Source organism: Macrobrachium rosenbergii, chromosome 48 (assembly GCF_040412425.1).
Source record: "Macrobrachium rosenbergii isolate ZJJX-2024 chromosome 48, ASM4041242v1, whole genome shotgun sequence".
Classification (NCBI taxonomy): Eukaryota; Metazoa; Arthropoda; class Malacostraca; order Decapoda; family Palaemonidae; genus Macrobrachium; species Macrobrachium rosenbergii.
The window spans coordinates 54,947,144-55,091,322 of NC_089788.1; the positions used below are offsets into that span (position 1 = coordinate 54,947,144).

General features: G+C 41.7%; 6 protein-coding genes across 22 annotated transcripts in view; 3 read left to right on the top strand and 3 right to left on the bottom strand.

Annotated features, from left to right (window-relative positions):
• Positions 1–22,767, top strand: part of LOC136831410 (synaptosomal-associated protein 25-like) — a 176,922-nt gene extending 154,155 nt beyond the window's left edge. For all 10 annotated transcript variants that reach the window (XR_010850862.1, XR_010850864.1, XR_010850863.1 and 7 more), the window contains one exon: positions 18,202–22,767. Coding sequence is in view for 7 of the 10 variants with exons in the window: in XM_067091804.1 (XP_066947905.1) it covers positions 18,202–18,270 (69 nt within the window). In the remaining 3 variants the exon portion in view is untranslated. The remainder of the gene's footprint in view (positions 1–18,201) is intronic.
• A 9,706-nt stretch (positions 22,768–32,473) lies between these two features.
• On the top strand, positions 32,474–79,144 carry LOC136831413 (uncharacterized). Of its 8 annotated transcripts, none has more exons than XM_067091816.1 (5): positions 32,474–32,544; positions 33,709–33,937; positions 75,595–75,766; positions 76,207–76,883; positions 78,349–79,144. In XM_067091816.1, the coding sequence occupies exons 4-5, from the start codon at positions 76,482–76,484 to the stop codon at positions 78,847–78,849; spliced, it is 903 nt and encodes a 300-aa protein (XP_066947917.1). In that variant the 5' UTR covers positions 32,474–32,544; positions 33,709–33,937; positions 75,595–75,766; positions 76,207–76,481; the 3' UTR covers positions 78,850–79,144. The 8 variants fall into 8 exon arrangements, with proteins under 8 accessions (XP_066947917.1, XP_066947915.1, XP_066947916.1 ...); XM_067091814.1 differs by having other exon boundaries at positions 76,221–76,883; XM_067091815.1 differs by having other exon boundaries at positions 32,489–32,583; positions 76,187–76,883.
• LOC136831412 (coiled-coil domain-containing protein 167-like) lies at positions 52,182–63,142 on the bottom strand. Its single transcript, XM_067091809.1, has 3 exons — positions 62,742–63,142; positions 58,448–58,544; positions 52,182–52,690 (listed from the first exon to the last, which is right to left on the bottom strand). Exons 2-3 carry the CDS (start codon positions 58,537–58,539, stop codon positions 52,468–52,470), a joined length of 315 nt encoding a protein of 104 aa, XP_066947910.1. The 5' UTR covers positions 58,540–58,544; positions 62,742–63,142; the 3' UTR covers positions 52,182–52,467.
• LOC136831411 (uncharacterized) lies at positions 65,655–70,760 on the bottom strand. The gene is made up of 3 exons (XM_067091808.1): positions 70,275–70,760; positions 67,967–68,163; positions 65,655–67,806 (listed from the first exon to the last, which is right to left on the bottom strand). Exons 1-3 carry the CDS (start codon positions 70,415–70,417, stop codon positions 67,262–67,264), a joined length of 885 nt encoding a protein of 294 aa, XP_066947909.1. The 5' UTR covers positions 70,418–70,760; the 3' UTR covers positions 65,655–67,261.
• A 7,599-nt stretch (positions 79,145–86,743) lies between the features above and the next one.
• On the top strand, positions 86,744–87,337 carry LOC136831098 (uncharacterized). Its single transcript, XM_067091050.1, has one exon. The coding sequence runs from the start codon at positions 86,744–86,746 to the stop codon at positions 87,335–87,337; it is 594 nt and encodes a 197-aa protein (XP_066947151.1).
• A 52,268-nt stretch (positions 87,338–139,605) lies between these two features.
• On the bottom strand, positions 139,606–140,019 carry LOC136831099 (uncharacterized). The gene has a single exon (XM_067091051.1). It carries the CDS (start codon positions 140,017–140,019, stop codon positions 139,606–139,608), a length of 414 nt encoding a protein of 137 aa, XP_066947152.1.
• Positions 140,020–144,179: the final 4,160 nt, after the last annotated feature.

Genomic DNA, 144,179 nt, shown 5'->3' on the forward strand with positions numbered 1-144,179 from the left:
GGAATGGAAAATGTGAGCAGACTCCCACAGCTGGAAAACAGGTCTTTCTAGTAAAACAGGAAAGCTGTCATGTTGAGTACCAATTAAATTGAAGCTTTATCTTACAGATATCTTCATTCATTTTCAGATTTTAAGGATATCATTTTAATATCTGGTCTTGGACATGAATGATTACAATTAACATATGTGCATTAAAGAGTCTGAAACTTAGCAGTTTTCATTTTGGAGAATGAATTTTGTTGTTCATTATATTCTGCTTTGCACTGTTGTAGAATATAATTTGGTCAAGATGTACCGGTATTTGTTGTGATTTTGATTGACAAAATACTATAGGTTTCTTCATTTTTGAGCTTTGTTGGCTTTAGTTTTTCATCATAACACATGGGAAGCTTTTGATTGTAAAGAGGTTTAACCTTATTTTGGTCATTTATATGATAGATTTTAAGCATCACTTATCATTCTTCTTACTGGTAGTAGTCTGGAAACTAGCAGTGCATTGTGATATAGACTTCATAAGTATTGTAGAATCTCTCAATAACTAACTCTGGCTTGGGTGTCTGTTCATAGAAGTCAAGTTTTCAGGTCATCTGGAGGGTATGTCCATGAGTAGATTGACAAGGGAATATAGTCCATTAAAAAGAATAATCCACCTTTGAAAGAGAAACAGGATGTTATCTTTGGTTTTAATCTGAGATTGATAAAAGCTTTGTTTTGACAAAGATTTCAGGTTCATGGAGTTTAAAAATTTATAACAAAAAGCACCAAATGGTCTTGCCTTCAGAGTGCTTGGGTTTTAAGCCAAAATTCATAATCTAATCTCTAATCCATTGGCTAAGCATTTGCTGGTACCATGCTCCTTGTAAAGTACTAGGTAAACAGTCTTGAGAATAAGAATGTATATAATAATTCTTACCTCTGTAGGAACACATATAAATCAAATAAACAGAGCACTCACTAATCATAGGAGATACATCTGCGCTTATTAATTAAGAGAGATGAATTAGCAACATGATTTTCACTGCAATTTCACAGTGGATCCACAAATAGCAGTTACAAAGGGTGATGTTTTTTTGGTACAAAAACATGTTTTTTACACTAAGCTATTAATCATGAGATGCTTTATTCTGTTTAAAGCAGTCCCTGTCACAACTTGCTGCAGCCTCAACAGACTGCTCCCATTACACATCTACATATAATGGTACCCTCACATGGTGCTCCACATGTACCCTTGTTATGTTGTGTTCTTAAGGTCAGAACAGTGAGTGCAGAGGTGGGAGAGGGCAATAAAACCTCCTTGTGAAAACCATCAAAGATAGACTGGCTAAGAGGAAGGAGAGGGATCTCCTATACATTATAGTAATACAATCTGTCCAGTACCAATGAGGTAAAGCTTGGAGAAGGTGGATTGGCATTCCGTGTTGTGTTTGAATATCACAGAAGTTAAGATTTTCCAATCTCTTGGGCTCTTCTCTTTCTGCGAATTCATAACCTGCTAACCTTTCTTAGCCAAGCTCTAGTGTTCTTAAGAGATTGGTATCTTCCTAGCTTTGGTGTTTAGGAATACTGTACCCTCAAAGGGAAGGGGTGTGGTGCCATGTTGGTTGAACTCCAGAGCATAAACGGCACGTTCTTCAGGCAATCGGGACAACAGTGTTGTTGTGTACAGGAGAGTTTTGATGGTGTTTCGCATTTTTCTTTGTGTCTTTGCTATGAACTCAGAAATGAAGGAAAGGATTACCAATTACCATCCCTCAAAGTACATTCCAGCCCCCAATAGATTGTCAGCTCCCGCATCCTTTTTGTGGATATCGGGTACTAAGAAGGCCAATTTTGTAGCCAGTAAAAAAATGGGAGAGTTTTAGGGAGATCTGGTTTGGCTTATCTGGATTATGGTAAAGTCCCAGCTTGAGGCTTGACTGAAGATGCCGTAACTGATTGGCCAAAGTGACAGGTCAGGTATGAAATGTCTGTATCTGTACCCATGTTAGAGAGGGCCAGCCTAAAGCCCTTAATATTAGGTAGAAACACCTTCTGGACTCTTAAGGAAGTCAGTATCTGTGATCAGGGGAATAAATGGTTTCGGAGGGTGAGCATGTTCTGTGTGCTACTTACAGAGACGAACTTAGCCCATATACCTCGGATCTTTTGTAAGAAATGGAGATGGTGGCAGCAATTCTCAAAAAATTCTCTGTGTGCTGGATAACCTCTATGTGTGAAGGCAAAGGGAATCAGCCTGTCATGGAGTCTGTAGAGGTATGATTGCTTCCTCCACTAGGTTAAAGACTTGTAGCAATTTGATGTCAAATTAAAGTTGGTCCAGGAACCAATTCTGGTGGGGCCATAGCAGAGCAGTGAGTATAGAGATGGTGCTCCTTGACTCATATTTCAACCGCCACTTGTCAAATGATTCTGAAGGGTGGAAAGGGGTATATCTCTTAGCCTTCTCCCAAGCAGCCTGGTCTGATTGCGGAAAACAGTAGAAGAAAATCTTGTAGTTTATGGAGGCTGCAAACAAGATCGACCAATGAAGTCCCCCATACCAACCATATTACCTTGCAAACCTCCATGTTTAGGAGCCAGTAAACCCCCTGTATTCGCGGGGGATGTGTACCACATCCCCTGCAAATAGCTAAAATCTGCAAATACTTAAAACCCTTCTAAAAACATTTAGAACTGCCTGTTTTGATAGTTCAAACACACAAAAAAAAAGACTAAAAATGTTTATACAGGTATTATCCTACTTACAAAGGGGTTAGGTTCCAAAAAGCCCATCGTTTGTTGGAAAAAACGTATCTCGAACATAGCCTAACCTACACTTGTGTATTTAGTTCCATGTGTACATATAAGGTAGCCTAGCCTACACTATAAAGTATACTCTGTACATACACTGTATAGTAATTATTAATATTGGCTAATTCTGGAGGTTCATGCAGAGTGACTTATGATAATTCAGTACAGAGAGAAATTGAATAATAAACCAGAATTAACTTAACCTACGTTATGGTGTACCGTATACATATACGGTAGCCTAGCCTGCATTAAACTGTACTCTATATTCACCTATTAATACCGTATTATACAAACGTCAACATAACGAATATGCATCTTTTTCATGGACCTTTTAAAATGTTATGCTTTACAGTACTTCACTGTATCCAATAATATTGTATATATTCTTATATTGCCTTTGTATTATCAATTGCGATCATAGCGATCAATGTTTTGGTTTGGAAATCGATTACGCGGTAAGTTTATTTTGCTGTATTTAACTCAGTTCAGAGTGCTTTTCTTGCTCCTAGTTAGCTTAAATGAATCTCTAGATACTTTATTTATATGGAGCAAGGTTATTTTTCGTTATACAAAGTGTTTTTAATTCGAAATATAACTTAAATACGTCTCATTGTGAAATTAATTTAGCAATTTTTTTTGTTAATAGATGACATTGGCCGTTTGGGGGCATGTTTGTTTTGTGTAAAATAAAATCAAGATTCCTTTCGCTATTTTCACTTGGTTTCTTCGTAATACGAGCGTTATGTATTTATCTTTATCAGCATAAAAACAGCAGTAATGTGTTCTTTCATGCCCAGTAGTTTTGATTAAAATAATTTCTCTCCAATTTTAATTACGGTTGAGTGTCATTCACGTTGCCGATGCACGATAATTTATAGTCATGAGCAGCTTGAACATTGTTTTCTCAGCTTCAGCTACAACTTGCAGCTTAAATTTAGCAGTATATTTCCTTGCAGATCTTTTATCCATAGCAAATAAGGGTATAATGTAAAAATATATCAGTTCTCTTCTACTTAACCCTTAAACGCCGACTGGACGTATCGTACGTCGACTAAAATTGTCTGTCGGGTGCCGAGTGGACGTACTGTACGTCGACTACAAAAAATTTCAACCTTCGGTCAACTTTGACTCGACCGAAATGGTCGAAAAACACAATTGTAAGCTAAAACTCTTACATTCTAGTAATATTCAATCATTTACCTTCATTTTGCAACAAATTGGAAGTCTGTAGCACAATATTTCGATTTATGGTGAATTTTTGAAAAAACTTTTCCCTTATGTCTGCGTGCGGTAACTCGGCCGAATATCTCAGAAATTCTTCCGTCACTTTGTCGTAATGTTTGCACCGTTTTGTATTAGTCGTTACATAAAGTTTTATATATGAAAATGTGTGCAGTTTCATGTAGAATACAACAGAAAATAACTCATGGTTGTAGCTTTTATCAGTTTTGAAATATTTTCATATAAATCATGATAAGTGCCAAAATTTCAACCTTCGGTCAACTTTAATTCGACCGAAATGGTCGAAAAACGCAATTGTAAGCTAAAACTCTTACATACTAGTAATATTCAATCATTTACCTTCATTTTGCAACAAATTGGAAGTCTCTAGCACAATATTTCGATTAATGGTGAATTTTTGAAAAACGAAACTTTTTCCTTACGTCCATCCGCGTGCGGTAACTCTGCCGAACATCTCAGAAATTCTTTCGTCACTTTGTCGTAATGTTTGCACTATTTTATATTAGTCGTTACATAAAGTTTTATATATGAAAATGTGTGCAATTTCGTGTAGAATACAACAGAAAATAACTCATGGTTGTAGCTTTTATCAGTTTTGAAATATTTTCATATAAATCACGATAAGTGCCAAAATTTCAACCTTTGGTCAACTTTAACTCGACCGAAATGGTCGAAAAACGCAATTGTAAGCCAAAACTCTTACATTCTAGTAATATTCAATCTTTACCTTCATTTTGCAACAAATTGGAAGTCCCTAGCACAATATTTCGATTTATGGTGAATTTTTGAAAAAAACTTTTTCTTTATGTCCGCGCGGTAACTCTGCCGTACATCTCAGAAATTCTTTCGTCACTGTGTCATAATGTTTGCACCATTTTATATTAGTTGTTATATAAAGTTTTATATATGAAAATATGCGAAATTACATGTCGAATACAACAAAAAATAACTCATGGTTGTAGCTTTTATCAGTTTTGAAATATTTTCATATAAATCACAATAAATAGAAAAAATTATACCTTCGGTCAACTTTAACTCGACCGAAATGGTCGAAAACTGCAATTTTAAGCTAAAACACTTACAGTCTAGTAATATTCAATCAATTACCTTCATTTTGCAACAAACGTGAAGTCTCTAGCACAATATTTCGATTTATGGTGAATTTTTTAAAAAAACTTTTTTTACGTCCGCGCATTACGAATTCATGCATCATTTTGTGACAATATTTTCTGTGTTGCTTTGATCGTTTTACAATTTGTTATATACCAAAATAATTGCAATTTAGTGTACAATACAAAGAAAAAAAATAACTCGTTAGCTTTAACCGTTTTGCTCACAGCGCGATTTGTATACAATTATATATGAAAAATTTTTTTCGCGCTGTCATATATTTCAGTATTTATATATGATAATGATATTTTTTTCATTTCTGATGGTTGCATACTAAACTTCAGGCAATGACAAAAAAAAAGGAGCCAAAAATGAACTCTTAATCTTAAAAACTAAGCGTGCTGTGATTTTTTGAAAAATCTTTTTTTCCGCTTTGGCGCTAACTCCCGAACACCGCTGGCATACAATAGACTTTTGTAAATAGAGGCTCGGCGTTTAAGGGTTAACGTCATTTGTAACATAACTACGGTAATTGTTTACTACCGTACGATGGTTGAAATACAAGCAAAACAGCTGTTGTTATCCGATTTGGTTATTAGCAAAACAAGTTTCTTGTTCAGTTGTTTATGGTTGCGTGCATTTATGCAAGAGTATAATGTTACTAACAATACTTTTATCATTCTCTTCTACTTTTTTTAACCAGAAGATGAGATAAAGAGATGGAGGAAAAGAAGTTGGTCTGTTGCAATTTGGTCTTTCGCTGCCTGATTGTACGATGGCACCTGCGCCCGCGCGAAATTTTGAAAATATTTTATAAATATTGTCGTATTGGTATTAATTGCTTACCCCATCGCAAAATCGAGTTATCTTAAGATGAATTATCGTAACTTGAGCGCTACCTGGGTATCTGAGTATTTTAATAGTTTTATAAAAAAAAGTGCATTTAGTCATAAAAATTATATGAAAATACAGTAATTAGTGAATATTTCTCAGTGAAAAATACCGCAAATGGGCGAATTTTCTGCAAATAATATGTATATATGTCCATAGAAAAATCCGTGAATAGGTGAGTCCGCAAATCATGAGAACGCGAATACGGGGATTTTACTGCATGTGGTTTTTCTTTATTGAAGTCCACAATGATGTTCTTTTCCCTTTGGACAAATCATAAGATGAAAGCAATTCAGAGGTATTTTGTGCAAGTGAATATCTATATTGGCTGGTGGCACAGGTCCTCTGAGTGAGTTCCTACATTGCAGAGGTTAGTTGTATTGTTGGCGCATCTCTGACCCTTCAGTCCTCTAAAGACATCACAAATGCTTGGAGGCCTAGGAACATGGCTTGTAGTTCTACCATGTCTCTACTTTTTGTCTGTTGTCCAGGACCTTTCCCTCTTCTACAGATCCCAACCTTAGTTAGTCACCCATGGACAGAATTACAAAACTTATCTGGCAAGCTTTAGTCATCCCTTTCTGTATGTTCTCCTGTTTCCACCATCTAACATCCATAATGAAATCCTGAGTTACTGTGAAAAGAGGGATGTTGGTCATGGGTTATACCTGTTGGCACCATTCACCAGAGTGAATGCATAACTTGCTGAACAGGACTAATTTCACAGAGAACAGGTGCCATGACTTGAGACAAAGGAGGCATGATCTGCATAGGACATACGCAATTGGTTATACCTTGCCCCACCTCCATTGATTGGGGTATCTATTTTCATGCCTAGGTATGTGGCCTCAGTGGAGGGAGACTGGTCTGGCTTCTCCATTTGATCTGCAGACCCATGTGTTGGTGTAGTCTTATAATTAACCAAAAATCAAAGGAAACAGACACCCACCCTTCGGGCCCAAACCACCACTGGGGCCAGTTCATAAAAAAGACTTGCAGTGCCATCAAAAGAAAGAACTCATTGTGGAATCCCTGCTGCAGATGCAAATCTTATCTGATACAGGATTTACTGCTAAAGGAATAATTTAGTTTTATGTACCCAACAATACATCTGTTTTCTTAGCAGATTTGCATGACCTGTGGTCAGTAATTAAAATTATTGAAACATGCCATCAGCAAAATTTATAATTTTCAGTCCCTTGAAGTGCTTTAGAAAGTCCTGAGGTGCCAGTCAGATGAAGACTAGAGATCTTTGAAGGTCATGTCTTCCTTATTTATTACTGTTTTTGACAAGAGTTAGAATGACAAAAATGTAGAGATTGGAGGTTCTCCTTAGCGAGTGAAGCATTTTTTGTCATTTGCTTTATCTTCTTTCAAAGAATTTATCCTCCTCCAAGATGGTGCATGCACCACCAAGAACCCATTTCTGCAAGTTGAGTAGCACAATAGACTGGCTTATCACTCAAGCATATTCCATTGGAATGAGGTTGGGGTGATGGAGTTGAGAGTGTGAGTAGCGGGAATATTCTGGGGAGCGACCTCTGTTGCTTTGGAGAGTTTTCTAGGCTGGGTATTGTAGTCCTGGAGCCATATAAAACCACCTCAGCCTCTGGTCTGGTAGGGGAAAAGCAAGAGTGCCTATTGGATGATTGTAATTTATTTATGAAAATTCAGCTTCTGACTTAAACAGCAGACACTCAGCTCTCATACACTCACCATTGGCTTTAAGGGCCTAGTGGGATCCATTGCTGCTCCTACTAGACTTGTAAAATCAGTAGCTGGTATGTGATCTGATCAGTCTATTTTGTTTCTAGACTGTTACTGCTGTGCCTTTTTATTTCGTGATTACTGATTTTTTCCCAGAAAAATTAACACTATTATGAACAATAATTGCCATTTTAGTGTCTTTCTAATCTTGATTTTCCATGAGTATACAGCACCAGCACTTCTGTATTAGATCTCAAAAAGAGTGTCTTTCTTGAAAGTTTGTTAGGAGCATAGACTTTTGGTCGTTTTCTCATGCCAGCCTTTATGCTCCACAACATTTTTGTGGATATCATTTGATATCATCAGAAGCTCAGAGGCTTGGAATTGAATGACATTATTGGATGTCAAAAAATCTCAAAGGTATAATATGAATCATTTAATCCATACTTCAGAAATTGTACAGAAAAGTAGTATTACACTGTTAAATAACCAAGGGCTTCTCCTGTGGTTTCATTCTTAAAGATAACTTTTTATGGAGTAAGTAGCTTAATGGAGCTGGATTACACCTGTAAAGGTATTATTAGTTTTAAGAACGTGGATAGATGTATAATATGTTAAGACTAAAGAATATTTTAAGTCATTTTATCTGACATATATGATGCAGGGTTTTGTTTTCAGTGGTAGTAGGAATTCTTTGTTGTCATATATTATGGTTCATGTTATGATCTATCCTTTGGTATGTTGGTTTTTCCAACTGAACATGCTTCTTATTTGCTTAACTTGTGTATTTTGGCATGTTTTATGGCTTCTTAAAGTGGATGTTTGAGTTCCATTAAACGATTAGTTTTTGGTGCAATTATCAGGCATTGAAGCTGGAACTGAAAAAGTGTTTGTCTCACACTCAGGCCATTCCTGTCTTGTGATGGGTAATGGTCCTAAAGTAGCAAATAAACTCTCATATTCTTAACACCACTCTCAGGATGCAAATGCTATTCTGTGAATGCCAGTAGCTTTTTGTGATCTTCATCTTTTAGACAAAATTGCTCAAAGCAGTTTCATTTTTGCCAACTGTCACAATTATGATTTAGTACATCACAAAGATATTGAAATTTTTCCCCATGATTGATTTCAACAAGGAACATCCGTCGGTGCCCTGAGTTCATATGTTTAAGGAACTAGTATTTGCTGCTATATTTTAAAGCATCTTCATCTAAGTTCTGGCGAGGCATCACAGTGCACTACTGCCTTGTACCAGACATCTTAAATCTTTTTACTGTAAAACTGGGTAAATTTAACCTTGCCTTAGCTTTTCTGACTAGCATTAATGTACATGTTTGTAAATACTGTACTGTATTGGTTTAATTCAGTTATTGTTGTCTGTTCTCTGTTTTTTGCTAATGGACATTCTTTCTGTTGACATTTACTGCATAAGATTATGGCCTTTAGAGTTGTTCCATATGAATGTATGTCCTTTTTGAATAGTAGAAGAAATGATGAAAATAATAATTCAAGCTAATTTTTACCAGCATTTTCTGGATATCACCTGTCTCTCACAGGTACTACCAAGGTTTGTTGAGGTTGGCAGTAAACTGGTTCTCTTGTAGTATGCTTCAAACAGTCCAGGTAGAGATACTTGGCCTCATAAAGGGATCCTTGCATCTTCACTCAAAGGAATGGGATACCAATTGTGGTTACGTGTCCCTTATAAATAACACGTTGGCTTCATTCAAAAAACCCACCTGACCAGCAACATTGTCACTTGTATATATCTGGGAATACAATAAAATATTTTCAGTAGTTTCTTGTCCACTGCTGGAAATAACAAAGCAAATTTAGAGCCACTCAGAGCACTAAGTTAGTTTGAGGCTAAATTTTTTCAGACTTATTTTGAAGCTTAGATTTCCAAGGAGGGACTGTTATATCTTTGGGTGATATGTATTCAAACTTTATTTCACTTTTTTCTTTGAAATAAGTTAGCCTTCCTGATGTATTTTGATGAACATTCTCTTATTATCATTATCTGTTTCATCACTGCCACATTGGTCAGCTACATAAGGATTTCAGGTGTGACAATTAGGCAGGAGAGGAGGGTTGAGACTTGCATCACATATAGCTCTGCCAGAAAGGCAAATATATCAGAAATGTTGGTGGTATTTGCTGCTACCAATTAAGTGCATTTAATTGTACTTGAAGTAACTGTCCAGTACTATTACATTTACATGAGGAATTATCTGGAAAATTATGGCCTTTTTAATCTGTGGACAGATGAATTATTTTTAAGGTAAGGTTGGTTGAAGATAAATCTCCATGAGGCATAAAAACCTAAAAGGCTTGGTAAAAGCACATCATACTTTTGCAGGCATTCATTGCAACTGAAAAATGTATAGTTCCTAACCTCCCAACCAACATGATGACTTCCTGAATTCTTGCAAATATGATTTCAAACGGCAGTGTACCATAAACGAGGATGAGGAGTTTCAATTGAATGTAAGCCTCAGATATTTCGTAAAGATGATGACAATGATTTGGTAACTGATAAACAAATCCAGGTCACTGAGCTGAACTAGCGGAAACAAGGTATTGACATGATAGGGAAGAAATACCATAGATGAGAAGAATTGTTAGAAGACCAAGACATTACCATGCTCCAACCTGAAGTTTACTTCTTAGTGCATCTATGGTTTTTTCTGTAATTTCACCAACTCCTCCTTTTTGCTGTCTTTAGTGCTGAATGGCCAAAAGTGCCCTAGTAGCTTTGCTTGACAGCTTGAATTTCAGAAAATTAAACTAAACTCCAACCCAAAATTCTGTGTTCTTGGGAGGGTCAGCTTTTGTAGGTAAATGTAAATCAGACCATGAAAAACACAGATTGACCGGCCAGAAAGAAGAACAGTTTTCCAAAGGGTTTGCATCCAAGTTTCCATTGAGATGCAGAGTTTAAACCATTGGTAAAGGGATTCAAAGCTCTGTTGTCTTTATCAGCATTCATTCAAATGGTCACAAAAGTCACCCACCCATTCCCAGAGGTCATGGGCATCTTTGTTACTTATTTTAGATTCAGTGTACTGGCAGTAAATGGTAATAAATGGTAACAAACTGTAGCAGCTAAAGATCATTTAATGACAGTACAGTACTCATCACAAAAGTGCCTGACATATAAAAGGATCTATTACAGTATAACAGTACTCAATGACACATTAAGGATAGGAGGGTTTAAGGAGCAATGGAGAGAGAGAAGACATTGTATAGTTATATGAAGGATATGTGATTTCAGTGCTGTACAGAGTTAAAGAGCATAAAAGTTTAAGACCTGCTCGAGGCAGCAAGAAAACCAAGAACTGTTATTAGATCTACTTTGCACTGCAAGTATCAAAAGAAGATTGTCAAAGTATTTAATCCAAGGGCTGAATGTCAAGGGGTAGCATTCTTTATTGAGGACATGACTGTTTTCATATCATATTATTAATGCATTAAGTGGGTGTTCTAACCAACTTTTATCTTCATCACAGAGCGGAGGCACACTTTCTGTAGGAAAAACCCAAAAAAGTGTGCAGCTTGATAAACAAGAATCTGCAGAGTAAAATAATATAAGAATGTCTATAGGTGAAGAATATAAAGCAGCAGATAATCAAAGATATTTAGTGTAACCATTAGTTAACAAGTGAATTATAGTAAAAAGGTCAGTAGACAAAAACATATGCAAACATTAGGTCAGAAAAAAGCACAGGTAATGGTGTGGGGTACTTTAGTGTACTGTTGCAATCTTTTGCACACACCTACAATTCTGCTAGGGAAACTGTTCCAGTTTTGCATTAAAGGAAATTTAATACTTCTGGTACCAGGCATTGGTGCATTGTAGCACCTCATCAGAATGTGAACACCAGCACTCTGGAATGACTTGCAGGAGCTTAATTTAGTCATAGACACTTAGGGCAATATCAGTAACAATCTATTAAAATATAACTTTTGGAAGTTGGACAAACAGGTATCTTCTAATGATGGATTAAGCCATAACTCATTGTCTGGAAAAAGAAAGCCACCACCTTGAGGAATTTAAAAGATAAAAGATTACAGAAGAATGCTAACTGGAGAGCGATAGCCCAACAGTGGTAGAACTTAGGATTAGGATCATGCTGCATTGATATCGTTATCTGTAGATTTAAAATTCAGTAACAAAAAGATAAAACAATTAAGAAAAGCTAGGACTGTACTAGCAGTTGCTATTCCTAGGAAGCAGGCAGCTACATTTTTCAAATAAAAGTACCATTCAAAATGTTAGCTTGGACAGTGAAGGGAGAATTATGGAACATGTACTTGAGATGCACAAAAAGAGGAAGGAGAGTGTCTTGCTCTTGTAAAATAAAATGAACAGACTGAAAAATCTATTCCCCAGAGACAAAATTACCTTTGAGTTGGCAAAGCCAACCCATCAACACTAATGGCTGTTGGCTTTGTGTACCCCCTTTGCTGAATCTTTAGGTTTGTTGCAAGTTTCTGAACATTTAGTTCCAGTATTAGGTTGTTAATCTTGTGGCCAGTCTCAACAAATGATCAGTTCTGCCTGTTGTTATCACAAGCATTTTGTCAAGTTTACCCCATATAGGGTAAATATTAGTTTTCTCGTGTGCACTTTCTGCCTGAACTCCCATCAGGTTTATGTCTTGATTTATTTTGATTTTTTCAAGATATTTTGGGCCTTTCCACAGGCACTAATTATGCCACTTCCATACTGAATACTTTTTGAACCAACTATTCTTCAAACATCCTCATAATGTATCCAAACCATTTCAGTCATAAAGGTTTTTGTCTATTTTTCAGCTGCTGGATACTATACCCTTGTTTGTAATATGAACTTGCCACCACGCTCAGGCCATGTAGCTCAATAATTTTCACACTTTTTTTAAAATCATCACTGTTTCGTCAATGCCCATGTTTCTGCTGCGTCATAAGTCTTTGCTTTCCCTTCTGAAACTTTTTTTTACTGCATAGGTAATCCATCTTCTGTCCAGGGTACCCCCAAAGGTGATAGAAATATTCTGTCTCTTCTAAGACCTATCCATATACTACCAGATAGTTCTCTCCACTTCCCTCTCTTCTGCATGTGGTCATCTGCTATATTTTGGAAATTGAGAATCCCTTTCTCCATGTATGTTTTGTAATATTGAGCATCTCTTATGACACCATGTTTTATAGTGGTACAAAAGACAGAGTTCACCCTCCACACCTTTCTTCAGCAGTCACATGTACACTTAATTGTATATACTTTTTTCTATAATTCCTTAAGCTAAGTTTTTCTTCTGTTAATTTTCAATCTTCTCTTCCCCATTTCCCTGTTAATCTTTAAACATGCCTCTTATATCTTCTTCACATTCTGCTATAAACATTAGGTGATCTTCATGAAGCTTCCCCCAGGGGCCTCGTTTTCTGCACTACAATACAACAAGACTGTAGGCCTGATTCTTGATGGGACTCTTAACATTTATCCTCAAAGCTAGTAGGAACTAGCAATCATTGGTAGTTACCCATCGAATTGCTGTACCAACAAGATCCATGTAAAGCTCTGCAAGAATGAAACATTTCAGAAAATAGGGAGGTTAGGAAAGCCTGTGAGAAGATCTCCAATTTGGAAATGACCAGAGTCACTTTAAAAATAAGTGATTTGCTGAACATAGCAGGAGAGCCAGTCAATAATAAACAGCATAGTGTATGTGAAAAGAGAATTAGCCAAATGCGTTGGAAAAAAGTAAGGAAACAATGATGTACAAAGGAAAAAGGAAAGCAATAGAGTGTGGAAAGTACAGTATAGCAAAATGAAATTGCTTCAGCATGTTATCAGAATACAGTACTGTATTGGGGAAGTTGCTAGAAAAAAGTGTGATAAAATTGTTAAAATCAGCAGTTGTCAATTTTGCATCATGCCAGAGAAATAGGCAATGAGGCACTACAGGAAAAGTATGTAGTATAAAAATGACTGTCCATTTTGCTTTATGCCAGAGAAATAGAAAATGAGGCAAATAAAGGAAAGTACTGTATATAAAAAAAAGTCAGCTACATAAAAGCTTTTTTCAGAGTACTAAGACTGTCAATTAGATGGCCATTACAAAAGCAAAGAATAAAAAGGGCTTGTTATGCTAATGGTATTACTGTACATAACACAAAGGATATAGAGTGATGACAGCGTGAGTCCTTTGTTGCCTATCTTGGCAATGTAGGAAGCTACAAATCAGTGTTGAAAGGGAGGCCCACAGTGAAATGGAGAGGGAAAGATTGAGAATCAACTTGGGCACAACAAACCTTATTGTGATTTGCAGTGAAAGCAGTGGAAAAAGTATGGCCAAGTAAGTGTCCATGTGGTTGCTACAGAAGTCAGAATGAACTCAGTACAGTACGTACTCTATGTCAAATGTAATAGATGGTGTCACTAAAGTTAATCATTGTTAGCAAAATATAAGAGGAGCATGGGAGTTCTGATCCCCAAACTTTATAAGAAGAGCAAAATCAGAAGAGAGGGAGGAGGAGGAGCACAATGCTGAGGCACAAGTCTAGGCCTTAGGAGATGTAGAACTTTACTGGTACTTTGAGAACATGCTTTTATCAGAAACAGGCACTGAGAATAGTAACAGCTTGGATGAAGAGGTAATAGAATGCCTGGGTACTGGCTACTAGTAAGAGCTAGTACACAAATAGCAAAAGCAATGAAATTTTGAACAGGTGTGACTATAAAATGCTAAGATTTGTGGTTGGATGCATTGAGAATACCTTATTACAGGTTAATATCTTGCAGAGAAATTTGGTATCCAGCATCTGGAAGATAGACTGAGGTGTCAGATATCAAAGAATTATTATTATTATTATTATTATTATTCAGAAGATGAACCCTTATTCATATGGAACAAGCCATTCGGGGCCACTGACTTGAAATTCAAGCTTCCAAAGAATATGGTGTTCATACAGAAGGTAATGAGAAACACAGAAAGAGGAGATCAATTATTAGAAAAACAAATAAATTAAAAAATTGATAAATAATTAAAAATGTAAGTAAAATATTAAAATACAAGTTGAATTGTTGTAGGGTAGTAATGCATTGCATGTTCGCCTAAACTTCTGAAGTTCCAAATTGCATGACATCCTCTGAGAGGCTGTTCTGAAATCCAGCGGTGTGAGGAATAAAGGACATCTGGAATTGAGAAGTTTGGCAGCAAAGCACATTTACTGACTATTGGTGCTGCTGTTTAGCAAATCTGGTTGCTCTCGGCAGGAAAAGGGGATCAAGGATCAAATGTGAATGTGAAAGATCTCTGTTAAAATACAACTTATGAGAAAATGACAAACAAGAGACCATCTGTTGATGATCCAAGTCGTAACTGCTGATGTTAGGAAATCGAAGCCTACCACCACGAACCACAAGTGTTGCATCATTGCTATACTGAACAATCTTGTTTTCCAGGCAAACGACCATATCGCTTGTGTACAGTAAAAATAACATTGGACCAAGAACGCTACCCTGTGGAACTCTGGACGCAGTAGGTGGTTGGTTCACTAAAAATCCCATCAACAGCAACTTGCTGCTGCCTACCTGTAAGGAAATCTTGAAGTAATCCTAAAATATATCCAGCCACTCCAAGCTTCTGAAGTTTATAAATAAGTGCTTTGTGATTTACCAAATCGAAAGCAGCACTAAAATCTATTTGACATACGTACTCTGCACTCAAAACCCTTATCAAGGTTCTCCTGCCAATGGCATGTCAAATCTAAAAGAGTATTACAGGTACCTAACTGCTTCCTATATGCATATTGACTATCAGCTAACAATCCTTTAGATTCCACATACTTATACAGTGGCTTAAAAATAAGTTTTTTCAGCAACTTTGGAGAGCACAGAAGAATAGAAATTGACCTGTAATTACTGCAGTCTGCAGATATGCCACTCTTTGGAACAGGCACTGTATTACTAAGCTTGCACTTATCCGCAAAGATACTACGTCGACATAAAAATGATAAAAATGATAGAAAAGTAACAGGACAAAGACTTGGGGTAAGGCCCAGAATATCATGAAAAGGGACAGACTAGACTTAAAGTAGAAAGTGTACAATACAGAAGACAGTGGAGAGAACTCACTTTAGATCTAACCTGTGAAAAGAAAAATTTGACAAAAATGTTAGTGATGATCCATGAAATGAAGACTGACAAAGTTACTAAACTATATTGGAGATACTGTCTTGTTATATTGAAATGTTTCTACTATATTCCGTAAATCAAATTTAATTTTGGTATTGTAATGGAGTTTAACAGGACTCTTCACTAAAAGTTTAAAACTCCTGTAGGGTGAATCTAAAGGATTTGTTCTCTAATTTGAACGACAGTATTAGCAGTGCATAAAGGTCCTTTACTCCACAGATGACTTTTAAAACTAGAGTGATGTTTTTCATGGAAAATATAAGGAACAACTGGCTGTTTTGCAATGAAGTTTAAACATTAATATAATACATACAAGAATAACATGTGATTTTGCTGTTACAGTGAAAACCTCCTGTTAAAAACCAGCTTCATATAAATTGCTATTAGTCACAGTCATCTGTAAGCATGTCTGTCCTTGATAATTATGAGAAGACAGTAAGTTTTGCATGACACATAATGCAACATGTCAGTGAATGGAGCTTCTGGTAAACTTTTAAAGATAAATATAAAGCAATTAGATATAGCAGTATTAGCAAGTATTAATAGTAAAAGAAGAGAGAAGAGGATGGTGGTCTATGAAATGAAGTTTGCTTATTGTACTGGATTCAAGTGAGTGTACGGCTAAAAAAAAGCAACTGGAGCCACTCATTCTTCCTGTTCATAAACTCACTTTTCTCTAAAAATTTTCCTACGAGTCACAAGACTCCCCATATAAAATGTTTTGTTGTATACTGGATTCGTGTTGTACCGGTGTATTCATTACTTAAGGTCGGCAAAATCAAACAAGATTGTTGTTACATTTACGTAGTACAAGTTAGGATTCAAAGGTTACATAAGGCTATCCCCCTAAGTTGTTTGTGCTTACAGTATGCATTGTGTTGTGCACTTTGGTTCTTTGAGGCTTCCATTCTCACTTAGCTGTCAGACCCCAGGTATACCGTGATCTAACCTTCACTCTTCATTTAAGAGGTTTTCCTTGGAGTTGTCCAATGAGAGTAGTAATTTGTCAGTGGTCCTTTTAAAATACTAATATTATGATACAGTAATTGATTATGGCCAGCACTAGCACTCCTGGATATATGGCATAGAATGTGCTAATCCAGTCATCCTGTGCCTCAAAATGTGTGGAACCTACAATTGCTTACAATGCCAAATGGAATATTGACTTTAAAACATCTTGCTTATAAAAAAATTAAGATGCTCGTGTAAATTATTTGCTTCATGGATAAAGAGAGTCAGAAAAGGAAGTTATTATTCACATGAAAATTAGGCATACACTACTTACAATTATTGAAATATCACTTGTAGTTTAATTAATAATATTTCATTTTGACAGTGTTTTCCACAAAAGTAAGAAACAGTAAGAAGTCCCTTATTTCCCAAATACAATATATTTTTTCCTTTTAATGGAATTATTCGTGTAATGAAATTATTCCAAAGATACAAGTATTTATTAAAAAAGTGTAATAATTTAGATAGAGAAATATACAACACTAGGTACCCTGTTATCATTATTATTGTTGCCTACACTGGGTGCTACTGATTTCTGTGCATATCTGTGAATAGGGCTTGATGAAATTCATGAAATTCATCATAAGAGATTAATAATGACTTCAATAATTTATTTTGTGACTTTTGAACAAAGTTGTGTATGGTTTTAAATCTTTTGACCACAGCTGGATTATTGATTTAGAATGTGACTTTTTGGAGGGCAAGAGAAGGGTTGGTTTACATATTATATGAAAATCAGATTAGGCCTCTATTGTGTTATGTAGTTTCTCTTAAAAGTTTATTGAATTTGAGTTTGGTGAATTGATCACTTGTATCAGGAAATAATATTAAAGTTCTTCAGTATACTGGAATTAATGAGTTGATAACAATTTTATAGGGTAAATTTGTTACACAAGTATAACATATGTAAGATGAAGGTTGTTGAAAGTTATTCTTCTGAGTAAGTGGTATTGGTTGTATTTTATAAGTTGTAACCATTCTGGATATTTCATTTTTGTAAACCTTTGAAACAATAATGTTCTATAACATTAAAATAAGAAAGTTTACAGATTAATTTAATTTGAAAGAATTAATGGAACATATAAGATCCCCGAGGTCTTCAAATCAAAGGTATTAACTGATAAGAAAATTTTATGGGTTAAATGACCAAGTACGAAGGTAATGATTTTTGAGCTGTATATAAGACTGCAGTATGACTAATTACAGTATTTTTTTTTTACAGAAGGTAAGCTGTTAATTTGTGTAAATTGTTTTATTGTTTCTGTTTTCAGGCGGAGTCAAACACTATGAGAGTAAACATGGCCAACGAGAGGGCTGGATCTCTTCTAAAGAATGCATAAGAACATTCGCTGCCTTCACCACTTCCACAAAATCAAGAAGCATCCAGGGCCAGAACCCCAGAAGCTGGATGATTTTCCTGAGGAAAAGGCAGTGTTTAATGTACCAATTATTGTAGCTCCTTGACTAATTCTTAATTATAGTTCTCATATATCATTTAAAGCTGCAAGTGATCAGTTTCTATTATGATAGGAAAATCTAAAGTGAATGTAAATCTCACAGATATTTCCCAGTTGTATTGGGCATGACTTTTAAAAATTGTACATAATTTTTTTAGATAAAAGTTCACTACATTTTCTGGCCTCGACAGTAGGTGGAAATCCATACTGTATATTCTCATAGGTAAAATGCTGGCCCTTTGCTTATGAGAAATACAATGTTATCTTGACCTGTAGAAAATTTAAGCTTGTTTTGTTATTGTTACATACCATTTGTTAATTTTGTAGGCATAGAAGACATCATCCAATTCATTGAAATACAAAAAGCATCATCATTTCTTTGAGTCAAGCATTTGGAAGTCATTTTAAGTCTCCTTACTTAGGTTCATTCATCATATGATATTGCACCAAAATTGAAACTATTTAAACTATTTATTTGGTGGTTTTAAGTACATGAGCATCTCCAATTCTCTTAAGGCGTAATCCACTATTCAGATAGTATTTACTGTTTCTGGATCAGATATTCATCTATATATCTCTGTAGTTGTAAATCGTATTCAGTCTCAAATGTTAGTGCCAAGGTGACACTGTAACATTGCTGATCTACTGAATATTCTTACAGCTACAAATCTTCAGACCAGTCTAGTAACCTCTTTATCAAATATAGATAAGATTACCAATGCCAAGCCTGCAGTACTCAGTACTATTATAAGAGGAAGATTTTGTTTCTTTTTGAGAATCTTCTGCGGGATATTTAATTAGGCTTGTATTGATTTTCTCATCTGGAATACATCAGACCTAATGTAGTAGTTGCTGTTTGGCCCAGTATATAGAGTTAAAACTAACCACAAGTTGTGTGTTTTTGCCTTAGACAGAATCATATCTGTGGCTTGCTTATTCCCCTTACTTACTCTTGCAAGGAAGGGGATTTTCAGTTCCAAACCTGCATTGTGTCCTGAGTAAGGATTTTACTCAATTTACCTCTGACTGCTGTATCTCTCATCCCATACAAGTACTTGGTCATTCTGGTGATTTGTATGTTTATTACTTGTCATCTTGGAACTTGAGGTTCTTATGCACTTGTTAAAACAATGAGTACATCTTACTACAAAACTGAACTCCTTGGAACTGAAGATCCCCTTGTGTTATTTCCCACTGAGCATTTTGGCAAGATGGATTAGATGCTAAAGCATTTCTTCGTTTTGAATTTTGATAACTAGGAGCAGAATTTGAACATTTTTATATATGAAGAAGTAGAGAGGGGTTAGGGAAGTGCAAAGCAGTTAAAAATTTGATATTAAAAGTATCAAAATTTGTTGTGAGGCCTTACAATAAATTCCAAACAAAAGTACATATACTGGATTTACTTTGGCGTACAATTAATATTACTTTGTAGGATTTGACAGTGCTTTGCTCTGACATTTACATTATTTTGCATTCTTGAAATTGTTGAAGATAAAAGAAAATATTTATACAATACTGAATACAATTTAACCTTGTTAAAACAAAAATTGATCCAATTTTGATATAGGTATGGGCTGTTGTGGAAATTACTTGAATCTGAATCATGTGTTTGTTACAAAATATTAGATGTAAGTTTTTGATTAAAACTGGTTACAGTCAGCTTAGTGTACTAGTTCTTTGAGCTAATTCTTTTTCATAGAAAGTTGAATTTGATAAAGTTTCAAAGCCTCATTTATGATGTACTTAGTCATGTGCATTGTTTGAGAGTAAGCCAAATAGTTCAATACAGGTATGTAAGTTTTGAAAAGTGGAAGCCTTCCTTTATCAGAAATTTACTATAAAAGATCATTTCAGGCTCAGACATGGTTTCTGTCACTTAATAACTTGGTGGTAATACATTGCCCAAATGTCAGTTGTTGAAATTACCTGTATCATTTAATAAAGACAATATTGCACATTTCATTTGTTAGGGTAATATAAGGTTGTACCCTTAGCAAATCTAGGCCTGAGGCCAATATCTCCTGATAGTAGGTTTATTAAAATATCTAGGAGTGTTATGAAATGTAAATCCAGAATTAAGGTGAAACGTATTTTTTCTACTTGCATGTATAAATTGGGCTTGTATATTCTTAAATACCTAAGTAATGATTTTTTTTTAGAAATATTTGTTACCAGTAATGTTACTCAAAAGTATCCTTTGTGTCTTAAAAAAATAAGTGGAACATGGTTATTGTTGAGCAAAACTTTATGGCTGATGGAATTTAAAACTTTATAGAAATTAGTTTAAGTTTCTCATTTTGGCTTGCATAGATTTGCTAAGGCAACTGCCTTAAATTGTTGGTATGTATTATTATCATTATTCAGAAAATGTGTTTGAAGATTTTTGTGTGTGCCCATTAATGAGGCAGTTATGCTCAATCATGCTGTGCTCAATTAAATAATCTTTTGGGCCAAATAAAATATTGGTATATTTTCAGATCATCTGTTCTTGAATCTTAAATTTTACATTGTTATCTTAAAACTATCAGTATTAGGGCTACTGAATGCAGATAAACTCATGGACTTTCAAATGTTTATGTAATGGTTAAGATTGGTGTAGATTTTGTACAAGCAGGTGTTTCCTCACCGTGACACATGGTTGTAAGCTGTGATATTCTCTTTTGGTTTAATCATGCAAATAACAGATTCATGTGTTAGGTCATATCAAAACTAATGAAAGTGTTGATGTTTTCGTAGGACATTTTCATAGTACTTTTTGCATGGCATTTTGGGTAGGCACCAAATAAATTGTGTTTTTGTATTTTATTTCCTCCTTTAGCAGATAAGTCCACAGCTAATTGAATTAAAATTAACAGGTCATAGTAAAGTGGTATAAAGGCTAATAAGAAATGCTCCACAAATTTGCATGCCTTGGTACACCTAAAGTTTTTGAAGAATGATTTGTTGCAGTGCTAGATTGTTGTCGTTGCAACTTTATATATCTTATTCACATGCCACCTATATTGATTTAACTGACACTGGTTTATGGTGAATAAGAGAAAGGTAGTTTGTTAACTAGGAGGTGGCATTTAAAGATAGTACTTCAAGGATATAACATTTCAGATTGCAGTGGAAGAGAACCAAGAATTCCATGTGCATTACCAGAAATTAAGAGAAATTCCCCAGATTCGATGTTCATTGAAAGAGCACGTGGCAACAGATGGTTATGAACATGAATCTTGTCTCCTCCTGTGAACTGTTTAACAATCCTTGAAAGTTTTGTAGGTCCAGGGTTAAATGCAGTTGTAAATGACCGTTTACAAATGTAGAGTATACCCTTGCTATTTTGACTGGAGATGCCTTTTCAAAGTGAGTATAAAATCCTATGGTTTAGCGTAGGAGTGAAATATCCACAGCACAATATGGTGGCATATCTAGTATTTAGCTATAGATCTTCATGTCTTTTCTATTGTGATTTGTGTCTTAGTGGTTTGTAATATGCAGAGAAGGCCCACCCAATTTTTCCGTGTCACTTCTCTGTGTTGGTTCATCCCCAAAGAGTGGAAGGGAACTCCTTCAGGGAGTAGGGAAGCAGTCATATTTTTTCTTTTTATACAGTGAAAATTCAAACATGAGTGTTTTGATGGCTGTGCAGAAAAAATTTGGTTGCTTGACAGTCTGCCATCTTAAGTTCTTCATGTTATGAATGCAGATTTTTTGTATTAAGGACAAGTTCATACTGCAGAACATTGAACAGAAATGGACTGTTTATTCCAAGCATAGCCAGATCATCTTTTTTTGTTGTGCATAATAAAGAATAAGGTCCCCACAAATGGATGGTTAGGGTAACCCTGCATTGCCTTCACAATCCTCATAATGCTATTCCAGGACTGCTTCTTCCCCTACACTTCATTAATTTTACTCTGTGCTCCCCTCTGGAATTTTTTTGTGAATAGCTCTTAGTATCTTTTGTAGTTTAGATAGTTTGATTATAAACTTATTTCAGACAGTGATCTGATGAACCAGAAGGGAAATGCAAAAATTTAGGTGACTATACTGGTATTGAGCATTCCACATATTGTCAAAGGGTGTCTACATTTTCTGTGCACTTAAATAGATTTATTTTTCTTTTGTACATGGAAGTTGATAGTGTGGGGATTGAATCATTAAGTATTATTTTATACTGGGCTCCAGGATTAAATGAGTATTTCATAAAGTAAATTCAGCTATGCAGATGATCTTTGATGTTTATATAATTGACTGCATTACAGTGATGTGCACATGAGAAATGATGAATTGGTAAATGGGAATTAAATTCATTGTGATTTTTCCTGGTTTTCTCATAGGGGAGCATTCGTTATAGTAAATACGTATCATTTAATAAATATGTAAACCAGTGCTGAGCTTTTTTCTTTAGTCCCTTGGAATGCCTGTGTGATCTTGCACATTTCAAATAATTTCATTTTCAAGAATCAGTCAGAGTCAAGTTTGTACTATATACAGTTTCACAAAATTGAAACAGAAAGCTTCAAGGACACACATCCAGAAAAATATTAATACGAAGTACATAAATCTAGTAATCACACAAGCCATAATGCATATTATTGGCCAGTGAAAACCCTTGTTGCTCTGTATAGAGCTATTTTTTATCATTGTTTTTATTGTTATTTGCAGTATGAACTTCCTTTCAGTTTTCAAAGTACTGTACTGTGGCCTATTACCATTTGTTTTCCTGTTTTTGCAAGCTTTACATGCAATTACTTGTGTTAAAAATTTTAACATACAACACATATCCATTGTAATTAACTGTTGTGGAATGGTAAATTCTGCTTAAAAAGTAATTTTTTGTTGAAAGTTAATGTGTTCTTTATCTTACGACCAAATTCCCAAGATAATTCACCAACACAACCAAATTGGGACTAATTATCCTTACATCACTGTGTTTGAGGTAAGATTAATGGAATTACTGTACATAATATGTAGCAGGATATATTTTTACGTCATTGCAGCACGCACATTACCAATAATTGCAGTACTGTATTAAGCACATAACTGTACTCTCTTTATCTCACAAAACTACAGTATTATACTTATAGAAAAGTTTGCACTAACTTGATAAAAAGCAAACCATCTTAAAAATTTATATGATATTTTTACACTATATTGTAAGAATGTTATGCTTGGCTTATGTATTTCTTAGGCATCCATAGGTAGGACTCGTCAGATACATTTTAATAATGGTTTTCTTGCTGGGCTACATTTTTAGGAGCAGTTAATTTTACAGATAAATTTCTTCATATTGTGTGATGTGTAAATAAGAGTCAGTTTAGGCAAAAAATTCAGTAGTCTGGTTAAACTACTTACTAATGGCCTAGAAATTATATTGAATTATTATCTAGGCAATAAGTGTTGGATGCAGGATATCTTGAATGTTCAAGTTTAGGCTATAATATATGGTCATGACAATTTCGTCATTATTAGGCCAGGCTATCAAAATGTCCAAAAAAATCACTATTACAAATGATTTCTGAAGTCATCTTATCATGACGTATAGAGTGCAAAAAAAACCTTTAGATAAACTTTCTTTTTCATAAATACAAATTTCAGTTTACTTATGCCATAACAAGCATTGCTTGCAGAGAATGTTGAGTTCTCTACTTAGTACGTGGCTTGCCAGAAATCCTCCCATTGAAAGTGGACATAAGTATTTGGTAAATGCATTTCACCATCGAGAATTTCTTGAACATTTGCCTACTGTGAGTTTCTTTGCCAAGAGTTTATTTCATAAGCATGCTTACCCTCTGCATGGGTCCCAATCCTGTGTACAGTGGTACAGAGGTGGACAAAAATAGAAAAACCAGTTTTTCAATATAATCATTTTGAAGTCAGTTTCTGAAAATACAGTGTCTGAATAACCCATTTTCATACTTTTTAGACTACTGTATGTAAACAAAAAATGCAAACATGCTACAACTTGTTGAAGTTAACGATTGCCTTGTTTTGAAATGTACAGTAATAAGGGCAAAAAAATATCACTTAGTTACCAGCTCTCTCTAGTGTGTCATACTTGTTACTTTTCTTCTGGTATTTCATTTTCTGTTAAAAGTACCTCTGATTAAGAATATGGTTCCGTTTCTTATTTTGAAGGGTTTTTGTTATTTTGTTGCAATTTATTTTCATGAGGCAGCTAATTTGTCAAATTGAAAGGTTTTCTCTGAGTTTCATAATGAGCAGAAAATTTTGCTGGCCAGAGCAGGGCAAATGTTTGTTATAATGACCTTCCCTGTGCAGTCTACACGTTAGTGAAAAATTTACCTTTCTGTAGCCGCCTGCCACATATCTGGACCATAATATAAAAAGGATTTTGACAAAGGAAAAATCTATTCCTGGGGAGGGGCCCGTGTCACCCGGTGAAATAATCCATTCAGCACTTATTTCTAGATAATTCCGTTGCTAGATACCAGAGAAAAGCTAAATGTAAAGCTGGGGTTACTACCCCCAGAGCGAGCTCCAAGAAATGGAGTCGTATATGGTAAAGGGTGAGATTGTCACAATCACGGGACCCTGCCCTATAAAGATTCCCAATGTCAAAAGTCCCAACGAGAGAGGTGCCGATACAAGCCCATGCACCACTTGCGGACTGTACACAAGGCAACACTAATCGCATTCCATGTTAGCACCCACCCCACTAGAATGATGTTTACCATGGGAGGGAGAAAATGAAAAACAGTGGAGGGTCACCGGGTGACACGGGCCCCTCCCCAGAAATAGATTTTTCCTTTGTCAAAATCCTTTTTCTGGATCGGGGTCCCGTGTCAGCCGGTGAAATAATAACAGAGAAATAAATATCATTCTTATGCTATCAAAGACTTTAAATAGAGATGTTGAAAACTAGGGGAGAATTCCACCCTGAACATTAGAAAGAAAATTCCACCTTGAACATAAGTAAGGTCCTCTAAATTCATGTAATGAAAATAATGTAAGTGGCCACCGTCTAAGATCATGAGCTTTAGAATTGAACCTGAATAGGCTTGTATTAAGAAAATACTTTCTGCCTAATAGCAGACACAATGACAGTTTATTTCTGATCTATCTATAAAGACTTGAATACGGTATAGATAAATAATAATGTCCATAACAAACAAAAATGCTTATGAGTTAACGCATGAAGCAATTGAACATAAAACCCTTAGAGGTTTAAATGACAATAATGGGAAAAAGCCGAAAGTGCATTATACCCTTGTTAAGATGGTTCTCAACAACATTACAAGTTCCAAGGGCAATCTTCATGTAACTAGGTCATGAGAACAGCAAGAGATCATGTCTCTCTTTTTGTCTGAGGAAATTTCATCAGTTCCATCAGTTAATATAACAAGTGTTCAATGGGTGTAATGCATTATAGTACTGAACTGATCATGGCTACCGAGAAGTCTGGAACTGCAAAGCCTTGCTGATTTTAAATCTAACAAAAATTCGGTTTTTTACCTATAACAGTTATTCCAAACTCTAACGTGGTCTTATAATACCCATGATTAAGCTTTGAATGTTTTGGATAAGGATATAGACTAAAACTACATATGGCAATTTGAAGTGGTGGTTATTTGGCTGAAATTTTAACAGGTAATGTGCGTTTTGTTTTATGCAAATTTCTCAAGGACGTATGGGGTTCAAACTTGTGGTGATTGGATATGCTTGTGAGAGAGGTGCAAAATAATGAGCAAGAAGACAAGTACTGCTGATTTATTGATGAAGCGACCCGCTTATAAAGCGGCGTGTGGACGTCTGCGTATAAGCAGAGACCGCGGGTACAAAATTTTACAAGTGACCTAAGGTCAAACTATTTCTCTACACAAAACAGGACAGGTACACACAGAAAACATGATGATTAACAATAGCTGGTTGGACATAAAATACTCTGACACATATATGTGGTACAAGGGCAAATGAACGGGTAATAAATATACAATTCACAATAATGATAATAAGGTTGTGTTCGTCCGACCTTAGATCACATGTGAAGGCACCGCAGAAAACGGGATGTTCATCATAGAGAACCTGTTGAGCAGGAACTTTACAATACTACCCACCCAAAGACATAGGTAACATCTGATCAAAGCAGGTATCTACTGGGGCGGCGGAAGGGGCCCCGCCTTCTCGATGCCAGCTTGGGGGGGCGGGGGGTTGTTCGTCTTCTTCGGTGCCCTGTGGATGGGTGTGTTGGGTTGCCCTCCTGCCAGGTCCCGGGGCCTTCCAGGGGCGCCCATGAGGTTTTCTTGTGGCGGGGCGGGCTGTGGGGACGCCACCTCCTGCGGGGAGGGGGCTGTGGGAAGTGCCCCCGACATCTTCCTCCAGAAATGTGGGCTTGAGGCGGTCTATCGATACCCAGCCTTCCTTCCCATGGACGGCCACCCGGAATGCCTTCTTGTTCCTCTCAAGTATGAGGAAAGGTCCCCTGTAGGGCCTGGTTAAGGGGGGACGTATGGCATCGTCCCTGACGAAGACGTGGGTGGCGGAGGACAGACCGGGAGGCATGAAGGGGGACGTCCTGTCAGTATACGTCTGCCGGCAGGGGGCGAACTTCCCAACCCTGTCGTGGAGCCTCTGCTTTGTTAAATCATCCTGGTCCTCTGTGATGAGTTCCCCTGGAAATACGAGGGTCTCCCTCGACAGGCTAATCTCTTTGTGCCTGCTGCTACTGTCAGTCGCGGGGAGGAGGAGGAGCTCCTGGAGGGCATGCCACGTCTCCAATAGGTTCGTGTCCTGCCGGGGGTTGATGGCGAGGTCGAGGGCGCGGGCGGCTCTCTCGGAGACTGGCAGGGAGCAGGTCTCGATGAGAGTGGCCTTTAACTCCTGGAAGGTGGCAGGGCTCGTTGTTGTCGTCACCCACGGGGCGACCTTCTTGTATATCTCCTCCGGTAGGGCGTTGATGGCGATGTCCACCTTCAACACCTCGTCAGTCAGGCCTGCCACCCTGAATTGCCCCTCGACCCTGTAGAGCCAGGATGCTGGGTTCTGATGGGTGAATGGTGGCAGCTTTATGCTGAGGGCTGCCCTTGGTTGGTCCGTCAGGAGGGGCATCACATGAGGAGTGGGCACTGGCATGGAGGAGCGCGCGGGAGACGTCTGCCTCCGAGAAGTTTGCGGTAATTTTTATGTGGGTGGGGATGTCTGTGTCCATGCTCATTCTGCGCTGTCACTTGGAGTGTGAGGGAACACTCGCTCAATACGTGCTTGGGAGCGTGCCGTGTGGGTCTGCTAATGACGCCGGTGATTTGCCGACGAGGGTCGGTAACGCCCGAACGCTTTGTTAGAGCACCGTAGTTAGTCCATTAGGGGCGTGGGTTGGTTCACCGGGCCAAGACTAAGTCACCGTTTGGGTCTGTTAATGGTGTATGAGGTGCAAAAGAAGCGACCAGGTAAAAGTGACTGCTACTTTATTACAGATCCAGGCAGTTTATATAGCGGCAGACTGGCGCCGAGCCGCGAAAGACAATGAGATTGTGTGTGACCTGAGGTCAATAATAATTAACAATAATATAAAGCGAGCAAGTACAGTTTACAATATAAAGACAGACAGAATTCCAATGTGGATATAATCTTGATGCCTGCGAATAAAGAAATACAAGGTACACAATTGATAATAGGTGATCAAATGCATATATAGTTTAAATGATTGAAATCGCGTGACCTGGCACATTAGGCGTGACTAATTGTATGGCGAAGAAACTGGGAAGTCACCATAGAAAACTTGCTCAGCAGAGACTTAGCGAATGACACGTTCGATGGAGACTCCACTGACGGCTCTGTAGGTGACTTTATAATGGCTCTGGGAACCACTCCAGGGGTCACCACTGTGAGAGAGGTGCGAAATAATGAACAGGAAGACGAGTACTGCTGGTTTATTGATGAAGCGACCCGCTTATAAAGCGGTGTGTGGACGTCTGCATATACGCAGAGACCGTGGGTACAAAAATTTACAAGTGACCTGAGGTCAAACTATTTCTCTACACAAAACGTACATACAGAAAACATGATGATTAACAATAGCTGGTTGGACATAAAAATACTCTGACACATATACGTGGTACAAGGGCAAATGAACAGGTAATAAGTATACAATTCACAATAATGATAATAAGGTTGTGTTCGTCCGACCTTGGGTCGCATGTGAAGGCAACGCAAAAAACGGGTTGTTCATCATAGAGAACCCATTGAGCAGGGACTTTACATGCTAAGTAACCACAATATCTTTAAAGGATGAAGGAAAGGCTTCCTGTGATTTGATACTATTTAAAAGGTTTGGTTCATGGTCATTACAATTTTTATTCTCCCCCTCCCCAACTTCTGCAAGGAAACTTTCCAAACCAAGCAGACTAACTTGGAGTTACTCGGATCATGTCAAGATTAGCGAACCCACTCACAGCAGGGTTCGCTATTCTTTACAAGGTTATTGGATTCGTTATTATTTACACAGGATAATCGGGTTCGCTGTTCTAGACATGAACACTTCGGTACCAGACATTTGATCCCCAAGGGGCTAGTACTAAACAAGGCAAAATACTTTTGACCACCCCCCCCCAGCGGCTAGTACTAAATACAGAAAAACAGTGTAGATGAATCACTGTTTCGCCATGTTTAGTACTAGCCCTCATGTGGAATTGGAGTTCGGACTGGAAAGGGTTGGCCATTCTTTACATGGTGGTCATTGGGTTCGCTGTTCTTGACATGGAGATGTTGGGTTTGCTAATCTTGACATGATCCTTTTTTTCTCTCAATACAGTTGCTATACTTCACCTACTGGCCAAAGCAATATTATGGTAGCAGAGGCATTATCAGTGAAGGTTCATGAATGACGTGATGGTGGTGTTTATGTAGACCACAAAAGAATGAAGATGCAGATAAGGCAGCCAAATCAACAACTGTTATAACTGGGTGAAATGTAACATTCTCATAAACGATTGTGACATCTCTGAGGTCCATTATAATGAGATACTGGAGGGATTTTGTCGTGAAAAAATTGGATCCGTTTTTTCTTGACAATCCTTCACAATGTTCAGGAAAAGCGAGGGGGGTTGGTAAGCAGGCGGCTGAGTTCGTGTTCACTTTTTTCTGTAAATATGTTTGATTATTATTTGTGTCCGGCAAATTGCCTGTGTTGTCTGCGTCAGGAATGTCAGAGAGGCTCTTTTTTTATATATAATTCAAGTATGTTCTTTAGTAAAGTAACCTATGTAAAAAATTTTGAGAGGGAACCAAGGTGACGACGGGCAGGGGCGTCATTTCAGATTTTTATTGTGGGGGCCAAAGATGGTTTGGCGAGCGAAGTGAGCCTAACCAGCTGGTTTTTTTTTATTTTGAGCTATTTTATGTGCTTTTTGAAGCCACATGAGCAAGGTATTTCAGCAAAATAGGCAGACAAACAAACATTGTGTGTGATAGAGAAATATAGATAGATAGATAGATAGACAGATATAACTTAACGTGGTGACACATTTGAATTTCGGTAGGAATAATGGAAAACCTGCTGCTGTTACTTCTTGGGGCTTGGGGGTGTGAGGGGGGCAAGTTGAGGCTGGGGGGGGGACTTGAGTCTTGGGGGGCAGTTGCCGCCCCAGCCCCCCTAAATGACGCCCCTGACGACGTGACATGCAGAGGGGCACTGTCCACGTCGTCACGTCCCCAGCCAAGTTGTCCATTTTGTAACAAGAGACATCCGAGGTTTAATCCAGTTAATATTTGGTTAAAGTGTAGCCTGATTGTTTGAAAATAAGTTTTGTGCAAAATTGTAGCTTTGAGAAGCATCTTTTTCTGAGTTTTAAGGGTTTTTGTATAGCATTCAGCATTGTGTCTAATACCCGACCGCGTGGTCCTCAAGGGTGTGCATTAAGTTTCATGTGTTGAATTTTAAATAGTCTTTTTTTTTTTTTTAAATAAAATTGTAAAACCCTGCCAGATCTTGATGGACCTTCGCTTCTACAGTATGTTTGCTGGTAGTGCCCTTCAGGCCTGACCATCCCAGTCCCATACCATCAGGGACTTAGAACCCTCCCAGTCGTGGCGAAAAATTCGCTACAGATTTGTTGAATTATGAAATAGATCATAACACATTAAAGTACCTTTGCACTGAACTCACTATAGGATTGTTGTAGTCTTCAATATATAAAAAAAATTAAGAACTCGTATCATAACATTTGGCAACCAAGCACACCTGTTTATTAAATGATTACTTAATGCCCAACCCTCATGACCCAGTTCCCATCCATAACTAATAAAACATTAACAATGAAACTTATTTTGCGGAAATGCCCAATTTCAGTTTTGGACAAATGATAAACACTGGACACAAATCTCAAATTTTGGCAAAATCTTCAACACCAGTCAGAAGGTTTTATATAGCTGACAATCTGAGCTGTCATTTACTAGATAAAATACAAGTTAATTACACAAGAACAATCCCTTCAGGGAAGCACAGTACGAGGGTAAGTTTTTGGTAATTCTATATATTAGCTCCGCGCCTGTTTTTACCTTTTCAACTGTTTTTTTCTACACTTTTAGGGGTTCTGATACTGGCGGTGCACCTGTTTGTTGTCGGCCAAATGGAATGTCCCTTCGCCGTGTTTAGTACTGGCCTGGGGTGAGAGGTTACCCATACGTTAACAAGTTATTGCACTTGCCGGACGGGATATGAACCGTTCGAAACAGACGTACCCGTGCTCAGTCTTGTGAAGATCGCGTATGGAAACACCTTGTTGGATGGACTTCGGGGGTTAATTACAGGTTAATTAGACTCGAGCGCCAAAAATGAAAGGTAATTTCATAATTAGCAACCAAAAAACTGTAGAAAAAGTCAAGTTATAGTGCCCTCGGCGACGCGGAGCTACCCTATAGTTCTACCAAACTTTTTAGCTTTGTGTTAAATTAAATTGTTCTTCATAATCAAGGATGAGGAGAAAGATGTTGGCTGTGATACACAGAGGGACGTACCTTGAAAAGTCCTTGCAACAGCTTCTTGCTCAAGTCAGAGATTAACAGTTTGTCATTACTTGGAAAGATGTCTCTCCTCTTATCCTGGAGTTTGGTCGGTATCAACTGAAAGCAAAGGAAGAGATTAAAACGTTTCAAGGTTGCAGACTTCTAGCAAATGTTCAGGGCGGCCGGAAAAACACTGCAGTCATTTTATTTCACTGTTAAGACTGAGATGTGACAACCTGGTTGCCACATCTTCGAGTTCAGTGTAGGCTCAGTTTGAAGCAAAATGAAACGGAAGGATACATTTGGCTTTTTTTTTTTTTTTTTTTTTTTAGATATTTGAGTTTCCCTAATTATCAAATGTGCTAACGAGCAGTTTATTTTGTTATTTCAGAAAGCCTGGATGTCTTTTGTTATTTTTTCTTAGAGGCAAAGCATCACTTCAATTGATCGTTTACAATAAAGGAAAGTTAAAACATCTAAAATCCCATCTGGGAGATTTAAATAATTTCAAGGCACTCGAAACACTCTCCTTCTAGAATGTGATGGACTCTCGATGAGGAGCTTTGGCCATTGTGATTGAAAAGGGTTTATGGCTCCTCAATGACAGAACAGCATATTAAATACACATTCTTGACCTAAAGTAGGCCGATCAGAGGTGTGGAAAATTGTGCTAGGTTTCTCTTGTTATTACTGATGAATGGTTTAAGAAAATAACCACGAAACTATATATTAATCGTATGTTGTTTACTTTGGGAGTTATTTTATTCAATTTAGTCATCAAACACCTTCCCTTTTCTCATTACATTTCCCATTAGAATGATAAATTTGGCACCACACTGGCTGCAAAATACGACCATTACTTTTACTGCCACAACTGGCTGGTTTGGGTTATCTGATGATCTGTGGCAGCTGGCATCAAAACACAAAACGATTCCACGAAATGTGCTTGTGTGACATCACATTAAAGATCCGTCTTGAAATGCTATGAGCTGCTTGTGTTTAAAGTAATTTTCATATATGTTTCATCTGTTAGGTCACGCAGTGGTTTCCTGTAAGTGGATTTTCTGAACCATTAAATAACCGGAATCCCAAGGACCCCAGCATAAGCAGTTTACATCTTTGGTACTACAGAGTCCTTGTTTTTAGTACTGTCGGATCTCTGACGCCATTATACGAGTATCGTCTTCTCTGGTTTTACGTGTGGTGCTGTAACTCGCCTTATTGGTTGTGTAACGGAATTCGGTATTATAGATAGTGGGGGTCGCCAAATCACCCTTGCAGTATTGCCAGATCTATACAGTGCATATTTTAAGGAAATTTCTCTGGGCGACCAGATGGATGTTATGTTTTGTAATATGGGGAAAATACTACTGCCGAGCGCCGTTGGCGCGAGCCATAAGCTAGGGTAGTGGTTCTCTACCTGGGGGGCGTCAGCAATTTCCAGGGGAGGCGCGAGGCCTAGGGAAAATTTAAAAATTCTAGAATTATATTCGTTATTTTCTTAAGTGTGAGGAACTAATATTCAGAAGTTTATAAAAAAAAAAATGCAAATGTATCGCCTTTTAACGTTAGTTTCCTATAGTCTACCATTCTAGTTAGACTCGCTAGGCTTACCATTATTTTGTAATTATTTACCTCCCTTCCAATCCCTGGAAACCCCTTCTCTTTCTCTTTTTTTTTATTTTCCTCTTAATCTGGGAGGGAATTTTACTCATAAATGAAAGGGGTGCGTGGAGGGAAGGACCAACTCTTAGAGGGGGCGTGGTAATAAAAAGGTTGAGAACCACTGAGCTAGGGGTTCTTGGGTATGCGCTCCCCCAGCGGGGTGCGGGGCAGAGCCCAGGAAACAAAAACTTTTAGTGGGATTTGAAGGCATTAGAGCACAGTTCCATTATCAAAATTACAACTGTAGATACTTGAAATTTTATGATTAAAAAGGCTAATTTATGTCCAAACCCTGCTACAAAAAAAACTGATAGCCAACCTTTAGCCCTTGCCCTCCCTCACAAAAATGGATTTATTACAACCGTTGTAACTTTTCCATTTCTTAATCATTCCTGTTAATTTTGGGGGTTTGTCTGGTCGCCCAGCAGTCAAAAATTCTTCTTACTAGGCCACAATTGGTCGCCCAGTTATGTTAAAATATGCACTGGATCTATAAATATATCTACAGAATGTTGTTTTCGCGTGTTCCATTTTTTTCTGGTAAAACAGGCGGAATGTACAGATTTTTTAGGGTCTCGACACTTATTCCTAAAATTGACCTGCGAAATTGTAAAATATTTTATAAAAATTTAAAATTATTTAAAGCAGTTTGCTCTTGTGCATACATAACTCCAGAGCTAAACGTAAACTTAAACATTTTAGGAGGGTGGCAGACATCTCAGGAGGCGTGGGAGACAATTTGCTTCGGTGCTGTAAAGATTAAAATAAGATTTACATTGCTGGTACAATTTTCGCAGTTTCTTAGTCGAGACGGATGACGAACTTGTAATATTCCTGCCATAAAAGTGCCCGTCCATGCAGGAAGGTGAATATCGATCCCAGAGCCTAGAAAATGTGGGTAGCCTACTTGATGAGCTTACAGAGGGAAAAGGTAAGTGCATGGTTATGAGGAACTGCACCATGAGGCGTTCATAATATTAAGGGTCTTCAAGCTCCAAGTCGCATTTTTTTTTTTTTTTGCTCCAAAGTCTAAAAATATCCTACTTTTCCCATGGAAAAGCATACTTGCATAAGTACTGTAGACTCCAAAGTGGTCGAAAATCCCATTAACTAACAAAGGGTGGTGAACCCTTTGTTAGATAATGGGAAGCAACAAAAAAAAAAAAAGAACTCAAGATAAATGACAGATTTTTAAAAAGTTTTTTCACTATAGCCTATACATAATAGTGGCCCTTAATCAAGATAGGTGAAAGATTTTTTTTAACAAAAAAGTATATTTTTTTCACTATACATAATAGTGCCCGTTATAAAAGCTCATTTTTTCACTATATACATAATAGTGCCCTTTGTAAAGCGTCAAGCGCCTCTTCATTTCTGCATTAACCCTTTAACGCCGAAGCCCTATTTCCAAAAACGTCTCCCGTATGCCGGCGGCCTCCGAGAGGTAGCGCCGAAGCGGAAAAAAAGTTTTATTCAAAAAATCACAGCACGCTTAGTTTTCAAGATTAAGAGTTCATTTTTGGCTCCTTTTTTTCTCATTGCCTGAAGTTTAGTATGCAACCATCAGAAATAAAAAAAAAAATCATTATATATAAATATTGGAATATATGACAGCGAAAAAAAACTCGTATATAATTGTATACAAATTGCGCTGCAAGGAAAACGGTTAAAGCTAATGAGTTAATTTTTTTAGTTGTATTGCACACTAAATTGCGATGATTTTAGTATATAACAGATTGTAAAACGATTAAAGCAACACAGAGAAAATATTATCACAAAATAATGCATGAATTCGTAACGCGCGGACGTAAAAAAAAGTTTTTTTCAAAAATTCACCAAAAATCAAAATATTGTGCTAGAGACTTTCCAATTGTGCCAAAACGAAGGAAATTGATTGAATATTACTAGGCTGTAAGTTTTTTTAGCTTACAATTGCATTTTTTAACCATTTCGATCGAGTTAAAGTTGACCGAAGGTTGATTTTTTTCTATTTATCGTTATTTCGATGTAAATATAAAAAAACTGTGAAGAGCTAAAGGAATGATATATTTTTTGTTGTATTCTACATGAAATCGCGCACATTTTGATGTATAACACTTTATGTAACGAATAATATGAAACGGCGAAAAAATTACGGCAAGGTGACGCAAGAAATGACAGGATTTTCAGCGGAGTCCGCGCGCTCGGAGCGAAGAAAATTTTTTTTTTCAAAAATTCACCAAAAATCTACATATTGTGCTAGAGACTTTCCGTTTGTTGCAAAATGAAGGTAAATGATTGATTGTTACTCGAATGTAATAATTATGGCTTACGGATGCGTTTTTCGATCATTCCGGTCGAGTCAAAGTTGACCGAATGTTAAAATTTTGTCAGTTATCGTGATTTCGGCGAAAATATTAAAAAAACTGTGAAGAGCTAAAGGAATGAAATATTTTTTGTTGTATTCTACATGAAATTTCGCATATTTTGATGTATAACACTTTATGTAACGAATAATATGAAACGGCTAAAAAATTACGGCAAGCTGACGCAAGAAATGCTAGGATTTTCAGCGGAGTACGCGCGCGCGGAGCGAAGGAAATTTTTTTTTTTTTTCAAAAATTCACCAAAAATCTAAATAATGTGCTAGAGACTTTCCGTTTGTTGAAAAATTAAGGTAAATGATTGATTGTTACTCGAATGTAATAATTATGGCTTACGGATGCGTTTTTCGATCATTTCGGTCGAATCAAAGTTGACCGAATGTTAAAATTTTCAGTTATCGTGATTTCGATGTAAATATTAAAAAAATGTGAAGAGCTAAAGGAATGATATATTTTTTGTTGTATTCTACATGAAATTGCGCACATTTTGATGTATAACACTTTATGTAACGAATAATATGAAACGACGAAAAAATTACGGCAAGCTGACGCAAGAAATGACAGGATTTTCAGCGGAGTCCGCGCGCTCGGAGCGAAGAAACATTTTTTTTCAAAAATTCACCAAAAATCTACATATTGTGCTAGAGACTTTTCGTTTGTTGCAAAATGAAGTTAAATGATTGATTGTTACTCGAATGTAATAATTATGGCTTACGGATGCGTTTTTCGATCATTTCGGTCGAGTCAAAGTTGACCGAATGTTAAAATTTTGTCAGTTATCGTGATTTCGGCGAAAATATTAAAAACCTGTGAAGAGCTAAAGGAATGACATATTTTTTTTTGTATTCTAAATGAAATTGCGCACATTTTGATGTATAACACTTTATGTAACGAATAATATGAAACGGCGAAAAAATTACGGCAAGGTGACGCAAGAAATGACAGGAGTTTCAGCGGAATCCGCGCGCTCGGAGCTAAGAAAATTTTTTTTTCAAAAATTCACCAAAAATCTACATATTGTGCTAGAGACTTTCCGTTTGTTGCAAAATGAAGGTAAATGATTGATTGTTACTCGAATGTAATAATTATGGCTTACGGATGCGTTTTTCGATCATTCCGGTCGAGTCAAAGTTGACCGAATGTTAAAATTTTGTCAGTTATTGTGATTTCGGCGAAAATATTAAAAAACTGTGAAGAGCTAAAGGAATGACATATTTTTTGTTGTATTCTACATGAAATTGCTCACATTTTGATGTATAACACTTTATGTAACGAATAATATGAAACGGCGAAAAAATTACGGCAAGCTGACGCAAGAAATGCTAGGATTTTCAGCGGAGTATGCGCGCGCGGAGCGAAGGAAATTTTTTTTTTTTTTAAATTCACCAAAAATCTACATATTGTGCTAGAGACTTTCCGTTTGTTGCAAAATGAAGGTAAATGATTGATTGTTACTCGAATGTAATAATTATGGCTTACGGATGCGTTTTTCGATCATTTCGGTCGAATCAAAGTTGACCGAATGTTAAAATTTTCAGTTATCGTGATTTCGATGTAAATATTAAAAAACTGTGAAGAGCTAAAGGAATGATATATTTTTTGTTGTATTCTAAATGAAATTGCGCACATTTTGATGTATAACACTTTATGTAACGAATAATATGAAACGACGAAAAAATTACGGCAAGCTGACGCAAGAAATGACAGGATTTTCAGCGGAGTCCGCGCGCTCGGAGCGAAGAAAAATTGTTTTTCAAAAATTCACCAAAAATCTACATATTGTGCTAGAGACTTTCCGTTTGTTGCAAAATGAAGTTAAATGATTGATTGTTACTCGAATGTAATAATTATTGCTTACGGATGCGTTTTTTGATCATTTCGGTCGAGTCAAAATTGACCGAATGTTAAAATTTTGTCAGTTATCGTGATTTCGGCGAAAATATTAAAAAACTGTGAAGAGCTAAAGGAATGACATATTTTTTGTTGTATTCTAAATGAAATCTCGCACATTTTGATGTATAACACTTTATGTAACGAATAATATGAAACGGCGAAAAAATTACGGCAAGCTGACGCAAGAAATGCTAGGATTTTCAGCGGAGTACGCGCGCGCGGAACGAAGGAAAATTTTTTTTCAAAAATTCACCAAAAATCTAAATAATGTGCTAGAGACTTTCCGTTTGTTGCAAAATGAAGGTAAATGATTGATTGTTACTCGAATGTAATAATTATGGCTTACGGATGCGTTTTTCGATAATTTCGGTCGAATCAAAGTTGACCGAATGTTAAAATTTTGTCAGTTATCGTCATTTCGGCGAAAATATTAAAAACTTTTGAAGAGCTAAAGGAATGACATATTTTTTGTTGTATTCTACATGAAATTGCGCACATTATTATGTATAACAATTTATGTAACGAATAATATGAAACGGCGAAAAATTACGACAAGCTGACGCAAGAAATGACAAGATTTTCAGCGGAGTTTTGATTTTTTTACAAAATTCACCAAAAATCTAAATAATGTGCTAGAGACTTTCCGTTTGTTGCAAAATGAAGGTAAATGATTGATTGTTACTCGAATGTAATAATTATGGCTTACGGATGCGTTTTTCGATAATTTCGGTCGAATCAAAGTTGACCGAATGTTAAAATTTTGTCAGTTATCGTCATTTCGGCGAAAATATTAAAAACTTTTGAAGAGCTAAAGGAATGACATATTTTTTGTTGTATTCTACATGAAATTGCGCACATTATTATGTATAACAATTTATGTAACGAATAATATGAAACGGCGAAAAAATTACGACAAGCTGACGCAAGAAATGACAGGATTTTCAGCGGAGTCCGCGCGCGCGGAGCGAAGGAAAATGATTTTTTTTTACAAAATTCACCAAAAATCTAAATAATGTGCTAGAGACTTTCCGTTTGTTGCAAAATGAAGGTAAATGATTGATTGTTACTCGAATGTAATAATTATGGCTTACGGATGCGTGTTCGATCATTTCGGTCGAATCAAAGTTGACCAAATGTTAAAATTTTCAGTTATCGTGATTTCGATGTAAATATTAAAAAACTGTGAAGAGCTAAAGGAATTATATATTTTTTGTTGTATTCTAAATGAAAATGCGCACATTTTGATGTATAACACTTTATGTAACGAATAATATGAAACGGCGAAAAAATTACGGCAAACTGACGCAAGAAATGACAGGATTTTCAGCGGAGTCCGCGCGCTCGGAGCGAAGAAAATTTTTTTTTCAAAAATTCACCAAAAATCTACATATTGTGCTAGAGACTTTCCGTTTGTTGCAAAATAAGGTAAATGATTTATTGTTACTCGAATGTAATAATTATGGCTTACGGATGCGTTTTTCGATCATTTCGGTCGAGTCAAAGTTGACCGAATGTTAAAATTTTGTCAGTTATCGTGATTTCGGCGAAAATATTAAAAAACTGTGAAGAGCTAAAGGAATGAAATATTTTTTGTTGTATTCTACATGAAATTTCGCACATTTTGATGTATAAAACTTTATGTAACGAATAATATGAAACGGCTAAAAAATTACGGCAAGCTGACACAAGAAATGCTAGGATTTTCAGCGGAGTACGCGCGCGTTTGAGGAAATTTTTTCAAAAATTCACCAAAAATCTAAATGTGCCAGAGACTTTCCGTTTGTTGAAAAATGAAGGTAAATGATTGATTGTTACTCGAATGTAATAATTATGGCTTACGGATGCGTTTTTTCGATAATTTCGGTCGAATCAAAGTTGACCGAATGTTAAAATTTTGTCAGTTATCGTGATTTCGGCGAAAATATTAAAAACTGTGAAGAGCTAAAGGAATGAAATATTTTTGTTGTATTTTACATGAAATTTCGCACATTTTTATGTATAACACTTTATGTAACGAATAATATGAAACGGCGAAAAAATTACGGCAAGCTGACGCAAGAAATGCTAGGATTTTCAGCGGAGTACGCGCGCTCGGAGTGAAGGAAATTTTTTTTTTCAAAAATTCACCAAAAATCTAAATAATGTGCTAGAGACTTTCCGTTTGTTGCAAAATGAAGGTAAATGATTGATTGTTACTCGAATGTAATAATTATGGCTTACGGATGCGTTTTTCGATCATTTCGGTCGAATCAAAGTTGACCGAATGTTAAAATTTTCAGTTATCGTGATTTCGATGTAAATATTAAAAAACTGTGAAGAGCTAAAGGAATGATATATTTTTTGTTGTATTCTGTATGAAATTGCGCACATTTTGATGTATAACACTCTATGTAACGAATAATATGAAACGACGAAAAAATTACGGCAAGCTGACGCAAGAAATGACAGGATTTTTAGCGGAGTTCGCGCGCGCGGAGTGGAGGAAAATTTTTTTTTCAAAAATTCACCAAAATTCTAAATATTGTGCTAGAGACTTTCCGTTTGTTGCAAAATGAAGGTAAATGATTGTTTGTTACTTGAATGTAATAATTATGGCTTACGGATGCGTTTTTCGATCATTTCGGTCGAGTCAAAGTTGACCGAATGTTAAAATTCACTTTGGATGCTGGGTCCTTCTCCAGCATCCCAGTCTAAAACTCGCCTCACACGCTCACTTCCGACAGGCAGTATGCGCCTTTCACGGTCCTGACGCCTTTGTGACATCTCTGCAAATGTTCTGTTGCAGCATGAATACTCCAACACTGGCAAAAGTTCAACAAAACACGTCTGCGTCAAAATATCGCTCCCGCAAGGTGCTGCTCTGATGCGATGATGGGGAAATTCGGCGCATGCGCGTCTGGGTGACGCTCAGAAACAAAACAACAGCTGGATCCATGAACTCCCAGCATCCGCCGAGGCGCGATTTGAAATCTTCCGCAAACTAGGCCTACAATTATTTTTCTGCGAATATTTAAAAAAAGCATTTTCAGTCGACGTTTGCAACGTCCACTCGGCATTCGACAGACAATTTTGGACGACGTTTAAAACGTCCAACAGGCGTTTAAGGGTTAATCATGTCATGTATATTACCTGTTATTATTTCATATTTTTATACTCTCTCCATACGTATTATTGTCTGGCCTTTCCGCCTATGTATGTAGCCACTTTTGTACGTTTATTGTAACATGAATTATTATCATTTATATGTCATCTAACAAACACATATTCTTGCCCAAATGTGTGACATGGGATCCGCAGGTCGGTGACCACCTTTCCATCCGCATTCCTCAATGTATACCTGCTTCCGAAAAATAAATCAGTCATACCCAGACCTGTGTCTCGAATCTCACAGCTGGTGACCTGAGGAGTGACAGGTAAACATGCAGTTTTGGCCCAAGCATTAACAGACTAAATGCAGTAAACCCCCTGAATTTGCATTCTCATGATTCGCGGACTCATGCATTCGTGGATTTCTCTGTGGAACGTACCTACCCATTATTCGCGGAAAATTCGCCCGTTCGCGGTATTTTTCACAGAGAAATATTCACTAATTACTGTATTTTCATATTTTCATGACTAAATGCACTTTTTGTGATAAAACTATTAAAATACTCATGTACAAGTATTTTTAGAGGGTTTTTCTTGTGTTTAAATTATCAAAATAGGCAGTTCTAAGTGTTTTTTGAGGGGTTTTAAGTATTCGCGGATTTTAGCTATTTACGGGGCCACCCCCTACAGATATAGGGGGTTTACTGTACAGCTGCATTTACCTTCAGAGAGCCTTTAGCAGACTCAAAATGACGACACAGTCTAGGCCTCTGAAAGCTCCTTCCTCAGAGGAAACCCAAGCCATTGTAAAGATGGTATTGAGTGACATACTGGCTGGGTGTTGTCTAGTTTATTGGTGGTTCCTTACTGCATCAATGTACAGAATCTTCAAAGTTGTTATTGGCTGGTGCGAGCCACTAAGTAGTTTCTACACACAGACAGGGCAAAACAGAGGTTATGTTTGGGACATCTGTGCTTGTGGACAGACAAACAGATGGTGATTGTGAGACACATAATAAATGTACAATGATAAAACATATATCAATGGAAAGGCCAGGAAATTCCACATATGGACACTTGCATGGGATTCGAGACAGATTAATGAATACAATGCAGTAGCATAATATATGTGAAAAATGGCAAGATGTTGTAAGAGCCTGACGCCGTCTCTTCCTAACACGTGTGTGTTCGTGTGTTCGTCAATCGTCATCCATCGGAGTGGACAAGACAAAACAACAGCATCTCATTTTCTTTCTCTAATGGAACACGATTTCAACCATACAATATTTCCGTCTGTTTCTCCCTAACCATTATTGTCTTGGTTTATGTACAATCACCACTACTTGCATTGCCATGCAAGCATTCTAATCATGTACTCATAATGTTCCACCAAATCTTCTTGATCAAACTGTATGTATGTTTCTGTTTGTAAAGACACCAAACATCTTGCCATTTCACATATATTGTGCTACTGCATTGTATTCATTAATCTGTCTTGAATCTCATGCAATTGGCCATATGTAGAGTTTCCTGGCCTTTCCATTGATGTATGTTTCGTAACTGTATGTTAATCATGTCTCTCAATATCACCATCTGTTTGCCGACAAACACAGATGCCCGATTCTGTACCTCTGTTTTACCTGTCTGTGTGTAGATGCTACCTAACCGCTGTCACGTGTTAATAACATCTTCGAAGACTGTGTACATAAATCTCAGCTAGGAACGACCAATAAGCCAGTAAACACCCAGCCAGTATGTCACTCAATCCCCAGTCCTTACAACGTTTGGCATCTTCACAAACAGAAACATACGTACAGTTTGACAGAAGATTCGGTGGAACATTGTGAGTACATGATTGGAATGCTTGCATGGCAATGCAAGTAGTGGTGATTGTACATGAATCGAGACAACAATGGTTAGAGAGAAACAGACGGAAATATTATATGGTAGAAGTTGCGTTCCTTCGAGCGCTTCCCTCCAGCTGATGCACGGAAGGGAGAGAGAGAAAGCGGGATGCTTTGTCTTGTTTTCTCCGATGGATGATTCACACACACGTGCGCCCATAAGACTGCCAATGCAGTCTCTTACAATAGTCCCCCTCGCAAGCAAGGCCCCGATGCGGAAATCGTCTTGCTGACAATTGGAATGGGCACGAAGGGCTTGGGCTTTGGGCAGGCAGGAGGCTGAAGGGCAGCGCCGGCCAGCAGGAAATCAAGGAGGATGGTAGCGGGATGAAGGATGACATCGGCTGATCCTTCGTTGGTCAGGTCGTCCTGTATGAGTTCGTGGGCAGTGGCAGGCTGCCTGGAGGAGGCGTCCAGGGTTCCTGTGGTGGGCCGGGTCATCGGATCGGATGTCTGCCATCAGCTACTTTGGGTCACTCCGGGGTCACCAGTGTAAGGATGGTATTGAGTGACATACTGGCTGGGTGTTGTCTAGTTTATTAGTGGTTCCTTACTGCATCAATGTACAGAATCTTCGAAGTTGTTATTGGCTGGTGCAAGCCGCAAAGTAGTTTCAATACACAGACAGGGCAAAACAGAGGTTATGTTTGGGACATCTGTGCTTGTGGACAGACACACAGATGGCAATTGTGAGAGACAATAAATGTAAAATGATAAAACATATATTAATGCAAAGGCCAGGAAATTCCACATGTGGACATTTGCATGAGATTTGAGACAGATTAATGAATAAAATTCAGTAGCATAATATATGTGAAATGGTGAGACGTTTGGCGTCTTCACAAACAGAAACATACGTACAGTTTGACACAAAAGATTTGGTGAACATTATGAGTACATGATTGGAATGCTTGCATGGCAATGCAAGTAGTGGCAATTGTACATGAATCGAGACAGCAATGGTTAGAGAAAAATGGACAGAAATATTGTATGGTAGAAGCTGCGTTCCTTCCATCGCTCCCCTCCAGCTGACGCATGGAAGGGGGAGAGAGAAAGCGGGATGCTTTGTCTTGCTTTCTCCGATGGATGATTCACACACGCGTGCGCCCGTAAGACCGCCAATGTGGTCTCTTACAATAGTTCCCCCCAACAAGCAAGGCCCCGATTCAGAAATCGTCTTGCTGACAATTAATATGGGCGTGAAGGGCTTGGGCTTTGGGCTGGCAGGAGGCTGAAGAGCGGCGCTGGCCAGCAGGAACTTGAGGAGGATGGTAGCGGGATGAAGGATGACATCGGCTGATCCTTCGTTGATCAGGTCGTTATGTATGAGTTCGTGGGCAGTGGCAGGCTGCCTGGAGGAGGCGTCCAAGGTTCCTGTGGTGGGGTGGGTCATCTCGGAGGGTCAGACATCTACTGAAAGCTCGGGAACGGCGGGAAGGTGAGTCGGGGAGGCGATGAAGGGTTCGTTGGCGAGTGGGTTGTCATCTTGGGTCGGATGTCTGCTATCAGCTACTTCGGGTCACTCCGGGGTCACCAGTGTACGGATGGTATTGAGTGACATATTGGCTGGGTGTTGTCGAGTTTATTGGTGGTTCCTTACTACATCAATGTACAGAATCTTTGAAGTTGTTATTGGCTGGTGCAAGCTGCAAAGTAGTTTCTACACAGACAGGGCAAAACAGAGGTTATGTTTTGGAAATCTGTGCTTGTGGACAGACAAACAGATGGCGATTGTGAGAGACATAATAAATGTACAATGATAAACCATATATCAATGGAAAGGCCATGAAATTCCACATATGGACACTTGCATGAGATTCGAGACAGATTAATGAATACAATGCAGTAGCATAATACATGTCAAGTGGCGAGAAGTTTGGCGTCTTCACAAACAGAAACATACGTACAGTTTGACACAGAAGATTTGGTGGAACATTGTGAGTACATGACTGGAATGCTTGCATGGCAGTGCAAGTAGTGGTGATTGCACATGAATCGAGAAAACAATGGTTAGAGAGAAACAGACAGAAATACTGTATGGTAGAAGTTCCGTTCCTTTGAGCGCTCCCCTCCAGCTGACGCACAGAAGGGAGAGAGAGAAAGTGGGATGCTTTGTCTTGTTTTCTCCGATGGATGATTCGTACACACGTGTGCCTGTAAGACCGCCAATGCGGTCTCTTACAATAGTACACCCCCCCAAGCAAGGCCCCAATTCGGAAATTGTCTTGCTGACAATTGGAATGGGCGCGAAGGGCTTTGGCTTTGGGCGGGCAGGAGGCTGAAGGGCGGCGCCGGCCAGCAGGAACTCGAGGAGGATGGTAGTGGGATGAAGGATGACATTGGCTGATCCTTCGTTGGTCAGGTCGTCCTGTACGAGTTCGCGGGTGGCGGCAGGCTGCCTGGAGGAGGCGTCCAGGGTTCCTGTGGTGGGGTGGGTCATCTCGGAATTACAGTCCGTTAGTCCGAAGGCCCGATAGTCCGAAGGCCCGATAGTCCGAAGGTCCGATAGTCGTAGGTTGGTATTTTTATGGGTGTTTACTGGTTACAATTTTGCCGTATTAGCTATGGAGGGGTGGGGGGCTGATTACAGTCCGTCGGACTATCGGGCCTTCTGACTTTCGGACTATCGGACCTTCGGACTATCGGGCCTGCTGACTTTCGGACTATCGGGCCTGCTGACTTTCGGACTATCGGACCTTCGGACTATCGGGCCTTCGGACTATAGGGCGGTCACCCATCTCGGAGGGTCGGACATCTGCTGAAAGCTCGGGAACGGCGGGAAGGTGAGTTGGGGAGGCGATGAACGGTTCGTTGGCGCGTGGGTCATCATCTTGGGTTGGACATCCGCCATCAGCTACTTCGGGTCATTCCGGGGTCACCAGTGTAAGGATGGTAGGCCTATTGAGTGACATACTGGGTGGGTGTTGTCTAGTTTATTGGTGGTTCCTTACTGCATCAATGTACTGAATCTTCAAAGTTGTTACTGGCTGGTGCAAGCCGCAAAGTAATTTCTACACACAGACAAGGCAAAACAGAGGTCATGTTTTGGACAACTGTGCTTGTGGACAGACAAACAGATGGCGATTGTGAGAGACATAATAAACGTACAATGATAAAACATATATCAATGGAAAGGCCAGGAAATTCCATATATGTACACTTGCATGAGATTCGAGACAGATTAATGAATACAGTGCAGTAGCCTAACATATGTGAAATGGTGAGAAGTGTGGCATCTTCACAAACAGAAACATATGTACAGTTTGACACAGAAGATTCAGTGGACCATTATGAGTACATGATTGGAATGCTTGCAAGGCAATGCAAGTAGTGGTGATTGTACATGAATCAAGACAACAATGGTTAGAGAGAAACAGACAGAAGTATTGTATGGTAGAAGTTGCGTTCCTTTGAGTGCTCCCCTCCAGCTGATGCACGGAAGGGAGAGAGAGAGAATGCGGGATGCTTTGTCTTGTTTTCTCCGATGGATGATTCACACACACGTTCACCGGTAAGACTGCCAATGCGGTCTCTTACACCATTAACAGACTAATAACGGCGTCCCCGCAAGGGCACATTTTGGCATTTCAAACGGTTTTGGCCCACGCCATTCACGACTCACATCGACCACTTGAATTCTAACACCATTATTGGACTAAATACGGCGAGTACTCGCGTTTTGTTGTGTGACAGTAAAGATGGCAGAGTCTGAATTACAATGTGAATCTGTAAACACGGAAATCCTCTACGTGCCCCTTTCGCAGACAAAGCCAGATGTGATGAAACTCCCCCCCGTTTTCACGCCAGAACACAGTATCTTGGTTTCTGCGCGCTGATGCTCACTTCCGTGTGGCGCACATCACAGATGAGAAGACCAAGGCAGACGCTACCATGATGGCACTCCCTATAGAGGTCTTCAACAAAATCTCCCTATGGCTTGACTCACAGCCAGACAAGGTCACATACTTGGCCTTGCTAGACAAGCTGATACAAACATATTACATGCCCGTCCCCGAAAGAGCACAGCGTGCACTAGACCTATTGACCCAGCCCTAGGGGAAGCATCACCCAGGGACGCCTGGGACGAACTGCGAGGTCTGGTAACACTACCGGGCGTCAACACAGACGGGCGCAGGAAGGAAATCAGCCTAACAAAAGGAATACTCCTGCGGCGCCTTCTGCAGGAGGTAAGGGGCCAAATTAAAGATGCAGATGCCCTTCCCATGGACGAGCTGGTCGATGTCGCACAGAAAATTCATGAGGCCACTAAAGCCTCCAAACATGCCGCCGCCCTCACAAACTGTAGTCTGACGACGGAGGACGAGGACTCAGAAAACTTAAATGCGAGGATGTACCCGATGTGGTGCTACTTCCACAGGAGATTTGGCCCCAGCGCCAAGAACTGCAGATCTCCCTTTTCCTTCACAAAAAACGAGAAGGGTGGCCACAAGTAACAGCAGTGGCCGTGAAAGACAATGTCTCCTGACCAGCAGGATTCTTCATCAGGGACGAAATATCAAAGCGATGCCTGCTGGTTGACACGGGGGGTATGCAGTCGATGTTCCTGCTGTTGGAGGATGACTGCACCCAGACAGCTGACTCCACACCCTCCCTGTTAGCCGCAAACGGAACCGCCATCCGCTGTTATGGAACCACGACCCGCACAATCTCCATCTTGGGCCGCAGGTACCACTGGCCTTTCGTCATTGTGGAGGTCAATTTCCCCCTCCTGGGCGCCGATTTCCTGGGACACCACGGACTCCTGGTCGACGTCGGCAGGCAACGCCTCCTCGACACCGGAACCTGCCACTCCCAACCACTCTCCACCAGACTGGGGATGCCTGCCGTCTGCTTCACAGCCTCCAACAATTACACTGCCCTCCTCCAGGAGTTCCCGGAAATTTTTAAACCAGAGCTCTGCCAGTTGCCGGGGGCCAGGGCCATGCATGGCATCTTCCACCACATAACTACAACTGGCCCCCCAACTCATGCCAAGTTGCGTTGCCTGCCTCCCCAAAAACTACAAGACGCCAAATGGGCTTTCACCAAGATAGAACAAATGGGCGTCTGTACCAAAGCATTGAGCTTGTGGGCGTCTCCCCTACATATGGTAAAGAAGTCAGATGGCTCCTGGAGGCCCTGTGGAGACTACCATTGTCTGAATTTAGTTACCACACCAGACCACTACCCGCTGCCGAACATGCAAGACCTAACGAGTGCCCTTCCGGGGACCAAGGTCTTCACTAAGATGGACTTGCTTAAATCATACTTTCAGGTTCCTGTGCATCCTGACGACGTTCCGAAGACAGCCATCATCACGCCATTTGGGACGTACACCTTCTACTCCACCTACGGCCTCAGGAATGTGGGGGCCACATTCCAACGCCTGATGGACACAATCCTGGGGGACCTACCCTTCTGCATCTGTTACATAGACAACATCCTTATCTTCTCCAGGTCCCCAGAGGAACACCTTCGCCAATTCTGCGCCGTCCTGAAATGCCTGCAGAACGGATTGGTTGTCAGGTTCGACAAATGCACATTCGGGGTGGAAAACATAGACGACATCCTTATCTTCTCCAGGTCCCCAGAGGAACACCTTCGCCACATCTGCGCCGTCCTGAAATGCCTGCAGGAGAACTGATTAGTTGTCAGGTTCGACAAATGCACATTCGGGGTGGAAAAAATAATTTCCTCGGACACGAGATCTTGCCAGCAGGAGTACGCCCCATGGCCTCAAAAGTGAAAGCAATAAAAAAGTTCCTGACACCACAGACAATCAAGGCCCTTCAAGAGTTCCTCGGCATGGTGAACTACTATCGCCGTTTCATCCCAGGCATCGCCCGCATCATGTATCCCGACAGTAGAACTGAAGGGCAAGCCAAAAACGCTGACGTGGGATGCTCCGCAGCAACAGGCGTTCGAAGAGATGAAGACAGCCCTTGTGAGTGCCACCGCCTTGACGCATCATAGCCCCACCGCTGCCCTGAGACTCACCACCGACGCCAGCAACATCACCTGCGGGGCTGTGCTCAAGGAAATAGTCGACGGCGCCCCCTGACCTCTGGCCTTCTTCAGTCACAAGTTACCACCGGCAGAGACCCGCTACAGCGCCTTCGACAGGGAGCTGCTCGCAATCTACGTGGCTGTGCGTCACTTTAAATACCTGCTTGACGGTGCTCAATTCACTATCCTCACGGACCACAAGCCCCTGGTGCATGCATTCGTGAAGGCGGGCGACGCGTGGTCAGCAAGGCAGCAGTGACACTTGGCTGCCATCTCCGAGTTTGGTTGCACCATCACCTACGTCCCCGGCAGGAAGAATCCAGTAGCCGATGCCCTGTCACGGGTGGAAATCAATTCCCTCCACCTCAGCATAGACTACGAGGACCTGGCAAGGGAGCAAGCAGCAGACCCGGAAATGGCAGCCTACAAGACAGCACTGACAGGACTCAAGAGGGAGGACGTGCCCTTGGGAGGTTCGGGCGCAACACTTCTCTGCGACACAAGCACCTGGCGCCCACGCTGTGAGGAGGAAGAAGACGTTCGACATCATTCACAGCCTCTCCCATCCATCAGGGTGTACAGCGACATGCCTAATGGCAGAAAAGTTTGTGTGGCATGGCATCAGGAAGGACGGCTGCCAGTGGGCGAGGGGCTGTATCCCGTGCCAAACCAGCAAGATCACAAGGCACACAGAATCAGGCATTGATTTCCTCCAACCTCGTTGGCGCTTCGGCCACATCCACATAGACGTCGTTGGGCGTCTACCGCAGTTTGGGGGCGCCAGGTACCTCCTGACGGTCATAGATCGCTCCACTCGCTGGCCAGAGGCGACACCCTATGGAGGAGGCGTCAACAGCATCCTACGCAGAAGCCCTTCTCTTCAGTTGGATCAGCCGCTTCGTGGTGCCAGACAGCATTACTACGCACAAGGGCTCAGCATTCCTGTCAGAACTCTGGGTCTCCCTGGCACGCCTGATGGGTATGACACTTCACAGCATGACGGCCTACAACTGCAGAAAAACTCAACGGAGAAACACTAGCTGTGCCACGGGAATTCTTCCCGCTGTCAGCTGATGGCACAGACACCCTCTGCCAAGGTTGAGAAAACTAGCACATTAGTTCGCGCCTTGCCATAAGACCTTCATGGACAGAACCATACCTACATACCTACTGCCTGGCTGGCCTGGATTGATGCACTTACGTCTTGTTAGGATAGACGCCCTTGACCTTACCGAGTCATAGGGGGGGTTACTTATAAAGGCATCAAGCGCCTCTTCATTTCTGCATTAATCACATCATGTATATTACCTGTTATTATTTCATATTTTTATACATCTCTTCATACATATTATTGTCCGGCCTTTCCGCCGATGTATGTAACCACCTTTGTATGTTTCTTGTAACACCAATTATTCTCATTTATATGTCATCTAACAAACAAATTCTTGCCCAAATGCATGACATGGGATCTGCAGGTCAGTGACCACCTTTCTGTCCGCGTTCCTTGATGCATACCTGCTTCCGAAAAATAAATCGGTCATACCCAGATCTGTCGTCTTGAATCTCACCCCCTTAAAAAAGTTTATTTTTTTCATTATATACATAATAGTGCCCCTTATTATAGTTTAATATCATTATTTTCTGTCATTCATATTAAAAGAATAAGATTTTAATAAATATATGTATATAATATTAGTGTTTTATTGCATTTTCATCCATAATCTACCCCTGTGGATGTATTAATCTATGCCTAGGTAAGTAAAATTTCTTAAAATGCTTAATTTTAAGTATTTATTACGTTTAATTATATTTAAAAATATGTATTTTATACTTTTTTGACATATCCATAAAAACACCCTTTCATTCCCTAAGCGCTGCTATTAAAAACAAGGCAGTCATAAAGGATTTAGCCAAAAACAATAATGAGGTCCTAAAGTAGATAAGATTACTTTTCAAATGCAACAAACATTTTTAAAATCTGTTAAAAAATCAGAGATCTGCATGTTTGAAAATTGCCAATTTTCACGCACGTTTTTCTCACGATTTTGTTTTTTTTAATCAGCACATGGAGACCCCTAATATTGTGAACGCCTCATTTTGTAATATTTATATAATTATAAAAGTTACCAGGAGACGTATACATAAATGGAATTTTGGGGGGTATTCAGTATTTTAGGAAGTTAAAGTATACATTTTTACAAAATTTATTGCACCAAAAAACAGTAACATCTATATGTGCAATAGGCCTATTGCATGAATGGCATTGGGGAAGGTGCGACTGTTAGGCATTACAGACTGTCTATTGTACACCACTATCGTGTAAGTTTCTGTGTGTGCTTTTCCTTGTACAGTATTGGGTTATGCGTGATATGAACTTCAGCTTCTTCTGGCCTGGTCACTTTCAGCTGGAAATCCCATCAGGTCTAGGTCCTCTTTCATCCCATTTTTCCATTTCTTGAGCTTTTCTTTGGGTCTTTGTAGTGTTACCTACATACCTGTTACTTTATTGATTGGGCTCAGTGTTCCTCAGCCTTTTTTATAGCATGTTCAAGCTGTCTCAGATTATTTTCCAGCCACTGAACATTGGCTGTCGGCCACTTCCCCATTTGTAATACAGGCCTGTATAGTCTTTCCACTGTACTCTGGCCATGAATCTTAAAATTCCAGCGCCATACCTTTTCCAATAAATTTGTCATTGCCAATTTTTCCCCCGTACAGCTGTAGAGGCCTTATATATACCTTGTAAGTGTTTGCATTCTTAATTTATGCAATATTTTTGTTTCCTTTTCATCCAGGCTGCAACTCCTCTTTTAAGATATGCCCTTTCAGCCCCTGCTTCACAGTCCATTGTGTCTCCGAACTAATAGAAATATTCAGGCTTTTAAAAACTGCCATCTAGCACATGGTATTTCACATCTCTCTCTCCCCCTCTTCCCCATTTGGTCCTCTGATGTATTTTAGGCATCGGAAATCTCTTTCTCCAAATACATTTTGTAATTCTGTGCATTCTTGTGACACCGTATGTTACATTTCATTCCTGTGACGGAGTTTACCTATGACCTTTCCTTTATCAACCACAAGGATACTGTACTGACTGTACGTTCGCCGTTTCTTTCTTTCTCAGAAGCATGATTATGGCTTACTTTACCCTTAAATAAAATAAAAACTACTGAGGCTAGAGGATTGCAATTTGGTATATTTGATAACTGGAGCATGGATGATCAGCATCCAATTTGCAGCCCTCTAGCCTCAGTAGTTTTTAAGATCTGAGGGCGGACAGAATAAAGTGCGGACAGACAGGCAAAGCCAGCACAATAGTTTTCTTTGACAGAAAACTAAAATTCTGTTGAATGAAATATATTCACTGAACAGTGCTATATAGTTAGTTTCCATGGGTTTGCATAGGATAGGAGTAAATTGCAAGATTTTAGGCCAGGTAGATTACCACAGGCTTGGAATTTTGCATAGGCTATATGCTGTATGATTTTTTGAATTCATGTTTTGGCATAACCTTGTGGTTATAATTGATTGGGTAAGTAAGGTATTACTGTACACGTATAATATCATCTCTTTGCACTGTGTATTTTAATCAGTTAAACTAGCACAAAGCCAGTTGCTAAGTTCAATAGTTTTCCTTAACTTTACCAAAAAACCAGAACTATGAAGTACAGTACAGAATAATAAAAACCTTGGGAAGGTGGGAGGAATTATGGGAGCCTCATAGTTAGTCCTAAAATACACAACACAGAAGTAGTGGACTGTAAAATGGTTAGGGAGCATACACCAACAAATGTCAAGATTGCAGGAAAATCAACTGCTACACATAACCAAAAAGTACCCTACTGAGACAATTCAGCATATGTAATAAATAACTAATACAGTAGTAAATGAACATCATAAGGCACAAATAAGAACACCTGAACTTAATTCATGTTTCATTTTCATTATAATAATATGAATTTTATTTTAGAAGTTGCAATATGTAACAAGAAGTACCAAGTATAAAATAACTACAAAAAAGATAGGGAATGTACATTTTTCGAGACTGAAATTAACACGTGGAATTCTTAATAGCACAATCATATAAAAATACCCCTGTAAATTAAAATTACACAGTTGCTCCCCTCTTGTTTTAGTAGTTTTACCTCTTGATTCACTCTAACCCTATAATACTGCTATTAAAAAAGTAATGAGCACAGTCGATATTCTCAACTTGAAAACAACAAGCCATATAGAAAATAAATCATAATTCCTAGTGCTAATAACAACATTGAGAGAATCATGGCTACACGGTTTTCTCCTCGCAGCACTCTAAGATCCTTCTCATGTTGTGAAAGGTGTGTCTTAATGTCCTTAACTTCTTTTTCTAACACCTTTTTTTCATCATTAGGATAATAGCGTCTCCGTAACCGTGATTCAATGAAGTCTAATCTGTGGATTAAACACAAAATGAAATACTGTTAGTACTCACATAGAGCTCTTTCATTGCTTTAACTTGCATGAAATATTATTTATAGTTATGGACTGTAATCTACACAAAATTCCTTAATCTTATAAGCATCTCTCCTTACTTTGTAACTTGGAAGTATTAGTTTTCAACTAAAGTACTGATTACATAGAAAGCAGTTTTTTTAAAAGCTAAATGCTTACATTTACTAAAGCAAATACTTAGCCCCTAGGTCATTAGAATTTTATCAAGTTAACTAGACTACATGTCAGAAATCAGCATTATTAAATGGTTGACCTGAAGTATCCAAACTGAATTTTCTGAAAATTCCATACAGTATACAATATACAGAACTCTTCATATGCAAAGCAGTAATTATAAAAATTTTCATCAATATTATACTGTATAGTACTTGAAATGACTGTTAGTTAAAAGTTATAAGTTCTCCTGGGCCTCTGTAGGCTCATAAGGCAGGCGCTGATCTCCTGTTTCTTAGACTGACAGCCAGTGAGGGACAGGTCCCAATGCCTATGACACGTGGCTGTATACTCTATAAAAAGACTTCTATAGCAACAGAGGATGGTACTGGGTATGACAACCAGAAATAGCACATATTGTAGTTAAGCTAATAATGGAGATTAATATTACAATATACAGATACTTGTCAAGAACAAGAGGAGTAACAAAAAACAGGATTTGACACAGGAAAAACTTCATTGTTTTAGCTCCTGTGGATCCTCAAAGGAGTTACCTGATGGTCCCACCGGGGCTGTAAGACCAACTGACCAATATCAAGAATTCTTTCATAGCTGGCCTAGGCTGGACCAGTGCCATTATTGGTACAATGATAGAGTATAAGTAGACTTAAGGCTGGAAGGCTCTTTGTCCTGCCTGACAGTGACTACCCAGATTATTAATATTCAGCCTCCTCCTGCAGTTGTGGCAACAGTGGCACAGGTTGGCCAAGCCCATCAATTCTCACCAGGTCTGTGAGAGAAACATTCACCATAGATTCCCATAGATATTGCTAGGAAAAGTGGATGGGTTTATGGTCTAAGAGACTACCAAAACATGGTTTTTCCTACAACATCAAAATGTTTAATAGTGTAGCTGCTGCACACCCTAAAAAGAGAATATAAAAGAAATTAACTGGTGATGAAATTGCCTAGCTCCTGAGAAGAGAATATCAACTACCTAGATTAAAATGGTCCAAGGTAAATTCTAGCGAGGAGTCACCTCTATTCCTTTTGGGATCCCCAAGTGGGATTAACATTGAATAAAGAGGGAAGCAAGATAACCACTCTGCCCTGGCAACATCTCAGAAGTACCTTGGCATGAGAGGGAGCCCTCTCACTTTCTGCTAAGAGGCCTATGAGGCACCATACCACCTACAAACACAAAGTGCAGTTGACCTCTTCTAACTCATGGCAACTTCTTTGAAAGAAAGGTTTCCAAAGCCAACCAGTGAGGTTCCTACCTTCTGGTATGCCTGTTTAATTAGGGACACTAAGATAATTCTTGACCTATGCATTGAGTGGCTTGTTAATGGTAGGGTATTAAAAAAAAAAAAAAAAAAAAAAAAAAAAAAAAATATATATATATATATATATATATATATATATATATATATATATATATATATATATATATATATATATATATATATATATATATATATATATATATATATATATCTGGGTAAACCTGGCATGACCAGACCAGGCATAATGTCTTATCTGTAATACTGAGTTCCTACAGAAAGATAGGGGATTTCCTCTTCACCAAGTCCTCATTTTTGACCATGAATGATGGGCTAGGGGACAAGTGATGGCTAAGTATGTGGGTGAAAAAGTGTTGTCTCCATCCAAGGCAGCCTTCTGAAGCATGTGGGTTGTGGTTGCACTGAATTGATGATATTAGAACCTTATTCAAGAACCAGGTGGTAGGAGCCTCTGCAGTGCAAAGGACCTCAGGAGGGAAGTAAAATCTTTGGTACTGGAGGCTATGCCAAACCCACAGACTAAGGGCTCAGACAGTAAAGCCTTGTACATTATAACTGTGGTAGTGGAAAGGCACTTGTCCTTAAACAGGTGGATCAAAAAAGTTAGAATTTCACATACAGGTGGATCAAAGAAGTTAGAATTTCAACCATAATTTCAACCAGCTCTTCTGCTGGAGATAATCCAACCACACTTCCCCTTTGGACTGGTACTGCTGGACATATATGAAGTCTGTAGTTTCTGCAAAAGGTACCTAGCAATGTTAGATGAATAGTCCACACATGAAGGTCGTGGCTCAGAAAAGAGGATGTGTAGATCATGTTCCTTTCTACTGTCCAGGACGACAACTGATGGTAATGGGTTTGGTTTCTTGCCCACTGTAATAGCAGAATGAACTAATGGCTGTTGGCCCACTTTGGGGCCACTAGGTAAGCAGTCTGTTGAAGGTCAGGAGTACTTCAAAACCTTTGAAATCTGGGACAATGGAGGAAAGTGGTAGATTGGCCCCCATTTGTTCCAGTCTTGTGGGCTATTGCCTGAAATGATCAAGCTTAGAGACGTACACTGGAAACTGATGGTACTCCAGTGCAGCAAACAGGCCCACTTCCAGATGTGGAAGCAGATTGGCAATCGCCTGAAAGGAGGGGTTGTCCAACTTTTGGTCGAAGCTGCCATCTGCATCAACAGGAGGTCTACTGTCACAATGAGTGATTTGTGAGGTGGACAGCTTAAAAGTGCCACTTCCCTGCTTGATTCATCTGTAGAATGAACAGCGGGAATGCACTGAAAGGAGCTGGGCCTCTTGATACTTTATTATTGTCATGCTGACAAGGACCAAGGAGGTAAAGGTCCCCATAAGAAGTTCTAATTGTCTGAGAGACAGAAAGATGGGCACAAATTCCAGAAAACTAATGTGACACCTTAAAACTAATGACCATTCCTAGGTACCTGAAGATCCTCCCAATGGCCTCCCCAACCTGTTTGGTGAGAGCATTCTTCCAGGTCCATGGAGGAAGTATCTTCACCACCGGCTAGTGGCTTCTGTGGGTGGAGACAAATGCGCAGCATTTGGCAGACATGTGAGAGCCAGACTCTGTTCATTTGTCTTGAGTTGGAGTTTGAGGATTGGATCATCACAGACCCAGGAGCCATTCCAACAGTTGTGATGAAACTCAGGATTGGGCCAGGAACCCTGGCAGATCTTTCCTTATTTCAGCCTGAGTCTGGCTGGGAAGAGAGAACCTGCCACAAATCACATTCCAATGATGTCCCAGCTACACAAATGCCTGTTGGGTGAGAGGTGAGACTTGTTCCACATGATCAGAAAACCTTTTGACTGGAGTCTGGTAATTACCACTCGTAGGTTTCAATCGTAAGCACTCTCCTTTGGTGGGACCCTAGACTAGCCAATTACCTAAGCAGACTACCAGTAGAATTCCCTTGTCTGATCTCCTGATAACTATTGTTGCCAATTTTGTCAAGATTCTTAGGGTGATGTTTTACCTGAAGGGCATGACCTGAAATCTGCAAGTGTGTCTCCTTACCTGGAATCCAAGAAAGGGCAAAAGGGAACAATGATAGGGATGTGCCAGTATTGGTCTTTCAGATCAAGAGACAGCCCGGGTCCCGTGTGGAATGAGCGAATGCACTTAGGCAATGTTGTCACCTGGAACTTGGAACACAGAATGCACTTAGGCAATGTTATCACCTGGAACTTGGAACACAGAATGTGTTGGTTTAGTTTTGATAGGTTGATGTCACATTCATTGTTGGAGTCCTTTTCGAGGACACAATAGATGTGCCTGGTGACCAATAATCATGTCTTTCTCTATGGCTCTGTTGCAGATGCTACATCCCCATGAGGAAGACTTCCACTGTATGTGGTAGAGCAGAAGACGATCCCTGACCTGCAAAGTCCTATTGGGCTCTACCTCTTCCCTTGCTCTTAATGGGCACTCCAGGAGTAGCTATGACACTCTAAGGATAACTGGAGTCTTGTATACCCAAAGTGATACTGGAGATTCTTGGGTTTGGGGGGATTTCAGGAACAATGGAACAGAGGCCTAACTTACCAAGCAAGGGAGGTAAAGTACAGCTCAGTTGATGGGCTTTTTCTATGAGTTTTATTATGAGAGACTCCTCAAAAAGATCATGGCAGAAGGGAGAGAAATGTAACAGCAAGGTGGCACTGGGAAGTGACATGTCTGACCCTGCCAATGGTTCTCTTTGGACCTTGAGGGACCACTTCAAAAAATCTTAAGAGTGCTTCCCATAGGAAATACAAAAGTCTTTGCAAAAGCAGCTAGGACAGTCCTAGAAGACTTCAGGAGCTCCTTCGTAGTCACTTCTAAGATTGTGGTTGACATTAGAATGGAGAAGTGGAGGAACCTTACATGGAACTCAGAAGTGGCTGTCCTGTATAAGATTTTACTCCTGGCGGTGCCAAACTACTGGCTACCCATGTCCAGTGGGAGCTCTTTTTCCTAAGAGGGAAGGAAAAGAATTGCCTATTCCTTTGTGGAGTTGTCAGACACTGAGACAGCTGAAATTCATGGGAGCACCAAACAGCTGGGTAGCCATGTCCAGTGGCAGCTTTTTCAGTGCAGAGGGAAGGAAGAGTGTTGCCCATTCCCTTGTGGAGTAGTCAGACGCTGAGAGAGTTGAAATTAACGGCTTTATCTCTGCCACTGATTCATGTTTCCCAGTATTATTATTACTATATTCAGAAGATGAACCCTATTCATATGGAACAAGTCCACAGGGGCCCAATGACTTGAAATTCAAGCTTCCAAAATATATGGTGTTCATTAGCAAGAAGTAACAGAGGGTAATGGGAAATACTCAAAGAAGAGATCAATTATTGAAAAAGAAAAAAATAAGTAATTTAAATTGTAAATCGATATCAGTGAAGCTCTGAAATTCTGCCTTCATATGATTTCACTCTGTACTATAATTTCGGTTAAAATGGAAAAAAGTGGCTTTGATAGCTCTGGATGTCATGCTGGCTGGGAGAATTTCTTTATTTCAATGGAAAGAAGGATCAAACCCTATTATGTTTTGGGAAGGCAGCTCTATCCCAAATTTCCATGTCCCACCTCATTTGTATTTTGTTCATTAATAAGGTACTTACCATTCAGCAAGAAGAGAGACATAGAGGCATCATGCCAAAGATTGTCAGCGCTGTATCAGCCTCAAAGAGCAAGGGTAGGTGTCCTTGATCCTCTCAGCCAGAGGAAGTTATGAGTCAAGCCGGTTGGAGAGCTGGAGAGTCTGGCATATGGGATGACAGAGTGGCAGAGCCCTGGGCTTGAGTGAGTCTCAATTTGAAAGAGATCATTCATGGGAGGAATAATAATGAAGAACCATGAAAACCCCTGTAACGAAATTCAAATCTGAACCACTTACTCCTGACTAATACCAAATAACTTGTGTAGAAAGTAGCTCTACTTATTATTCCCCACTCACTCCCCTTAAACACCAATTAATTACTGTATTACCAAGTTCAATGACCATCCAAGTCTGTGCTGAAGGTTTTTATTTTTGTAGGAACAGGGCTATTCAACTTAAACTTTACGCATATTACTGAATATTTCAGTAATTTAGAAGTGTAAAACTGTGCATTCGAGAAAACAACAAAGAAAATTTTAAAACGGTTATCACAGCTTGTGTAGTTTGTATATTACAGAGTATGAGCTAACATTAAAGTTCTCATAAGAAACCAAGTAAATATAAATGTCCTACCTTTCATAACATTCTTTAATCTCTCGGGATGTGTCTTCAAGCTGACTCATGACAGATGTATTACGACTGCGCACTTCACTCTTTTCCACCATGCTGCCTATTAGAAAATAAAAATTGATCTTTTGAACTTTGAAATAACTCATGTTATAACTACTGTATAAATTTTGTATGATATTCATTGATATATACTTCAAGTGAAATTCATCTGGAAGAATTTTGGTTAATAAAATGAAGTTTACCAATCAGAAAAATGCAGCTGTGTTGTATAGTACTTGTACAGTGTATATATTGGAAAACATTACTTCAACTATCAATTTAATGACTTGATTCTGGTGTGAAAATTTGCTGTGATTAGTTGTATTAACAATAATTATCACTATTTCTTACTGTAAATATGCATACAACATAACTGAATGAATGATCTGGGAATGTGAAAAGAAGAGAAGAGGAAGAGAAGAATCTGTTAGATTAGTGGTCATTAATGCAATGGCAAGTTACCTACTGGTGGCAAGAACCAGAAAATCTCAGGGGAAAAGGTATAGGTGCGGAGTTAAACTACGTTGGAATTTGGGTGGAAGGTGCAGAAGAAAAAAGAAATATGAGAGAAATCACTAGATATCTGACTCCACAATGGTAATACCTAATGTAAAAATAACTGTCAAGATTATGATTGAAATGTCACTGGCATCAGCCATCACCTTTCCTACAATATGACAATGCTTCTTACAGCTCCTTATATAGTATTAGGTTTCACTAAACTGAATAATAAGGTCTCTTGTTCACATGGGATACCATAAGTTAAAAAATTATTTGGGGCTGAAGTACTATATTACTGTATTTTTACCTTAATGCAAATACTGTAGGTTAACTAATTTGAAGCTAGTCCATGGTGTTTGTGACTGTGCCAATTGAATTGTTAAGGGTTAGATTAGGACAGGAACATGATTTAGTACCTTAAAGGGCGTAGTTTGGTGATTTTAAGTGTTGTCTATGGGCTAGTGGCATGTAAGACAAAATAACAGATAAGCGTCCGTAAGTTAAATGGTAGGTTCGGGTTTTATCACTTGGATTTTGGCACACAGAGCCAACATCCTCACCAGCTAGGAGACAATGTATATGGGTCATTGAAAAAGCACAGAGGTGAGTCAAAAGGCCTCATAAGCTCAAACATACATGATTGTCCAAGGCCTTGATAAACATAGACTACTGACTGTAGGGTTAACACCCCTCCTATGTTACATCTTCGTTGTCATCAAAAATGTTTTTAGATCCATTTACCCTTCATGGAGCTTAATATGAAATGAATCTTAGCCACTTCATCTACAAGTATTCCCTTTTTTCCACAGATCCTGGACCTTCTTACAAGTCTTTGCCCCGCTGCTTCCTAGGCCTTAATACAGGTCTTCACTTTGAAACTTTTCTCATTACCAGCTCATTTCCTTTTTCATCACATGATCAAACTGCTTAAGTCATTGAGATCTCAGTATTTTTCCATCATCTAGACATTATATCTCTGCATCATGACCTCACTAATAACATACACCCACTATACTCTGGCCATTAATCTTAACATTCTGTTAAGATTAATGTCAGTGCCTATGTTTCTGCTGGGTCTGATGCACTTTACAACAGATCACTGTAAACCCATGAATCGATGGTGTTAGCAGGTCAGTTACTGTCAAGCTTGGTGCCTTACCTGGGGCTATGGTACATGTCAATCAGTAGCCTATGGAGCACCACCATTTTGGAGGATAACAATACTATGTTCTCATGTTAGCCTGCCTACCATAATCTAACATCCTTATCTTTGTAGAACCCAATAAATGACCCCCACCCTGAAGTACACTGATTAGCTTGGTAAAATTAGACAGGAAGTTTGCATTTTTGACCAATAATGGATTGGATAATATGTGGTTTATACAATGGTTTTTATATGACCGGAACAGTTTTGGTAGTTATTTTCATAGGAAGTGAGCCATTTTGCAGTTACAACCTTTCCAAACATGAGGGTATCTTGAACAAAACTTTTCCACAAAAATGGCACAAAATCATTAGATCTAATAAAACAACCATACTTCAGTGTTCAATAATGGGGTACTAACCTACAATAGGAAACAAGTTTTTGTGTGAGGGATAATAAAACTGGTAAATACAGGCCTTGCACAAAGGCTACCAAACGTTTTGTAACCTAACGTCGGTGTTGTTTCCCTCCTACCTGTGAAAGGTTATGGTGACCTCCCTAAACTGTCTAATTTCAAATCTGAGCAGGCTGCATTCAATGATTCTAATAATCTAAGGTGATGAAGTAAATGCCTTGTGGTACCTTATAAATGGGTATATTTCATATCTACAGGCTGAAGATTTCCTGTGACCTAATGCATGAATGTCAATGGTTATCAACAAAGGCTTTGCAGGAAGAACATGTATAAAAGAAAGCAATTGTTACCATGAACTGAGGGATATGCCAACGTACGTTTATATCCGGCAAAAATGTAAATACAGTATACAGTAAACTCCCCATACTCGCTGGGGATGCGTACCACATCCCCCCGCGAATAGCTAAAATCCATGAATACTTAAAACCCCTCTGCATACACTTTGAACTGCCTATTTTGATAGTTTAAACACAAAAAAAAAACTCTAAAAATGCTTATACAGTACCTGAGTATTTTAATAGTTTTACCACAAAATGTGCATTTAGTCATGAAAATGATATGAAAATACAGTAATTAGTGAATATTTCTCAGTGAAAAATACTGCAAGTGGGCAAATTTTCCGCGAATAATGTGTATATATGTTCCAGATAAATCTGCGAATAGGTGAGTCCATGAATCGTGAAACTGCGAATACGGGGTTTACTGTAAAGTAAAAACTGGGAACTTATCATCTGATACCCAAGCAATCCTTTCCAAATAGTGGTTATGGGGTTTAGAATGTTTGATTATGATGTTTTAAACCATAAATTGTATGCTGGTGGAATAGAAATATAGAATTTAAGCTAAAGGCCTAGCGCTGGAACCTATGAGATCATTCACTGATGAAATGGAAATTGATAAGGTGTAACAAGAGGAAAACCTCGCAGTTGCATTATGAATCAGTTTTTAGGAGAGGGTGGAAAGGAAGATGGAATTAAGAGAATATAAATGAAGGTACAGTAAAAGAAACAAAAGGGGTTGCAGCTAGGTGCCGAAGGGAAGCTACAAAGAACCGCAAGTAATACCTATAGTGCACCGCATGAGGTGCAATATGACAGCACTACCCCTTACGGGAGGGGGGGGGGTAGAGAAAATGCAATAATACCAGCCAAATACACTGTCCTAATAGTTAGGCTAACGTTCTTCATAACCTGTCATGTATCTCCCATCCCCTAATATTTAGTGTTCTTCATAATGTCACATTTCCCATTTTTCCTGTTACGATAATGTATCGCGTAAACCTAGGCAAAATAAAAATCTTGGTAATTTTCAATATTGGCCTAGGGTAGACCTATAGGGTAGCTCCGCGTCGCTGACGGCACTTTAACTTGACTTTTTCTACAGTTTTTTTGGTTGCTAATTATGAATTTACCTTTCATTTTTGGTACTCGAGTCTAATTAACCTGTAATTAACCCCCGAAGTCCATCCAACAAGGGGTTTCCATACGCGATCTTCACAAAACAGAGCACGGGTACGTCTGTTTCGAACAGTTCATATCCCATCCGGCCAGTGCAATAACTTGTTAACGTATGGGTACCCAGCCCCCCTCCAACCCTGGGCCAGTACTAAACACGGCGAAGGGACATTCCACTTGGCTGGCAACAAGCAGATGCACCAACAGTATCAGAACCCTTAAAAGTGTAGAAAAAACCAGTTGAAAAGGTAAAAGCAGGCGCAGAGCTAATATACAGAACTACCTGGCCTATATCATGGGCCAATCTAAGTTAGGTATAACAGAGCTTAAAGTTAAGTATACCTTAGTTTAACCACACCACTGAGCTGTTTAACAGCTATCACACGTTTTACCGAAAGACGTTGGTCCAATTTTAATTCCAAAAGAATTCATGTTTACAGTGTTCCAGGACGAAAGCTAGGCCTGTAAGCTGCCCTTCCTCGGGCCTATACACTGAATTAGCCTAGGCCCAACTTCGGCTGGGGATACGACCAACACATTAACTATAATAAACGATAACCCTATTATTAAATCCTTCAATAAACGATGACCCCATAAAGAAGACTCGACTTTCAAGTCACCACGAATCACCCAACTACAGAAAATAAGCTTATTGAAACAGCTTCCAGTCCTAGATAGGCTTACCGGTAGGCCCAAATGTATCCCTGGTGCTGTAATACCAATTAGGCTAATGCGAGCTGTCTTCTCCAGCTTTTACAGTATTATACGATGAGAGCTGACACGGATACACTGGTTAAGCAGTTAACTCAGAGTTAAAGTAAGGCCAAACACCTGTTGGAGTGACAACTGTTAGACTTTTGTTTCTCCTTTTGTTTATGGCACTGATGTGACGTCACGAACGCGAGCCGAAAGTATCAAATTGGAATCTATTCATGGTATTTTAGATTCACAAACGATATCAGTTTTGCTATCTTTATACGCTTGAAGCATTAGAAAATGCAGGTTAGATCAATGTTTATCAGATTTACAACTTTAGCAGACGTTGCATATCAAACGATAACATTAATACGAGTGAGCTGTAGCAATAATCTAAAATGCCAGTGTGGCCCTCCTTAACCATGTTGACCTTGAAATGTTTTACTCATACCAATCTTACACAGTTTAACTTGATTGAACCGACTGAGTGAAAGTATAACATTTATGGCCAGAATGTTAAAATTTAATGGAAATTTTCTTGTGTTCATGCACGAAGCTTTATGTGGGAGGACAATTAAAATGTAATTTTTTTTACATTTAATTTTAGGAACTGCAGTTTCCTCGATGATAGCGTCAGAAGTGTATTACGGCGTCAGCAAAGCCTCTTGTTTGCACATTAGCCATAAGTTTTTAGTGAGTGATAATTGTTTTCTTATGGAACGCAAATAGTTTCTTGTGGGCTGTTTTACTGATAAGGCATTTGAAATTCCGAACAGAATAAGGTAACTTAACATAATTTGTTGGGAATGAAAATTTTAGAATTATTAATAGTTGAAATATTACATGGCGACTTTAGCAATTAAAACATTGATAATAACAGCAGTAACATTCATATCACTCATAATGCTTTAATACTATGACCATAAGAAAAGCATTTTCATATTGTTCGATGTCTGTAACAATAACTTCAAGGTTCGAATTATCTGAAATAAAGAATATGAATTTTGTCAGTTTCCTGGTAGAAGGTAAGAGACAAAAGCTAGCGTTATTCAGCAGGGAGTGTGACAGTACTATGGCATAACAATATGGACTAGAGCCAGAACAAATATTTTGCTGTTTGACATCAAGAACAGAAGATAAATGGGGAAATACGCAATAAGATTTTTGCAGAAAAAGTTTTTGGAAGCTTGTCGTTTAATGCTATCATGGAGAGGAAAGGGGAAATATATGGGATGTAAAAGGAAATAAAAAGCAAAGAACGCTCCACACAGAACTGAAGAATACCACCCTTGAAAAGGGATGTGCGGTTACAGAGCATGTACCCAACAGCGTTTCAACTGAGCAGATGCAATCTGGTAAGGTTAGGGAAAGAGTTAGGTAGGCAACGCGTCCACAACAAACAAAATTCTGAGATGCCAGATCCAAACCCAGACCAGTACTCGTAAAATTCAACAACGAAGGGAAAAAAATGGAGCATATTAAAAAGTACGATCTGCTAAAGAATGCAAAGAAAGAAATAAAAAATATCGGTAGTGCCTAACGTGACTGGCCAAGAGAAAAAGATAGCATATTAAAGTTAGAATACCTCCCGGTCGCCGTGACCCGCACGGTAGGTGAGAGCAATTTGTGTTTGTTAACAAGTCAATCAAATAACAATAACAAGAGACATACTGTACATGCAGTGATAAAATATATATTGCCGAAAAGGCCAGGAAATTCTAGTTACAAATAAATACATAAGATTCTTGCTGCTTCGATATATACGATACATGATCGTAATTAATGGGTAAAGAAAACGTCTTTACAAGTACTCCCACCCACAAGGCAATTATTATGAAAAAATGATTGGAAGACCCGCTGAATGTTAGAGCATACCCGCCAGCAGCCAATCAGATACCAGATCACATAGCCAATCAGATTCGAGCAATGACGTCATCGACCGTATATTTCAATTACCTATATTTTATCCTATATTAGACAACTGTGTGTGAGCAGCAATAACCCATATGAGAAATATTGTTCAAATAATAACCCTCTTATGTATTTGTGTCCATAAAGGAGACTAAAATTAAGATATGGAGCGAACAGTGACGTCATCGACGAAGAAGAATGTAAACAACAGATTTCTAAACGCCTGCTAGAAAGAAAATTCTATTTCATAAAAATACGCCGTAACGCGTAATGGCGGAAAGTAGCCCATTATTCTGGTCCACAAAGCTTACACGAAACAACCATCACCCAAGTTTTTATATTGCAAGCTCTATTTATAACCAAATTACATTATAACCCAAGTTTTTATATTGCAAGCACTATTTATAACCATATTACATTATAATAATCTTATCTACTGGCATTGACTTAATCGCCATTATGTATTTGTCATAACACTATCATAAGACATACCTTCATTACCATTGTCTATAATAGCTTCATTTTTATCGTTGCCAGCTTGCCTTTTTCTTCTTAACTAAAATTTTAGTAATTTTCAATACCACTGGGTTCAATCAGATCTACTTCATCCTTATTGGCACCTTATTTTGCTAGCATATCAGCTAACTAATATTTTAAAGGAATACCACAATGTGAGCACGAAACAAATTTGCCATTATGATTAATACAAATATTTTTTTTAAATCTTTCAATCTATTAGACTCAATAATGTGGGTTCACCATGGGAAAAAGCATTCTGTCCATGAACTGGCATCGAAGGTAGTCGGCTACTTTTGTTACTGTACTGTATATGCTGTAGATACTGACCTGAGAATCGCTTTACAGGTCAGTGTTCTATGCAGACATACAGTATTTGACTTACGCAGCCGTTAATTGTATAAATGTATATGAATTAAATACTCAACTATATTATCATACGCTTTAAAGGATTCAACAAATGAATGACAGGAGTTAAATTAATATATTTATTTCTCCACGTTACTTTTTTATTCTCTATAATCAGTACAGTATAACCATAATGGACTAACATAACCTAAGCTAACCGCAATAACTAACATTTTAATATAAAATTACTGTAATATGATAAATAATGACTAATTACTGTTCATAAACATTGTATTTAATTCTTTTAACAATACAATGCAGCAAATTATTATTTATGATATATTCTGTTCTAACAGATCCGAAATATTCTGAAATAACATTTCAAAACTAGACATAAGCAGCCAAAAACTTTCAAATAAAAATTACAGGATTTAGCATGAGAAGCAATACAAAATGAAAATCAAATAGGACAGCTAACTTGAAGTTTTCAGTAAGTTTTTAAAAGACTGAGGATAATGTAACTGCCTAATTAGTGGGAATTTTAGAACAATAATGAATTTACAGCACATTTTAAGGGTATTTTGAACTAGCAGTTCAGTAAACAATTCTCTGAAAATGTTACAGCAGGCAGTGATGACAAAAAAAAAAAAAAGAACCAATGATACAGTGCAGTACTGTATATGGTAAAATACCTGTACCACAAAATAAACCACACTTCCTAACAAAAATTATATAAATTTGTTACACGCACAACATAGGGTATGAACTACATGAAGCACAGATAATTTTATAGATATGTATGACTACGCGTTTGACTTCTGTTATCATTAGAAATAAAATTTATGTCAGTAAATTTGTTACAAAAATATAGGACATTTACTGCATGAGGTACTAACGGAAAATCTTTTTAAACATGAATGACTCATAAGAAATCAAATAATTGAAAGTTAGAATTATCCCACACTTCAAATTATAAAATTCCAAAAGGCATTTGTAGTTTACTTGTAAATATATAAATCACAGAGAATGATATAAGCAACATTCATGAAAGTTTTTTCAGTGTCACGCAAGTATGGCTTATGCATAGTGCTGGAGTTTAGAAATTAAGCATAAAAGATAAGTTAATTACAATATTTTGATCATTGCAACACTACCAGTAACACTTTAAATATGGCTGTGTAACGGCAAGAAAGACATTTCCTAACTGAATGTTGTTAACTACTGTATTTGACCTCTTCGTGATACAAGAACCACAACTTAATGAAATACAACCAAAATTCATGGTTCTAATATACTGTACCAGAAAAAATAAAATAAATTTTAAAAGACAAAACTTTAAGAAACTGTAGTACTGTAGTATATAATTAAATCATTAGGGCAGTTTATCAGACGCAGCCAGCAAAAGTACAACCTGTTGTGCCTTATGCACAATGCCCAACACTGCCTACAGAGTAAACTTATTTTGCATCATTTGCAATATAACTGATAAATGTAGGCACAGCCTTGCAACCCTCAAAAAGTGAATACAAGTAACCACAAGGTTATACTTTGTTATTGGTAGTAAACCCATTATCCTGTTCACAAAGCTTACATCTCCCAAAATTTTATACTGCCAGCAATATTTATTAACAAATTTCAACATTATAATATATTGTGCTCCTATAAATTAAATCTAATGGTCACTACCATGACTCTTGGCATTCATTACATTTTGGGAAATGTTAAGGGAAAGATTACGCTGTCTTTTCAGTGTTTTGTGAATCAGGTTCCCTTTCCTCTTTCTGCCTTTTTGTGATAGGCGCAGCTCCTCTTGGCATTCCTTGCTGGCGTCTAGCAATTGATGTTGGTTGGCCAGGTATTTTCCCCTTCCTACGCATGGCAAAGCCGCCCAGTGCATTGGAAAAGACTGTGTAGCTGATTTGAGGTACAACATTACGAAACCTGTTAGTTAGCTTCTCTATATCTCCAACGGTCAGCTCATCCCCATACAGAGCAGCACTATGTTTTACTGTTTCTGTAAGAATGTCTAATTTTTCCATGATTTGTTTTGATCGCCTCTTGGGATTACTTGTCTTGCAGTCGTCATCATCACTATCGGTGCTTTCTTCAAACTTTTTATTATCTCTCCCCCCTAGTGTTCCATAATTGTTTTTTAGCCATTTCTCTCTCATATAATACACAGATCTGGGCTTTGGATTTACAGCAGCATTTGCAAGATCTGAGAGGTTAAAGTTTAGTTTCTCCCGGTGAAACCTTATAGCCTGTGGCACAGTCATACCTGAAAAATAAATAAATAATAAAAATACAGTAACAATAATATGCAGGCAAGGATATGGATACAACACAAGAAACAAGATGACAATAAATGCTGTAGGCCTATTTACTTATTTAAACGGTTCTTAAATACAACAGCAAATTATTTGTTCTTAAAGTCTTACCCAAATCAAAGTATTTGAAGAAGGTGTCAGTTGTGGCTGTTGGAATCCTGAGTTCCTGTAGAGCACTTGGTGCTTTAGTGGGGTGGTTGTGGGTACCTTCAATTGTGATGGTACATGGATGTGTCCTCACATCCTTATCAATTCTGATGGTATTTTTGGTGATTAATTTAATCTTGATATCCATCTTCACGCTGCACCTAGAAGTCATTGCAATGTTATATAGCATAAATGCATACAAGTCATGTAAATTAATATAACTACCAAACCACGCAAATTCGCGTGAAACTGAATGCGTTTTTACAATCTGTATACACAGTCGTCTGTATACACAGTCGTGAACACCTTTTATCACTGACAACCTTGCAGCTTGGAACATGGATAACATACCAGTTTTAAAATTGGTAGTAACAATATTTGTTTTGCAATGAAAACCTTAAAACCGCACCTAACCTTCCCAGAAGTATAGAACAGTGGCCTAACCTAACAAAAATTTCCTTAATGCAAGCAAGTCGGTCCAACTTAGGCAAAATTAGTCAACCACCCACTATGGAAGTTAAACCATCAATGGTGTATACAGAGTCGCGAAAGCATACCGCCAGTAGCCAATCACGCACTAGATCGCATAGCCAATCAGCGCGTAGACAAAGATCAGCTTCAAGACAAAGAGTGGAAACAGTGTAAATGCGAAAAGATAACATTCCAGTTTTAAAATTAGTAGTAACAATATTTGTTTTGCAATGAAAACCTTAAAACCGCACCTAACCTTCCTAGAAGTATAGCACAGTGGCCTAACCTAACAAAAATTTCCTTAATGCAAGCAAGTCGGCCCAACTTAGGCAAAATTAGTCGAACCACCCACTATGAAAGTTAAACCCAATGGTGGCCACACCTATTTCCTAAAAAGTTTGATGTCAACCAGCTTACTATGTATATAAAAGGAAGCATCTGATTTGTTGTAATTTGTGACGTCGCTTATTGCGTTGCGTTTCCGAGCAAAAGCACCAGTTTTGCAATAAAAATCCACATTACTACTCACACAAAAGAATAAAAGGTGATTCTATATAATACACACACATTGTTTTCCCAATTTTATAACTGGAATGTTTTCTTCATATTTGCACTATTTTAGACCACTTCTTATGTTGACGAAACCCCCATTTGAGGAGTTTCTTCAAGGCAAATAGAGGAGGGCTTTTATTTGTACAGTAGTAGTATGGAACTACTTTGTGTGAATTTTAATGGCAAGAAGGCTCATTTGTGCATTACCACCTTGCGAGCAGGTATTATGTAAACAAATGGTCATTGGATTGTGGCCCTAATATTGCAAAGAACAAATTCACAGTTTCAGTATGCTGGGCCGCTAACTCATTCTGCCGGTGCCGAGATCCCTCCGCCAAGGTAAGTAGTTCCACCCAAACAGCTGGCGACCAACGACCAAATGCCCATAACCTTCCTCAGTCTCTCCCGGGTTCAAGAGTTGCTAACATGGCTACTTTCATGTCTTCCGTGTCGTATCCGACCCATGTGGAATTTGGGGCTAAGAATCTAGTGACCCTTATGGATTTAGGCGTTTTGTGTCACGAAGAGCGTTCATTGCTGGTTTACCTAATGAAAAGTGGCCTACTTGACGATTTCAGCGGGACTTGTGGCAAGTGTGACGAAGGCAGCGTCGTCCCTTGCCCCTTTAAAGCTTTCCTCGAATTAATTAAACGTGCATATCCCTTAAATAAAGCCTTTTCAACACCCGCCAAAATGCGGTCTAATGTCGCCGATTCCGACTTCGAATGAGGTACGTGCTATTTCGAAAAGTTATATATTTACTATTTTCACGGCCCTTCTGGGGTCCGGGGCAGAAAACCCCCGGCCAGGTAAGGGCACGCCGTCCTATGTTGGGTTAGGTCGGTTTCGTTAGTTTCGGTGGCGACCTAGGTCGCTGGGGGGGTCCAGGGGGGCGAAGCCCCCCCGGCCAGGTAAGGGCACGCCGTCCTAGGTTCGGTTAGGTCGGTTTCGTCCGGTTGCGTCGCCATCTTTTTGTATCCGTCCGCCGATTCTCTAGCCGGTACCCACTGCCACCTGGTGGTGGGTCTCGCCTGGATATCGGCAGACGAAACCCACAGCATACGAAACTGTAACCGCTCCTAAACAATTACCCTCTTATGTTCTCTCCCTAGCTGCTACTATGGCATGAAGCGAAATGACTTAGTCAAGGCATATGAAATAGCAATGGTTGCATCACAATTGGCCCTGTTTGGCAGCATAGCTATAGGCTATTAAACTTAACTTAAAAGCTTCAATTGACTTAACTTACCCAGTATAAGTTTTTTTAACTCCTTTATGCCGACTGTCACCATGCAGGCAGATGAACTTTTCGTGAAAGCGGTATCTTACACCATGATATAATCTTGCAGCATTGAAAGTTGTACTATTGCGTGCAGTAAAACCTCTTTCCATCTCAGCGCTTCATCATCATCAAATGCATTAGTTCTCAATTGTACAATATTCTTTTCATTTCGTATTACTATGTTAGAGAAACCTTCTTCAGTAAAATTTAGATTGGAGGGCATTTTGAAGCAACGTGAAACGGCACCGATTGTAAATACGTTCGTAGCGTGGCGGCGCCCAAAAGAATATCAACAACGCGGTGGAATGAGGATTCTTCTTCTGCGGACTTTTAAGAAGACGATGACGTCACTCTTTGCGTGCATATTTTTTTATTTATTATTTGGGGCTTTTTAATGCATACAAATACACCAGTGGGCTAATTTTGAACAATATTTCTCAGATGGGTTATTGCTGCTCACACACAGTTGTCTAATATAGGATAGAATATAGGTAATTGAAATATACGGTCGAGGACGTCATTGCTGGAATTTTCTAGCAGGCGTTTAGAAATCTGTTGTTTACATTCTTCTTCGTCGATGACGTCACTGTTCGCTCCATATCTTAATTTAACTTAATGCGCACAATTTTAGTCTCATTTATGGACACAAATACATAAGAGGGTTAATATTTGAACAATATTTCTCATATGGGTTATTGCTGCTCACACACAGTTGTCTAATATAGGATAAAATATAGGTAATTGAAATATACGGTCGATGACGTCATTGCTCGAATCTGATTGGCTATGTGATCTGGTATCTGATTGGCTGCTGGCGGGTATGCTCACGACTGCGTATACAGATTGTAAATACGCTTCCCGGATAGCAATATCGTTCCAGGAAAGAACAAAAGCCACTTGATTTTTCAGCCAATAAAGAACCCTGCAATGTTCCATTTACTGAGAGAGAATTCAATTCTGCCTTGTCAACATGTACAGATACAGCCCCAAGCCCTGATAAGGTTCCATGTGCAATGATAAAGCATGTATGTAAGGACGCTAAGCTTTTCTTAATTAGCAGTATCAACAGAATTTAGCGTGATCACAGTTTCCCATCAATTTGGGAACTAGCTTCAATTTTAGCCTTTTTAAAACCGGGAAAGGACAAATTTTTATCTGCAAGCTACCACCCAATTGCCTTGACATCTTGTCTTTGTAAGATTATGGAAAAAATGGTCAATGCAAGGCATGTTTTGGTATTAGAAAAAACAGTACTTTATCACCTGCACAGTGTGGATTTAGAAAAATGCATTCTACTACTGATGTCTTGATTCATCTAGAGTCATCTGCATGTGAATCGTTTGCATCAAAGAAGCATCATGTTACTATATTCTTTGACCCTGAAAAGGCTTATGACACAGCATGGAGATACGCAATCGTTAAAACCACCCATCAATCAGGACTTAGAGGCGAACTGCCATTGTTTATCAAGGCCTTTCTAACACTTCGACGCTTTCAAGTTAGTTGGTAATACTCTGACCAACTCTATCAGAAAGTAAATTCCAAGAAGAAGGGGTCCCGCAAGGTAGCGTTCTTAGTGTTACCCTATTTGCACTTGCTATCAATGGTATATCTCCTCATATTCCTTATGGTGTATTACACACACTTTTCGTTGATGATCTTTCTATATCATTGGCAGGATCAAAGATTTCTGTTATTGAAAGAAAGCTCCAGCTTACGGTAAATAATATCATTAAATAGGTTTAAATTTTCGACCAGCAAAACAGTTGTTGTCCACTTTTTCTGTATTCTTGGGCTTCATCAGACCCATATATATATATATATATATATATATATATATTATATATATATATATATATGTATATATATATATATATATATATATATATATATATATATATATATATATATATATATATATATATATATATATATATATATATATATATATATATATATATATATATATATATATATATATATATATATATATATATATATATATATATATATATATATATATATATATATATATATATATATATATATATATATATATATATATATATATATTGTAAAAGATTAGCCCCAAAATACGCTATGAAAAGCACCCTCCTTTCTGCTTTGCTCGGCCGATAGATAGGCCTCTGTCTATTTGAAACCAGTGAGAAGTAGTGGATACTGGTTTGGGTTAGTTTGAACCAGTGAAAGTCCGGGGTATAAGGGCTCAGAGATATAATCATTGGGGGACAAGTAATCTGGCTTTGCACCGTTTTCTTTGGTACAGGAAAAGTAATGCCATTTTCTTTGAGATAGCAGCGTGCCCTGGGTCAGGACATCGCCCCCACCCCTGTCCAGAAGCAATAAAAGGTCAGGGCGAGGACAGTTCTCTCTCACACCGGTCGCTAGTTTAAGCGGAGAAGTCACGCTTCTGCAGGTCTTGCCCCCCTGCCCTCCGTTCGGCTCGCCGCCACGTGGACAGTCTTGCCGCCCTTTTTGCTCCGTGCCCCGATCCACGTGGCCTTAGAAGACTGCAAGTGGGGATTGCAAGTCTCCAAACGCGAGCTGATACTCAACGGCGGCCTTTTCATCATCCCACGGGCGCCCTCTTCCGCACCAATCTACGACTTGAAGCAATACCTTGGAGAGGGAGGCCCTTTGTCGACGCTCCCACACGTGGTCCCTGGCAGAAGACGTCGTCAGCCTTACACCCCTACAAATGTGGTAAAGTACCCAAAATGAGTTGCTAGTCACGATAACTTCGCCCTTTGGCATTTATTACCTTCTGGGCCTATAACTTTGTATTCCCTGATGTTTCTTGGTTCAAGCCCGGCCCATGTGTTCACAGCTTCTTTCCTCTGAGTCACAAGTAACGCCTCAGGGAGTCCTTGGCGCCTTCAGTGCACCCCGAGTAATTCATTCCCAAATTCCAGCATTAGATGTGTAACGTGGGTCCTAATATCGTTTCAGAAAGACTCCTGTAGCAGAATTATCCTGGTCCGTGTTCCTGGCATTCCCAAGCTCCACCCCCTTCGGGAGGAATTCTGCAGCAGTAATTTAACGTGTTTTCAGTTAATTTTCCTTTGATCTTGTGTGCTGTAAAATATAACTATTTTTATATCCACGTGTTTCATGCACTTCCCTTTGAGAAGGAGCCCTCTGCTCCGTGTACTCCTTTTTTTGTTTGTGTTTTATATGTCCTGGGTATCTTGCAAGGCCATTTTCGAGTAAAGTAATAAATGTGGAGTCATAAGAACCCCTGCACCAGGAAACATAATATATATATATATATATATATATATATATATATATATATATATATATATATATATATATATATATATATATATATATATATATATATATATATATATATATATATATAATACCAAAGAAAAGAATTCCCTGTGTAGAGGAAACCAAATTCCTTGGTTTAATTTTTTGATCGTAGGTTAACATGGGTGTCTCATCTAAAGATGTTAAAGACAAAGCGTCAGAAGATTTTAAACATTCTTAAAATTTTAGCTCACATGTCTTGGGGTGCAGACCGTCAAATACTTTTAAGGTTGTATAAAGCCCTGATTTTATCGAAATTGTTATATTGGTGTGAAGTATACTCTTCTGCAACCCCCAGCAGGTTGAAAATGCTTGACTCAATACATCATGCATGCATTAGACTGGCTACTGGTGCTTTCAAGACCTCGCCAGTATCAAGCCTGTTGGTTGATACTGAGGAGTTGCCTTTACAACTCCACCGTCAGTCATCCATCCTTCGCTACTGGTGTAGGATGCAGAGACTTCCCAGTTCTCTAGCCTTTCAAATTATAACGAGCGAAAGACATTTTAGGCACTATGAGATGCATCCTAAATGTCCACAACCTTACGCGTATCGACTTAGAGTTACTTGGCACTACTGATATTAGTAGAAATGAGGTGCTTCCTTGTAAAATGTCAGTAACCCCGCCATGGAAATTAACGGAAATTTCATTTTGTAAATATTTGTATGTTTTTAAGAAAAATATGACAGATATAGAAATCCGTTCCATATTTATGGAACACAGTGAGTTTTCATAAGGATTCAACTTATGTATTCACAGATGGCTCCAAATCCAGAGCTGGCGTTGGATTTGGAGTTTTAGTAATAAGTTTTGCACCCAAGGTGCACTTCCTGTTTTAACATCTATTTTTACGGCAGAGTTGCTTGGGATTTTAAATGCTATTAAAAAAAATAGTAATTATCGATGAAACAAATTTTACAATTTTTAGCGACTCTGAGAGTGCATTACAGGCACTTAATGTTTTTAACTCGACTAACCCCTTGGTTTTAAAAATTCAGCAATGGGTGCACCTATTATTATACAAAGGGACACAAATTAGTTTTTGTTGGGTTCCAGCACGTGCTGGTGTGCATAGAAATGAAGAAGCTGACAGATTTGCCAAAGCAGCAGCTCTAGATTTACTTCCAAGGAGGTGTCCACTTTTATATAATTTCTTCTCAAGCGTTAAAAAATTTATTATCAATTTGTGTTAAGATTTGTGTTAAGAGCATTGGAATAGTATAGGAGAAAATAAAATGAAAGAAATTACAGATGTTATATTTCCTTGGAAGTATGGCAGTATTCCTAGAAGATGGGAGACGACTCTTTGCCGCTTAAGGATTGGGCATACTCGCCTAACACAGCTTTTTGATGAGCAGGGAGAATCAACCTTTTTGCGAGGATTGTCTGGTCCCCTTGACTGTGAGGCACTTACTGGTTGAGTGCCCCAGTCTTGGGGATATTAGAAGCCGTTACCTCTCTGAGGCTCTTGGTCGGGATGGCAGGTTCATCCTTGCCAAGATCATTGGAGAGGATGAGGTGTGTGATGCCAGTGGCATTTTTAGATATATTATCTACTCTGGTCTTCTCCCAAAAATATAATATTCAATTAATTTTCTTTTATCTTTTTATTGTTTTTATATCAGTTACGTTGTTCTTTTAATTGATATCGGCGTCAATGACCCAGTTGTCACGGTGACAGATAACTCAAAATCATTCATTCATTCATTCACAATGTTGCAGGAACCTCAAGTGGTTGCTTTGGGTCTCAAAATGTTTAAAGGAAACTATTCTTCATCCTGAAACTATTATTATTATTATTATTATTATTATTATTATTATTATTATTATTATTATTATTATTATTATTATTATTCTATGGCCAGACCAACCGGTTCGGGAAGTTGATGCTATGTAGCAGATGCGATATGGGCAGGAAGCTTATGCCTTTCTTTATTCTGTCTCTTCAGATCCATTACATGGTGATGGCCTCGGTGAATCCCTCATGGAGTAACTACCTGTACTATCATCCGAGTTGGCTTAAGAGGGATGATATGAAGTCAAACTTCCACTGCAAGAAATTGAAACAGTGGCTCCACTAAGAAAGGAGTTTGCATTAGCAATATACATGGTGATTTAACGGTAAGTTTTAGCTCAGTCTGGTTAAATGATATTACTTACATTCCTCTTGTGTAGGCCTATTCAATCTTTCTGCAAAAGTTTTTTTTGAAGGCTAACAAGTACCACTACTCATCCAACAAGGTCCTTCTCAACTAGCTGTACCTTTTCATGTCTTTGGCATCTTTCTTGGATAGATTAATCTTGTTTTTATTAACTCAGGATATTGATTGATTAGTTTCTATAGACTTGCATCATGATGAAAATAATTATCAATGGCAATAAATAATAATTTGCCATGAATAATAAGTGAAAATCTTGACTGACATGTATCATACAAAATTTGCTTACTTCATAATATTCCATGAATGTTCATTACTTGCATCCATAGTTCATATACACTAAAAATGTACAAGTGTGCAGTAATATTAATGGTATATTTAGGAGGCTATCTTTCAACACAGACTCGAATTTACAGTCCCGGAGAGTTAAGGCAGGTCCACACGCTCCGTTTTGCACAACAATTTGTCTGCGCAGTTCAAGACGTTGCAGATAAAACGTTGCGTGTGGACAGGAAAACAGCGCAGTTTTGACTCCAGCGCAAGACGGTACAGTTGCAGCGATGACTGAGCTAGGAGAGCATAGATATCCTTGAACTGTGCAGACAAGTCGGTACGTGTAGACGATAGCACCGTCTTTCGTTTCATTTTGTGCCTCAGTTTTAATTCAACAAGCGACAATGGCAGACCTTAGGCAATGTTCTCGAGAGTTCCTCACAGAATTTATTGCATTGTACGAAAGTTTCCCATGCATTTGGCGTGTCAAATCAAAGGATTATAGTGACCGGGATAAAAAGGGGAAGGCTTATGAAAGCTTAATGGAAAAATTCAAAGAAATTGATAAAAATGCCAACAGAGACATGGTGGTAAAAAACATAAATTCTTTGAGAAGTGTTTACCGCAAAGAATTGGCTAAAGTTAATGATTCGAATCGATCTGGCGCTGGAGAAGAGGAAATCTACAAGCCATCTCTTTGGTATTTCGACTTGTTACATTTTCTAAATGATCATGAAACCTCAAGGCACTCTAGAAACACCATGGATGAAATTCAAGAGACTGCAGTGGACGAACCACCAGAACAGGTAAGAAAAAAACATTTCATTTATATGATCAATTTATTTACCACCTCTTTTTCTGAGTGAAACATTACTGGTATATATATATATATATATATATATATATATATATATATATATATATATATATATATATATATATATATATATATATATATATATATTTACATTTTAATTTATAAATGTATCTTGCCAAGTAACAGCCCCCCTCATTATTAAAGTAATCTTTGAATTGGTCTCTCACAACGATAGCATTGCTCAAAATCTGTCCTCTTGTTCCACGCTGTAGGTCGTGTATTAATTCTGGGTCACATCTCTCTCCTACTTCGACAGTACCTTCAGAAATATTTTCCCGATCCATACTTTCATGAGGGGTGTAGATTTGGGGGCTGCTTCTGCGCAAAAAGTTGTGTAAGGCGCAACACGTCAGAACTACAGTATCCACGTTGTCCATCTTCAAATTAATACTTGTGTGAAAAATACGAAATCGCGAAGCCAATATTCCGAACGTGTTTTCAACGACACGCCTCGCCCTAGATAGCCGGTAATTGAAAATTCTTCGTTCCCTTGTTAATGTATCTCGTCGATATGGTTTAAGAAGTTCTGGACGCATAGCAAAGGCTTCATCACCTACAAAAACATATCGTAAAACTGTGTTTGAATTTTCAATGGACCGGGGCTTAGGAATTCTTAACTCGTTCTTAGTTAGTTTTTCATAAAATTTAGTGTTATTTATTACTCCTCCATCGGAGATCCTACCATTTGTGCCTGTATCACAGTACAAAAATTCGCAATTGGCATTTGCTATTGCCATAAGTACAACACTGTGGGTTTTCTTATAATTAAAAAAGTATGATCCGCTTCCTTTAGGTGGCACAATCCTAATATGTTTCCCATCAATGCTTCCTAAGCAATGAGGGAACTGCCACATTCTTTCAAACTGAGTTGCAACTTCCAGCCACTCCTCTTCAGTCATGGGAAACTCAAAAGAAAAGAAATGATTTGAAAGCAAAGAAAATATTTTTTTTATTATATCTTAAATTTTACACTCGTATGGATAACATAATTGTAAAAGACTACTGTACGTGAAATTTATTTTATTTGATACATAGAAAAAGTTATTTATATATATCAGGTGTCGAGCTCATAATTAAATAAATTATAACTATTTCGATTTTGGCATTTATCGCCATAGGAATCAACAGACATTGCTATACAACTGGTAAAAATTACATTATTAAATTTCGATATAGTTGTTGAGTTATTCAGCTTTTTTTGTGTAAAAATCTAAAACTTCGACCAAGTTAAGAAATCAGTTAAAAACTCGAAAACTAAATCGAAATTGATAAATGCAATCTCTATCTTTTGTAGACCAATGTTTTTGATTTATTTTTCTCAACTTTATATGCAAATAAACATTTACTATTTTCACATCTATTATTGTATTAATGAAATTATTTATTATTTCCAGGCGGAAGAGGATGTTCATGAAGATGCTACTGACAGTGAACGCAGCGAAGCAACTGCTACTCCTATATCCGAAGAGTCAAGTGGCCATAGTAGCAAGGTATTGTCACGTAATTCTTCAAGATCTAACTCTTCAGTTCGTAAGAGAAAGGGAGTTCCAAATGAAGATGACACAGCTGAAGTTATGAGGCTGGTAGGAAGGAGACTGGAGTCGTTACAGGCAGATGATGCTTTTATGGTATTTGGAATGCATGTGGCAAATAAACTCCGAGGCGTCGCTAGATCCCAAAATGCAATCGCTCAAAAACTAATTTCCGACGTGTTATTTGAAGCAGAGTTGGGCGCGCTTACGAGAAACTTTAAAATTGTTGATATCACAAGCCAGCGACAAGATAATTTTGGATTCGTGAATGAAAGGAACTGGTGTCAACAGAATATGCCCCAACAATTTAGAATGCCACATACTCTTCCATCAACAGTTGCACAGTACCACTCCATCTTGTAGCAGCCGCAGCCTGTAGAACATAACTACGTCCCTGAACAGCATTTGCCCACTCAAGGGTATGCAACAACTGGGCAAATTATGCCAGTTAAAAGCATCAGCCCACAGGAAGGTGAACAAGATCGACAAACAGACGCCCATCAAGACGTGACCCACTCTTCCCTTGCAAACTACGTGTCAACATTTAAATCAATCTAAGCTACTTGCAAGTCATTTTATTAAATTTCGTCTATCTTTTGTGCAACTCTTATATTTACTTTTCAGGTTCATGTAAAAATAAAAAAAAATTTCTAGACAATAGCATTATAACTTACCTTCAAATATTCATTCCTCAGCACCTTGTAGATAGCTTCACATGTTTCGGGAATAATTGTACTTAATGCTTGTTTCGAGATGATTGTTGTGAATTCAAGCTCTTTGTAACATCTGCCAGTTGCCAAAAATCGTAACGTTGCTGTTAGCCTTTCATGTAGTGAAATTGTTGTTCTCATACACGTATTTTCTTTAATGATATGGGGTGCCACTAGTTCCAATAAATAAGTATATGTTTCTATGTCCATTCGCAAGTAATTGCGCCAATCATTAGGCTCATCACGTAGTTCACGCAGTAATTTAATATGGGAGAAATTTTGCCTTTTCAAAAGTCACTTTCGCGACCACTTTGAACGCCGGGTGCTTCTGAGACGTTCCAATCTTTTTTTTTCACAACACAACACGTCAAAATTGACAGAAGGAGTAGGCTACCTCCTCCATGACGATGTTGACAAAACTGAGCGAAACTCGTGCAAACATCATGGTACCGTGTAGACGCAATAAAATTGTAAGGTTTTCATTCCGTCTTAAGACTGCGCAGACAAATTGTTGTGCAAAACGGGGCGTGTGGACCTGCCTACACCGGGTCCAGTTTCCCGAGCGGCGAGAAGGGTTTGTGGCAGGATTTGAGTGGGTAGCCTGAAGGGGTGTGTGGCCACTTAAGTTATTGCCTACCACCTTACAAGATAAAGGGACCGATTCCATATCAACTGAATACAAGTGGATTATGCCTAGTCTAAGATGGGCATTAAATTATGCCGTACCCTACTTCGAGCATGCAGTTTATTAAATTACCAAATATCGTGAACTTTAAAAAATGTTGTAATCTCATTTCGACAAATCATTTACTGTGTTCAGCTTTGTTTGCTCTCTCTCTCTCTCTCTTCTCTCTCTCTCTCTCTCTCTCTCTCTCTCTCTCTCTCTCTCTCTCTAATATATATATATATATATATATATATATATATATATATATATATACATATATATATATATATATATATATATATATATATATATATATATATCTCTATCTATATATATATCATATATATATATATATATATATATATATATATATATATATATATATATATATAGTCACTATATATATATGTATATATATATGTATATATATATATATATATATATATATATATATATATATATATATATATATATAAATATATATATATATATATATATACATACCATTCTTTATTATTACCATTACTATTATTATCGTTGCTGTCATTCAGATATTAGTGTTCGGAATGAAGTCTACATGAATTCTCAACAAATGCTATATATATATATGCATTGTATAGAACGTCAATGACCATGTTTTTTTATATCATATGGTGGTTCAGCTATATATATATGAGCCGAGGGTTGCTATTTTGTGGCCTGAGAACTCTCAAATTAATGCAATACTTATTTTAGGGAAAAAATTGTTATATATATATATTTTAAGATGATTATAGCAGATAAATTTCAACCATTAATTCTTGCTGTCATTCAGATATTAGTGTTCAGATAGAATTTCAAGCATTAATTTGTCTCAATGACATGTTTTTTTTCTCACACACACTCTCAAATTAATGCAATACTTTACACACACACACACACACACACACACACACACACACACACATATATATATACACATATATATATATATATATATATATATATATATATATATATATATATATATATATATATATATTTATATATATGTACACAAATTAATTTTATACAACATTTTAACGGTATGTTTCATATATAGTCACGTAATGCCTCCGTATAATAATTATGATGCATCACTTAAAATTATTTTTTTTACTGTCATAATTTAGATCGAAGCCCATTTTTTATATCAAGATGAAGAATACTGCACTAAGACTATACAACAAAATACCGCCTGAAGTGAAATGCATAAAAGAAGACTGCAGATTTAAAAAGGAACTAAAGACCCTCCTATTCTGCAGGAGCTACGATACTGACGAGAAAACATTGAATGATATTTACAATATATAAGAAGCACCTTATTTTGAAAATGTACAAGGGCCCGCCAGAGAGGGAATCATCCCTGTTGAAGGCTGTACATAAAACCAAACAAAGTGGAACAAAGTGAAGATAAACTGTAGAATCTAGAGTTGACAATTCCTCAAGGTTTCCTGAAACTCAGCTTGACCCGGGCCACTACCATTATCTTAGGATTTCTTCCTGAACGATAAGATATTGACCATGGGAATTTCACTGAAGTCATTTTAAAAATATAAACCGTGTGCTGTACTGATAGCAATACCAATAACCATGAGGCGAAAACAACCTCGTTCCGACCTCGTTAGCGGAGGTGTAAGGCGTCTTCTTTACCCATTAATTACGATAATGTATTGCATCTATCAACGCAGCAAGAATCTGATGTATATATTTGTATGTAGAATTTCCTGGCCTTTTCGCCAATATATATTTTATCACTGTATGTACAATATGTCTCTTGTTATTGTTATTTGATTGACTGTTGACAAACACAAATTGCTCTCACTCAACGTGCGGGTCACGGAGACCTGGGGTTTGGTACCACGTTTCTGTCTGCACGCTGCTATGTATACCCTATGCCCAGGTAATAAATCAATCAGTACCCTATCAAGGATTGAAATAAACTCTGTCCACCTGGGCATAGACTACGAAGACCTGGTGAAGGAGCAAGCAGCAGACCTGGAATTAGCAGCTTACCGCACGGCACTTACTTCACTGAAGTGGGAAGACGTGCCAATAGGTGAATCCGGATCGATACTTCTCTGCGACACCAGCACAGGCTGCCCATGCCCCTGATATCCGCGTCACGAAGAAAGCAGGTGTTCGACATCATCCACTGGCTGTTCCATCCATCAGGACAAACAACAATGCGCCTGATGACAGAGAAATTCGTGTGGCACAGGATCAGGAGGAACTTATGAGAATGGGCGAAGAACTGGATACCATGCCAGACAAATAAGATCACAAGGTACACGGAATCAGGCATCAGAGACTTCCCTCAACCACGACGATGTTTTGGGCACATCCATGTAGACATCGTAGGACCTCTGCCTCAATCAGGGGACGCCAGATACCTCCTGACAGTCATAGACCATTCCACAAGATGGCTGGAAGCAACCCCAATGGTAGAAGCATCAACAAGCGCCTGTTCGGAAGCCCTACTATCAAGTTGGATAAGCCATTTCAGTGTGCCGGACGATATAACTACAGACAGGGGCCTGGCATTCTTGTCGGAACTCTGGGTCTCCCTGGCATGCCAGATGGGGACAACACTCCACAGTACGACGGCATACAACCCTGCGGCCAACGGTATGGTGGAAAAGACCCACCGTTCATTGAAAGCAGCTCTGATGGCACATTGTACTGACAGGAATTGGAAGGTGCAGCTGCCCTGGGTCCTGTTAGGTCTCCACACCACACCAAGGGCAAACGGCGAGGAATCTCCCGCAGAAAAAGTCTATGGCGAAGCATTGGCCATACCTGGAGAATTCTTCCCCACGGAGCCGGACGACCCAGATACACCCTTCCAAGACTAAGAGAAATTGCAAAGAAGTTCGCGCCCTGACGGAAAACTGTCGTGGACAGGACCCATATCTTCAGTCCAGAAGGCCTGAAAACCTGTACACACGTCTTCATGAGGAACGACACCCACCACCCACCCTTGACCAGACCATACAGAGGACCATACCAAGTCATCAGTAGAACATCCAAGGCCTACCTCGTCAACATCCATGGGCGGGAAGACTGGATATCATCGACAGGTTAAAGCCAGCCTTCCTAATGGACAGCGGAACCCGGGAGGAAACCGGCAGGCATCCCAGAATTCCTCCACAAAACAAGATCTTGGATGAAGAGGTTGTAAAGTCCCCGCTCAACGCGTTCTCTATAGTGAACATCCTGTTTTCTGCAGTGCCTTCACACTGACCTAGGGTCGACCAGAACATATGTTTATCACCATAGTTGTAAATTGTATATTTATTGTCTTTCCAAATAATCATGTTTTATGTACAAGTAATGAAGTATTTGTTATGTGTCAGACATTATTGATCACTATGTTTTCTGTATGAACCTGCCCTGATTTTGTAGAGAATTAGTTTGACTTCAGGTCACCTGTAAATCTTTGTACCCGCGGTCACTGTGAAGTACACAGATGTCCGCATCCCACTTTATAAGCGGTTTGCTTCATCAGTAAACTAGCAGTACTTGTCTTCCTGCTCATTATTTTGCACCTCTCTCACAGTGGTGACCCCCAGAGTGGTTCCCAGAAGCCATTAATGGACCCAAACGGCGACTAAGTCTTGGCCTGATGAACCTTACCCACGCCCCTAACGGACTAACTACGGTGCTCTAACAAAGCGTTCGGGTGTTTACTGACCCTCATTGGCAGGTCGCCAGTGTCATTAGCGGACCCACATGGCATGCTCCCCATCGTGTACTGGCACGAGTATTCCCTCACACTCCAAGTGAGAGCATGGACGCAGACATTCCCAACCATGTACAAATTACCGCGAACCTCTCGGAGGCAGACACCTCCCTCTCGCAACCCCCTCCCGAGCGCACCTCCACGCCGGTACCTGCGCCCCACACGATGACCCCCCTAACGAACCAACCAAAGACGGCCCTTAACATAAGGCTGCCGCCATTTACCAGGGAAAATGCAGCGTTCTGGTCCTACAAGGTCGAGGGCCAGTTCAGGGTAGCAGGCCTGACGGACGAGGTGTTGAAGGCAGACATTGCCAACAACGCCCTCCTGGAGGAGATATACAAGAAGATTGCCCCATGGTTTGATGACGACGTCGGGCCCCGCCACCTTCCAAGAAATAAAATCCACTCTCGTCGAGACCTGCTCCCTGCCGGTCTCCAAGAGAGCTGCCTGCACCCTCGACCTCGCCCTCAACCGCTGGCAGGAGGGAAACCTCTTGGAAGCATGGCATGCCCTCCAGGACCACCTCCTCCCTGAGACTGACAGTAGCAGCAGGCGCAAGGAAATCAGCCTGTCGAGGGAGATCTTCCTGCGGCAGCTATTGCCGGAGGTCCGTGGGCAGATCACGGATGCATATACCCTGCCAGTCAAGGACCTAATCATGGTGGCGCAGCAGCTGATGGATTCCATGAAGGTGGCCAAGCAGGCGGCCACGCCTGCACACTCCTCCAAGTGCCTCCTGTTGGAGGACCCCTCCATGGAGCCCGTCAACGCTGTCGAGCGGAAAAGGCCGTCCCACCAGCAGAAGAGGAGGGGCCTGGGGCTTTACTATTACCACCGGAGGTTCGGGAGAGCTGCCCGGGAGTGCGAAGCCCCCTGCCCTTCCTTCCCTTCAAAAAACGGAGGAGGCAGCAGCCAACCACACAGACCGCCATGGCAGCAGCAGCAGCAGCAGAAACACCCAGGGGCCCTTACCATTAGGTTTCTACGTCTGCGACACTATCTCTGGCAGGATGATGTTGGTCGACACTGGAGCCATGCGTTCAGTGTTTCCGCCTTCAGGAGAGGACCGCAGGCACCTGCCAGACCTGACTGCCTCCCTGGTGGCTGCAAACGGGTCCCCCATCCTCTCTTATGGCACCAAGCTCCTGTCAATCTCCATCCTTGGCCGGAGGTACAGCTGGGAATTCATCATTGTGGACGTCTTGACCCCACTCCTAGGGGCGGACTTCCTCGCCCACTTTGGACTGGCAGTCGATGTCGGCCGCAAACGCCTGCTGGACACCGAGCCCTGCCAGTTCCTGCCCTTGTCACCAGGCCCCAGGGAGCCCGCCATCTGTTCGGTCGCGCCCCATCAGTATGGTTCCCTCCTGAAGGAATTCCCGGAGGTCTTCAAACCCGAGCTCCGCCAGATGCCTGGGGCTCCTGCCAAACACGGGATATACCACTCTATCAAGATGAATGGCCTCTTGACGCACACAAAGTTCCGACGGCTTTCCCCACAGAGCCCTCAGGAGGCCAAAAAGGCCTTCGCTGAGATGGAGAGGATGGGCATATGCAGAAAGGCTCTCAGCCCGTGGGCCTCCCCCCTTCACATGGTGCAAAAACCAGACGGCACCTGGAGGCCCTGCGAGCCCGACCACTAAAATATTCTCCAAAATGAATCTTTTCAAGTCGTATTTTCAGGTACCAGTAGTGCCAGAGGACATCCCCAAAACCGCCATCGTCACGCCCTTCGAGTCCTACGTCTTCGCCTTCTCCACCTTCGGCCTGAGGAATGCGGGTGCGACCTTTCAGAGGTTGATGGACAGCATCCTAGGGGACCTAGACTTCTGTGTCTGCTACGTTGACGATATCCTAATCTTTTTCAGATCCTGGGAGGAGCACCTGCGACACATCTGGAAGGTCCTGCAGCGCCTGCAGGAAAGTGGCCTTGCCATCAGGTTCGACAAGTGCACCTTCAGCATCGGGAAGGTGGAATTCCTGGACCACGAGATATCCCTCGAGGGCGCCCTCCCAATGTCCTCGAAGCCGTCGAGAAGTTCCCCACCCCTACCTCCATCAAGGCCGTACAAGAATTCCTCAGGATGGTCAACCAGTACAGAAGATTCATCCTGGGGATTGCTCACACCATGGCCCCCTGATGGAGGTCCTCAAGGGACGTCCAAAGACCTTAGTGTGGGGCCCCGACCAGCAGAAGGCCTTCCTCCTGATGAAAGCCGCCCTCGCCAAAGCAACATCTTTGGCCCACCAGGACCCCAGTGCTCCCCTCCAGCTGACGACGGACGCCAGCAACGTCACCTGCGGAGCTGTCCTGGAGCAAGTCATCAGGGGGACTCCTCAGCCCATCGCCTTCTTCAGCAGGAGGCTAAGCCCCACTAAGTCCCACTACAGCACCTTTGACTGGGAACTCTTCGCAGCATACCAGGAGGTACGGCACTTCAAGTTCCTCCTGGAGGGAACGCCCTTCACAATTTGGACCGACCACCAGCCGCTGGTGCACTCCTTCATGAAGTTGGGGGACGCATGGTCCTCTAGGCAGCAGCAGCACCTCGCAGCCATCGTGGAGTTCAGCTGCACCATCAAATATTTCCCCGGCAGGAAGAACCCAGTAGCTGACGCCCTCTTGAGGATCAAGATCAACTCAGTACAACTTGGGATCGACTACGAGGACCTCGCCCTCAAACAGGCTTCTGACCCTGAGACCCCAGCCTACCGTACAGCCGTCATGTTGCTGAAATGGAAGGACGTGCCCTTTGACTCAGGAGGATCAACATTACTGAGCGACGTCAGCACCGGGCGCCCCCGCCCCCTGGTGCCCGCCTCCAGAGGTCAGCTGGTCTGCGACATCATGCGCAGCCTATCCCACCCCTCAGGAAGGACAACAGTTTGTCTGGCATGGCATACGGAAGGATGCGACGGCCTGGGCAAGGCAGTGTATGCAGTGTCAGGCCAGCAAAGTAGGATGGCACACCGAATCTGGAGTGGGCGCGTTCCCCAGCCAGAGACGCTTCGGGCACAACCACGTCGACGTGGTGGGTCCTCTTCCCACATCCGGGAGCAGCCAGATACCTTCTGACAGTCGTCGACTGCTCCACCAGGTGGCCCGAAGCTACGCCCATGGAAGAAGCCACCTCCAGTGTGTGCGCAGGAGCCCGCCTCTCCAGCTGGATCAGCCGGTTCGGTGTCCCAGATGAGATAACAACAGACAGGGGACCTGCTTTTCTGTCCGAGCTGTGGACTGCCCTGGCACGCCTAATGGGGACCACTCACCACAGCACCACCGCCTACAACCCTGCAGCCAACGGAATGGTGGAAAGGTTCCACAGGTCTCTGAAGGCGTCTCTCATGGCTCATTGCTCCTCTGAAAATTGGAAATACCAGCTGCCCTGGGTCCTCCTCAGGTTGAGAACTGCCCCCAGAGCCAACGGTGACCCCTCCTCAGCAGAAAAAGTCTATGGGGAGACCCTGGTAGTCCAAGGGGAACTTGTCGCAGAGGACAGGGATGATGTAGGGATGCAGAGGCTCTGTGACAGGGTTGGAAAATTTGCCCCCTGCCAAAGGACATTCACCAACAGGACATCCCCCTTCACGCCCCCCGGGTTATCCTCCACCACCCACGTCTTTGTCAGGGACGACGCCGTACGCCCACCCTTAACTAGACCCTACAGAGGACCTTTCCTTGTACTGGAAAGGAACAAGAAGGCATTCTGAGTAGCCATCCACGGGTGGGAAGACTGGATATCTATAGATTGTCTCAAACCCGCATTCCTGGAGGAGGACGACGGAGGCGAACCCCAAAGTCCCCTCCAGGATGTGGCACCCCCTCGGACAGTCCCAGGCGCAGTAAGGAGGCGTGGGCTTCCCCAGAAAACCAAGAAACCAGACAGGAAGGCACCCCAACAAACCACTCCAGAGGATGCCGAGGAAGGCAACCACCCTCTCCAGTTGACATTGAAAAAGCAAGGCCCCCTTCGTCGCCCCAGCAGGTACCTGCTTTGATCAGACGTTGCCTCCATCTTGTTGGGGGGGTATTGTAAGGTCCCCGCTCAACGCGTTCTCTATAGTGAACATCCCATTTTCTGCGGTGCCTTCACATCGACCTAGGGTCGACAAGAACATATGTTTATCACCATAATTGTAAATTGTATATTTATTGTCTTTCCAAATAATCATGCTTTATGTACAAGTAACGAAGTATTTATGTGTCAGACATTATTGATCACTATGTTTTCTGTATGAACCTGTCCTGTTTTTGACCTCAGGTCACCTGTAAATCTTTGTACCCGCGGTCTCTGCAAAGTACACAGACGTCCGTGTCCCACTTTATAAGCGGCTCGCCTCATCAATAAACTAGCAGTACTTGCCTTCCTGCTCATTATTTCGCACCTCTCTCACAAGGTCGGCATCCCAAAACGAGGCCAAGGATGTCCCAAGGGCCAAACTAAGGATGTCATCCACCTGGTAAAACCGCCGGACGACTCAGCAGTCGGAACCGCCCCACAACCGCAGATACCAAGAACGCGGGGTCGGCTCCTGCTCCCAAGAAGATACCGTGATTAACATTCAACAGATCCCCAATCGTTACTTCATAATAATTGTCTTGGTGGGGGGGGGGAAGTACTTGTAAAGACGTCTTCTTTGCCCATTAATTACGATCATGTATTGCATCTATCAACGCAGCAAGACTCTGATGTATATATTTGTATGTAGAATTTCCTGGCCTTTTCGTCAATATATATTTTATCACTGTATGTACATTATGCCTCTTGTTATTGTTATTTGATTGACTGTTGACAAACACAAATTGCTCTCACTCAGCATGCGGGTCACGGAGACCTGGGGTTGGGCACCATGTTTCCGTCCGCACGCTGCTATGTATACCTTATGCCCAGGTAATAAATCAATCAGTAAATCAATCAGTACCCAGTTCTGTCTTCTTTGATCTCACACAGGGAATACATTCCAAAAGCCTTACCAACTAGGTTAGCTTGCACATGTTTTTGTACAGGTATGTGTTGTGTAATTTCTCAAAGGAAACCCATTTTTGGTCATTGTCTATACTCTATAAGATCTTTTCCCTTTAAGGAAAGTTTTTATTTTTTTATGTGTAATACACTAAAAGTTGTAAAAGGTAATTAAATGATGCCTTTATGACAAAACACTGGTGAAATGAATTCAAACCAACAGACAGAGGATTAAGGAAAATAACTGAACTAATAGTTTACTAATATAAGTACACCTTTGTATATCCACCACCACTCAGCCACCATCTGTATGAAGACTACCCCACCTCCATTTACCTTTCTCATCAGGGCTACCAACACAAATCCTGCCGCAAATCCTTCTTGCTCGGGAAACTGGATCCGGTGGAACTGTCTGGAATTGCACCTGAAGACAGTGACTTTCCTCAACCAGTCTAAGAGTAGCATGATAGTCTGGCTGAGATGGCTGGCACATTATCCAAGACAATTGCTGCTTTAGTACAGCAATAGTTTGCATTTTTTAAAACAAAGTGCTCCCAGAAATACAATAATGTAAATTATACCGGGGGAAAACTATCTTTCATCACAAACTCAAATAGCTTGTAGATAATGATTTTCCTTACAGATTTGAATCAACCAGCCTAAAATAGTAGGATAGGCTTCTGGCTGAGATGGGTGACACATAATCAGAGACTGACTTGAAAGTTAGATAACAAATGAGGTATGGACAGACGACATCCTGATAGTCCTTAATCATCACCTCTCTCAAAGATGTCACTCATAAGCAGCTCAGAGTCAGTACATCATTTAATTGTCCTCTGCTTGTGGATGTATGGAAATATACTCTATTTAACTAGCTGGTATTGTAAAGTCACCAATTCATCGCCAGGATTGTTTGTAAGATTATGTTTGAAGTCTCCGCTGAGCTTGTTTTCTTTGGTGACTTCCCGTTTTCTTCAAGTAAATTAGTCACGGTTTAAAATTTGTAAAGTCACCACATCGGCGCCAGGATAGTGTTTCGGCGGCGCCATTAATTAAGTCTCCGCTGAGCTTGTTTTCTTTGGTGACTTCCCGTTTTCTTCAAGCTAAATTAGTCACGCCTAAAACGTGCCAGGTCACGCATTTTTAATCATTTTTACTTTATGGTATTTATACAAATGTCACACATTGTGTATCACATGTTTCTTCATTCACAGGCATCAAGACTGTATCTATATTGTGTCTCTGTATGTTTTGTATTGTAATTTGTACTTGTTCACTGCATATTATTGTTTATTGTTTCGACCTCAGGTCACAGTCAATTCCATTGTCTCTCACGGCCCGGCGTCAGTCGGCCGCAATATAAGCCGCCTGGATCTGTAATAAATCAGCAGTAACCTTTACCTGCTCGTTTCTTTGACACCTTACAGCTCCATCTCCAATTCATCGTTACATTGCCTGTAAGAGATGTTTGACAGTTTCACTTCGGATGGTCCCTTATCCTTCTGGTACCTTAGTAAAGCAGTGGTTTGTATGAACAAAATTCTTCCAGAAAGAAGAAAAGTCTTATGTAACGTTTGATAAGTAAAAGATTAGTTAACATTTTTGGCTTAGAGCTGTTGGTACAGTACTGTGGAAAATTTTTTTTTCTACATTGAGCAGTCAAGTCATTATGGGTTTCTGCCCCAAGGGCAGCCCATGATGGTAAAATACTAGTTGGTTACAATTTTGTGATTCAACTACCATGTGAAACATAACTTATTTGACGGTTAAAAATGTTAGTTCACCATCTAAGTTACTAAGTCTTGTTCATTGTTTTCATAAGAAAAAGTGAATGAAAAAGATTTTTTCTGTTTTACCAAAAGATTATTATTATTAATGCCTTCAATTTTGAGATGACATTTTTCCTTTTATTCTGGAGTACTGTAAAGGTAAATCTTAAAGAGCTGATGTTATCTGGTTTCTTAGCCTCTTAAGATGTTCTTTGGACCAGCTGGGAAAGGATACTCCTGTTCATTATCATCATTGACCAGCATTGTATGTATGTATTATGTTGCACTCTTCCTTATCATGGATATTGACTTTGGTAAGTTTGTTGGAAAATTGTTAGGAATTCTTCCAGTCTGCAAAAGCACATTGTGTATAATTTTTCGGTTGAATATGTGGGTACTTCATCATTCCATTTATTTAACATTTTTTCTATTTCAATTAGGATAATAATCTGGAAGCTCTTTAATGGAATAAGACAGTGGGGTTATTTCCTCTGTAATATAAAATGCGTTGCAATACGGGATTTCTTGGCAGTACGCATTGTATGGATTATTTTTGTGTACTGTAATATTACCAGTATTTTCTTCAACTTCCAGACCTGTTGCTCAGAATTTTACGATACAATTTTCAGTAAAAATAAATTGTGCCCTTATTTCTGCAGTTGCTGTTTTTAAACGTTGTTTTTAAATTAAGTCATGCAGCTACTGCTTAACTGTTTGGTAGATTCTAGGTGGAACAGTAAATATATTTCACCACACTGAATTAATTTTGAGCTTTTTGCTTGATTAGTAATTATGGCAGTTTGAAATTCATTTTTATATTAATGTTTTTATTACTGTGTATTTGAAAAGCCTTCACTGACCTACTACACATTTGCCTTAAAACAGCATTTCCAGGATAGTGATATGTTAGTAGTACTGTACTGTAGTTACTTTTAGGTTTAAAAGGATATTTTGTGTGAAACAATAGGACACTACACTTTATACATTTCTGGGTCTGATGATGATGTGTGAATTATTTATTGTCTGCTCAAAGTTTAAGTCATTAACTCTAACAAAATAAATAATTTTGGTCAAAGACCAATACATTAACTTTATTTTTATGAGAACTAAAGTAATGATGGAAGAGGAATTTGTTCTTATGAGAAAATAAACCTTTGTCTTTTATGTGGGACACCTTTGGCAATCGTGCAATTGTGGGCAAGACCTCATACTCAAACTAACAGCGTTGTTTTTATCCACAGCAGCTCTGATGATTGAATATGACTGTTTGAGACGAAGCTCTATAGTATTAAAAATTTCTAGTTTGAGATGTTGATGATTTTGGCTTGTTTGTTTTAGGGAAGGTCATTTAAAAAGAAAAACGACGAATGATTTTCCAGCGTGTAAGAATGATCTGAAAAGATGCCCAGTGCCTGGACATGGTATGTGTGTGTATAAGGTGTGTGTCCATTGTTTCTGTTCCATTCTTACTGTGCCTTTGTTAGAGGGCAGGAATGTATACCATCTCTGAAGTGTGTCAATTGTCTCATGGTCATCTGCATAGTAGAAGAGGTACAGGTACAAATGGAGGAAATTGAGAAAGGAGCTATCAGTGTCTTCAGAGGGCAATTCACTTGTTCTTCCCAGTTTGACTAGTACTGTTAGGATGGCGTCTCCTTATTTTCCCAATGCACAGTCTGAAGAGGTACTGTACTTACAGACTGGACAGCAGTCCACTGGAACTGGTGCTTCAGCTGGCAGATAATTGTTCCAGTAACCTCCCCTTTGTTCCAGCTTTGGCGCCTGCCTCTCCTGCTTTTGCAGTGCAAACTCCAAGGCATCCCCACAGACAAAGGAGTTGCTTTATTCATTCTAGCCACCTTTGGGTATTTTTGGAGAGAGCTTTCTATATTTTTGAAACATTTAGCTTCAGCCATCAGTTTTTTGCCTGCACTGGTCTCAGTTGCCCCTCCAATTGAGATCTTTCAGGAATTGCTGAAGTAGTCATGGCCTTCATTAGGTATACTTATAAAGCTCTTCACTTTTTTGGAACATTTGGTTGCAGGCAACAGATTCTCACCTGATTGGTCTTGGTGGACCTCACCCTTTAACAATTGCCTCCAGTTAAGATCTTGCACACTGCCACTGCTGCTGTTCATTTTCCTGCCACTCCTGCTGTGGCTTCTCCAGCAGCTGCTGCTCCTGTCATTTCAAGGATGCTTTCCTTATCTTAGTCTTCCTAATCACTCAACTTTCCATCATCTTTCTTGTCATCCACATCTGCAAATTGGCAAAAGCATAGGAAGAAAGCCTTTGAAGGTTAAGTTTTCTCACAGCTGTGTGTCTTCTGTGGAGAGTGGTGACAATCCCAGCACTCTTTCATGGGGCAGGTGACTGTGGCTGGTGCAGGCGGATCATATTATGAGTTTGTGCATGGCCAGTCACCAGTGCATGAGTCCCCTTTTACCTGTGTTAGTTCCTTGGAGCTAGCACAGTACATCCCAAGATGTGCTCGTGATTAGTCCCTGGAGTTCATGTGCAAGGGTATACCCCAGCACTTGGTACTGGGCATGCCGGAGGATGCATTGCGTGAGGCTGACCAAGCCCAATTAGGCAGCAGGGTACTGGGCATGCCAGAGGATGCATTGCATGAGGCTGACCAAGCCCAATTAGGCAGCAGTGCCAGCCTGACTGGTTTAGCCTCTGGCATCTACAGAATTTGACTGTTTTCAGGCTTGATCTAGGTACTCATTGTGAACATCTGAGTTATATCCGAGTCAGACTACAATCACTGCTCTTCTGGATGACTGACCTGGGTTCCTTGCTTGTTAAACTCATACAGAGCCAGCTGGAGAGGCACAAGAGTTCATTTGGTTAGGGAGTGCAGCCAGCACACGATGGCCTCCAAAGAGTACACCTTGTGGTTTGTGTTGGTGGATGAGACATAAAGCTCACCTAAAATGTAGGTTCATTATTAGGTAAAGTTACAATATAAAAGCTGGAGAGGCACAAGAGTTCATTTGGTTAGTGAGTGCAGCCAGCACCCGATGTCCTCCAAAGAGTACACCTTGTGGTTTGTGTTGGTAGGATGAGATATAAACCAGGTTCATCTAAAATGTAGGTTCTTTATTAAGTAAAAGTTACAATATAACAAGGAAAATGCATGTGAGCAACCGAACTTGGAGAGGAGAGGTGGCGTACTGCTAGACATTGGATTTGAATGTGTTCAGTTGCCACTTATCAATATACAGTGTTATATACGTGGGAGGCAAGAATACGCTATACAGTGACAAATAAATGTTACATATAGATTTATAGTATCTGCACCTCCCTCCCCCCTTCACACTTGTAGTCCCACTTTGAGCAGGTTCTTCATCTGGAAAACCTTTTAGGTCTACGTGGTGCTGTAGGAGGGCTGCTGGAGGGAATTTTTTGTCTCCATGCAAAAGTCCACAGGGATGTGAGGTAGGGGGTCAGTGCCAGGGGTTGGTACTGGGTATAGGAAATGCCAGTTCCTCCAGTATACTCGTCCGCTGGGGAGATGTACTTCATAGTCCCTTAACCTGCCATGGCTCATGAGGATACCGACCTTGTCCCAACAGTGAGAAGTTAGATCCTGGATCCTGACTGACTGTCTAATTTCTAGCCTGGGTAGGGGGATGTTCATGTGATTGTACAACCTCTATACAAGTTTGGCTCTGGCGACGGCTTGGTGATCACAGTCCTCAGCTTTCTCGAGTGTGACTGAGGATGAGCAGGCACACAGGAGTGAAGGAGGTGGCCATATAGGATTTGTGCAGGGGAGAGGCCCGTGAAGTTTGGAGTGTTCCGTAACTCCAAGAGGCCATGGTCAAAGTCTTCACAATCAATGTTGCTGGAGGATGCTGTCTTCAGTATAAGATGCTTCACCGCAATACACAACACAGATACACTGAACATATAACCACATACAATACTCACTATGATCCTCGGTTGCTGGGAGATGGTTGAGGATGTCCACGGTCATAACACAGTAGACAAAATTACACAAACAAACCCGGAAAACAGACTTCCAACCAAAAAAAACCAGCAAAAGAAAGAGACACATGCACAGACTACAATAACATCCAACAGAAAACACTCGACTCACGGAACATACAACAATCTACCACCAATATCCGCCTTGCACAGAACTCAGCTCAAGACTCTCTCAAAAACCAAAAAACAACTCCCTCGACATTTGCACAGACAGACAGCACCGTAAACAACCTAACGACCTCATCCCTCTTCCAACAACCAAAGCACACCACTTACGACAATTACACTCTCTCTCTCTCTCTCTCTCTCTCTCTCTCTCTCTCTCTCTCTCTCAAAACGTTGGGAAATGCTAAATAAAAACAAATTTATTCATCCCTCTATATTTCTCCCCCTTTTAGCATTTCCCAACCAACACCTTTCACACCTCTTTCAAATCGCCTTACGCAACACCCATGGATGCTCACTAGCAGGTCCTCTAGATCGCGTTCATCAAGACACGCAAATCATTCTCTCAGAATCATTTTCTCTTCTAGCAACATTCAAACTCACATCTTCTCCTCCATTCTCTCTCAAATTCACGCTATCTTCTTTACTATTACCACTCTCAATTTCATCCACAATCTCATCTATACCCTCTAACTCGTTCCAAATACCTCCCCAATTCTTCAACTAACCATCCCATTCGCTCATTGACCTTTCCAATTCTTGCAACGATTCATTCATGCTTTCAATCACTCGTATATTACTGCTAACGCTCTCTTACTCTTACACTTTCTTAGCTCACCTCCAACTGTTCACTAACCCCTACATTCAGTCAACTCAGTTATATCAAACCGCCCATATGCTATCGTTCTATCCATACCATCCCATTCATCCGTATTACACGCTTTATCACTCATTTCCACTTTGGCACTCACACCCCTATCACACAACTTACGATAATTCAGTTTACTTACGTTCTTCCCTTTCTTAGTTTCCTACCATACTCTATCAAAACAAATTGCTTCATGCACTTTTTCAGTCTTTCCAGCAAAACCTCCCTCATGCAACAACCCCTCACGTTTAAGCATCACACGTTTTCGCTTGCATCCTGGAGGATCCACCATTTGAACCCCCTTCACACTCAGTTTCCCGAATTATCTGTCACAGTCACCCTCTTTCGTCTACACACACTTGATACATGCCCTTCCATTCCACATTGTCACACATTGTATGCTCTCGGTTCTGAACACATTCTCGCATAATGCCCATTCTTACCACAGTTGCCACATATTACATTCACTTGGGTACCCTACAACCATTAGCAATATGACCCACCTGTCCGCACCTGTAGCATTTAACCCCTATCTTTCATTCCACACTCCTTAAAATGTCCTGATTGCCCACACCAAACACGCTCCTAAAGCCCACCTACACTCATTCTTTGTATGCCCTTCCTTTCCACATCTAAAACACTTCGCTCGACTTCCACTCATCGACCTTTCCTTTGTACACTACTATCCCTAACCCGTCCAACCCCGTTGTTCCCTTACAAACCCATCATTCATCCTCACTGGCACCTCCACATTACTTGCTCTTACACTCCTATCTATTACACTATCAGCCATTCTCATTGGGGCCCTCAACACTGCATCCCTAAAGCTTCCAAACTCTGGTACTCTCTCATCTACCCCAGCCCTTACACTTACACTTCTGCTCTCTTTATAACCCTGTCAAGCTCATAATCTTCTACAATTTCCAAGATTTCTCCCCAAGTCAACCTTTCATTCGTCCATCTTTTCTTCTCCTTCCGCTTCAAGTTCACAAATTCTCTAACTCCATCTGGCACTGTCCCTAACAACTTCCGTACTAACTCCTTACATTCATCTATCCCATCATCCCCAAACTTCTTCCTTGCCAACGTCTCCAGCCTACAAGCATACAGTGACAAGGTTTTCCCCAGCTTTCATTCTTGCCTCATCAAATTCATTCTTCCTCTTATACTTAACACTTTATACTTTCATACGCCTCGATTGCTCAACTAGTCTAGCTTTCACCTTGTCATACTCAACATCCCCACACTCATAATAACCCTATACATATCAAGTAAAACCCAGTCAAATACTCTCCTAATTCTCGTGCCCACACTCTCTTACTTTCCCCATACTTATCCTGACAAAACCTTTCATACTCCTAAAGAAATCATGCACATCCCTACTTCCATACTCATTATACTTTTTCACACTTGATGGGCACCTCCTCACATACATAGCCTTTCTCACTTCTTTCTCACTTTCACTCTCACTTTCGATACTTTCGCTCTGTCCTTTCATACCCTCTTCCAGAATACAAAGAGTCCACTTCTGCACTTTGACATTCATCTTACTCATTACACTCTTCTTCCCCTCTTTTATCCACTTTTATCCACTCACCTCCATCCACCTCACTATCACTACTGCCTTCACCCTCTCCCTTCTTTTTCCTGCCTTTGCCACTTCCTTACCCTTCTTACCAGTTTTCTTTCCCTTTCCCTTCTTCCCTTTTTTAGAGGACTTATCCTTACTTTCCCTCTGTTCCTTCCCTCATGCTTTTCATTCCCCTTTTCCTTACCCTGCCTCTCATTCCCTCGTTTCTTACTTCCTATTCCCATATCACTTTCATCACTCACGGCCATTCACTTCTTCCTCCTTTTCTTTCTCTCTTGCCCCTTCACGTTCCAGAGAACCTGCCTCCAACAGCCCCTTCTCCAAAAACACCCTTGAACATACCTTTCTTTCATCATTTCTTCCACACTTTTCATCATTCCCTCCAACTTTTTATCCACCCTCTCTTCCATTCTCTCTTCTGACTCTTTCATCTCCCCTTTCATTTCTTCTTTTGCACTTCTTAGCATTCCCCCATCTCCTCCAACTGACTCCTCAATCTCTCATTCTCACCCCTCAACCACGTATTCTCCTCTGGAACCTCACTAGTTCCTCTTCCATCCTTCTCTTCAGTCACACTACCAGCCACCAACCTCAATTGCAGCTGAAATACCAGCTGCCCCTCCAATGAGATCAAATATTATGTGGCGGGATTTTAAAACACAAAAACAATACACAACACAGATACACTGAACATATAACCACATACAATACTCACTATGATCCTCGGTTGCTGGGAGATGGTTGAGGATGTCCACCTGTCATGGTCACAGTAGACAAAATTACACAAACAAACCCGGAAAACAGACTTCCAACAAAAAAAAAAACCAGCAAAAAGAAAGAGACACATGCACAGACTACAATAACATCCAACAGAAAACACTCGACTCACGGAACATACAACAATCTACCACCAATATCCGTCTTGCACAGAACTCAGCTCAAGACTCTCTCAAAAACCAAAAAGAACTCCCTCGACATTTGCACAGACAGACAGCACCGTAAACAACCTAACGACCTCATCCCTCTTCCAACAACTGTGCACTCACTGTGGAGAGTGGTTACAATTCCTCAGCTCTCTCTCTCTCTCTCTCTCTCTCTCTCTCTCTCTCTCTCTCTCTCTCTCTCTCTCTCTCAAAACGTTGGGAAATGCTAAATAAAAACAAATTTATTCATCCCTCTATACCGCCTTCACAGTGGCCTTAGCATGGCTACTGGACTGCGGATAGTGTGGGGAAGTAATGAGATGATGTACCTCCATCGCTCCAAGAAATCCCTGAATTTACAGCTGGTGAATTGAGGTCCAACATGGGTTCTGAGGCTAAGTGGGACACCAACCTCCCTGAAATATCTCCAGAAGATCCTTATTGTTGCAGAGTTGGTGTTGCTGTAGCATGGGACAACCACAGGCCAGCCAGACAGCCTGTTGGTCGCGACGAAGGATGGCTTTCCTGCGACGTTGAAGTGTGCTGACACAGACTCGAAGGGCCTTGTAGGGTGGTCGTTGTTTTGAAGAGGTTCCTACTGGAGGCTGGGTTGTAAAAACCTGGCAAGGCTCGCAAGCTTGGACAGTACTTGCGATGTCAGAGTCGATTCCTGGCCAGTAAACAGTCTGTTGTGCCCATTGCTTTGTGGCCTCTATTCCTCGACTGTCATAGAGCTGTGATAGAGTGCAGCGGTGAAGGGCAGCAGAACTACAATCAATCCTTGCTCCATAAAGTACAAGTTCAGCATTGACTGAGAGGCTGTCCCAGTTTCCAGAATGGGAGCAACGAATTATGTAAGTTGTAACGATTGGTAGGAAATCCTGAGAGCACACAGTCTGAAAGACAGATTTACGATGGGTCATCCCTCGCTGAAGCACGAAGATCTTGAATAACCCACTGCAGGAGCTGTGGCAATGGTCCTGATGTATGGCCCAGCCTCAACACAGTCAGTTTCATCCTGTGGTGTGAGCTGGCTGACGGGGGCACATGACAGGGTGTTGGGTATGCCGAGCTGCTTGCCAGCACACCACATGGCTGTGAACAGATATGGTGAGATTTTCTCCTTCAGATGTTGCAAATGGGGATTCTCTGCCACATCCAGAGTGTAATGGTTGAGAATTGGCACCAGTGGGCAATGGTCTGTCATCAGTGTAAAATGTTGGAGGCCAATCAGGTACAGTTTGCATTTTGACATAGCCCAGTTTAAGGGATCGGCCGGTTTCCACTTTTTTTAACGACAGGTTGTTGATATATAGGGGGTTTGTTAAAGGATATTGTGTGGAACTTCTGGGGAAAAATTTTTGTTCAGTGACCTTAGGTTTTGTGACGCCAGAGCATTTTCCCGGCCAAAAATGGCCATTTTCAAAATGCATCTCCTCCTTTGCTTTTTGGTTTTAAGGGATGAGATTTGAACCACGTATAAAACACATATGGACCTTCGATACAAAGCCGGGGATTTTGATTTTTCAATTATTTTTCGAGATATGATTTTTTTTTTTAGAAATTTTCCTGGAAAAAGGACAGAAAAAAATTGCCAAAAATCAGAAACTCAAAATATTAAAAATCCCCGGCTTTGTTTTTTAATCTACCATGTTTCCCCATGTTATATTTAAAATTTCATTTAGATTGGTCCAATACTAAGGAGAGAGATGCATTTAAAAGTCGAAAAACTTATGTTTTGAGAAACGGGCCTTCAAAGTTTTAGTTACATAAAAAAAGTAAAAGGGACTTCAAAACAGACTGTGTTACAATTAATTCTATGGTTTTAATTTTTATTTTTGGGTATTAATTAATGCAAAATGATTATAAGTAAGAATATTAATTGATTATTTATGTGCCTAAGACACATTCTTATAAATTTTAGGTTCCTGGTCCCCCCCTGATCTTGCTGCAAGGTATTACTCTAGGGTATCATAGTTGCCTACACTTTTTATTAGTGTCTCCCATCCCTTGCCAAATGGATCCTGGGAATTACTTTACATTCACAATTAGGGATTCGTGATTCAAGTAATTCATCAAGTCTTGCTTCACTTATTATGATCATTTTATTTTCAGGATCGTCTATAATATCAGCCTCAAGCTACTGCTTTCTTTTTCTAAAATATCTTTGCCCTTTGGTAGTGACGAACAAATAAAGAGGCATTTAGGGGTGGATGTGGTTGGTCTCTGGTCAGCAGAGATCGCTGCCTGTGCCCATTTGATGGGCGACAGCTCTCTCTCTCTCCGTCATCCATTCCCTCTATGGCACTAATTTCTTGAACTCTTTCTTCTACTTCTCGCCTGGACTTTTCCACTTGGCTTTTCCGCATTCTAGATGCATGAAGTGAACTCTTGGACCTTTTAGGCACGGTGAAAAACAAAACACACAGCAGAAAATACAGAGTTCAGTCAAGGCTCATCGAGCATGAAAACGTGTCCTTCTAGCTTGGAAGTTTATAGGCAACTCTCGGCCTGTCGGCGTCATGGTATGACGTGTGCGTTGTCATGGCTAGGAATAACTAAAAGGTGCCGAGTAGGATATTATTGACATTATACATTTCATTTCAAAGGAAGTTTTCGTAATATATATCAAAAACTATACCAGACTAAATCATTTGTGCTACAATTGTTTTATGGGTATATAGTTATTGTTACATTTTAGGCCATAACTAGAGAAATATGGCAAATTTTAGCATAATATTTCGTGGACACATTCTTGAACCCTATACAGAAGCCATAGAATTTTTTTCAGCAAATTGAATTTTTAAAGATTATTGGGTTTTTTTAGGCGCTGAGATCCCCTTAAGGCTAACATCTCCAACTCGATTGTGGCGTAGTGTGAGGAAACGAGAGCCACACTGTACTAAGCGGAGTCTTCCATTACCGTGGTCCTGTAGAAGATTATATTCTAGTCTGTTGAGTCAAGAAGTGTCGGTCTGTAGGATAACTGGGAGGGCTGGATTGAAGGAGGCCAGAGCATTCGGCAAAATGCTCCGTCCTGATCCACAGTCCATACAAATGCACACTTGGTGCTCATAAGGGGTCTGAGGGCTGAGTTGCATTAGCTATCTCAGGCATAAAGTCAGCCAATTGGTTCACTAACCCCATGAAAGAACGATCATACATCAAGTTCGTTGACGTAGGGAAGTACGTGATAGCTGCTACTTTGCTGGGGTCCACTGAAATGCTGTCTTTGGAGATCCGAAATCTGCAGAAGGTAACGCTAGAGGTGGCGACGACAAGCTTGTGCTTGTTAAATGTGGTGCCAAACTTACGGTACCTTGTCAACATCTTATGGATTCAGCATAGATGGCTGGGGAAATCCTCATCGAACAACAGGATGTCATCGACTACCTTGGCTCAACACCTTGCAGTGTTGCTATGCCGCAATCAGCCATAAGGTGTGATGAATGTGGTTAACTTTCGATCCTCCTCCACAAGTTGCATTTGCCAGTACATACCAGTGCAGGGCAGCTGCAGTGGCGAAGAACTTGGCCTTCGGGTCAACGTTCTAGACTCTAAACAAGGTTGGCTGGCCATTTCGGTTCTTGAGGTGAATGGTGATTCGAACAACTTTGTCCTTTTATACTACAATGAGCGGGTGACACCAGTCTTGAGTGTTTGTCTCTGGTGGGCTTAATGATACCCTGATCTACCATGAACTCAAGTTCTGCCTTGATTTGTTTCCGGAAGGCATATGGTATCTGGCGAGGTGCATTGATGGTGAAAGGTATGGCATCTTCCTTAAGATGGATTCGCATTAGGGGTCCTTCCATCGGCTTGAGTGGGGCTTTCTTCGGTTCTTCCTTGGAGATCAGCACATCCTTGAACCCTTGTAGAAAATAGGTCTCTGGCTTCGGCAGGCAATGTGGTGGCATGAAGAGGCAGCTTTGAACACTTACTGACATGGGTAACGTCCAGAATAGGTCTGGGAAACTCTGGCAGAATAATGGCCAACTCTTTGCAGTGGCTATATGACGGCAGTGGTGTTCAGACACCTTCATGGATTTGGATCCTTGCTGAACAGGATCTCTCAGCTAAGGTGAGTGGGGCTGTGAAGGATCGTAGAGCCATCTGCAATGAACATCGGGTAACTGATGGGGGTTGTAGTGCACTCCTAGGAATGCTCAGAAGGTCAAGATGCTGAGGGCCCATAGCAGAAATGTTGGCACCTGTGTCTGGCAGCATCTGAATCCTGGATGTGAAGTCACCATACGAGAGGGAAATGGAGATAGGCTGCAGTGTCTTGATAGAAGAGGGTCTTCTCACCCGGCAAAAGCTGGGGTTCTTGCCCGGAGAGGGTGGTGTAGGCTTGGCATTGGAATTAGCACCCTATTTGGCAGCACTTGTCATAATGACCCTGTTGGTTGCACTGGATCTGTCTGGTGGGGAACCTCTGTGCCTTGGCCCAGTGGCCCTTGTGGGCACAGTTGTTGCAGGTGCTGTCTGCTGCTGGGCACTTCTCTGTGGATCCATGCATGTGTTTGCACGACTGGCATGAAACACACTGTCACAGTGTGGTAGGGGAGGCACCCTTTCCATGTTTCTTCTGCTTCCTGTAGTTTAAGAGGGCACACAGCTGAGAGGGTGAAGCATGAATTGCAGAAGTGGCCTTCCTGGTGGCCTCAAAGGTGTGACAACTGTTGATAATATCCTGTAGAGAGGAGTTTGTGTCAAGGGTTATGAGTTTCTCAGTCAGTTCTTCATCCCTGACTTCCATGAGGATGATCATCTTTATCTGGGTTTGCTCACAAGCTGAAGATCTACCAGGACAGGCGTCTACTTCCTCTGCAATGTTCTTGAGTCTTATGTAAAAGTTTGAAAAAGACTCTCCCTCTCAATGTTTGCAGGTGAGCAGCTCCCTACGATGTAGATTCTTGTTGCGAAGGCTCTTGATGTGTTCCCGAAGGGCATCCAAGACCTCGTCGACACTTTATCTGGTGTCTAGGGGTATGGCTGGGGTGTGCTTAAGGATCTTTTGTGTTTCCAAGGCAAGAGACATCCTCATCTGGATTAACTGGGCAGATCCACCATGACTGAATAATCATCCCATCGATGTCACCATCCCTGAAAAATTTTTAAAGTTGCCATCAGGGCGAAGGTGGTTGGTTTGGGTTCTGGGCAATTGCTTTCTGTGGAGGTGGTACTGAAGGGGTCACTGCACCCTCTGGTGGCGAGGTAGGTGCTGCAGGTGTTAGAGGAGGCACGCTGGGGTTTCCTGTGGTTGCTTGCTGTATGAGGGAGGCTAGCATTCGCAGGAAGACTCTGTAGTGGTCTGTTTCCTGTTGCCTGCGAATTTCGTCCTCCTGTGTCTGTCATTGTTGCCTTCCTCCTGTGTCTCTGTCATTGTTGCCTTAATTCTTCCTTTCCTGTTTTCTTCGTCTCTTCTCTTCTTTTTGTTTCCTCCTATCTTTGTCTTGTCCAATCCTGGCATGATCCTTGATCCGTGATTTCTCCAAGTATTATATGAGCAAGAGAAAATCAGCTGATTGGGGTATCGTGATCTGGGGATGGAGAGCGGATGGGGACTGTAGACAGTGGACAGGGTCTTGTGAATGATGGAGAATCAATTATGAATAATTTTCCGTTTACCTCCACAAAAGCTGAAAACAGAATTTAACAGAAAGGTACAGTATCAGTATTTTAAGTGTAGTGCGTGAAATATAGGCAGTAGTTGGCTTGTTAGCACCACCTTACACTGCACGTATGGTGCACTGTGCATACCAACAAATGAAGTCCATTGCAGAGAGAGAGAGAGAGAGAGAGAGAGAGAGGTAACTGTCGGGTTTTCTTCTGGTTCGCTGTAAGTCTTCTGTATCTTCGCTTGCTTCTTGTAACTTCCTGTGATATCTTACAGCGTTATGTTAGTTGGGATGATACGTGAAGCAGGCCCATCTGAAATGTGGGTTTTTTATTAGGTGTAAAGGGTACAATACAACAAGGACAATGTTGGCATGTGAGCAACCGAACTCGGAGAGGGGAAGCGGAGTACTGGTAGGGATTGGATTTGAATATATGTCCGGTTGCCACTTATCAATATACAATGTTATATGCATGTGAGGCAAAAGTACAGTTACCACTTATCAATATACATACAATGTTATATACATGTGAGGCAAAAGTACAGTTACCACTTATCAATATACAATGTTATATACATGGGAGGCGAGAATACGTTATACAAAGACAAATACATGTTAAACATAGATTATAGTATCTACAGTTTGCAGCAGATACCCAGTCAGCAATGGGTTGCTTTGGTCTGCTTACTTGCAATATGCCAATGGAAGTAGACTGTTCATCAGAGAACTACCTTTTCTCCAGTCACTGGTCTAAGCTGCTTCCCCAGCCTCAGACATATCGAGTTAAGATATACTAGAGGATTTGGAGACTGTTACTGACAGTCTTCCATTGAAACATTTGGTTATGTACATTTAAAACTAATATAATTCTTCTGGCTCTCCTGTCTACATAAATAGAGCAGGCCCACAAAGTGGAATTAACAGACTGACAGTCTTCCTCTGAAACATTTGGCTACGTACATTTAAAACTTACAATTCTTCAGGCTCTCCTGTCTACACAAATATAGCAGTGTACATACATGTACATGCCATGCATTATGTTTATATTTAGTCAGGAATAAAGATAAATACAAACCCTTTGGGCCAAAAAGTCAAGAATGGCCCAATTTAATGGTCTGATGAATTATATTTAAGTTAATACTAATTGCCACATATCAGATTGTGGAGACACGTTTTATAGTGTACCATGTTTTTTCATACTGTATGCATATTGTTCCATGTTCTTTTTCATATATGCATTGTTCTATTAAACTTTCAAAAATTCTTTTGCTATTTTAGGCCTTTTAGAGGATGCCTTTAATATTTTGCCTTGCTGAATATACTCTATAGATGGTGTCCCGTTTGCCCAATCTTTTTGCCTTCTAGTTTTCCATCTCCTTCCTTCGGTCTTTAATAACTTCCTGTCGAATTGCTTTTATTTTGCTCCAGTTTACGTTTCCTTTTAAAGAAATCATCCTGGGACTCACTGGTCGTAAATTTCCCAAAATTATATGAGGAAAATATGCTTGGCTGTGCTTAAATTAGAAAAGTGTTAGCGTTTGTGGAATGAGTAAAACATTATCATATTTAGTAGGTTCTAAAGATGAAATAAACTGTGTACATAGACAGTTTATCGGCACTTGTCTCCATTTTAGTATATAAGCAGTGATGTGACCGCTTATCCCTTTTGCCTTTAATATTATTTTGCAAATAACATATTGACTATAAACAACTTATTTTTAATCATTACAGATGTTAGCAGCTGAAGATTGAATTTCGCCAAGTAAATAATCAAGCCAGACCTCTAGTGATTCTTCTAGGTAAGTGCATATAGATTTCATTACTTTAATACAGCATTCATTCTTTCGAAAGAAACAATTAATCATGAAACAGCGGTAAAGTTAAAAATCTGTCATAGACAAAGAAACAATAATTTATCATGAGACAATGGTAAATTTAAAAATATGTCAAATGTTGTGAGAGAGAATGGGAATTAAATACATTATAGTCTACAGCATTCCATACTTGAGAACAGCTTGGAAAAATAAAACTTTTCTGCTCATATAGGGTTTCATAGCAAGTACCATGGCTGTTTCTTTGGTAAATTTGCTCACATTTCTGCATAAATTAGCCAGTAATCTACACAAATAACATAATACTGACAGTTTCTAATTTCAGCGGTTTTATACCATTTAACCAATAACTGGAGGTTTCTGGGAATGGTGAGGTTGTCCATGCAAATTTGATGATAGCTGTCCTCAGGTAAGTTATGTGTCATGCTGAAATTACTCTAACGACCTAGAAGCCAGCTGCTTGATTATCCGTATTTAGAACAGAAATAGGTGGTATGTTAGGAAGTTAGTATATGAAAGATTTGTTTTATATACTTAGGAATGGTGTAAGTTATTTTTGAAAAGCTGCATCGACCAACTGATTTTACGGTAAGTTCTCATTCCTTTAAAATAAATTTTGTCCAATATTGTTTAATAACATTTGCAGTTGGTATATCTTAGTCGATTAAAAAAAGGTCTTCTGGCTTTAGGCATTTAAGTTGGTCAAGAATATGGAAGATTCCAATACTAATGATTTTAATGACCTTCAAATTCTTTTGACCAAATATATATTGGAATATTTAGGGTTGAAAATACTTATTACAGAACATTTAGGCTGATGAGATTTTTTATAATTTTTTTAAGAGGATCTATACTCCGTCCTGTATAACAAACGTAAGATACTGTAACACAACAGTTTTTTTGTAATAGTATTTATAATATTCTTGATGATTAGCGATTTTCTTTAACTGACAATGAAACCAGAGAATCGAAAGACTTAAGTTTGCAAGCAATTGAAAAATACTTACCTAGTATAATATTGTTCTTGAAGCTAGAAACTTTCCAATCCTGCTTGGAGAGCTGAAGTTAAATTTTCGCATTACATTGGCAGTTTATATAGCATTGCAAAGTAATTCACTGAAGATGCAATGGGATAAAAACTAGAGACTGCTGAATCCTGAGAGTGTATGAACACGAAGTGATAAGAAGTATATTAATTGCATAAGTGAATTAAGGATATGACCACGAGGACTGTTGGGGAAAAAACCTGGAGCCGGTAATCCAACGTTTCACTTACTTATATTAAATCTGAGATGAATTTTAATTCTTTTTTGCTGAGGCTGGTGCCCATGCTTTGATTTTATTTACGTTTTTGTGCTCCATGTAAATATTTTTTTTGTAATTTAGTGATTGAGAAAATCGAAGAGGGAATAAATGAATTTTTTTTTTTGTAATTTAGTGATTGAGAAAATTGAAGAGGGAATAAATGAAAGTGTACTATGTAAATACAAGCAGTGACAGTATTTTTTATTTGGTCAGGTAAATGTCGTATAAGAAATTATTTCCTTTCCTCCTATACATGCAGATAGCGCTATAACCATTGTCAACTAGCACCCCATATATATTGTAATTCTGAATATGCTTTTTACTTGCAGTAGCCAACCTCACCTCTACCTTACCGTGCTGTCCGTAGGGAGTGGATAAAATGCGCCTGATCCCATGGTCTAACAAAGAGCCCAATTCCACTCCAGCATACGCGGCAGCTGCTCCAGTAATGAATAACTCGTTGATATATTTTTTACCAAACAACTTCAGATATTGCTTCTACTCAAATCAGTTACTTTAATTTTTAGAAAGCAGAATAAAATTCGTTTACTATGTGAGTGGATATCGCCCTGTTTTATAAACGTACTAGATGTTAGTAGTGCCATTGAGAGTGTGGATATTATTAGGTTTAGGCAGACTGCATGATGATGTAGTAGCAAGTAGCAATCACGATAACATTCTCATTGGCATCTCCCTACCTTTTTACCTTTCTCAGTTAGTAAGCGATTAAATAAAATTATTCATTGGATGTTTAATTAATGTGATAATTTATGAAGAAAATACTCCAAGCGATTGCTACAAATTGACTTTATCTAATCAACAAAACATTCTAAATTTCGTTTTTACGATTCAGTCACGCAAATAAGTCTCAGAATTTCAGTCTTGAGCAGTAAAACTGGAACGTGTAATGCACAAAATTATTTATATTTTTTCAGTGTTTTTAAAGTCAAAACTACGAAAAAGTCTCTAGCCAAAATATTCATTATCCAAGCAAACATACCTTCTTCTATCTCTGCAAACATACCACCTTCTATCTGCAAACTTTAGTTCCACTAGGCAGATCAAATGACATGGAAATTTAGAAGTTTCTCTTAAGTCATAATAGTAATATTACTAAGGTTAAAAAATTCTACCCAACTTCAGCCGACTTAATCCTCAAGCCTTTTACACGCACCACCACATCAACTTTGACAACCAGAGCCAAAGAGGAACAGGTAAACAGATGCCGTGTCATACAATAGAGATGATAAGGTAAAAGGAAAGCTAAGAAAGAACTGTATTTAATGACAAGTGTTATCAAGATGATTTTATGATCCTTTTGTTAGGCACCACGTTGTCGATCTCCAGAGATTGACAAATTAATCTTCTCCCACAGAGATATTAGAAATCCGCAGTCTGATAATTAAATTTTAAAAAATTAATAGCGCTTACAACTTACTGTGAGAGTGAGGAGAGAAACTTTTGTTAGTCAGTATTAAGAAAGTGTATATGTATAGTGTATATATATAAAGTGTATATGTATAGTGTACATACATAATGTAGTTTAAGAAAATAAAAACAAAAATAAAAGCACGCTGCACTACTGTATACCTTCCCAAGAATGCTGATTCCTGTTTTCCTTTCCCACTATTCATTCTACTGCATTTGTTTTCTTATCCTCATACGTGTCGGGAAACGTCGCTTTACTGACGATGTACAATAGCCATCATCTGAATTAGGGGCAGGAAGGCGATTACGACTTGGCCAATTACTGAAAAACCCGTTGTGGCTCTGTTGACCTAAGCATCTATCTATTTATAATGCTAGTGGTTAATAGCCTGATTTACCTGCAGTTGCCTGCAAGGTATCATTTCAAGCTTTAATACGGCACAATGGTGTAAATATATAAAAGTACACTATATAAAAATACTACCCTCAGTGAAAATGGCCAAATATATTATGTATTTCTTTCAGATAAAAGATACCATAAACCGAAGAACACGGAAAAATCAATAGGATGTTAACTGTTGCTAAAAAATTGACTTAGAATTAACTATTGCTGCAAAATTTACTTTGAATTTTTTACTATTGCTGCAAAATTTACTCTTGAACTTTTACCATTGCTGCTAAGTTTACTTTGAATTTTTACTACTGCTGCTAAATTTACATTGAATTTTTACTATTGCTGCAAAATTTACTTTGAATATTTGATTGCTGCTAAATTTACTTTTAATTTTTACTATTGCTGCTAAGTTTACTCAGAATATTTTGCCTGCTGCAAAATTTACTTTGAATTTTTATGATTGCTGCAAAATTTACTTTACTTTGAATTTTTACTATTGCTGCAAAATTTAGTTTTAATTTTTACTATTGCTGCTAAATTTACTTTGAAGTTTTATTTTTGCTGCAAAATTTACTCTGGATTTTCGCTATTGCTGCAAAATTTACTCTGGATTTTTACTATTAGCTGCAAAATTTACTTTGAATTTTTACTACTGCTGCTAAGTTTACTTTGAATTTTGACGAATGCTGCAAAATTAACTAATGAATTTTTACTATTGCTGAAAAAAATTAATTAGAATTTTTACTACTGCTGCTAAGATTACCATGAATTTTTACGACTGCTACTAAATTTGCTTTGAATTTTTACTAGTGCTGCAAAATTTACTTTGAATTTTTACTACTGCCGCTAAGTTTACTTGTAAAGTCACCACATCGATGTCAGCGGAGTGCTTCGAAGGCGTCATTAATTAAGTCTCCGCTGAGCAAGTTTTCTTTGGTGACTTCCCACTTTCTTTGCACTCAATTCGTCATGCCTAACGTGCCAGGTCACGCATTTTCTACCATTTCAACTTTATATGTATTTGTTCAACTGTCATAAATTATGTATCGTATGTTTCTTTATTTGCAGGCATCAAGACTATATCTATATTGGAGTTCTGTATGTTTTTGTATTGTAAATTGTACTTGTTCGCTGTATATTATTGTTAATTGTTTTTGATCTCAGGTCACACTCGATGTCATTGTCTTCCGTGGTTCGGCGCCAGTCGGCCGCTATATTAACTGCCTGAATCTGTAATAAACCAGCAGTAACTTTTACCTGCTCGTTGCTTTTGCACCTCTTACAGTGGTGACCCCCGGCAGTATCCCGGAGCCATTAGCGGACCGACATGGCGACTCAGTCTTGGCTCCAGGAACTCTCCAACGCTCTTAGCGGACTAAACACGGCGCTGTAACCAGTGTTTGAGCGTGCTGACTCTCGTCAGCAAAACCACCAGCGTCACTAATGGACCCACACGGCGCACAAAAGTGCGTTCTGACGCGAGTACCCCACTCCAGTAAGAGGGCAAAGAGCGAGCATGGACGCGGGCATCCCCTCCTTCCTGCAGTTAACAGCGGACCTCGCGGACTCAGAGGTCTACCTTCCTCCCATCTCACCCGCGCCCGTCCCCGCACTGAGGCCCTCCCGCACCTCCACACCCATGCCAGCGCCCCAAACACTCCATGGCCCGGCAACACAGTCGCAGGCCACCCTGACCATAAAGTTGCCACCTTTTATACAGGGGAACCCAACGATGTGGCTGCGTAGGGTCGAGAGCCACTTCAGGGTGGCGCACCTGACAGACGAAATCCTGCAGGCCGACACGGTCCTTAACGCCCTCCCGGAGGAGGTATACAGAAAACTCGTCTCGCGGGTGCCTGACACACACCCCCTCACATACAGCGTCCGAAGAAGATCCTCCTCGAAACGTGCTCCCTACCTATCGCCGAGCGGGCTGCCCGTGCTATTGACCTCGCCGTCAACCCATGGCATGACCTCAATGCAAGAGACGCATGGAGCATGGTCGAGGACCTTCTTTCACTGCCAGATTTCTACGGCACGAAAAAGCGGCAGGAAATAAGCCTGTCGCGGGAGATATACCTTTGCCAGCTCCTCCCGGAGGTCCGCACCCAGATTCCCCACCCCTATTACCATGCCTCTCGACGACCTCATAGAAACGGCGCAGCACTTCACGGACTGCGTGAAGGCCACACAGCGGCTAAAAGCGCCCACACAGTCGGTCAGCTCCGTCCAGCCGGAAGAAGAAACGGAGCAGGGCGTCAACGCCGTCACCAGGAGCCGTCTTCCGCCCCACAACAAATGGAGTTCCCTGGGCCTCTGTCGCTACCACAAGTGGTTCGGCAAAGACGCCCGAAACTGCCTGTCACCCTGCTCGTTCACCCGTTCAAAAAACGGGGGTGGCGGCGGCCAGCAGGACAAACCACCATGGCAACCGAAAAACCCAGGGGCCCAGAACCAGTAGGCTTCTATGTCTGCGACACCGTCTCCGGCAGGATGATGCTGGTCGACACAGGGGCCTTTAGATCGATCTACCCGGCATCCAAGGAGGACCGCAACCAGAAACCAGACCTGGCCGCCTTCCTGACGGCCACCAACGGATCCCCCATCCTCTCCTACGGCACCAGGCCCCTGTCGATCTCCATCCTTGGCCAGAATTACTCCTGGGACTTCATCGTCGCGGACGTAGGAACCCCGCTCCTGGGGGCTGACTTCCTGGCGCACTTCGGCCTGCTAGTCGACGTAGGGCGTAAGCGCCTCCTCGATACCGACTCCTGCCAGTCTCTCCCATTAACAGCGGGACCCAAGGCACCCACCATCAGCTCCGTCGCCCCCCACCAGTACGCACACCTGCTGATGGAGTTCCCCGAAGTGTTCAAGCCCGAACTTTGCCAAGTCCCCGGGGCCCCAGCCAAACATGGCATATACCACCACATAACAACTAAAGCCCCCCCAACACATGCGAAGTTCCAAAGGCTTCCCCCACAGCGCCTTCAGGAGGCAAAGAAGGCATTCGCAGAGATGGAGCGGATGGGAATCTGCAAAAAGGCCTCCAGCCCGTGGGCCTCCCCCCTCCACATGGTGCAGAAACCGGACGGCTCCTGGAGACCTTGCGGCGACTACAGATGTCTCAACATTGCAACGGAGCCCGACCACTACCCCTTGCCCAACATGCAGGACCTCACGGCCTTATTTCACGGAGCCAAGGTATTCACTAAATTGGACCTTCTTAAATCATACTTTCAGGTACCTGTCGCACCAGAGGATATACCAAAGACCGCCATCATCATGCCGTTCGGGTCCTACATGTTCGCCTTCTCCACCTTCGGATTGAGGAATGCTGGGGCGACCTTCCAGCGGCTCATGGACAGCATCCTCGGGGACCTGAAATTCTGCGTCTGCTACGTTGATATCCTCATATTTTCCAGGTCTCACAGTGAACACCAAAAACACATCCGGGCAGTCCTGCAGCGCCTCCAAGAGAATGGCCTCGTCGTCCGTTTTGACGAGTGCACCTTCAGCGTCCAGAAAGCCGACTTCCTTGGCCACGAGGTATCCCCGGCAGGCGTCCGCCCACTCACATCAAAGTAGCAGCCGTAACCAGGTTCCCAACTCCCACCTCCGTCAAGGCTGTCCAGGAGTTCCTCGGGATGGTGAACTTCTACAGGCAGTTCATCCCCGGGATTGCACACACCACTGCCCCCCTGACGGAAGTTCTCAAAGGCCAGCCAAAGTCCCTATCTTGGGGACCCAGCCAGCAGCAGGCCTTCTCCCTGACGAAGGCCGCCCTCACCGAGGCAACCGTCTTGGCACACCAGGTTCCCAAGGCCCCTCTCCAGCTAACAACGGATGCCAGTAACGTCGCCTGTGGTGCTGTCCTGGAGCAGGTCATCAACGGCGCCCCCCAGCCCATCGCCTTCTTCAGCAAGAAATTCAATCCCACAGAGACCCGCTACAGGGAACCCTGCGCTATGTACCGTGCAGTCCGGCACTTCAAGTTCCTCCTGGAGGGAACGCCCTTCACAATCTTCACGGACCACCAGCCATTAGTTCACGCCTTCACTAAGCAAGGGGACGCATGGTCCTCCAGGCAGCAGCGCCACCTCTCAGCCATAGCTGAATTCACCTGCTCTGTCAGGTACCTCCCCGGCAGGAAAAATCCCGTAGCAGACGCCCTCTCCAGAGTCGAGTTGAACGCAGTGCAGCTCGGAGTAAACTACCAAGACCTCGCCAGGGAACAGGCCGCTGACCCAGAAACCCCAGCATACCGCACCGCCATCACGTCCCTTAAGTGGCGGGATGTGACCCTCGCCCCTGGAGGTCCAAGTCTCCTCTGCGACATCAGTACGGGTCAACCCCGCCCCTTGGTTCCAGCCTCACACCGCCGCCAGGTATTCGACATAATTCACGGCCTCTCACATCCCTCTGGCAGAACTACGGCCAAGCTGCTGTCAAAGAAGTTCGTCTGGCACAGGGTGCAGAAGGACGCCACGTCCTGGGCGAAACTGTGCCTGCAGTGCCAAACCAGCAAGGTGGGTCGTCACACGCAGTCTGGGGTAGGCAAGTTCCCGCAGCCAGAGCGTCGTTTCGGCCACATTCATGTCGACGTCGTCGGGCCCCTTCCCCCATCAGGTGGGCCCAGATACCTCCTGACGGTGGTAGACCGCTTGACAGGTGGCCCGAAGCCACACCTATGCAAGAAGCCACCGCCAGCACGTGTGCCAAGGCTCTGCTTTCCAGTTGGGTTAGCCGCTTCGGTGTCCTGGACCACATCACAACCAACATGGTCTGCCTTGGCTCAGCTGCTGGGGACCACGCATCACACCACCACGGCGTACAACCCGGTGGCCAACGGCCTGGTCGAGTGATTCCACAGATCCCTGAAGGCGTCCCTCATGGCCCGCTGCACCGCCGAGGACTGGAAACATCAGCTGCCGTGAGTCCTCCTCGGTTTGAGAACCGCCCCCAGAGCCGACGGCACCCCGTCCGCAGCCGAAAAAACCTACGGAGAGCCCCTCGTGGTCCCAGGCGAACTTGTGACAGAAGATCGCCACATCCCATCACTGCAGAGGCTCCGTGACGTGACCGGCAAGTTCGCCCCTTGCAAGTGCACGTGCACCGGCAGGTCGGCCACCTTCACACCGCCAGAACTGTCATCCGCCACCCACGTCTTTGTCAGGGTCGACGCCGTCTGCCCGCCACTGACCAGGCCCTACAGGGGCCCTTCCGCGTGCTGGAGCAGAACAGCAAGGCGTTCCTGCTGGCACTCCCCGGGAGAAACAACTGGGTTTCAGTAGACCGATTAAAGCCCGCCTTCCTGGAGGAGAGCACCGACGTCACCGCAGCACCTTCCCCGCCCAGCCGCCCTTCGCCACGCCCAGGCCCCCGCAAATGGCGGGTGCGCGGCCGTCCCAGGAAGGGCCCGCCCGCACAGGCAGCCCAGCAGCCTCACGCACAGGCCGCCCCTCCGTTGTCCTCAAGAAGCCATGGTACCCTTCAGCGTCCCAGCAGATTCACAGATTAGTCAGACGTGTCCTATGTCTTGCGGGGGGAGTATTTGTAAAGTCACCACATCGACGTCAGCGGAGTGCCTCAAAGGCGTCATTAATTAAGTCTCCGCTGAGGAAGTTTTCTTTGGTGACTTCCCACTTTCTTCGCACTCAATTCGTCATGCCTAACATGCCAGGTCACGCATTTTCTACCATTTCAACTTTATATGTATTTGTTCAACTGTCATAAAGTATGTATCGTATGTTTCTTTATTTGCAGGCATCAAGACTGTATCTATATTGGATTTCTGTATGTTTTTGTATTGTAAACTGTACTTGTTCGCCATATATTATTGTTAATTGTTTTTGACCTCAGGTCACACTCAATGTCATTGTCTTCCGCGGTTCGGATCCAGTCGGCCGCTATATAAACTGCCTGAATCTGTAATAAACCAGCAGCAACTTTTACCTGCTCGTTTCTTTTGCACCTCTTACATACTTTGAATGTTTTTACAACTGCTGCTAAATTTACTTTGAATTTTCACTATTACTGCTAAATTTACTTTGAATTGTTAATATTGCTGCAAATTTTACTTTGAATTTTTACTATTGCTGCAAAACTTACGTTAAATTTTTACTATTACTGAAAAATTCTTTGAATTTTTACTACTATTGCTAAGTTTACTTTGAGTGTTTACAACTACTGCTAAATTTACTTTGAATTCTTACGACTGCTGCTATATTTACTTTGAATTTTTAGTATTGCTGCAAAATTTACTTTTACTATTGCTGCAAAATTACTTAGAATTTTTACTATCGCTGCAAAATTACTTTGAATTTTTACTACTGCTGTAAAATTACTTTTTGATTTTTACTATTGCTGCAAAATTTACTTTTGAATTTTTACTATTGCTAAAAAATTTACCTTGAAATTTTACAACTGCTGCTAACTTTACTTTGAATTTTTATGAACACCGCTAAATTTACTGTGAATTTTTACTTTTGCAGCAAAATTTACTTAGTAAATCTCTGCAAAATTTACTTTAAATTTTTACTATTGCTGCAAACTTTACTTTTGAATTTTTTATATTGCTGAAAAATTTACTTTGATTTTTTACTACTGCTGCTAAGTTTACTTGGAATTTTTGTGACTGCTGCACAATTTACATTTAATTTTTACTATTGCTGCAACATTTGCTTTTGAATTTTTCTATTACTGAAAAGTTTACTTTGAATTTTTACTACTGCTGCTAAGTTTACTTTGAATTTTTTTGACTTCTGCCAAATTTACTTTGAATTTTTACGACTGATGCTAAATTTACTTTGGATTTTTACTGTTGCTGCAAAATTTACTTTGAATTTTTACTACTGCTGCGAAGTTTACTTTGAATTATTACTATTGCAACAAAGTTTTTACTATTGCAGCAAAATATACTGTGAGGACAAGAAAGGTCAACTGGGTATTAAATTACTTATTACCTGAGCGCAGGTATACATGGCAGAGTGCGGACGGAAACTAGGTGCCCGACCTCCAATCGCCGTGACATGCACTCTGAGCAATGTGTGTATGTTGACAGACAAACAAATGGCAATTTTGAGAGACATGATAAATGTACAATGATGAAATATATATCGGCGGAAAGACCAGAAAATTCTACATATGAATATTTACATGAGAGTCTTGACATATCAAGAAATGCAATGCATGACGTGATTCATGCGAAAACATAGAGACGTCTGACGTCTTTACAAGTACTAGCCCCCCCCCACCGACAATAATTACAAAAGTAATGATTGGAAGTTATCTGAAAAAATAAACCACGGAATCGCTTTGGGAGCAGGAGCCAGCCCTGAGTTCTTGATATCTGCGGACGTGGGGCGGCTTCAACTGCTGAATCGCCTGGCAGCTTAGCCAAGCACATGACTTCCTTAGTGCGGCCCTTGGGACGTCTTCGACCCCATTTTGGGATGGCGACAGGATCATCTGCGGCCATGTTTTGTGGAGGAATTCTGGCACGCCTGCCGGTTTCCTCCCGAGTTTCGGTGTCTAACAGGAAAGCTGGTTTCAGCCGGTCGACAGAAACCCAGTCTTCACGCCCGTGGATGTTGATGAGATAGGCCTTGGATGATCTGCTGATGACAAGGTATGGGCCCCTGTATGGTCTACTCAAGGGTGGGCGGTGGGTGTCAATCCTGATGAAGACATGGGTGCAGGTATCCAGGCCCCCAGGGCTGTAGACGTGGATCCTGTTCGTGAAAGTCTTTTGGCAGGATGCGAACTTCTGTGGCACTTCCGTCAGCCTTGGGAGGGAGGTATCTGTGCCGTCCATCGCCGTGGGGAAAGAACTCTCCCGGAATGGCTAGTGTTTCGCCGTACACTTTCTCTGCGGGAGATGCGTCGCTGTCTGCCCTTGGTGCAGTGCAGAGACCCAGCAGGACCCAAAGATACAGCGTGCCATCAGAGCTGCCTTCAATGAACAGTGGGCCCTTTCCACCTTGCTGTTGGCTGCAGGGTTATATGCCATCGTACTGCGGAGAGTTGTCCCCATCAGGCGTGCCAGGGCGACCCAGAGCCCCGACAAGAATGCTGGGCCCCTGTCCGCAGTTAGGCTGTCAGGCACACCGAAACGGCTGATCCAACTCGACAGGAGGGCCTCTGCACAGGCGCTCATTGATGCTTCCGTCATCAGGGTTGCTTCTGGCCACCGTGTGGAATGGTCTATGACCGTCAGCAGGTATCTGGCGCCCCCTGATTGCGGCAGAGGACCTACAACGTCTATATGGATGTGACTGAAGTGCTGATGTGGTTGAGGAAATTCTCCGATGCCTGATTCTGTGTGCCGGTTGACTTTGTTTGGCACGGTATGGAGTTCTTCGCCCACTGCCAAATGTCCTTCCTGATACTGTGCCACATGAACTTCTCTGTTATCAGGTGCGACGTTGTTCGGCCTGATGGATGGGACAGGCCGTGGATGACATTGAATGTCTGCTTTCTCCTGGAAGCGGGGATCAGAGGGCATGGGCGGCCCGTGCTGGTGTCACAGAGAAGTGTTGAACTGGATCCTTCTATCGGCACGTCTTCCCATTTCAGTGTGGTGAGTGCTGTGCGGTAGGCTGCTGTTTCCGGGTCTGTGGCCTGTTTCTTCGCCAGGTCCTCGTAGTCTATGCCGAGGAACCCTTGATGGGGTGTTGGCTACTGGGTTCTTCCTGCCCGGGATGTAGCTAATGGTGCAGCCGAACTCGGAGAGAGCGGCCAAGCGCCGCTGCTGCCTCGCAGACCATGCATCTCTCGCCTTTGTGAATGCAAGTACTAAAGGGTTGTGGTCTGTGGGGACGGTAAAAGGGGTGCCGTCCAAGAGGTACTCAAAGTGCCACATGGCTTGGTAGATTGCCGGCAGCTCCCTGTTGAATGCGCTGTAGTGGGTCTCCGGTGGTGTTAACTTGCAACTGAAGAAGGCCAGCAGGCATGGGGAGCCTTCTAACACTTCCTCCAGTGCCGCCCGGCAAGCGACGTTGCTGGCGTCGGTGGTAAGTCTCAGGGAGGTGGTGGGGTTGTGATGGGTTAAGGTGGTGGCTTTGGTGAAGGCTGCCTTCGTCTGTTGTTGCGGAGCTGCCCACGCCAATTTTTTTGGCTTCCCCTTCAGGACTGCAGTCAGGGGATACATGATGCAGGCAACGTCTGGTATGAAGCGATGGTAGCAGTTGACCATGCCGAGGAACTCCTGTAGGGGCTTCATGGTTTTTGGTGTTGGGAACTTCTTTACATCCACCTTGGAGGCCATGGGGCGGACACCTGCTGGAGAGATCTCATGGCCCAGAAGTCTAACTTTTCTGCTCCAAAGGTACCCTTGTCGAATCTGACGACCGTTCTCCTGCAGGCGTTTCAGCATGGCCCGGACATGGCAAAGGTGATCCTCCGGGGACCTGGAGAAGATCAGGATGTTGTCTACGTAGCAAACGCAGAAGGTAGGTCCCCCAAGATGGTGTCCATAAGGCGTTGGAATGTGGCCCCGGCGTTCCTGAGGCCAAAGGTGGAGTAGGAGAAGGTATATGTTCTGAACGGCGTGATGATGGCTGTCTTCGGAACGGCGTTGGGGTGCACTGGTACCTGAAAATAAGACTTGAGTAAATCCATTTTTGTAAATACTTTAGCCCTGTGCAGGGCGCCTGGTCCTGCATGTTCGGCAAGGGATAGTGGTCCGGTGTCGTTACTAGGTTCTGCTAAAGAGTCCCCACAGGGCCTCCAGGAGCAGTCTGGTTTCTTTACCATGTGGAGGGGGGACACCCATGGGCTGGATGCCTTCCTGCAGATGTCCATCCGTTCCATCTTGGCAAAGGCCCGTTTAGCGTCTTGGAGTTTTTTGGATGGATGGATGGATGTATGATATCTATGGCAAAAGCCCAGGCACTGGGGCCAACAAGGCCATTCAGCGCCGTAATGGAGAGAAAATAGATTATGTTAAAGTTATGAATTCATGGAGGAAATGATTAATAAATAAAATGAAGTGATGTGACCAATAAATAAGGGTATGAAGTTTAATGAATGATGTGATATATACATAAAAAATTTAATGTCATTAAAATTCTACATGATGTAATAAATATATTAAATAAATTAAATATCGTTAAAAATTTTAATACACTTTAAAAAAGAGATGATAGTAGAAATATCTGCTTCATCTCCCAAAATATCAGACAGGGATTTACCCTGGAAATATCTCTCTCTTTGGTTAAAATATCTGGGGCAGACCACCAGAATGTGCTCCACTGTTAGTGTCTCGTCACAGTAAGCACACTCTGGAAGGCTGCTTCATTCTAAAATAAACTGATGGGTTAGACGAGTGTGCCCAATCCTTAATCTGGTTAAAATAACCTCTGTTCGTCTGTCAAGCTGGAATGACGAAGACCACGGTAGTATATTATCCCTAATATTTCTATACTTCTTCTTATTGGCAAGAAGAGAAGTCCACCTTTCTTGCCATTTACTTAAAACATAAGATCTAATGGGACCTTTTAGGTCTGTATGAGGCACTTTTCTGGAAGAGGTTTCTGATAAAATACTAGCGGCTTTCGCTTCCCTGTCTGCCATCTCGTTTCCGCGAATCCCCACGTGAGAAGGGACCCAACAGAAAGAGACTGATTTACGTCGACAATATATACGAAAAAGCCACTCCTGAACTTTTTGAATTAATGGATGAAAGCTATTAAATTTTTTAATAGCTTCTAAGGTGCTTCTAGAGTGACAAAATTGGAGTTTTTTGGGTGGCAAGCGCTGGAATTTGGTGTGTGTTGGCGGGCCTGTAGTGGTGATATGGTGATGGATGCCGTGTTTGGCCTGGGCTCCTGGCAACTGACGCAGCTCTGGCTTGAAGACGTCTGGGAACTTGTGGAGGAGGGTGCTGTATTTGTTCGAAGAAATGGAACAGACAGTGGGCATCCCCGACCCGGTGAAGAGCGATTGGGAGCGGCAGGTTCCAGTATCCTGCAGGCGTTTTCAGCCGACGTCTACCAGAAGACCGTGATGTGCGAGGAAATCGGCGCCCAGGAGAGGGAAGTTGACATCCGCGATGACGAAGGGCCAATCATATTTACGGCTCAGGATGGATATTCTGTGGGTCGAAGTTCCGTAGCAGCGGATGGGGCTTCCATTTGCGGCAACCAGTGCGTTTGCGGCGCTGGATGTGTGGTCACGGTCCTCTCTCGACGGCGGAAACACCGATTGCATCGCCTCAGTGACTACCAGCATCCTTCTCCCTGATATGGCGTTGTGGATGAAGAATCCTACTGGTCGAGAGTCTTTAAGGTTTGCAGCCACTGTAGTTACTGGTGGCTGCTTTTCTCGTTTTTTTGTAATTTTTTGCAATTTCTGGTGGCGCTTCTGAACCTCCAATGGAAGTAACACCAGGCTAGATTTGTCCACGTCCTCTGCTGCTGTGGTGGCGCCTTCCTCCTCTACACTGCTTTCGTGTCCTCTGCCTCGTCTTCTTCTGTTACCAGGTTACAGGCTGCTGGTGTTGTGGCGTGTTTGGAGGCCTTGGTGGCCTCATGGAGTTCGTGTGCGACGTTCACCAATTCGTCCATTGAAAGGGCTTCCACATCCGTGATTTGCCCCCTCACCTCCTGCAGAAGGCGCCGCAGGAATATTTCTCATGACAAGCTAATCTCCTTCCTCCGACCGTCCACGTCGACCCCTGGCAGCATCAGGAGACCTCAGAGTTTGTCCCTGTCGTCCCTGGGTGTTGTGTCCCCCAGGGGCTGGGTCATCAGGTCGAGGGCATGTTGGGCTCTCTCTGGGACGGGCATGGAGTATGTTTCAATGAACTTGTCTCGCAGGTCTCTGTACTTGACTTTGCCTAGCTGTGAGTTCAACCATGGGGTGATTTTGTTGAAGACCTCCTCCAGTAGCATTGTGATGGTTACGTCTGCCTTGGTCTTCTTCTTGTAGTTTTTGCCACCCGGAAATGGACATCTGCCCACAGAAACCAGGATGCAGTGTTTTGTCGTGAGAACGGAGGGAGTTTTATCACCTGGCTTATTGCTACCTTCGAAGGTGAGAGGGGGATGCAGAGGATCTGTGCGTCCTTGGAATGACTTTCTACCTCAGTGTTTGACATTCTTCCTCACACCAAAACGCAAAGTATGCGCCGTATTTAGTCCGTTAATGGTGTTTGGGGCTTGTCAGAAGTCAAAACTATATGCTGTGTGGTTCCATTAATGACTTCTGAGTACGGTCGACGTGAATTGTAAATGGTGGGGCCACACCGTTTGAGCACGCCAGAACGTAACTGAAAGGGTACGCTGTAATTAGACCGTTAGTGGCGTGGGTGTTCTCCGAGGAAAGAACTTTCAGAGGCCTAGGCTTCTGTTGCCGTGTGGTTCCGTTAAAGGCTCTCTGAAGGTGAAGTGGCCGTAGCAAGTCCGTTAATGGCGAAGCCAAAACTGCTGTGTTTACCGTCACTCCTTGGGTCACCAGCTGTGAGGACAAGAAAGGTCAATTGGGTATTAAATTATTTATTACCTGAGCACAGGTGTATATGGCAGTGTGTGGACGGAAACGTGACCCGCACTCTGAGCAATTTGTGTTTGTTGACAGACTGACAAATGTCAATTTTGAGCGACATAATAAATGTACAATGATGAAATACATATCGGTGGAAAGGCCAGAAAATTGTACACGTGAATATTTACATGAGAGTCTTGACATATTAAGAAATGCAGTGCATGACGTGACTGATGTGAAAACGAAGAGATGTCCGACGTCTTAACAATACTTTGAATTTTTACTATTATTGCTATATTTTCTTTGAATTTTTATTATTGCTGCAGAGTTTACTTTGAATTTTTAGTATTACTGCAAAATTTTCTTTTAATTTTTACAAATGCTGCAGTTTACTTTGAATTTTTACTATTGCAGCAAAAATTATTCTGAATTTTTACTATGAGAGCAAAATTTACTCTGAATTTTTACTATTGCTGCAAAGTTTACATTGAATTTTTACTATTGCAGCAAAATTTACTCTGAATTTATACTATTGCTGCAAAATTTACTTTGAATTTTTACTATTGCAGCAAAATTTACTTTGAATTTTTACTATTACAGCAAAATTTACTCTGCATTTTTACTATTGCTGCAAAGTTTACTTTGAATTTTTACTATTGCAGCAAAATTTTCTCTGAATTTATATTATTGCTGCAAAGTTTACTTTCAATTTTTACTATTGCAGCAAAATTTACTCTGAATTTATACTATTGCTGCAAAGTTTACTTTGAATTTTTACTATTGCAGCAAAATTTACTTTGAATTTTTACTATTGCAGCAAGATTTACTCTGAATTTTTACTATTGCTGCAAAGTTTACTTTGAATTTTTACTACTACTGCTAATTTTTTTTTTAATTTTTACTATTGCTGCAAAGTTTACTCTGAATTTTTACTCTCACGGCTAAATTTTCTTTGAATTTTTACTATTGCTGCTAAATTTACTTTGAATTTTTACTATTGCTGCAAAATTTACTCTGAATTTTTACTGTTGCTGCAAAATTTATTTTGAGTTTTTACCATTGCTGCAATATTTACTTCAATTCTAAGTAAATTTTGTAGCAATTGTTAAATTCTGACTATTGCTACAAAATTTACTTAGAATTCAAGTTAAACACCAAAGTAACTGGAAAAATAACCTGTTCACGTTAAAAGGATAGCCTATACTGTATAACCTACTCACCTAGGTTTGCGTCTTTGTACTCAAGATAGGTATTTGAGAGGCATTGATGTTCTGGCATATTCAGATAACATTGAACATTTTGAGGTATACGACCAGTGTTCTCACACAAACTCTCTAATACATGCACATTAATTTCAAGTGTAAATATTTCCTTGCAACTGTGAAGCAACAAGTCTCAAAATAAGGAAGAAACATTCGGCTGCTATATGATCGCTGCCAATGATGGTGGTACTTCGATAATAATCTAAATAAAACTTTTTTGCATGAAGCTTCAAATGCCTGAATGAAACCTCTTCCTAACGACCATTCTCCATCTTTCACGTCGCTATGTTGCTCTCAAGTCATATGGCCAAGGAATCTGCAGCTGCTAGTTACTGAGTCTTATCTTTCATCACCTAAACTATTTCTCTGAAGGGCTTTCACGAACGAAACTCATGATAAGCATTTATAACTATCCATGAAAAACACTATATTCTTTTCGGATTTTGCTCAGTGTGAAAACATGCACTTTGTTCCCCTTAATGCATTAAGTAGCAATGTTCTGTGGTCTCTTTTAATCAAGTTCTGGATATACCAAAGATGATGAAAATATCCTAAGCATATCATCTGCATAATAGCGAGTATATATTTTCTCTGAATATCAGCAAATACAAAAAAATAAAAATAAAAATAAAAACAGACACGAACACACTAACACAAACAGTTTGTATGTCCAACAGTGTCTTACATTTTTTAAAAATTAGAAAATTATTTAAATACCATTAAAATCCCAATTTCTTTAAAAATACCATAAATAAAGCCTCTTAAATCTGGAGTGGAGCACCAAAAAATGCCCAACGGATTACAAAATTCAGCCTCTCGGTTGCCATTAAGACTATTATCCCACTGAAAATGTATGACCTATCGTCATTTCACATCATAGTAAATTTTGTAAAGCATAATGGTTTAAAACTGGCTTCAGTCGATTCCCTGTCCGGTACCCCATTACCACGAATTCCTACGCTTGAGGGAAATCAGCAGAAAAGAACGGCTACGTCCCACAAAAAAAGGGAAAAACCCACTCTCCAACTCTGAACAAATGGTGGAAAAAAAATCTGAGAATGTAACACTGTAAAGACATCAGACGTCTCTTCATTTCTCATCAGTCACGATCATGTATCGCTTTTATCAACACAGCAAGAATCTCATGTAGGCTATATATATTCATATGTAGAAATTCCTGGCCTTTTCGCCGATATGTGTTTTATCGTTGTATGTATATTATGTCTCTTAATATTGCTATTTGTTTGCCTGTTAACAAACACAAATTGCTCTCGCTCAGTGTGCGGGTCACGGCAATCGGAGGTCGGGCACTCCGTTTCCGTCCGCATGCTGCTATGTATATTACGGGCTGCTCTAGAAGCAAGAGCCCGTGCTGGCACAAGGCCAGCTAAATCTAAAACATAAATAAAGCAATCGTCCTTACTGGTTATCTCTGACTCACCAGTACTCGCTACTATCGCGCTTTCTCTCCTACTGACGGTTGCCTTAGGGCTCAAAAGGGGTTTACAACCTTGCCTGTTAACCTTTCATTTCACTCATATCATTGGGATATCCATAGATCATAATAAAGAGTTTCATATACATATCCTTTACTCACCTACTCATCAAAAAATGACTTACAGGCTGCTCTATGAGCAAGTGCCCGTGCTGGCAAAAGGCCAGCTTAATCAAAAACAACAATAACAAATAAATCAGTTAGTACCCAGTTCTGTCTCTTTGACTTCACAACTGGTGACCTGAGGAGCGACGGTAAACACAGCAGTTTTGGCTTCGCCATTAACGGACTCACTATGGCCGCTTCACCTTCAGAGAGCCTTTAGCAGAACCACACGGCAAAAAAGTCTAGGCCTCTGAAACCTCCTTCCTCAGAGAACACCCACGCCACTAATGGACTAATTACAGTGTACCTCCTTCAGGTACGTTCTGGCGTTCACGAACGGTTTGGCCCTACCATTTACGATTCACGTCGACCGTATTCAGAACTCATTAACGGAACCATAGAGCATATAGTTTTGACTTGATGAGCCCCAAACACCATCAACGGACTAAATATGGCGCTTATTTCACGAATTTTGGTGAGAGGCAAAATGACAGACACTGAGATAGAAAGTTGTTCCGAGGATGCACAGATCCTCTGTGTTCCCCTCTCGCCTTCAAGGGCAGCAACAAACCAGGCAATAAAAATCCCTCCGCTCTCATAACAAAACACCGCGTCCTGGTTTCTGCGGGCAGACGTCCATTTCCGAGTAGCGCAAATCACAGACGAGGAAACAAAGGCGGACGTCACCATGACAACGCTGCCGGGTTGGACTCGCAGCTGAGCAAAGTCAAGTACAGAGACCTGCGAAATAAACTCATCGACACATACTCCATGCCCGTTCCAGAGAGAGCCCAACGTGCCCTCGACCTGATGACCCAGCCCCTAGGGGACGAATCACCCAGGGATGCCTGGGACGAACCATGAGGTCTCCTGATGCTGCCAGGCGTTGACTCGGATGGACGGAGGAAGGAGATCAGCTTGTCACGGAAAATATTCCTGCGGCACCTTCTGCAGGAGGTGAGGGTGCAAATAACGGATGCGGACACCCTCTTAATGGACGAATTGGTAAATGTCGCAGACAAACTCCACGAGGCCACCAAGGCCTCCAAACACACTGCAACACCTGCAGCTTGCAACCTGGTAACAGCAGCAGCCAAAGTAAGCAGCCAAAGTAGAGGACACGAATGTGGCATACAGGAAGAAGGCGCCGCCACAACAGCAGAAGCTGTGGAAAAACCCAGCCTGGCATTACTTCTATTGGAGGTTTGTAAGCGCCGCCAGAAATTGCAGAGCCCCTTGTTCCTTCACAAAAAACTAGAAAGGCGTCCACAAATAACAGCAGTGGCCGCAAACCTTAAGGAACCTCAGCCAGTAGGATTCTTCATCCACAATGCCATTATCAGGACGACGGATGCTGGTAGACACTGGGGCTATGCAGTCAGTGTTTCCGCCATCAAGGAAGGACCGTGACCGCATGTCCGACGCCGCAACCGCACTAGTAGGCGCAAATGGAAACTCCATCCACTGTTACGGAACTCTGATTCGCAGAATATCCATCCTGGGCCATAAATATGAGTGGCCCTTCGTCATCGCAGATGTTAAGTTTCCTCTCCTTGGCACCGATTTCCTCGCACACCATGGACTACTAGGAGACGTCGGCCGAAAACACCTGCTGGATATCAGCACCTGCCTCTCCCAACGGCTCTCCACCGGACCAGGAATGCCTGCCATATACTCCATCTCTTCAAACAAATACAGCGCCCTCCTCCACGAGTTCCCAGACATCTTCAAGCCAGAACTGTGTTAGTTGCCTGGGGCCCAGGCCAAGCACGGCATCTATCACCACATCACCATATCACCACTACAGGCCTGCCGACACATGTCAAGTTCCACCACCTGCCACCCAAGAAACTCCAATGCTAAACGGGCCTTCACCGAGATGGAACGGATGGGTATCTGCAGGAAGGCATCGAGTCCATGGGCTTCCCCCCTCCACATGCTAAGGACATCAGATGGTTCCTGGAGGCCCTGTGGGGAATATCGTTGGCTAAACCTAATAACACCGGACCACTATCCCCTGCCGAACATGCAGGACATAACAGGCGCCCTGCACAGCGCTAAGATATTCACAAAACTGGATTTGCTCCAGTCCTATTTTCAGGTACCAGTGTACCCTGATGACGTCCCAAAGACAGCCATCATCACGCCATTCAGAACATATACCTTCTCCTACTCCACCTTCGGCCTCAGGAACACCGGGGCCACATTCCAACACCTTATGGACACCATCTTGGGAGACCTACCTTTCTGCGTCTGCTAGGTAGATGACATTCTGATCTTCTCCAGGTCCCCGGAGGAGCACCTGCGCCATGTCAGAGCTGTGCTGAAATGCCTTGGTTGTTAGGTTCAATAAATGTACCTTAAGAGCGGAAAAGGTAGACTTCCTGGGCCACGAGATCTCTCCGGCAGGTGTCCGCCCCATGGCCTCCAAAGTGGACGCAGTGAAGAAATTTTCAACACCAAAATCCATCAAGTCCCTGCAGGAGTTCCTTGGCATGGTCAGCTAATACCGTCGCTTCGTACCGGACATCACCTGCATCATGTATCCCCTAACCAGAGTACTGAAGGGGAAACCAAAAGCTCTGACATGGGCAGCTCTGCAGCAGCAGAAATTTGAACAGACTAAGGCAGCCCTCGCCAGAGCCACCACCTTAACACATCACGACCCCACCGGCCCCCTGAGACTTACCACCGACGCCAACAACATCGCTTGCGGAGCTGTGCTGGAGCAGGTAGTAGACGGTTCCACCTGCCCTCTGGCCTTCTTCAGCCACAAGTTAAAGCCGCCGGAGACCCGCTACAGTGCATTCGACAGGGAGCTGCTGGCAATCTACCAAGCTGTGCAGCATTTCAAGTACCTCTTGGACGGCAGCCCTTTCACCATCCTGACAGACCACAAGCCATTGGTGCATGCATTCACGAGGGCGGGAGACGCATGGTCAGCGAGACGGCAGTGGCACCTGGCCGACATCTCCAAGTTCGGCTGCACCATTAGCTACGTCCCTGGTAAGAACAACCCAGTAGCTGACGCCCTATCAAGAGTCTAGATAAATTCAGTCCTGGGCATAGACTATGAAGACTTGGCGAAGGAACAGGCCGCAGACCCGGAAACAGCAGCTTACCTCACGGCACTTACTGCACTGAGGTGGGAAGACGTGCCAGTAGGTGGAGCTGGTTCAACACTTCTGCGACACCAGCACTGGCCGCCCGCGCCCCGATACCCGCATCGAGGAGAAAGCAGACGTTCGACATCATCCACGGGCTGTCCCATCCATCAGGACAAACAACGGCACGCCTGATGACAGAAAAGTTCATGTGGCATGGGATCAGGAAGGAAGGATGTTCGAGAGTGGGCGAAGAACTGCATACTGTGTCAGACAAGTAAAATCACCTGACACACGGAATCAGGCATCGGAGATTTCCCTCAACCACGTTGGCGTTTAGGGCACATCCACGTAGACGTTGTAGGCCCTCTGCCGCAATTAGGGGTGCCAGATACTGACGGTCATAGACTGTTCCACAAGGTGGCTGGGAGCAACCCCGATGGTGGAAGCATCAACGAGTGCTGTGCAGAAGCCCTACTGTCAAGTTGGATAAGCCATGTTGGTGTGCCCGACAATGTAACTGCAGACAGAGGTCCGGTGTTTTTATCGGAGCTCTGGGTCTCCCTGGCACGCCTGATGGGGATGACTCTCCACAGTACAATGGCATACAACCCTGTGGCCAATGGTATGGTGGAAAGAACCCACCGTTCATTAAAAGCAGCTCTGATGGCACGTTGCACTGACAAGAATTGGAAGGCGCAGCTACCCTGGGTCCTGCTGGGTCTCTGCACCGCACCAAGGACGAATGGCAACAAATCTTCCACGGAGAAAGTCTATGGCGAAACACTGGCTGTGCCTGGAGAATTCTTCCCCATGGTGCCGGATGACACAGATACGCCCCTCCCAAGGCTGAGGGAAATAGCAAAGGAGTTCGCGCCCTGCCAAAAGACTTTCGCAGACAGGACCCATGTCTTCAGCCCAGGAGGCCTGAGTACCTGCACGCACGCCTTCATCAGGAACGACGCCCATCGCCTACCCTACCAGACCATACAAGGGGCCGTACCAAGTCGTCCGCAGGACATCCAAGGCCTACCTTGTCAACATCCACGGGCGGGAAGACTGGATATCTGTTGACAGGTTAAAGCCAGCCTTCCTGTTGGATAGCGGAACTCGGGAGGAGACTGGCAGGCGTCCCAGAATTCCTCCACAAAACAAGGCCTTGGATGAAGCGTTTGACACCCCGAAACGTAATCGAGGCCATCCCAAGGGTTGCACTAAGGATGTCACTCACTTGGCAGAGCCGCCAGGCGATCCAGCAGTCGAAGCTGCCCCACAACCACAGGTATCAAGAAATCAGGGCCGGCTCCTGCTCCCAAAGAGATTCCGTGATTAAAATTTCAAGAAGTCTTCCAGTCATTATTTCATAATAACTGTCTTTGGGGACTTGTAAAGACATCAGACGTCTCTTCATTTCTCATCAATCACGATCATGTATCGCTTTTATCAACAGAACAAGAATCTCATGTATATTTTGATATGTAGAATTTGTTGTCCTTTTTGCCGATATATGTTTTATCGTTGTATGTACATTATGTCTCTTAATATTGCTATTTGTTTGCCTGTTAACAAACAAATTGCTTTCGCTCAGTGTGCGGGTCACGGCAGTTGGAGGTCGGGCACTCCGTTTCCGTCCGCATGCTGCTATGTATACCTGTGCCTAGGTAAATAAATCAGTTAGTACCCAGTTCTGTCTCTGACTTCACAATACATTCAAGAGCCACAGTACAGTATATGAAGAAGTATTTTCCCTTATTCAGAATGTATTTCAAAAGCCTTGCCTTGAATAATGCTATCAGTTCCATAGCAAATAAAGAGGCAGTCCTTGAACTTAAAGATTACAGCACACCCGACACTATTTTCTGGCCCTCAGCCATCCGTAAATAGCACTACTCGATCTTTATGAGCAGCGCTGAGACTGAATTTGGTGGTTCTTTGAGTGAAACGGATTTTGGACAGAGGAAAATTTCAGGTATGATCAAAGGTTGGATATGATGGGTGGCTCACAGAATCAAACGCTGTATAAAAATCTAGGAATCCTACATACCAGTAATACTGACAAGGCAAGCATCAGCATTATCCTAACCTAAAGGGAAACCAAATGCAGTAGTTGAGTACTTGCGTACAATATTATGTATATTAATGAATTACAGAAAATTTTTTCCAGCCTGAAGAATATATTTGATACACTCTGTACAACCCCTTCCATTAATTGTAATTCTCTGTATTCCCAGCATGGAGGACAAGTCCAGAAACCATGATATGTTGCTGTTTACCTCATTCCTGTCAATTTTGTGAATTATAAATTTTTTTTTACCAAAATACATGTTTTTCCTGAGAGCTGTTATACACTCCTTCTAGAAAGTACAGGAAGAAAATAATTGCAGCGTTCCTTAATCACATTTAAAGATCAGAGACAACATACCACTTCCCGTTAGTAAATTTTGTCCTCCTTCCAAACACTGATTAGTTGTTTTCGGCACCATCTGGTCCTTACCTCTGAAAAATAAGTTGGGAAATAATAACCATATTAAAGTAAAATTTCTGCATCTGTCCCTGATGCTTTTTTTTTTTTTATAATATCCACATTCATTATCAAGGCCATATTCAGTCTTGAATGACAATGTTCTCAAAAATGTCAGCACCATCAAATATTTCAGAATTTAAGTGTATCGGAAAAATACACCAAGTCAAACCCTAGTGAATCTTTAATTGCATAAAAAATGAAATGTAGCAGACTTTAAGACATAGGAACACATTTTATAAATTTGTTTTTATGTTCTAATTGTATAATTATACATTAACTACACCTTACATTATATACGAGGGTTGACTGATCTCAAATTATACTGTATAGCATTTAAGTTAAGTGCAACATCAAGACAAATTTCCTAATGTACGAGACATTCTCAATCACACACACACACAAAGTTAATTCGGTCATTTGTTGCAAGCAAACTTCACATGAACAAATGATGTGGAACGATTGATATCAACGCAATGCTATCATTACCATATTTACAAGTAGAAAGAACGTAAAAATGAAGCTATCAGTATTCATTGTGCTTCATGAACTGCAAGGTATTTACCCATTAAATCCTACATTCAGGTTCTAGTAACCTAGCCTCCAAAGCTTTGGCGTGAAATGTGCAACAGAGATGGCAAATATACAGTAGTAGAGTTATTTGAACACAGCATTTTACATATAAATCTAACCGTAGGATTTCTCTGATTTGACCAGAAAAGTGGTTACATTTAATACAACAAACATTTGACAACACCATAGATACGTACCCTTAATATTCTCACAGCATTTACAAAAGCCACCGTAGGTGCGTAATATACAGTACTGTACAATAAGACCTAAACAATATCGCTTTGAAATTAGATATACACAGAATATAGGTAACCCATTACCTTGAGTTTGCGACACCAATGTAATATGCTAGTCTCGTCCACTAAGTAATCACAAGAGCACCTCCCAAGGAAGTTGTAAAGTCACCACAACGCCGTCAGCGGAGTCTCCTTTGGATGCGACATTCATTAAGTCTCCGCTGAGCAAGTTTTCTTTGGTGATTTCCCACTTTCTTCGCCACACAATTCGCCACGCTTAACGTGCCAGGTCACGCATTTTCTACCATTTTAAACCTTACATGTATTTATTCAACTGTCATAAATTATGTATCTTGTGTTTCTTTATTCGCAGGCATCAAGATTATATCCATATTGGAATTCTGTATGTTATTGTATTGTAAATTGTACTTGCTCGCTGTATATTATTGTTAATTGTTTTTCACCTCAGGTCACACTCAATCTCATTGTCTTCCGCAGTTCGGCGCCAGTCGGCCACTATATAAACTGCCTGAATCTGTAATAAACCAGCAGTAACTTTTACCTGCTCGTTTCTTTTGCACCTCTTACAGTGGTGACCCCCCGGAGTATCCCGGAGCCATTAGCGGACCGACACGGCGACTCAGTCTTGGCTCCAGGAACTCTCCAATGCTCTTAGTGGACTAAACACGGTGCTGTAACCAGCGTTTGAGCGTGCCGACTCTCGTCGGCAAAATCACCAGCGTCACTAACGGACTCTCACAGCGCATGGAAGTGCGTTTTGATGCGAGTACCCCACTCCAGTAAGAGAGCAAAGAGCGAGCATGGACGCGGACATCCCCTCCTTCCTGCAGTTAACCGCGGACCTCGCGGACTCAGAGGTCTACCTTCCTCCCATCTCACCCGCGCCCGTCCCTGCACCGAGGCCCTCTCGCACCTCCACACCCATGCCCACGCCCCGAACACTCCATGGCCCGGCAACACAGTTGCGGGCCGCCCTGTCCATAAAGTTGCCACCGTTCATACAGGGGAACCCAACGATGTGGCTGCGTAGGGTCGAGAGACACTTCAGGGTAGCGCATCTGACAGATGAAATTCTGCAGGCCGACACGGTCCTTAACACTCTCCCGGAGGAGGTATACAGAAAACTTGTCTCGCGGGTGTCCAGCGCACACCCCCTCACATACAACTCTCGAAGAAAGCCCTCCTCGAAACGTGCTCCCTACCAATCGCCGAGCGGGCCGCCTGCGCCATCGACCTCGCTGTCAACCCACGGCATGACCTCAACGCGGTAGATGCATGGAGCATGGTCGAGGACCTCCTTTCACTACCAGACTTCAACAGCAGGAAAAAGCGGCAGGAAATAAGCCTGTCGCGGGAGATCTACCTTCGCCAGCTCCTCCCGGAGGTCCGCACCCAGATTCCTCACCCCTACACCATGCCCCTCGACGACCTCATCCAAACGGCGCAGCACCTCACGGACTGCGTGAAGGCCACGCAGCAGCTAACAGCGCCCACACAGTCAGTCAGCTCCGTCCAGCAGGAAGAAGAAACGGAGCAGGGCGTCAACGTCGTCGCCAGGAGACGTCCACCGCAAAGACGCCTGAAACTGCCTGCCGCCCTGCTCGTTCGCCCGTTCAAAAAACGGGGGTGGCGGCGGCCAGCAGGACAGACTGCCATGGCAACCGAAAAACCCAGGTGCCCAGAACCAGTAGGCTTCTATGTCCGCGACACTGTCTCCGGCAGGATGATGCTGGTCGACACAGGGGCCTTTAGATCGATCTTCCCAGCATCCAGGGAGGACCGCAACCAGAAACCAGACCCGGCCGCCTTCCTGACGGCCGCCAACGGATCCCCCATCCTCTCCTACGGCACCAAGCCCATGTCGATCTCCATCCTGGGCCAGAATTACTCCTGGGACTTCATCGTCGCGGACGTAGGGACCCCACTCCTGGGTGCTGACTTCCTTGCACACTTCAGCCTGCTAGTCGACATAGGACGTAAGCGCCTCCTCGACACTGACTCCTGCCGGTCTCTCCCATTGACAGTGGGACCCAAGGCACCCACCATCTGCTCCGTCGCCCCTCACCAGTACGCACACCTGCTGACGGAGTTTCCCGAAGTGTTCAAGACCGAACTCCGCCAAGTCCCCGTGGCCCCAGCCAAACATGGCATATACCATCACATAACTAAAGGCCCCCCTACACATGCGAAGTTCTGAAGGCTTCCCCCACAGTGCCTTCAGGAGGCGAAGAAGGCATTCGCAGAGATGGAGCGGATGGGAATCTACAAAAAGGCCTCCAGTCCATGGGCCTCCCCCTTCCACATGGTGCAGAAACCAGATGGCTCCTGGAGACCCTGCGGCGACTACAGGTGTCTCAACATTGCAACGGAGCCCGACCACTACCCCTTACCCAACATGCAAGACCTCACGGCCTCCTTTCACGGAGCCAAGGTATTCACTAAATTAGACCTTCTAAAATCATACTTTCAGGTACCCGTCGCACCAGAGGATATACCAAAGACCACCATCATCACGCTGTTCGGGTCCTATGTGTTCGCCTTCTCCACCTTCGGATTGAGGAATGCCGGGGCGACCTTCCAGCAGCTCATGGACAGCATCCTCGGGGACCTGAAGTTCTGCGTCTGCTACATTGATGACATCCTCATATTTTCCAGGTCTCACAGTGAACACCAAAAGCACATCCGGGCAGTCCTGCAGCGCCTCCAAGAGAATGGCCCTGTCGTGCGATTTGACAATTGCACCTTCGGCGTCCAGAAAGCCGACTTCCTTGGCCATGAGATATCCCCGGCAGGTGTCCGCCCACTCACATCAAAAGTAGCAGCCGTCACCAGGTTCCCCACCCACACCTCCATCAAGGCGTCCAGGAGTTCCTCGGGATGGTGAACTTCTACAGGCGGTTCATCCCCGGGGTCGCGCACACCACGGCCCCCCTGACGGAAGTTCTCAAAGGCCAACCAAAGTCCCTGTCTTGGGGACCCAGCCAGCAGCAGGCCTTCTCCCTGACGAAGGCCTCCCTCGCCGAGGCAACCGTCTTGGCACACCAGGATCCCAAGGCCCCCCTCCAGCTGACAACGGACGCCAGCAACGTCGCCTGTGGTGCTGTCCTGGAGCAGGTCATCAACGGTGCCCCCCAGCCCATAGCCTTCTTCAGCAAGAAATTCAACCCCGCAGAGACCCGCTACAGCACCTTCGACAGGGAACTCTGCGCGATGTACCGCTCAGTCCGGCACTTCAAGTTCCTCCTGGAGGGGACGCCCTTCACAATCTTCACGGACCACCAGCCATTAGTTCACGCCTTCACTAAGCAGGGGGACGCATGGTCTTCCAGGCAGCAGCGCCAACTCTCAGCCATCGCCGAATTCACCTGCTCCGTCAGGTACCTCCCGGGCAGGAAAAATCCTGTAGCAGACGCCCTCTCCAGAGTTGAGCTGAATGCAGTGCAGCTCGGGGTAAACTACGAAGACCTCGCCAGGGAACAAGCCGCTGACCCAGAAACCCCAGCCTACCGCACTGCCATCACGTCCCTTAAGTGGCGGGACGTGACCCTCGCCCCCGGGGGCCCAAGTCTCCTCTGCGACATCAGTACGGATCAGCCCTGCCCCTTGGTTCCAGCCTCACGCCGCCGCCAGGTATTCGACATCATTCACGGCCTCTCACATCCCTTTGGCAGAACTACAGCCAAGCTGCTGTCAAAGAAGTTCGTCTGGCACGGGGTGCAGAAGGACGCCACGTCCTGGGCGAAACAGTGCCTGCAGTGCCAAACCAGCAAGGTGGGTCGTCACACACAGTCTGGGATGGGCGAGTTCCTGCAGCCAGAGCGTCGTTTCGGCCACATTCATGTCGACGTCGTCGGGCCCCTTCCCCCATCAGGCGGGTCAAGATACTTCCTGACGGTGGTAGACCGCTCAACAAGGTGGCCCGAAGCAACACCGATGCAAGAAGCCACCGCCAGCGCGTGCGCCGAGGCCCTGCTTTCCAGTTGGGTCAGACGCTTCGGTGTCCCGGACCACATCACAACTGACAGGGGCCCCGCTTTCCTGTCCAAGTTATGGTTCGCCCTGGCTCAGCTGCTGGGAACCACACATCACACCACCACGGCATACAACCCGGCGGCCAATGGCCTGGTCGAGCGGTTCCACAGGTCCCTGAAGGCGTCCCTCATGGCCCGCTGCACCGCCGAGGACTGGAAACATCAGCTGCTGTGGGTCCTCCTCGGTTTGAGAACCGCCCCCAGAGCCGACGGTACCCTGTCTGCAGCCGAAAAAACCTACGGAGAGTCCCTCGTGGTCCCAGGCGAACTCGTGACGGAAGATCGCCACAACCCATCACTGCAGAGGCTCCACAATGTGGTCGGCAAGTTCGCCCCTTGCAAGCGCACGTACACCGACAGGTCGGCCACCTTCACACCGCCAGGACTGTCATCCGCCACCCATGTCTTCGTCAGGGTCGACGCCGTCCGCCCGCCACTGACCAGGCCCTACAGGGTCCCACTCCGTGTGCTGGAGTGGAACAGCAAGGCGTTCCTGCTGGCAATCCCCAGGAGGAAACAATTTGGTTTCAGTAGACTGGTTAAAGCCCGCCTTCCTGGAGGAGGGCACAGACGTCACCGCAGCGCAACCCCTGCCCAGCCACCCTTCGCCACAGCCAGGCCCCGCAAACAGTGGGCACGCGGCCATCCCAGGAAGGGCCCGCCCGCACCAGCAGCCCAGCAGCCTCACGCGCGGGGCGCCCCTCCGTTGTCCTCAAGAAGCCGTGGCACCCTTCAGCGTCCCAGCAGATACGCAGATTAATCAGACATGTCCCACGTCTTAGGGGGGGAGTATTTGTAAAGTCACCACAACGCCGTCAGCGGAGTCTCCTTCGGATGCGACATTCATTAAGTTTCCGCTGACCAAGTTTTCTTTGGTGACTTCCCACTTTCTTCGCCACACAATTCGCCACGCTTAACGTGCCAGGTCACGCATTTTCTACCATTTTAAACCTTACATGTATTTATTCAACTGTCATAAATTATGTGTCTTGTGTTTCTTTATTTGCAGGCATCAAGATTATATCCATATTGGAATTCTGTATGTTATTGTATTGTAAATTGTACTTGCTCGCTGTATATTATTGTTAATTGTTTTTGACCTCAGGTCACACTCAATCTCATTGTCTTCCGCAGTTCGGCGCCAGTCGGCCGTTATATAAACTGCCTGAATCTGTAATAAACCAGCAGTAACTTTTACCTGCTCGTTTCTTTTGCACCTCTCACAAAGTGTTCAATTCCACTCCTATTCTTTATTTATACAACTGGTTTGCCAAATATACTAGAAACAGTGAGTGAAGTTTTAACTATTTGTGGCCAACTTTCTCAATTAATGAGATCAATAATTATCCGCATCTGAGTTGCAGTGGCTGCCTATTAAAGGTGATGCTTACTACAGCTAGATTTAGTGTTTCAAAATGTGATGGGAAAGTAATAGAGATTTGATCCCCAACATATTTCACAGATTTGCTTAACATAAAACATCCAGAAAAGGCCTTATATTTATAACGGATAAAATCAATGCAACTTGTAATAATAATAATAATAATAATAATAATAATAATAATAATAATAATAATAATAATAATAATAATAATAATAATAATAATAATAATATTCCGAATATGAATTCAATTTACAAAAAAAGTAGTGGTGCCAAGAGGCTACAATTTTGATTTATTAATCAAACAAATTTACTGAAAAAAAAATTACCACAACCAAAAATAACTTTAAAAAAGGTCATACAAATAGACCTAAAAAGCAAGCGTTAATAAGCTACATAACTATATTATTCTCCCTCTACATAATAAACATACTGCACATATTCCAGATATAGAACATAAAAAAAGCAGCAGTTTTACCTATCAGAGTATTCTGTAATATTCATCATGCAATGTGTAAATAATAAACACGCATCATTGTCCTTTATCAATCGTATCAAAACATTGATTTTTCCAATCTCTGTTTTTAAGCTAAGTACTGCATGGCGCCGGATAACATCAAGACAAGGGGAACCCAGTGTCACAAAAACATGGGAAGCACTACTATGTCGGGGGGACCCCCTTCAGCCCCCTTATCATATCATTATGACACACTTTTAGCCTTCTTCCTAAAGTTTCTTGTGTGTAGTGATACCATAGTGAAGAATAATAGATTGTCGTACAGAAAATTTTGAATAACTGAACTTTTGTTTCATCATCATCAGAAATTAAAGTTTCTTATAAACATATTCCCTCTTACACACAGCTTCCGACGCTGTTGTTCAATGTCTTCATTACTCTTATTGTTACTTGTAATTATGTGGTCCAGATACGAGAATGAGTTAACAAATTGTAAGATGTCATTTTGCAATGAAATCCTTGGGTATTCCTGTATTTTGCTGTTGCATGAAGGAATCAACATGCACACAGTTTTGCTGATGTATAATATGTTCTATGGCAAAATGTTTACAAATTTTCAGTTTTCGAAGTGCCCTGTCAGTGGGGGCTAGAGTAACTAGGTCATCCGCATAGTTAAGATTATTAAATGCAACATCCCCGATGTGACATCCTATTCCGGAAACTGCCAGTCGAATATTCAGGTCGTCTACATATATAAATGTTAAAAAGGTAGGGCGACAGATTGCCTCCCTGTCTCAAGCTATTACCGCTACCGAAGGAGCTAGAAAATTGATCATCCCATTGGACAACAGAAGTTTTGAAAGCTTAACCAATAGGCAAGTAACTTGACGTAATGTTTCGGTACTTTTCGGCGCAACAAACAGCTTCCAATAGTTCATCCGATCAAATGCTGCTTTGGCATCTAAAAAGCATAAAAAATAATTTTTTAAAAACACGTTTTTATTAAAATGCACCAAAAAAGTAAAAAATAATTTTTTGAGACACCAGGATTTTCTTGCCATTAATCAGGTCTACAAAAATAAAAGCGTGGGTGCCAAACATGAAAGGCAATGCCATAAGAATTTTTTTTTTATTTCTTGTAGCATTTCCTTAAAAGTATGGAAAATCCGAAAATTTTCATACAATTCCTGAGACATTAGGTGGTCACTGCTGACGTACTGATCATGTAAGGTTGTACTGCCACCGGGATTGAGTAACCATGCAAAATTTCAAGCCCATCGAGCGAAGGGAACAGGTCGAAAATTGAGTTACAAGTTTTGACCTGAACAGACAATTTTTTTAAAACCGCTTTTATTAAAATGCTCTAAAAAGTAAAAAAATAATTTTTTGGACATCAGGATTTTCTTACAATTAACCATGTCTACAAAAATAAAATCATGGGCCCCAAACATGGAAGAAAATGCTGCAAGAAATATATTTCTTTATTTCTCATAGCATTTCCTTCCATATTTGGCGTCCACGTTTTTATTTTTTTACTGCATTTTAATAAAAGCGTATTTAAAAAAAATTATATATTTTTTTATTTTATACTTAAATTTTGACAGAAATTGTAATTGATTTATGATTGTAACTAAACAAAATTGAATGTGGTATCCTGTCGAGCCAAAGGTGGTTTGAAAATCTGTCGAGTTGTTAACTCATTCTTCTGAGTAAAAGAAGGTGTGAAAAATCAGAAGAGTTTCACACAAATCCTGAGATACTGGGAGAGGTCACTATAGGGTCACTAGAGGTCACTAGTGGCCTACTGATCACGTAAGGTTGTAATGTCACCAGGATCGAGTAACCATGCAAAATTTCAAGTCCATCAGACAAAGGGAACAGGTTGAAAATTGAGTTACAGGTTTTGACCCAAACAGACAGGCAGACAGACAGACAAGCACAGAAGTTAAGTTAAATAAAAGCATGTAAACAGGCGTATTTTGTACATAGTAATAACTGATAACATTTTTTAAAGTGTGAGGTTCAAGAAATGTCAGAAGTGAAAGACTGATCCTTTATTATTCTCGACAGGTGTTTATAATACAGAAAGTGTACGGAAAGGTAGCGGGCGACCTGAGGGCCTCCAATGCATCCATACGAAGGTTGTGTTTGTTAACCCTTACGAGATGGCATAATTTATTAATGTGCAGCACCCCAGACCAGGGAAACTTTGAGGTCGGCAAAATAAAAAAAAATCACATCAATGGAAAGAGAATGACATGTACATTTACACTGTATAAATAAAAAAATTATAAAAAATTTTCCCTACCTTCCACGAGAAGTTGAAAATGACGATTTACAACACCTTGTGGGCCTCATTTATAAGACAAATGTAAATTTTACCAACTTATGTTTTTTCTGATAAATAAATTTATTGTATTTTGTAAAATTATTATTACTGCTCACACAATATCAAAACAGATAAGAAATAAAAGTAGTAACAATTTTTTGCATATTTGTTGAAAAATATTCATGTAAATTTACAAGAAGGGAGATTCAGTAACTTTTTTTTTACTTTTACATGCTTTTCTAATATTTCTTTGTAAAATTACATTTACAACCGACATACTATCGTAAAAGACAAAAACAAAAAAAACAACAGCAACCCCTTCGTATATTTACAAGCAAATTTACAAAAAGACTCATGTGAGAGAGAGATGCAGTACTTTCTCCCTTGAAGTCACAAGCATTACTGATGGCTGTGAAAAGACGTCTGTGGCTGCACTGGCCCAACTCTCACGTCTGTATAAAAGTTGCCATTAGTGAATTTATAGCATATAGAAGTATTGGCACCTCTGTTTCGACGCATTATTACCATAACAGTGGTGCGTAATACTGTTTCACACTGAGGATCAATCTGTCCACCTCCCCAAACCTGTTTTACTTCACACTGAGGTTCAATCCGTCCCTTAGGGGTTAACAGGCATAAAAAGACATATATAATGCATTACAGATCATGTAAAAGGCAAGTATATATATTGGCGGACAGGCTGTACAATGATGCATAAAGAATCTGAAATATCAACAAGTAACATACGACGTGATTAATGTATGTATGAAGAGAGAAAAACAAGAAAGGAGAGGTGATTGATGCCCTTACAAATACTCCCTCCCCCCGCCTGCAAAACAATGATTAGAGGAGCAATTATTGGATGAAAATAACATTAATCACTCAGACGCTAAGGCAGTTGGAGCAGGCCCCTGCTCCTGAAGAACTGTGGACGTGGGGTGGAACTGACATCTGGGGTTTGCTTGATGTGTTTCCTGGGCCGCCCCAGACTCCGCTTTGGTGGGGGAGTGGGTGTGTCTGCAGAGAGGTACTGAGGGGGAACTCTGGGGCGCCAGCCTTCTTCCCCACGTACTTGGCTGTCCAACAGGAATGCCGGCTTCAGCCTGTCAATAGTGATCCAGTCTTCCCACCTGTGGATGTCAAGGAGGTATGCCTTGGCAGCCCGCCTGATGACTTGGTGGGGCCCCCTGTAGGGCCTGGTTAAGGGTGGCCGACGGGCGTCCACCCCGATGAAGACGTAGATGAAGACGTAGGCGCAGGAGTCTTAGGTGGGTGGGCTGTAGGTGGTGGTTCTGTCAGTGAAGGTCTTATGGCAGGGCACGAATTTCTGTGCGAGTTCCCTCAACCTTGGGAGGGGTGTGTCAGCACCATCAGCCGAAGGCAGGAAGAATCCTCCGGGGACGGCCAGTGTCTCCCCTTAGACTTTCTCAGCAGGGGAGGCATCGCCATTTGCCTTCGGTGCGGTGCGGAGACCAGCAGGACCCAGGAGAGCTGTTCCTTCCACCTATCATCGGTGCAGCATGCCATGAGAGCTGCCTTAAGAGAGCGGTGCACCCTTTCGACCATGCCGTTTGCTGCAGGGTTGTAGGCCGTTGTGCTGTGTAGAGTTGTAACCATCAGGCATGCCAAGGAAACCCAGAGCTCTGACAGGAAGGCTGGATCCCTGTCCGTAATGATGCTGTCTGGCACTCCGAAACGGCTTATCCAACTGGAGAGGAGGACCTCGGCGCATGATGCTGTTGATGCCTCCTCCATGGGAGTTGCCCCAGGCCAGTGGGTGGAGCGGTCTATGATCGTCAGGAGGTATCTGGCTCCTCCTGATTGCGGAAGGGGCCTGACGACATTGATGTGGATGTGGCCAAAATGCCGACGAGGCTGGGGAAGCCGCCGACGCCGGACTCTGTGTGCTGGGACGCTTTGCTTGCCTGGCACGGGATGCAGCTCCTTGCCCACTGGTGAACGTCCTTGTTGATGCCATGCCAGACGAACTTGTTAGTCATGAGGCACGCCGTTGTGCACCCTGATGGATGGGAGAGACCGTGGACTATGTTGAACACCTGCCTTCTCCTCGAAGCGGGTACTGGGAGGCGTGGGTGGCCTGTGCTGGTGTTGTAGAGGAGAGCTGTGTTCGAGCTTGCAAGGGCATGTCTTCCCACTTAACAGCCATCACTGCCGTCCTGTAGTCTGCCGTCTCTGGGTCTGCTGGTTCTTCTCTTGCCAGATCTTCGTAGTCGATGCCGAGGTGAAGGGAATTGATTTCTACCCTCGACAGGGCGTCGGCCACCGGTGTTTTTTCCTGCCAGGGATGTAGTTGATGGTGCACCTGAATTCGGGGATGGCGATCAGGTGCCACTGTTGCCTTGCAGACCACGCATCTCCTGGCTTTGCAAATGTGTGCACCAAGGGTTTGTGATCTGTCGGGATTGTGAATTGGGTCCCCTCCAGCTGGTATTTGAAGCGTCTCATGGCCTGGTAGATAACCAGCAGCTCTCTGTTGAAGGCGCTGTAGCAGGTCTCTGCTGGCGAAAACTTGTGGCTGAAGAAGGCCAAGGGCTGGGGGTTGCTGTTCACAAGCTGCTTGAGTACTGTACTGCAGGTTGATGTTGCTGGCGTCCGTTGTCAACCTGAGGGCAGCAGTGGGGTTGTGGTGAGTTAAGGTAGTGGCACTGGAGAGGGCTCTCTCTGTTGCAATGAATGCCTGCTGCTGCGGAGCCTACCATGTCAGTGTTTTTGGTTTGCCCTTCAGAATTGATGCAGGGGGTATATAGTGCGGGTGACGCCTGGGATAAAATGTCGATAGTAATTTATCACCCAAAGAAATTCCTGAAGGGCCTTGATGGTTTGTGGTTTCGGGAAGTTCTCTATCGCTTTTACTTTAGAGGCCGTGGGGCACACTCCTGCTGGGGAAATCCCGTGGCCAAGGAAGTCTACTTTTTCTTTCCCGAAAATGCGCTTGTTGACCCTGACGACTAGTCCACTGTCCTGCAGATGTTTCAGGGATGGCGCGGATGTGGCGAAAGTGTTCCTCTGGGACCTGGAGAAGATGAGAATGTCGTTGACGTAGCAGATGCAATGCCCACCTGTGTTCCTGAGACCGAAGGTGGAATAGGAAAATGTGTAGCTCCCGAAGGGTATGATGATGGCAGTCTTTGGGATGTCGTTGGGATGCACAGGGACTTGGAAGTATGACTTCAGCAGGTCTATCTTGGAGAAAATCTTTGCTCCGTGGAGGTCTTGCATGTTAGGGAGGGGGTAGTGGTCTGGTGTTGTCAGTAAATTCAAACGCCGATAGTCCCCGCGGGGCCTTCATGAACCATCGGATTTCTTTACCACGTGGAGGGGAGAAGCCCACGGGCTTGATGCTTTTTTTACAGACGCCCATCCATTCCATCTCTGAGAAGGCCCGTTTGGCGTCTTGTAACTTCTGTGGGGACAGTCGTTGGAACTTGGCATGGGTTGATGGGCCCGTCGTGGTGATGTGATGGAAGATGCCGTGCTTTGCTGAAGCCCCTGCTGACTGGCATAGCTCTGGTTTGAATACGTCCGGGAACTCCTGTAGGAGGGATGTGTAGCCGTTGGGGGCTGTGGAGCAGATGGTGGGCATTCCAGGCCCGGTGAAGAGCTGATGGGAGTGGCAGGTTCCTGTGTCGAGGAGGCACTGTCTTGTGACGTCGACTAGAAGTCCATGGTTCCTAGGAAATCTACGCCCAACAGGGGGAAATTTACATCCATGATGACAAAAAGCCAGTGGTATCTGCGTCCCAGAATTGAGATAGTCCGGGTCGTCGTGCCATACGTGCGGATGGGAGTTCCGTTTGCTGCTATGAAGGCGGGTGTCAAGTCAGGTGCTTTTTCTAAACCTTCCCTGGATGGTGGGAAGACCGACTGCATTGCCCCCATATCTACCAGCAGGCGCCGTTTGGAAATTTCGTCTCTGATGAAGAAACCTGCTGGCTGGGGGGAGTTGGATTTCGCGGCCACAGCTGTTACTTGTGGCTGCTTTTGTCTTTTTTTTGTGAAGGAACAGGAAGGCCTACAGTTTCTGGTGTTGGTTATGAACTTTCTGTGGAAGCACCACCATGCAGGGTTTGACCATGTCCTGTGTTCCCTGAGTGGTGTGTTCTTTCTGTAAACGGCATTGATGATTCCATTGTCGTTGTTCTCCTCTGTCAGGCTGCAGGTTCTCAGGGCGGCAGCTGCGAGGGCGGCGGCATTTTTTGAGGCCTCGGTGGCCTCGTATAGTTTCTGGCGTCGTCAACTAAGGCATCTATGTCGAGGGTGTCTGCATCTCTCATCTGGAGCCTAACTTTCTGCGGGAGGTGCCGAAGGAAGATTGCTTTTGTTAAATCTATTGTTCTTCTCCTCCTGTTTTCGTCGCGGCCTGGCAGTGTTACCAGCCCCTGTAGTTCGTCCCAGGTTTCCCTGGGTGATGCTTCTCCAAGGGGTTGGGATAACAGGTTGAGTGCGCGCTGCGCTCTCTCGGTCAAGGGCATGGAGTAAGATTGCATCAGTTTATCTTCCAAGGCCGCGTATGTGACCTTGTCTGGTTGCGCGACAAGCCAGGGGGAGATTCTGTTGAACACCTCTTTTGGAAGTGCTGTCATGGTGATGTCGGATTTGATAGCATCGTCCGAGATGTGCGCCTCGCGAAAGTGTGCGTCTGTGCACAGGAACCATGATGCCGTGTTCTGCCGTGAAAATGGGGGAAGTTTGACTGCGTCTGGCTTTGTTGGTGAGAGAGGTGTACAGACGATGCTCGCGGGTTTGCATTAAGGTTCAGCTTCCGACATCTTTACGACTCACACACCAAAACGTGGGAAAATGTGCCGTATTAAGTCTGTTAATGGTGCTGATTGTTTGAGTGGTCGAACGAAGTGCCAAAACATGCCCTTTTTTGGTACGCCGCATTTAGTCCGTTAATGGCATTTCTCCACCAGGAAGGGAGCTATCAGAGGCCTAAACTTTGCGCTGTAGTTAGTCCGCTAAAGGCTCTGATGGCTGTATTTAGTCTGTTAATGGCTGGGCCAAACCCATGCTACCTGTCCCTTTTCTGGGTCACCAGTGTGAGGTTCAAGAAATGTTAGAAGTGAAAGACTGGTCCTTTATTATTCTCGACAGGTGTTTATAATACAGAAAGCGGACGGAAAGGTAGTCGGCGACCTGAGGCCCCCCGCTGTGTCCATATGAAGGTTGTGTTTGTTAACAGGCATAAAAAGACATATATAATGCGTTACAGAACATGTAAAAGGCAAGTATATATATCGGCGGACAGGCTGTACAGTGATGCATACAATAAGATACATAAAGAATCTGAAATATCAACAAGTAACATATATGACGTGATTAATGTACGTATGGAGAGAGAAACACAAGAAAGGAGAGGCGATTTGACACCCTTACAAAAGCAATAACACATTTCTTTGTCTAGGTTTGGTTTAAACCTAAACTGATACTACTTATACATAAAAATTCTCTTATATTTGTTAATTCTACTAATTCTAGCATTTTACATCCTTTAAAAGTGGGACTATTATAACTTTCGTAACAGAAGCGGCCAAAAACGAGTGTATGAGGAATGAAAAAAAAAAAAAAAAAAAAAGAGGCATATTAACAGGAGCAAATAGCCTAGAACATACTTGTAGACTTTCCCAGGGATACAATCAGAGCCCACTGCTTTACTGATGGACAAAGAATGAGCAGCTTCCTTTACCATATCAAGAGTAATATATTTAAAGTTACCATCACTCATTTCAAGTTCTCTTTCTGCAGTATTTCTAGCAATGCTATCTCGAATGATATTCAAAACAAATTGAAAATGCTTCTTCCACAAAAGGAGTATTGGTTCAGAACCTAGGGCTTCTTCAATTTTATGAGGGATATTAACGCATTTCTTTTTAGTCGGTAATTTAACGTCT

Excerpts from the sequence above, each read along its gene's own strand:
- LOC136831412 (XM_067091809.1), bottom strand. The coding sequence starts at position 58,539 with ATGGTGGAAAAGAGTGAAGTGCGCAGTCGTAATACATCTGTCATGAGT. Across the intron at positions 52,691-58,447 it reads ATTAAAGAATGTTATGAAAG|ATTAGACTTCATTGAATCAC; the intron begins GTAGGACATTTA and ends TTTAATCCACAG.
- LOC136831411 (XM_067091808.1), bottom strand. The coding sequence starts at position 70,417 with ATGGAAAGAGGTTTTACTGCACGCAATAGTACAACTTTCAATGCTGCA. Across the intron at positions 68,164-70,274 it reads GTTAAAAAAACTTATACTGG|GTGCAGCGTGAAGATGGATA; the intron begins GTAAGTTAAGTC and ends AATGACTTCTAG. Across the intron at positions 67,807-67,966 it reads CTTCAAATACTTTGATTTGG|GTATGACTGTGCCACAGGCT; the intron begins GTAAGACTTTAA and ends TTTATTTTTCAG.
- LOC136831413 (XM_067091816.1), top strand. The coding sequence starts at position 76,482 with ATGGCAGACCTTAGGCAATGTTCTCGAGAGTTCCTCACAGAATTTATT. Across the intron at positions 76,884-78,348 it reads TGGACGAACCACCAGAACAG|GCGGAAGAGGATGTTCATGA; the intron begins GTAAGAAAAAAA and ends TATTATTTCCAG.
- LOC136831098 (XM_067091050.1), top strand. The coding sequence starts at position 86,744 with ATGGAAGAAGCCACCTCCAGTGTGTGCGCAGGAGCCCGCCTCTCCAGC.
- LOC136831099 (XM_067091051.1), bottom strand. The coding sequence starts at position 140,019 with ATGGAGGAGGCATCAACAGCATCATGCGCCGAGGTCCTCCTCTCCAGT.